The following is a 144179-nucleotide window of genomic DNA, read 5'->3' as shown; positions in this document are numbered from 1 at the left end:
CTCGAGTTGTGACAAGGACCTCAGGGCCCCGCTTGTGTTGCCCCCAAGAAGTCAGGTCTCTTTCCGAGTTGCGACAGGCACATCGGGATTCCATTCCAGTCACTACCGGCAAATAGGGCCTTGTGTAGAGTTCAGTCCTTCAACTCAGTGTTTCTGTCTGGGGACGAAAGCGATGTCAGGCTTCCTCTCAAGGTTCAACTAAGGAGTCAGGCCTCGTATGGAGTCGAGGCATGGAACTTGGCTTTATTCTCGAGATGTCAAAGTGGTGTCAGGCCTCCTGTCAAGTTCAGGGAGGAAACAGGGCTTTTTCAAGAGGATCAGCTGGGAGTCAGGCTTCCCACCATGTTCTGAGGAGTTCCTCGGTGTTGTATTAGAGCCAGTGCTGGGGAATCAGGACTTATCCCGATTTGAGGGGGAACTCAGTGTCTTTTCTCCTTGCAGCAGGAGCCGCAGGGTTCCACTTGAGAATCAATAGGTGAGACAGGCCTCCCCTGGTGGTGCAAGGGGAAGTTGCAATTCCTCTTGAGTTGAAGCCAGGAATGGGCCCTCATCTCCAGATGAGGTGGGAAACACAGCATGCTTCTCGAGTTGTGGCAGGAAACTCAGGTTTCCTCTCGAGGTGTGACAGGGATCTCTGGGCCCCCTTACATTGCATGAAGGGAGTCAGGCTTCCTCTTGAGTTTGGAGAGGGCACTCGGGATTGCTCTCTAGGTCCTGCAGGAACAAAGTGCCTCATGTAGTGAGGATGGGGGAATCTCCTGGTTTTTCTCGAGTTGTGGTGTGAGGCTTGGGATTCCTCTGCAGGTACCCTGGGGAACTCAGGGAGCCTCTCGTGTTGCCTCTGGGAAGTCAAGTCTCCATTCGATTTGTGAGAGGGAGCACGGGATTGCTCTGGAGTCTCAGCAGGGGAATCAGGCCTCAGTTCACATGGAATGGGCGATATCAAGGTGTTTCTCGAGTTGCGGCAAGATGGTTGGTTTCCCTCCATTTGCGATGGGGACGTTAGGGAGCCTCTATTTTGTCTCTGGCAAGTCAGGAATCCTTTCGAGTTGTGAGGGGCCTCTCTGGATTCCTCTTGAGTTGGTGCAGGGGACTAGGGCCTCATCTCAACTTGAGGCGGGAAACTCAGTGTTCTCCAGTTCTGACTTGGATCTTGGGGTTCCAATGGAGATTTCCCTGCAGAGTCAGTCATCGTCTCGTGTTGAGACACAGAACTCCTCTTCCCTCTCGAGGTGTAAAAGGGTTATCAGGCCTCCTGTCGAGTTGAGGTAGGGATCTAGGGCTATTTCTAGGGGTGCTATGGGGCTCTCAGTCCTCCATTCTTGTTGGGAGTTGATACTTGGTGTTCCATTCAAGTCGTGGCCAGAGAATCAGGCCTTATCTCAAGTAGATGGGGAAATCGGGGTCTTTTCAAATTGTGGCACGACCCCTGGAGTTCCTCTCGAGTATCCAGGTGAGAGTGGCCTCCTCTTGAGGTGCGACAGGAACATCAGGATTCCTTTCCCAACGAAACAGGGGAATGGACTCCATCTCAAGATGAGGAGGGAAAATGGGGCTCTTCTTGAGTGGTGGTGGGACACTCTGTGTTCCTCTCCAGTGGAGACAAGTATGTCAGGGACCTTCTAGAGTTGCACCAAGGTTGTCAAGGACCTTTTCGAGGCTCAAGAGAGAAGGTGGGATTTCTCTCGAGAAGCTGCAGTGGAAAAGCGCTTCATCTCACGTTGAGGGGAGAGTCTCCTTGTTTTTCTCAAGTTGCAGCAAGAAACTTGGGGTTCCTCTTGGCTTACGACAGGGACCTCAGGGACCCGCTTGTGTTGCCACAGGAAAGTCAAGTCTACATGTGAGTTGCGAGGGGCCTCTCGGGATTCCTCTCCAGTAGGCGCAGTGGCCTAGGTCCTCATCTCGAGTTGAGGCCGGAACGTCATGTTTCTTCTCCAGTGCTGACATGGATCTTGGGGTTCCTATGGAGTTTCAACAGGGGTGTCAGACCTCATCTCATGTGGAGACATGGATGTCTGCTTTCCTCTCGAGCTGTCAAAGTAGTGTCAGGCTTCCTGTCGAGTTGACATAGGGATCTGTGGCTTTCTCTCGAGGTGCCACAGGGCTGTCACATCTCCCATTGTATGTTGAGTCAATACTTGCGGTGACAGTTGAGTCATTGCAAGGGAATCAGGTTTATCTGGAATGGATTGGGACACCACACCTGCCCCGTTTTTCTGGCCTCATTTCCATGCTTTGTCAGGAAAGGAATCTTGGCGTTCTCATCCCACCTCAATAGGAGGCAGTGTCATCTTGATACTTGAGAGGAACTCCAGGGGTCATGCCACAATTGAAAAAGACCCCAATATCCCCATCTGTCGGGGTCCAGCCCCAGTGGATCCAGGGTAATTTGAAGTGGGGATAGAGTCTACGATTAGGAAATAATTATTTAATTAGAGATATAAAGAGAGATTAAGAAAGAATAGTGTTGTGGAGAAAATAGAGGAGAAAAGAGTCTGTATCCCTTGGTTTACATAGAAAGCCAGTAAAGCCCTGAGACAAGGGACTTGCACCGTCTATGTAGGCCACAGCCACCCACTTGAATAGCAGAGTGTGCCCTACCTTCGGCTCCCTCTTGTGTTTCTTTGAAGCCCAGGCAAATAAGTAGACATGGCGAGCCTGTATGCTCCAGATGGGAATTCAGCCTGAAAAGGGAGAATAAGAAAAGAATGACATGGGGGAGCCAAGCATCAGAGCAAGACTCACAGCTTTATTTTCAAAGGCAGCTTATATACTTCAAGTTGTACCTAAAGAAATAATGGAATATGCAGAGTTATGCAGGGGCAGCTGTCCTGACCCTTATTGAGACCAGGCTTTCTTTTTGCATACCTTTCCGTATACAAAAGTTCTCAGGTGATTTACATTATCTTCTGGCTGAGAGGCCTGGTAACATTTTTATGGCTCTTTTCCTAGGTAAATGTCTATCAACCAGAAAACTCATTTTCCCTTGAAGTGTTTTTTCTTTAATCTCCATCACCCTCAAAGTACTAAATAAAGTTACATTCTTGTAGAACAAAGGTGCAGTGGGTTATAACAAAGAAAGTACTTAACTCAAAGATCTAATGTTGCTAATGCCAGGTCTACTACCTATTTTTTCTACATACCAACTGTATCTTCAAATAAAAGATATGAAAACTTGGCAGCAAGTATTGGCTCAACAATGAAACCCTTAATCAGTCCTATTCTACTGATTTTGACTCCTCGGAAGCCCCTACATTCCTAGGATGTTTTAAGCTTCCTGTGCCTCTCATGGTTGGGAGGCCACAAACAATCACATGCATAGCTGTAAGAGTCTGGATAAACCTGTCAGATAGGCTAGAAAGCCATCAGAGGGGTTTTTGGGTTGAAAAATTCTTATTATGCCCAGGAGACTTATTATCTAAAAGCTCTAAATTAGATTTTTCCAGAAAAAGGTGGTGGGGGGACAGCCCTTATTTATGTCAGAGAAGTTGGTGAAAGGCATAATGCAGTAAGGCAGACAGACTCTATTTTTGGGGTGGATGCTTGAGAAGATCCAGGGGAGTTCCCTCGAGGCCTGATCTCACCTTTGCCTGTCAGGCCTCTTCCTCATGACCTTTGTCACTGGTGGGATTCTGCATGCTGACTCCAGGCACCCATCCACTTATCAGAGATAAGGCGTGATTCCCCTGCAATGATTTGAATGGATCCCCGAGTATCAACTCACAACACGAAGGGAGGACTAAGAGCCCCGCAGCATATCTAGAAATAGCCCCAGGTCCTTACCTCAACTCGACAGGAGGCCTAAACACCCTTTTACACCTCGAGAGGGAAGCGGAGTTCCATGCCTCAACAAGAGATGATGGCTGACTCCCCAGGGGAATCTCCATAGGAACCCCGAGATCCATGTCAGAACTGGAGAGCAACCCTGAGTTTCCCGCCTGAACTCGAGATGAGGCCCTCATCCCCTGCACCACCTCGAGAGAAACCCGAGAGGCCCCTCACAACTCGACAGGATTCCTGACTTCCCAAAGACAAGATGAGAGGGTGCCTCAGGTCCCTGTCACAACTGGAGTGAACCCAAATGCCCTGCTGCAACTCGAGAAATACGTTGAGATTCCCCCTTCCATGCGAATTAAGGCCTGATTCCCCTGCCGTGACTCCAGAGTAATCCCGCGCTCCCCTTTGCAACTCGAATGGAGACTTGACTTCCCTGAGGCAACACGACAGGCTCCCTGAGTTACCTGGGTTAGCTGGAGAGGAATCCCAAGCCTCCCACCACAACTTGAGATAAACCAGGATATTCCCCCTTCCACGTGCCATGAGGACATTTGTTTCTGTGGCACCTAGAGAGCAATCCCGAGTGCCCTCTCCAATCTCGAGATGAGGCTTGACTCCCTTCATCCAAGTAAAGGGGGCCCAGAGGTCCCCGTCACACCTTGAGAGGAACACCGAGTGTCCCGACATAACTCAAGAATAGCCCTGTTTTTCCAAACTCATCTCGAGAGGAGGGTCCATTTCCCTGCTTCGTTGGGAAAGGAATCCCAGCATTCCCGTCGCACCTCAAGAGGAGACGGTCTCAACTTGAAACCCGAGAGGAACTCCAGGGGTCGTGCCACAATTCAAAAGAACCCGATGTCACAATCCACTACAGATAAACTTGATTCCCCTCTACTGACTCGACTGTCACCCCGAGTATCGACTTCAAACACCATGACAGATGTGACAGCCCTGTGGCATCTCGAGAGAAAGCCACAGATCCCTATGTCAATTTGACAGGAAGCCTGACACTACTTTGACAGCTCAAGAGGAAAGCAGACTTGCATGTCTCTGCATGAGATGAGGCCTGACTCCCCTGTTGAAACTTCATAGGAACCCCGAGATCCATGTCAGCACTTGCCGGGAGCCAGCACAGGAGATTCCAACCATGACAAGTATGTATGAGAGGCGTGATGGGCAAGGCGGATCACGACTCAAGGGATACCCTGGACTTGCTCGAGCATCTACCCCAAAACCAGAGTTTGTCCATCTTACTATCTAGCATTTTTCACCAAACTCTTCTGATATTAGTAGCGGCTGTCTCCGACCACCTATCTCTGAAGGAAATCAACTTAGTGCTCTAGTTAATAAGTCTCCTGTGTGTAATTGGAATGTTTCAATTCAAACCCCTCTGATAGCTTTCTAACTTGCCTGGCAGGTTTATCCAGACTCTTTCAACTATGCATGTGATTTTTTATAGCCTCCCAACTGCGAGAGGCACAGGAGGTTTAAAATACTCTAGAAATGTAGAGCCTTTTGAGGAGTTAAAAATCATTAGAATAGAACTGGTTAAGGGTTTCATTGTTGAGCCAATGCTTACTGCCAAGTTTTCATATCTTTCATTGTGTACCTGGGAGTGCATTAATTAATATAGTTGATTATAGAAATATAAGTAGGTAGCCTTGGTATTTACAACATTAAACCTTGAGTTAATAAATTTCTTCCTTGTTATAGCCCATCGCACCTTTGCCCTATAGGAATGCAACTTTATCTAGTGCTTTCAGGGAGTGGCGCTAGACTTTAGAAGAATCACCTTTAGAGAAAATAAGTTTTCTGGTTAACTAACCTTTATCAGAAAGAAGGGTCATAAAATGTTAGCAGGCCTCCTGGCCAGAAGATGATGCAAATCACGTAAAACTTTTGCATATGGAAAGGTATGCAGAAAGAAAGCCTAGTCTCAATAAAGGTCAGGACTGCTGACCCTGCATGACTCTGCATCTTCCATTATTCTTGATGTACAGCTCAATGTATATAAGCTCCCCTGGAAAATAAAGTTTTGGGTCTCGCCTTATCATCGCTTGGCTCCCCCGTGTCTTTCTTTGTTTCTTTCTTTATTTTCTTTTCAAGCTGATTCCCTGGGGTGTAGGGGCCCTCTGAGTTCACTTTCCTGCCGGGGCTTCTAAGACCCATGCAAGAGGGAGCCCAAGGCGGGGCACCTTCTGCTATTCAAGAGGGTGCCTGTGGCCTACATGAACAGAGCAAGCCTCTTGTCTGAGGCTTTGTTGGCTTTCTGTGAAAACCAATGAATATCAGCCTTTCTTCTCTCCTCTATTATCTTGACTGCAAATTCTTTCCTCATCTCTCTCCATATCTATAAATCTCTCTTAACTCGCCATCCATGCTCTGGATACCATGGATCCAATCAGGGCTGGATCCCAGTAAGCACTGGAGAGGAACACTGAGGTTCTGGCCTCAACTAGAGATGAGGACCTAGGCCCCTGGACTCACTGGGGAGGATTCCTGAGAGGCCCCTCACCGCTTGCATGGAGACTTGACTTTCCTGAGGCAACATGGGCAGGTCCCTTAGTTCCCGATTGTAACTCGAGAGGAGCCCCAAGTTTCCTGCTGCAACTCGAGAAAAACCAGGAGATTCTCCCTTCAACGTGAGATGAGGCCCTTTTCTGCTGCAGCATCTCAAGAGAAATTGCACCTACCCTCGTGAGCCTCGAAAGGGTCCTTGACACCCTGGATGCAATTCAAGAAGTTCCCCGACATACCAGTTTCCACTTGAGAGGAACATAGTGTGTCCCACCACAACTCAAGAAGAGCCTCTTTTTTTCCAACTCATCCCGAGATGAGGGTCCATTTCTCTGCTTCGTGGGGAAAGGAATTCTGGTGTTCCAGTCGCAACTCAAGAGGAGGCGGTCTCAACTTGAAATTCGAGAGGAACTCCAGGGGTCGTGCCACAGTTCAAAACGACCCTGATGTCCCAATCCGCTCCAGGTAAAACTGATTCCCCTGCATTGACTCGACTGTCACCCGGAGTATCCACTCCAAACATGATGGAAGTTGTGACAGTGCTGTGGCACCTCTAGGGAAAGCCGCAGATCCCTATGTCAACTCGTGAGGAAGACTGGCACTACTTTGACAGCTCTAAAGGAAAGCAGTCTTCCATGTCTTCACGCGAGACAAGACCTGACTCCCCTGTTGAAACTCCAGAGGAATGCCGAGATCCATGTCAGCACTGGAGAGGAACACTGAGGTTCTGGCCTCAACTCGAGATGAGGACCTTGGCCCCTGCACCAACTGGAGAGGAATCCAGAGAGGCCCCTCGAAACTTGCATGGAGACTTGACTTTCCTGAGGAAACACGAGCGGGTCCCTGAGGTCCCCATTGTAACTCATGAGGAAACATGAGTTTCCTGATGCAACACGGGAAGAACCAGGAGATTCTCCCCTCAACGCGAGATGAGGCCCTTTTCCACTGTAGTGTCTTGAGAGAAATCCCACCTTCCCTCTTGAACCTGGGAAGGTCCTTGACACCCTTGATGCAACTCAAGACGTTCCCTGACATACCTGTCTCCACTCGAGAGGAACACCGAGGGTCCTGCCACAACCCAAGAAGACTGCTGTTTTTCCCTCCTCATCTCGAGATGAGGTTCCATATCCCTGCTTCATCAGGAAAGGAACCCCTGTGTTCCCGTCGCACCTCAAAAGGAGGTGGTCTCAACTTGAAAGTCGAGAGGAACTCCAGGGGTCGTGGCACAATTCAAAAAGTCCCAATCCACTCCTGATATACCTGATTCCCCCGCATTGACTCGACTGTCACCCCGAGTATCGACTCAAAACATGATGGCAGGTGTGACAGCCCTGTGGCATGTCATAAGAAAGCCACAGATCCCTATGGCAACTCGACCGCACTCCCCTTCCTGCCTACAATCCTTTCAATCTGGGGCTGGTATCACATGGGGCTTATGTCCTGGGCCTTCCCAAAGGCAAGATTCAATACATGGCTGACCTAGCACAGAATGCGTCAGAAACAGGCCTGGATGGGCTCTGGGACCTAGGAAAAGGCACTCCTCTTCCTGCCTATTTTTGGACCCAGCCCCCCCCCCCCACCTCCATCCCCCAATGGAGGACTGAAAGGAAGACTGGAAGGTCACCTTCTCTTATTTAAAAGCAGACCCAAATTTCTGGTCCTCTGTTTCCATTGAGATTCTGGTTCAAGTGCCCCATCTCAGCTTCTGAGGGTGTCTGAGCCTATAATGCTCCCTGCATTCTCCTCCTTTACTCTCATAAGCTTGGGTCATTTTCCCACTTCTGCGGTGGATGGGCACTGTCATTGCTTCTAACTTCCAGATAGATTTGTGAAAAGGTCTTTAAAAATCTACTCATTTCCTCTCTTTTGTTCAGTGTCTCTCTCTAGACATGTCTTTCTTTTCCTTTTGAAATTCTGTCTCTGTCTTCCTTTTTCTCTTTCTCTCTGTCTCTGCTGTGGATGGATGGATGCCTTTGAATGCACATGGATATTGTTAGCTTAGGGTTAGGTTTTAGGGATAGGTTAGAGTGAGATACAGTGTTTAGGTTGGAGTTGGTGCTGGGGGATGGGACAAGGGTGGTGTGGTTTTTTTTTTTGGAGACTGCAGTGCTGTTTGTTCTTAGTCTATTTTACATAGGAACCGCTTATCAGATACATCATTGCAAGTCATCTCTTATGTTCAGTTTACTATCTTTCTGATTTGTGAAAGCTTGGTTCCCTGGTGGCTCAGATGGTAAAGTGTCTGCTCGCAATGTGTGACCCTGGTTTGATCTCTGGGGCAGGAAGATGCCCTGGAGAAAGAAATGGCAACCCACTCCAATACTCTTGCTTAGAAAATTCCATGGATGGAGGAGCCTGGTGGGCTATAGTCCATGGAGTCACAAAGAGTCAGCCACTACTGAGCGACTTCACTTTACTTGTGGTTGGCACACAGATTTGTATTTTCAACACCACTAAAGGTTGTGTGCGGGTGTAGGAGGGCCAAGAGGAGCTACTCCACATTCAAGGTCAGGAGGGGCGGCCCTGATGAGATACCCCTCGTCCAAGGTAAGGAGCAGTGGCTGAGCTTTGCTGGAGCAGCCATGAATAGATACCCAATGACCAAGGTAAGAGAAACCCTAATAAAACGGTAGGTGTTGTGAGACAGCATCAGAGGGCAGACACACTGAGACCATAATCACAGGCGACTAGCCAATCTGATCCCATGGACCACAGCCTTGTTTAACTCAATGAAACTAGGCCATGACATGAGGGACCACCCAAGGGGGACAGGTCATGATGGAGAGGGCTGACGGAATGTGGTCCACTGGAGAAGGGAATGGCAAATCACTTCAGTATTCTTGCCTTGAGAACTCCATGAAGAGTATGAAAAGGCAAAATGAGAGAATACTGAAAGAGGAACTCCCAGGTTGGTAAGTGCCCAATATGCTACTGGAGATCAGTGGAGAAATAACTCCAGAAAGACTGAAAGGGTGGAGCCAAAGCAAACACAATACCCAGCTGTGGATGTGACTGGTGAAACAAGCAAGGTCCGATGCAGTAAAGAGCAATATTGCATAGGAACCTGGAATGTTAGCTTCATAAATCAAGGCAAATTGGAAGTGGTCCAACAAGGGATGGCAAGAGTGAACATTGACATTCTAGGAATCAGCAAACTAAAATGGACTGGGATGGGTAAATTTAACTCAGATGACCATTATATCTACTACTATAGGCAGGAATCCTTTAGAAGAAATGGACTAGCCATCATGGTCAACAAAAGAATCTGAAATGCAGTACTTGGATGCCCTCTCCAAAACGACAGAATGATCGCTGTTTCTTTCCAAGGCAAACCACTCAATATCAGGTAATCAAAGCCTATGCCCCAACCAGTAATGCTGGAGAAGTTGACATTGATCAGTTCTATGAAGACTTTCAAGATCTTTGCCAACTAACACCCAATAAGGATGTCCTTCTCATTCTAGGGAACTGGAATGCAAAAGTAGAAAGTCAAGAAACACCTGGCATAATAGGCAAATTAGGCCTTGGAATACGGAATGAAGGAGGGAAAATAATAGAATTTGGCCAAGAGAACGCGCTGGTCATAGCAAACACCGTTTTCCAACAACACAAACGAAGACTCTACACTTGGATATCATCAGATGGTCAACACTGAAATCAGACTGATTATATTCTTTGCAACCAAAGGTGGAGAAGCTCTATACAGTGTGCAAAAACAAGATAAGGAGCTGACTGGCTCAGTTCATGAACTTCTTATTGCTAAACTTAGATTTAAATTGAAGAAACTAGCAAAAAGCCACTAGACAATTCAGTTCAATTCAGTTCAGTTCAGTTCAGTCGCTGAGTCGTGTCCGAATCTTTGCGACCCCATGAATCGCAGCACGCCAGGCCTCCCTGTACATCACCAACTCCCAGTGTTCACTCAGACTCGAGTCCATCGAGTCAGTGATGCCATCCAGATATCTCATCCTCGGTCGTCCCCTTCTTCTGCAACCAATCCCTCCCAGCATCAAAGTCTTTTCCAATGAGTCAACTCTTCGCATGAAGTGGCCAAAGTACTGGAGTTTCAGCTTTAGCATCATTCCTTCCAAAGAAATCCCAGGGTTGATCTCCTTCAGAATGGACTGGTTGGATCTCCTTGCAGTCCAACGGACTCTCAAGAGTCTCCAACACCACAGTTCAAAAGTATCAATTCTTCAACGCTCAGCCTTCTTCACAGTCCAACTCTCACATCCATACATGACACCTGGAAAAACCATAGCCTTGACTAGATGGACCTTAGTTGGCAAAGTAATGTCTCTGCTTTTGAATATGCTATCTAGGTTGGTCATATCTTTCCTTCCAAGGAGTAAGCGTCTTTTAATTTCATGGCTGCAATCACCATCTGCAGTGATTTTGGAGCCCAGAAAAATAATGTCTGACACTGTTTCCACTGTTTCTCCATCTATTTCCCATGAAGTGATGGGACTGGATGCCATGAACTTCGTTTTCTGAATGTTGAGCTTGAAGCCAACTTTTTCACTCTCCTCTTTCACTTTCACCAAGAGGCTTTTTAGTTCCTCTTCACTTTCTGCCATAAGGGTGGTGTCATCTGCATATCTGAGGTTATTGATATTTCTGCCAGCAATCTTGATTCTAGCTTGTGTTTCTTCCAGTCCAGCGTTTCTCATGATGTTCTCTGCATGTAAGTTAAATAAGCAGGGTGAGAATATACAGCCTTGACGTACTCCTTTTCCTATTTGGAACCAGTCTGTTGTTCCATGTCCAGTTCTAACTGTTGCTTCCTGACCTGCATACAGATTTCTCAAGAGGCAGGTCAGGTGGTCTGTATTCCTATCTCTTTCAGAATTTTCCACAGTTTATTGTGATCCACACAGTCAAAGGCTTTGGCATAGTCAATAAAGCAGAAATAGATGTTTTTCTGGAACTCTCTTGCTTTTTCCATGATCCAGCAGATGTTGGCAATTTGATCTCTGGTTCCTCTGCCTTTTCTAAAATGAGCTTGAACATCAGGAAGTTCACTGTTCACTTATTGCTGAAGCCTGGCTTGGAGAATTTTGAGCATTACTTTACTAGTGTGTGAGATGAGTTCAATTGTGTGGTAGTTTGAGCATTCTTTGGCATTGCCTTTCTTTTGGATTGGAATGAAAACTGACCTTTTCCAGTCCTGTGGCCACTGCTGAGTTTTCCAAATTTGCTGGCACATTTTGTGCAGCTCTTTCACAGCATCATCTTTCAGGATTTGAAATAGCTCAACTGGAATTCCATCACCACCACTAGCTTTGCTCGTAGTGATGCTTTCTAAGGCCCATTTGACTTCACGTTCCAGGATGTCTGGCTCTAGATTAGTGATTACACCATCGTGATTACCTGGGTTGTGAAGATCCTTTTTGTACAGTTCTTCTGTGTATGCTTGCCACCTCTTCTTAATATCTTCTGCTTCTGTTAGGTCCATACAATTTCTGTCCTTTATCGACCCCATCTTTGCATGAAATGTTCCCTTGGTATCTCTAATTTTCTTGAAGAGATGTCTAGTCTTTCCCATTCTGTTGTTTTCCTCTATTTCTTTGCATGGGTCACTGAGGAAGGCTTTCTTATCTCTTCTTGCTATTCTTTGAACAATTCAGGTATGAGCTAAGTCAAATCCCTGATGATTGTACAGTGGAAGTGAGAAATAGATTTAACAGATTAGATCTGAGAGAGTGCCTGATGACTGAGGTTCGTGACATTGTACAGGAACAGGGATCAAGACCATCCCCAAGAAAAAGAAATGCAAAAAAGCAAAATGGCTGTCTGAGGAGGCCTTACAAATAGCTGTGAACAGAAGAGAGGAGAAAAGCAAAGGAGAAAAGGAAAGATATAAGCATCTGAACGCATTGTTCCAAAGAATAGCAAGGGGAGATAAGAAAGCTTTCCAGAGCGAACAGTGCAAAGAAATAGAGGAAAACAACAGAGTGGAAAAGACTAGAGATCTCTTCACAAAAATTAGAGATACCAAGGGATTATTTCATGTGAAGATGGGCTCGAGAAAGACAGAAACGGTATGGACCCAACAGAAGCAGAAGATATTAAGAAGAAGTGGCAAGAATCCATAGAAGAACTGTACCAGAAAGATCTTCATGACCCAGATAATCACGATTGTGTGATCACTCACCTAGTATCAGACATCCTGGAATGTGAAGTCAAGTAGGCCTTAGGATCACTATGAAGAAACTAGTGGAGATGATGGATTTCCAGTGGAGCTATTTCAAATCCTGAAAGATGATACTGTGAAAGTGCTGCACTCGATATGCCAGCAAATTTGGAAAACTCAGCAGTGGCCACAGGACTGGAAAAGGTCAGTTTTCATTCCAAGGCCAAAGAAAGACAATGCCAAAGAATCCTCAAACTACCACACAGTTTCAGTCATCTCATTTCAGTCATTACTAGTAAAGTAATGCTCAAAATTCTCCAAGCCAGGCTTCAGCAATACATGAACCATGAACTTCCAGATATTCAAGCTTGTTTTAGAAAAGGCAGAGGAACCAGAGATCCAATTGTCCACATCTGCTGAATCACCAAAAAAGCAGGAGTTCTAGAAAAACATGTATTTTGGCTTTATTGACTATGCCAAAGCCTTTGACTGTGTGGATCACAATAAAGTTGGAAATTTTTCAGGAGATGGGAATACCAGACAACTTGACCTGCCTGTTGAGAAACCTATATATGCCGGTCATGAAGCAAAAGTTAGAACTTGACATGGAACAACAGACTAGTGACCCAGGGATCGAACCCAGGTCTCCTGCATTGCAGGCAGATTCTTTACCGCCTGAGTCACCAGGAAAGCCCCTGCTGTAAATAGTATTCATATCTATTTTTTTTTCATTCCCCTCTGAAAGTCATTGAACTCCAAAGCTTTCCCATCAGTGTCATTCTAGCACAGATCCTCATAATCAACCTCCTCCATCCCCATCACCTATTCCCAAATAAGACATGGGTCATCTTTTGGGTACCATTTAATGGTCTCCCAATCTGCCAGATACTTTAAATATTTGGCAATAAAGGCAAAAATTAAGAAAACATGCAAAATGTCATCACTCCCCAAAAGGAACAAACTTGGAAGCATGAGATGGGAAGCATTCCACAAGTAAGTACTGAATTCTCAGAACAGAAAATTTAAAATTAGCCTTAGAAGAAAGTTACAGTGTATTCTGCAATAGAAATAAGACTTCTAAATATAACAAAAGGCAAGAGGATAGTCTGGTCTAAATTACTGTGGATTTGCTGGTTAATGCCTGCCTTCTGAATCGAAACTGGTGTTATGAAAGCAAAGGTCTTATTAGCTTTCTCATTTTTGATTCCAGCACTTAGAACACGGAAGGGAAAAATAAATATTTGTAAGATTAATGACTGTCCAGAAGGTGCTCACTGGAGGTCAAATTAAACAGGATAAAGTTCAATGCCTGGGGACAATGAGACTTGAGCTGAGGTGAAAGACAAGCAGGATTTGATACATGGAGTGGAAAGACCGGGTCTTGTCAGGAAAAGGATAGTTTCATAAAGAGGCTGAGGGCATGTACAGGAAATACCTGGGAAGTAGGCTGGCTGGGAAGGAGGCTGTGTATGGAGTAACCAGGAAATAAGGCTGCCTGCGAGACAGATTGTTCAAAAGTGAGGAAAGAATGAGGAAGAAAACAAACCAACCTATGGCCCCATCTCAGCCCCTCAACAAAACTGTGCATCTTCCAGAAGTCAGCCACAATAATCCACGACTCAGTTGCCTCACATAGAAAAAAAAAGTACCTACCTCATAGGCCAGCTCTGAGTGCTCAATATTTGAAAAGGATGTATCTGGTTTATATCAAGCACTCAAAACTTTTCCTTGTTCTTTTCATGTTGTGCATTATTTATCCTTAGTTCCTAAAACAGTGCCCAGCACAGTAGATACTCAATAAATACGTGTTGAATTAATAAATAAATAAGATGTAAAAAAGATTATAAGTAGCATTAAAAATAAATAAATTTGGGCCTAATATTCAAGGCCATGATAACCAACAAGGACCTAGTATACTGCACAGGACACTACACTCAATATTTTGTAGTAACCTAAAAGTAAAAAGAACATGAATATATATATATATATAGAGAGAGAGAGAGAGAGAGAGAAAGAACTGAGTCAGAGTGCTATATACTTGAAACTAACTTGAACTTCAACATTGTAAATCAGCTATGCATGCTTGCTAATTCGTTTCAGTTGTATCTGACTCTGTTCGGTCTCTTGGACTGTAGCCCACCAGGCTCCTCTGTCCATGGAATTCTCCAGCAAGAATGCTAGAGTGCGTTGCCATTCCTTTCTCCAGGGAAATAAGCTATACTTCAATTTAAAAACAAAGAAATGCCTAGAGATATCACACTTTTAAAAGGCTATGATATATAATAAACTTCTAAATTATTTTGTAGAAGATAAAAACTTTAACTTGTACCTAAATACTCTTAACATGATGATGAAATATCAACAAATAAAGAAGTAGATACAAAAAAAAAAAAAAACCAAATAGGAAAAGGAGTATGTCAAGGCTGTATATTGTCCCACTCTTTCCATAACTTATATGCAGAGAACATTATGAGAAAGGCTGGGCTGGAAGAAGCGCAAGCTGGAATCAAAATTGCCAGGAGATGTAGCAATAACCTGAGACATGCAGATGACAACACCTTTATGGCAGAAAGTGAAGAGGAACTAAAGAGCCTCTTGATGAAAGTAAAAGAGGGGAGTGAAAACGTTGGCTTAAAGCTCAACAATCAGAAAACTAAGATCATAGCATCTGTACCATCACTTCATGGCAAATAGAAGGGGAATTGTGGAAACAGTGTCAGACATTAATTTGAGGGGGCTCAAAAATCACTGCAGATGGTGATCGCAGCCATGGAATTAAAAGACGCTTACTCCTTGGAAGGAAAGTTATGACCAACTTAGATAGCATATTCAAAAGCAGAGACAATTACTTTGACAACAAATGTCTGTCTAGTAAAGGCTATAGTTTTTCCAGGTGTCATGTATGCATGTGAGAGTTGAACTGTGAAGAAAGCTGAATGCTGAAGAATTGATGCTTTGGAACTGTGATGTTGGAGAAGACTCTTGAGAGTCCCTTGGACTTCAAGGAGATCCAACAAGTCCATTCCGAACGAGGGTAGCCCTGGGATTTCTTTGGAAGAAATGATGCTAATGCTGAAACTCCAGTACTTTGGCTACCTCATGCAAAAAGTTGACTCATTGGAAAAGACTCTGATGCTGGGAGGGATTGGGGGCAGGAGGAGAAGGGGACCACCGAGGATGAGATGCCTGGATGGCATCATTGACTCGATGGACGTGAGTCTGGGTGAACTCCGGGAGTTGGTGATGGACAGGGAGGCCTGGCGTGCTGGGGTCGCAGAGAGTCGGAGATGACTGAGTGACTGAACTGAACTGAACTGAATATGTAAAGGAAGAGAAGAGGCCCACTGGGGCTATTTTGCACCTATTGGGAAAGTAAGTTGGATCCCTGCCTCAGACAACACCACCATAGCAATTAAGACACATACGAAGAACCAACACTTGAAAGGAAAACTTGACAAATTTTATAAAAATTTTTGATCAGTGAATACCTTACTTTATAATCGAGGTATTATGCATTTTCAAAGATTTGCTAGTTCAAGAAGTACAGCAACGTGATTGAGGTATTCAGTGTCTCAGGTTCTTACTTGGACAAAATTCACTCCATTTGAGGGGCCCCTGGAACATGTCCTCTACTCAGAACAAGCAAGAATCCTGAACACATAGAGCAGCATATGTGGTGCTAGTGCGTACTTTTTCACTGGATCAATTATTCTACCATGACACACAGAAGCCTAGATGCTAGGAGGGGGGATCTCTAAACCTATCTTCAAACAGGAGGCCTTGCTCCCTTGAATATTGTTGGGTGAAACTACGCTTGGGAAGGGAAGAGGTGTGTCATGAATATTTTGTCTGCAGAGAACAAAGTGCTGTGTAAAGACCTTGTGCAAGGTCGTCCCAGGACACAGAGCACAAGGACACAGTGACCTGATCTCAGCCCTGCTCTTGGTGCATCGCACTGTCTCCACTCCTGACATATTGTGAGGCCCTCACAGATGTCCTGGAGAGTCTGGTCAGACGACCTGAATCTGTCCAATCTGTATGTTCTGTCCTCCCTGGCTACCGTGATGAGCTCAGGACTTGGGCAGTGACCAATCGGGGCCCAGGGCCGGGACTCACGCTGCAATCAAGGGGAAGAGGAGCTCTGGTTCTGCTGGAAGGGGTGGGGCTGGTGACGTCAGTCTACAGTAATGGGAGGAGCATAAGGTCAGCCTGGGGTGATTGGTGACCTTTCTGATCCCGTCAGGGCAGAGGCACAGGCTTGAGAATGAGGGCACTGCTGAGCCCAGGTTTTGAGAGTGGTGGCTCCTGCTGTGATCCCGAAGCTCCACCTGAGACCAGAGGGAAGCCGTTTGCCTGTGAGTCCTCCTGTTTATCTGTTAGCTTGTGGAACCTTGCTAGCTTTTCTATCCAGGGGGCTAAATGGAGACCCTGCAAATGCAAGTGTGTGGGTTTTGGCTGGCTTCAGGGAAGAAACACCAGATGGCACTGGGAGACTCCAGTCTAATCTGGATTAAGGGGATATCTCTTGAAATAGAAGGGACAAGTCCTTCTGTTGTGTCCGACTCTTTGCCACCCCATAGACTATAGGATCCATGGAATTCTGCAGGCAAGAATACTGGAGTGGGCAGCCTTTCCCTTCTCCAGGGGATCTTCCAAACCCAGGGGTTGAACCCAGGTCTCTGCATGCAGACAGATTCTTTGCCGGCTGAGCCACAAATATGCCCAAGAATATTGGATTGGGTAGACTGACCCTTCTGCAGCAGATCAGGATTTCCTGACCCAGGAATCAAACTGGGCTCTCCTGCAATGCAGGAGGATACTTCAGCAGCTGAGGTATCAGGGAAGCCCAATATCTCTTAAGACCAGCTACTAATTGTAGGATTACCCTAAAGAGTCTTCATAGGTTTAAGGTAGCAACCTGCTAAGGTAGCAATCGATGTCCTTATTCTAGAGGACAAAACTGGGGCTCTAAGAAGGGGGTAACTGAGCTATAGCAAGGAAGTGTGTACCCAGACAAACCCCACAGTTCCTGCTGTTAGAACTCAGGGAGGCCCCATGGTGAAGCTTGTCCATGTGACAGGGGCTAAGGCACCCAGCCCACACTGGGTGCTGTGGGGACCTGACTTGGTAACTGCCGTCTGGCAGCTCGAAGACTCACAAAATCAGTTTGCATTGAGGAAAGGAATGGCACCTCCCTTCGTCCACCCCACCACACCCTCCAGGTCCTCCCACACGCTGCTCCCTTTCTCTTTCTTTCTGAGGAAATTAGAATCATGCTCATGTGACCACACTGGCTGTCCAATGTTCACAGACTACCACTGGAGCTGCTAAAGGAGAGGCCAAGAGCCTTTGCCCATGAGTATGTCTCTTTCCTTTGCACCGTCGAGGGCCTCCTCCACGCTTGCGCACCAGAGGCCTTTTCTGAGATGTGCAGGGACCTTCCTTCAGTTTGCTGTCCTTTCAATGCCTCCCTTGAAACTCAGCTCATATGCTCCTTTGCCTGCATGGCGGCCCACCTGGCTGCCATGGGAGGGACAGAGTTGACTGTGAATCCAAAGCTCAGATCTGACAGCTGGGAATCTGTGTATAAAGGACCTGATTATTCACATTGTAAAGGCTGAAGTAGGCTCCAGGGGTCCAGAGCTAGGGCTTGGGCCAAAGTGACTCCAGAGGTGTTTGGATGCCAGGGGAGGCTTCTGACTCTAGTGGGAATGGGCGAGTTTCTTGAGTTTCTGAAGGCCCACTGTGTGCAGGTTCATGGTGCATAGAGAAGAGAAGGTGTAGTCTACCCTGGAGGTGGTCACAGCTCATGGCTGAGCCAGACAGGCAGGCAAGTCCTGAAAGCATCTGAGCTGACTGCCTGAGGGTGGGATGTGGGGCAGAGGAAGAGACCCAGGTCTCCTCCCTCGTGTGGTACCTGGGGCATGTTGACACCAGACTAAACACTTACACAGTGATGACCATCGCTGCTGTCTGTAAAGGGTTTACACTGGCGTGTGTCTTCATCTGAGAGGTCAGGCCATCTTGAAACTACAGTGGCCATGGGCATGGCCTGTCCACCCTCACATGTTTCTTCTCTTCCTTACTTAACATTCATTTCCAAGAGGGTTTGTGGACCATAGGATGTTGGGTTTTGTCTAGCTTTCTCCAATGAGGAATGCTTTTTGGTCATTGGTGTTGTTCATTTTCCAGCTCTCTCTTTTGGCTTCTTCTGTGAATTTGTTTGTGGAACAGGAAGAGCTCCACATCTCCCTTCTGGCTGAGATGTCACATTTCCAACAGCAATGCCGACCTGGAGGTTCGGACCACATTTGCCGAAAGGGCTTCGTTTTGTAGATGACGTCCTGAAAGTACCTACACTATCCTTTCAGTTACCCAAAGGCTACTTCAAATGAAATAAAGACAAGAATTCTCAAGTTTAGTCTTACAATATGTGGAGAGTCAGAAAAGTCCCCTGGGGAATGGAAGTTACCCATTCCAGTATTCTGGCCTAGATAACTCCATGGACTGTAAAAACCATGGGACTGCAAAGAGTCTAACAATACTAAGCGCCTATAACGTTCCCTTTCTGTCAAAAAAATATCCATTTTTTCTATCGTTTCAGTGATAGGCATTGATTGCAGACACCAAAGAACGGGAAGAAATGGAGAAAGAAGAAGACTAAATGTTGTCAGGTAGGGGAAGGAGGAATGGGGAGTGCTTGACATGAATCCAGGCTTTGCTGGGAAGTAGGGGGATAGAATGAGAAAGTGCGAATGTAGACATTGGTGATGGTTACACAGCATTGTGAAGGCCTTAATATTCCCAAATTGCATCAATTAAAGTAAAATTTATTAACAAAAACAACAGAAAAAAATTCATAAAGGCATAAAAAAATAAAACATCACAAGAAAGCTACACACAAATCAGATGAAAATAAGCTCAGGGGAAGGGCACTCAATCTGCCCTGGGTGGGGAGCGAGTTGATGGCATCCACAGGAAGCAGGCAGGGATGAAGGCTGCAGAGCCAACTGCTCCCCTGGATGAGGTGTTTCCAGAAAGGGCTCTGGGTCTTTATCCAGAGCGGGGTCCCGTTCTCCCTGCAGGGGTGGATTAGTCATCGTGGGCATCTGGGTCTTGGGCAGGAGCCAGGGCAGGCTCTCCCTGCAGAGGCGGTGACTCATCCCCTGACTCGGGTTCTCCTGCCAAAGCCCGAGCAGGTACAGGTGCAGGTGGAGGTGGATGTTCTCACTGAGAGGGTGGGACATCAGTGCCTGTGGCTGGGGGTCCTGCAGGCACAAAGGTCCAATATGCCCAGTGTGCTGGCCAGTACCCAGCTGGCCCAGTGTCTTTGGGAAGGGAAGTCTTAGGTCCCGATTTCCCCTCAGGAGATCCCTGGGTCCTGCACCTGTAGCACCTACTGCTGTAGGGACAGGACTTGGAAGTGGAGTCTGGTTGTAATTAGAGGCCAGTGCTAGAGCTGTGAGAGAAGAGGTTACCCATCGCCAGCATTTTGATGTGTGTATTTGGGGACAGAAAACTTCCCAGAGAATCGCAAAGGGAATGCACTCTGACTGCAGTGTGGCTGATGGGTGGTGTGAGGCCAGCCTTTGTTCAAGGTTCAGACCCAGATCTGGGGGACTCCTCCCTGTGAAGCTCAGCACCCCCTCCCCACACACTCACATACACAGCCCCAGCCTCCTCACCTCTGTGCTCTGCCGTGCTGGGCTCCAGGTCCTCTTGCTGCCTCAGAGGCAGGGGTTCTTGGGGCTCAGGGTCAAAGCTGGGTGTGCTGAGCTCCATGGCAGCCTGAAACTTGGCCCTGGGGTGTGTCCTGGGTGGTGTGTGAGGAGCAGGCCTTCCCCACTTCTTCTTCATTCTCAGTTGGGCTGATCCCTCCATGGGCACCCTCACCTGGAGCCTGCACTGGGCCTCATGGGCAGGGGGGTGGTGATCTAACGCCACCCTCAGGGAGGTGAACGGGGTGACTCCTCATTGGCCACATCAACAGGGAAGCTCTGAAATGACACTGACCATCAGCCAGCCCTGCCTGGAGTTTACTGAGCTGGGCCTGACCAGACTGCTTCTGCCTGCTTGAAATTCTGCTGCCAGCAGAAACATGTGTCTGCTCAGGTACCCACCCTGAATGAAGGAGACACCCCCTTCCTGGCCAGCCGGTGCTGCCTGGACTCCCCATCCTGCCCAGCCTGCTCTCCCCTGGGGTGTGGACACACCCAGCCCACAGACTTCTGAGCCACATCGCAGGGGCTTGCTTGAGGCAGACATACCCTAGGACACCCCCATCGATACACACAGGGAAAGAACTCAGGGTTCCCCAGGTGGGATGGGAGAGGGGACCTGGGCCGGGCTGCAGCTCCCATGTTACCTTTCTGTTCCTTCAGGAAGAGGGCCAGAGGCCTCTCGGGGGTTCCTGAGGCAGCATCGACTTCCTTCCCACACACTCTGCCAGTGAGATCTCCCGAGGCCCCAGCCTCTGGGAAGGGGCAAACAGCAAAACATCTTGGCTGCCCACGAACTGGCTGGGGGCTCCTCTCCGCTGTGAGGCCTGGAGATCAGGTTTCCATGTTCTGTTGGGTTCTGTTGCCAGGAAGTGACATCATTTCCTGGTTTCATTGCCGAGGTCCCTTACACAAAGCTCCCCAAGTGAATCTCTGGGTTTCTGTCTGTTCAGTCACCCCCTTAGGCCATGTGCAGGCACAGTGACATCCACACCGCTCACCGCACAGCTTTGGCAGGCCTGGGTGCAGCCAGGGCCTGAGCACTGAAGACACAGCTCTTTCAGACAGGCTCCTTCTTCTCATCTGTGATGTGGCCCTTGACAAGCCATATGCCCCTCAGAGTTTCCCTAGTCTCTCCATCTTCAGAGTGGGGTCAATCTCTCATCTACTGCCTTGGTCTGTCAGCCTACAACACCTACATGCCTTTCAACCTGGGGCTGGATCACATGGAGCTTTTACCCTGGGACTTCCCAAAGGTAAGATTTAATAAATGGCTGACCTAGCACAGAATGGGGCAGAAACAAGCCTGGATGGGCTTTGGGACCTAGAAAAAGGTCAGGAAAAGTGTCAGGAAGCCTCACACTACTTTTACAGCTTGAGAGGAAAGCAGAATTCCATGTCTTCACAAGAGACGAGTCCTGACTCCCCTGTTGAAACTCTGTAGGAACGCCAAGATCCATGTTAGCACTGGAGAAGAACACTGAGGTTCTGGCCTCAACTTGAGATGAAGAACTAGGCCCCTGCACTGACTGTAGAGGTATCCCGAGTGGCCCCTCACAACTCACATGGAGACTTGAATTTACTGAGGCAACACAAGCTGATCCATGAGGTCCCCATTGTAACTCGAGAGGAACCCCACTTTTCCTGCTGCAGTTTGGCAAATATCGGGAGATTCTCCTCTTAATGTGAGAGAGGCCCTATTCCACTGGAGCATCTCGAGAGAAATCCCACATTCACTCTTGAGCCTCGAAAGAGTCCTTGACACCCTTGATGCAACTCAAGAAGTTCCTCGACATAACCGTCTCCACTCAAGAGGAAGACCGTGTGTCCCGCTACAACTCAAGAAGAGCCCTGTTTTTCCCTCCTCATGTCGAGATGAAGGTCCATTTCCCTGCTTCGTTGGGAAAGGAATCCCGGTGTTCCCGTCGCACCTCAGGAGGAGGCGGTCTCAACTTCAAACTTGAGAGGAACTCCCGGGATCTTGCCACTATTCAAAAAGACCCCAATGTCCCCATCCATTCCAGGTATACCTGATTCCCCTGCACTGACTTGACTGTCACTCTGAGTATCGACTCAAAACATGATGGCAGGTATAACAGCTCTGTGGCACCTCGAGAGAAAGCCACAGAACCCTATGTCAACTCGACAGGAAGCCTGACCCTACTTTTAGGGCTCAAGAGGAAAGCGGATTTCCATGTCTCCACACGAGATGAGGCCTACTCCCCTGTTGAAACTCCATAGGAACACCGAGATCCATGTCAGCACTGGAGAGGAATCCTGAGGTTCCAGCCTCAAATCAAGATGAGGACCTAGGACCCTGCACCCACTGGAGAGGTATCCTGAGAGGACCCTTGCAACTCGCATGAAACCTTGACTTTCCTGAGGCAACACGAGCAGGTCCCTGAGGTCCCCGTCATAACTCGAAGGAACCCCATGATTCCTGCCTCAACTCGAGAAAAACCAGGTGATTCTCCCCTGAACGCAAGATGAGGCCCTTTTCCACTGTGGCGTCTCGAGAGAAATCCCACCTTCCCTCTTGAGCCTCGAAAGGGACCTTGACACACTTGACGCAACTCAAAAAGTTCCCTAACATACCTGTCTCTACTCGAGAAGAACCCTGAGTGTCCCGCCACAACTCAAGAAGAGCCCCGTTTTTCCCTCCTCATCTCGAGATGAGGGTCCATTTCCCTGCTTCGTCGGGAAAGGAATCCCGGCATTCCTGTCCCACCTCAAGAGGAGGCAGTCTCAACTTGAAACTTGAGAGGAGCTCCAGGGGTCGTACCACAATTCAAAATGACCCCGATGTCCCAATCCACTCCTGATATACCTGATTCCCCTGCACTGACTCGACTGTCACCCCGAGTATCGACTCAAAACACGATGGGAGGTATGACAGCCCTTTGGCACCTCCAGAGAAAGCCACAGATCCCTGTTTCAACTCGACAAGAACTCTGACACTACTTTTACAGCACAGGAGGAAAACGGACTTCCAAGTCTCCACACGCGACAAGGCCTGATTCCCCTGTTGAAACTGCATAGGTACCCCGAGCCAGGACGGGAGATCTCACCCATGAAAAGGTCATGTAGAAAAGACCTGGTGAGCAAGCTGGATCAGGACTCGAGGGACCCCCTAGACCTGCTCGAGCATCTACAACCAAACCAATCTGTCTTCCTATTTTGTGCCTTTCACCAACTCTTCTGACATTAACAGGGGGCTATCCCTGACAAAATTTCTCTGGAAAAAATCAACTTCGGGCTCTAGCTAATAAGTCTCCTGGACATGAGAGGAATATTTCAATTCAAACCCCCCTCTGTTGGCATTCTAGCTTGCCTGACAGGTTTATCCAGACTCTTTCAGCTATGCATGTGATTATTCACAGCCTCCCAAGTGTGAGAGGCACAAGAAGCCTAAAACATTCTAAAAATATAGAGCCTTTCAAAGAGTTAAAAGCTATTAGAATAGTGCTGGTGTGGGATTTCATTGTTGAGCCAATGCTTGCTGCTAAGTTTCCATATCTCTTATCCACTGTGCATCTGGAAGTGCAATAGTTAATGTAGTTGAAATTTAAGAAAAACAAGCAATAGCCTTGGAATTAACCATATCAGATCTTTGAGCTAATTGGCTCTTTGTTGTAACTCACTGCACCTTTGCTCCATGGGAAATGTAACTCTGTTTAATACTTTCTGAGGCTGACATAGATTAAAAATATAAAGAAAAAACATTTCAAGGGAAAATAAGTTTTCTGGTTGAGCAGCCTTTATCAAAAGAGGGTCATAAAATGTTCACAGGCCTCCAAGGCCAGAAGATAATGTACAAAACATTGTTCATGGGAAAGGTATGCAGAAAAACTCCTGGTTTCAATAAAGCCAAAACAGATGTAATGTTTGGTCTGACTCTATGACTTTGCAGCTTTCATTTCCCTCTATGAACAAGACAAGGTATAAAAGTTCCTTTTGAAAATAAAGTTACGGGCCTCACTCACCGAAGCTTGTCACCCCATGTCTTTCTTTCTTTCTTTGTTTCTTTCTCTCTCTTACTCTCTTTTTCAGGCTGATCCCTTGGAGCACAGAGGCTCTCTGCGTTCACTTTCCTGCCTGGGCTTCTAAGACCTGAATGGGAAGGCGCTCTGTGTCTTCTCTCCCTCTGGAGACCAGGAGGGCATCTGTGGCTTATGTGCACAGAGCAAGTCCCTTGTATTGGGGCTTTATTGGCTTTCTGTGTAAACAAAGGCCTCTTTCTCTCCTAATTTTCTTATCTGCAACATTCTTTCTTTATCTCTCTCTAAATCTCTTCACCGACGCTGTATCTCCTGAGGGTACCCCTGGATCCTGTGGGGGCTGGACCCTGGCAAGTGGCGCCCAAACTGGGACCCAAAAGGATTCGTCTTCTCCTGTTTGGATCGCAGACAGACTGAGTCGCCATGTCACAGTCTCCCAGACATCCAGTTCCCCCATTGCTTCGACCACAAAAAAAAAGAAAGATGTTCCTCAGCCCCCGCCTCCACCACCCACCTGAAAAGTCCAGTGGACTCTAAGATGACCGACAGCAGAGATCTTGGAAAAAAACTTAAGTTCAGTTCCGTTCAGTCGCTCAGTCATGTCCGACTCTTGGCAACCCCATGAATTGCAGCATGCCAGGCCTCCCTGTCCATCACCATCTCCCAGAGTTCACTCAGACTTACATACATCGAGTCCGTGATGCCATCTAGACATCTCATCCTTGGTCATCCCCTTCTCCTCCTGTCCCCAATCCCTCCCAGCATCTGAGTCTTTTCCAATGAGTCAACTCTTCGCATGAGGTGGCCAAAGTACTGGAGTTTCAGCTTTAGCATCATTCCTTCCAAAGAAATCCCAAGGTTGATCTTCAGAATGGAGTGGTTGGATCTCCTTGCAGTCCAAGGGACTCTCAAGAGTCTTCTCCAACACCACAATTCAAAAGCATCAATTCTTCAACACTCAGCCTTCTTCATAGTCCAACTCTCACATCCATACATGACCACAGGAAAAACCATAGCCTTGACTAGACGGACCTTAGTCGGCAAAGTAATGTCTCTACTTTTGAATATACTATCTAGATTGGTCATAACTTTCCTTCCCAGGAGAGAGCGTCTTTTAATTTCATGGCTGCAATCACCATCTGCAGTGATTTTGGAGCCCAAAAAATAAAGTCTGACTCTGTTTCTACTGTTTCCCCATCTGTTTCCCATGGAGTGATGGGACTGGATGCCATGATCTTCATTTTCTGAATGTTGAGCTTTAAGCCAACTTTTTTTGCTCTCTTCTTTCACTTTCATCATGAGGCTTTTTAACTCCTCTTCACTTTCTGCCATAAGGGTGGTGTCATCTGTATATCAGACGTTATTGATATTTCTCCCGGAAATCTTGATTCCTGCTTGTGTTTCTTCCAGTCCAGCGTGTCTCATGATGTACCCTTCATATAAGTTAAATAAGCAGGATGACAGTATACAGCCTTGACGTACTCCTTTTCCTATTTGGAACCAGTCTGTTGTTCCATGTCCAGTTCTAACTGTTGCTTCCTGACCTGCATACAGATTTCTCAAGAGGCAGATTAGGTGGTCTGGTACACCCATCTCTTTCAGAATTTTCCACAGTTTATTGTGACCCACACAGTCAAAGGCTTTTTGACTATTGGCATAGTCAATAAAGCAGAAATAGATGTTTTTCTGGAACTCTCTTGCTTTTTCCATGATCCAGCAGATGTTGGCAATTTGATCTCTGGTTCCTCTGCCATTTCTAAAACCAGCTTGAACATCAGGGAGTTCACGGTTCACATATTGCTGAAGCCTGTCTTGGAGAATTTTGAGCATTACTTTTCTAGCATGTGAAATGAGTGCAATTGTGCGGTTGTAAAGTTAAGTGGGCCCTAGAAAGCATCACTATGAACAAAGCTAGTGGAGGTGATGGAATTCCAATTGAGCTGTTTCAAATCCTGAAAGATGATGCTGTGAAAGTGCTGCACTCAGTATGCCAGCAAATTTGGAAAACTCAGCAGTGGCCACAAGACTGAAAAAGGTCAGTTTTCATCCCAATTCCAAAGAAAGGAAAAAACTTAATGTACAAATAAAGCATTCAGGTGGACCTAATGTGATATCTTGTAAACAATGTATGCTCTCATCTTGTTTTACCCCTCAATATAATGTTTGCTCCTGTGTGGTGTTACAACGTCCACCCTATCTTATGGTACCTGTAACTGTAACCTCTTATTGGTATGATAACTAAATTCTTGCTATGCTACAACAACTACACGGTTTAATGTGATCATGACAGTTTGTGGGCTTACCTATCTTAATAATATCAGCTTTAATAACAGCAATTCTGTTACTTCAATTACTACTTTTACTGTTACTGTTGCTTTGGCAGCGATGTTGTTGGCTCAACAACTACATACTGCCCAGTATGTTAATCCTATGTCCGGAAATGTTTCCTTGGAGTTGGCAACACAGGAGGTTGTAGACGGGAAGCGAGAGGTGGGGGGTGGGTGCCCTGGAGGAGATGGTGATGCATCTTGGGACTGAATTGTAGGCTTTGAAAGTGGATTTGGCGTTGTCCTGTCGTGCTGAATGTGGTGGATTTGTGTGGCACACCTTAGGGGAAACGAGACAGACTGTGGTTAGGAGGGAATTGGGAGTCATGTTTGGGGATATGGAATGGCTCCAGCATTGGTTTGGATTTGGAAAAACTTCACTGTCAGGTAGAGATCATGGAACAATCCTGATTAGATTTTACTGCCACAGGAGTAACAAGTGACATTTTCCAAACATTTTCTAACTTTATTTCAAGAAAACACATTCTGTCTAATCTTTTTAGCTATGGTGCTGTGGCCTCTTTAATTCTACTTCCATAATTATTCTTCCTTGTATTGCTAAACTCTTCGACAGAGCACTTAGAAGCTCATGACTGAATTACACCTGGCTGTCTTAAAAAATAAACCAGGGGGAGATGCCAGGAGCCAGCACAGGAGATCCCACCCATGACAAGATCATGTGGAAGAGACCTGGTGAGCAAGCTGGATCAGGACTTGAGGGACCCACTGGACCTGCTCGAGTATCTACACCCAAACCAGAATCTGTCTGTCTTCCTATTTTGTGCCTTTCACCAACTCTTCTGACATTAACAGGGGGCTATCCTTGACAAAATTTCTCTGGAAAAAATCAACTTCGGGCTCTAGCTAATAAGTCTCCTGGACATGAGAGGAATATTTCAATTCAAACCCCCTCTGTTGGCATTCTAGCTTGCCTGACAGGTTTATCCAGACTCTTTCAGCTATGCATGTGATTATTCACAGCCTCCCAAGTGTGAGAGGCACAAGAAGCCTAAAACATTCTAAAAATATAGAGCCTTTCAAAGAGTTAAAAGCTATTAGAATAGTGCTGGTGTGGGATTTCATTGTTGAGCCAATGCTTGCTACTAAGTTTCCATATCTCTTATCCACTGTGCATCTGGAAGTGCAATAGTTAATGTAGTTGAAATTTAAGAAAAACAAGCAATAGCCTTGGAATTAACCATATCAGATCTTTGAGCTAATTGGCTCTTTGTTGTAACTCACTGCACCTTTGCTCCATGGGAAATGTAACTCTGTTTAATACTTTCTGAGGCTGACATAGATTAAAAATATAAAGAAAAAACATTTCAAGGGAAAATAAGTTTTCTGGTTGAGCAGCCTTTATCAAAAGAGGGTCATAAAATGTTCACAGGCCTCCAAGGCCAGAAGATCATGTACACAACATGGTTTATAGGAAAGGTATTAAGAAAAACTCCTGGTTTCAATAAAGCCAAAACAGATGTAATGTTTGGGCTGACTCTGTATGACTTCGCATCTTTCATTTCCCCCTATGTAGAAGACAAGGTATAAAGGTTCCTTTTGAAAATAAAGTTATAGGCCTTGCTCACTGAAGCTTGGTCACCCCATGTCCTTTGTTTCTTTCTCTCTCTTCCTATCTTTTTCAGGCTTATCCCTTGGAGCACAGAGGCTCTCTGTGTTCACTTTCCTGCCTGGGCTTCTAAGACTTGAATGGCAAGGCGCTCTGTGTCTTCTCTCCCTCGGGAGACTGGGAGGTTGCCTGCGGCTTACGTGAACAGAGCACGTCCCTTGCATTGGGGCTTTATTGGCTTTCTGTGTAACAAAGGAATATCAGCCTCTTTCTCTCCTCTATTTTCTTATCTACAACATTCTTTCTTTATCTCTCTCTAAATTTCTTTGCCGATGCCTTCTCTCCTGAGGGTACCCCAGGATACTGTGGGGGCTGGAACCCAGCACAGAGGAACCCCGAGATCCATATCAGCACTGGAGAGGAACCCTGAGGTTCCGGCCTCAACTCGAGATGAGGACCTAGACCCCGGAACTGACTGGAGAGGAATCCCAAGAGGCTCCTCAAAACTTGCATGGAGACTTGACTTTCCTGAGGCAACTCAAGCGGGTCCCTGAGGTCCCCATCGTAACTCGCAAGGAACACCAAGTTTCCCGCCGCAACTCAAGAAAAGCCAGGAGATTCTCCCCTCAATGCGAGATGAGGCCCTTTTCCACTGTGGAATCTCAAGAAAAATCCCATCTTCCTTCTTGAACCTTGAAAGGGTCCTTGACACCCTTGATGCAACTGAAGAAGTGCCGGGAGCCAACGTGAGGTATCCCGCCCAGGGCAAAGGTCATAATGAAGGAGGCCTGACATATGCAAAGGCGGGATCAGGCCTCAGGGGTCCCCCTGTAGTTTCTCAAGCATCTACCCCCAAAACCGGAGTCTGCCTCCCTTACTGCATTATGCTTTCACCTATTCTTCCGACATTACGGGGGATATACCCCACCACCTCTCTCTGCAAAGGAACTAACTCAGAGCTCCAGTTAATAAATCTCCTGGGTGTAACAAGAGTGTTTCAGTCCAAAAACTACTCTGATGGCTCTCTAGCCTGCCTGACAGGTTTGTCCTGACACATGTGATTGTTCACAGCCTCCCAACCGTGAGAGGCACAAGATGCGATAAACTTTCTAAATACAGATTCTTTTGAGAAGTTAGACAATTATTAGTATAGTATTAGCGAGTTATTTAGTAATTATACCAGTGGAGGGTTTCTTATTGAGCCAATATTTGCTGCTAAGCCTCCATATCCCTTGCCCCCTATACACACTAATGGGTATAACTAGCATATAGGAGAAATAAGCATTAACCTTGATATTAATCACGTTAGACCTTAGGCTAAGCAAATTCTTTTCTTGATTATAGCCCACTGCACCTTTTCCCTATAGGAGTGCAACTTCATCTGGTGCCTTAGGAGGATGGTGCCTGACTTAAGAAAAATCACCTTTGGAGAAAATAAGTTTTCTGGTTGACTAATCATAATCAGAAAGGGTCATAAAATGTTAGCAGACCTCTTGGCCAGAGATGATGTAAATCACCTGAGAACTTTGTATATCGGAAGGAATGCAGAAAGAAAGTGTGGTTTCAATAAGAGTCAGGACTGCTGACCCTGCGTGACTTTGTATTGTCCATTTATCTCTGTGTATGACTTAAAGTATAAAAGCGGCCCTGGAAAATAAAGAAACGGATCAGTTACTGGAAAGACTCGTTTCCGTGTGTCATTCTTTCTCCACTAATTTCACTACTACACTATTCTTTTCTAATCTCTCTCTATATCTTTAATTAAAGTATTTTTCTCTAGAGGGCGACTCTGGATCCTCCAGGGCTGGACCCCGGCAAGTGGCACCCAGAACAGGCTATTCTAAGGTAGGTCTCAGAAATGCTCAGAAATACGGGACGGATAGAACCCCACTCAGGGTGTCGCGGACCCCCCCTACATAAGATAGCTATGGTGAGAAGGAATGGGAAGTGTTTTAAGGATTGAAAGAAACAGATCGTTTGAAAAGAAAACCCCCTTGGCAAAGGTAGAAACCTTGACAAGGCAGTCACAGAATCTTCTTTACAAGACTTTATTTTTCTGACATGAGTAATAGTGAATCAAACGAAAGACAGTTTTTTATAGGAGTAATCTTTCAGCTGCTAAGTGAAAGAGGAATTAAAGTTAAGAAATCCAATATTCATTCATTCTTTTCATTTGTTCAAGAATAGTGTCCTTGGTTTCCAGAAGAGGGCACTGTTAACTTAGATACCTGGGAGAGAGTAGGAAAACAGCTAAAAATTTACCTTGCTGAATATGGCTCAGAAAAGTTGCCTACTGTTGCCTTTTCCTTATGGAATATAATTAGGGAAGCTTCAGACCCTGCCCCCGCATCTGAAAAAGTACATCTTAAGGAGGAAAGTGAAGAAAAAAGAGTATATGTAAAAGAGGAAAAGGAGGAAAAAGAGTCTATGCTTAGCTATCAGCAGTTAAATGAAATGCTAGCTACAATGACTGCCCAAGAACAAGTGAGGGATAAGAATGAGAGGAAAAAACAGTTCTCAGATGAGGATTTAGAATAAAAGATACCTCAACACCATTCTGATGAAGATTGGCTTCTTTTAAATAAAGAGCCCCCCAGGAGTCCAAGAGAAACTTTCCCAATCAGACCTTCTGCTCCCAGGAGTTTAGGACAAACGTCCTCTATTAGGCCACCCACTCCCAGGAATTTAAAAGACACGTCCCCAATCAGACCAGCCGTGTGATTTAAACATCAAAAGTTTAAAAGGTCTTCAGAGTACAAAAGAAGAGACATGGGACACCCCGGTCCTCCCTTGCCCCCTTCTCCTTATAGGGGCAAGGGAGTTCCACTCATACTCCCCAGAGAAGGGTATTTTTAGTCCCAAAGATGAATTTGATCCCCACCTTGAAGCTTGTTTTCCTGTAATATTTGACGACTACAGTAGTGGAAGGGCTATCTAATGGGAACCCACTCCAATGAAAATGGTAAAAGAACTAAAACATGCATGTTATTCGTATGGGCCTAGAGCACCATATACTAGGCAGTTGGTAGAAGCCTTAGCAGGCAGATGGATGTCACCCTATGATTGGATGACAGTCACTAAAGCTTGTCTATCTGGAGGCAATATGTACTTTGGAAAGCTGAATATGATGATCTTGCCCCCAAACAAGCCGATAATAACCAAAGATATGGCCCCACATACATTGTAAAAAGTATGCTGACAGGGACTGGTGCTTACACAATACTTAGAGGCCAGATGAAGTTAGACAAGTTTACTCTACAACAAATAACTGCCTGCACCATTGCGGCTTGGTGATCATTGCCTGAAAGGAAAGAATCAACCTCTTCTTTCTCAAATATCAAACAAAAACCTGAAGAGCCATAAGAGGACTTTGTCTTATGGCTTACAGAGGCTGTCCGCAGAGTTATTTCTAATTCTAAGGCAGCTGGAATATTGACAAAACAACTGGCATTTGAAAACGCTAACTCTACCTGCCAGGCTATTTTACGTCCTATTAAAAAATCTGGCCAATTAATAGATTACATCAGGCAGTGTGCAGACGTAGGACCGTCAGTGATGCAGGGTGTTGCCATAGCTGCAGCCATAAAGGGGAATTCTTATCAGCAGGCAGTCAAATCCTTTTTTACAAACAAGAACAACCCAGCGTAAAGTAACCCCAATAACCAAGGCAGAAATGGTTTGTCTAGAACTTGTTTTTCCTATGGCCCAGAGGGACACATTTTCCATACCTGCCCTCAAAGAACATCCAGTTCTTACCCACCAAATGCTGCCCCTGCCCCTGGCTGTGTCTGCTCATCAGAATTCTCCCACCCCGCCCTTGCCTGCTAATCTCCCTAGGTCTCTTTGCCCTAGTTGTCAGAAAGGATATCATTCGGTAAGAGATTGCAGGTCAAGATTCCATAGAAATGCAGCCTTTTTGGGCCCTGACCAGCAGTCTGGAAACGGATTGAGGGGCCAGCCCCAGGCCCTGACAATGATTGGGGCAGCCTCACTGAATCCATTCATTACCTTTGTCGCATCGCAGAACTCATCAGAGCAACCCCAGGCAGCACAGGACTGGACCTCAGTTCCACCACCTCAACAATATTAACACCCGATAGCCCCACTATTAAAATCCCTAGGGGGTTAAAGGTCCATTACCAACAGGTTTGGTGGGAATTATATTAGGCAGAAGTTCCTTGGTTATGCAAGGTCTTACAATTATCCCTGGAGTAATTGACTCAGATTATACAGGAGAAATTCAGATAATGGCTTCACCCCCAACTAAAACTTTACAAATTCATCAGGGACCAAGAATAGCTCAGCTTTTACTTTTGCCTTACCACACTGCAATTGGGCATACAGCTACTCAGAATGAAATGCAAGACAAAGGTTTTGGGTCTAGTGGCATAGTTTTTTGGGTAACAGAAATTACTCAGAAACACCATATGGAAACTATTCTCGTTAGGGGCAAGTCTATTGTAGGGTTATCAGACACAGAAGCAGATGTTTCTTGTATTTCAGGAAAAGACTGGTCCAGCTCCTGGCCCACTCATAGTACTGAAAATGAATTGGTGGGACTAGGGAGAGCCCCCGCAGTAGCTAAGACTGCAAAAATATTAGATTGGCAATTTGGGGATACCCGTGGAACTTTCCAACCCTATGTAGTTCCTTCACTCCCCTTTACCCTGTGGGGGAGGGACGTACTGTCTCAAATGGGAGTGTTACTTTCTATCCCTGATGATAAAGTGTCCTCTCAAATGCTGCAAATGGGCTATGATCCATCAAAAGGATTAGGTAAACAACAAACAGGGATAATTGAGCCAATTTGTCTAACTCTTCGACAGCTACATACTGGATTGGATATCCAAATTTATAGTGGAGGCCTTTGTTTTTGCTGCCGACCCCATTACATGGAAATCTCAAGGCCCACTGTGGGTGGAACAATGGCCTCTGCCTAAAGAAAAATTACTGGCAGCTAAAACGTTAATTTCTGAACAACTGGAATTGGGACATATTGGGCCCTTCAATAGCCCCTGGAATACTCTTATTTTTGTTATTAAGGAAAAATCTGGTAAATGGCGTCTTTTACAGGATCTGAGAGCAATTAATGCCACCATGGAAGACATGGGGGCTCTACAACCTGGGCTTCCTTCCCCAGTGGCCATTTCAGAGGGATATAATGTAATTGATTTACAAGATTGCTTTTTCACCATTCCTTTAAATGCTGAGGATAAAAAGCGATTTGCCTTTAGTCTGCCATCAGAAAATCTTAAACAGCCTTACTTAAGGTTTCAATGGAAAGTGTTACCTCAGGGAATGAAATATAGCCCTATCTTATGTCAAAAATTTGTCAGTGCCGCTTTGGAGGATATCAGGGCTAAATATGAACAAGTACATATGATCCATTACTTGGATTATATTTTAATAGCTCATGAAGATAGAGCTCATTTACAAACCATCCTCCAAGATTTAATTCAGGCATTGATAGCTAGAGGTTTAAAAATTGCCCCAGAGAAAATTCAAATCAATCCGCCCATAACCTACCTAGGAAGGGTTATAAATTCAGAAACTGTGACTCATGCCCTGCTTCAATTAAGAAAAGATCACCTAGTCACTTTAAATGATTACCAAAAACTTTTAGGTGATATTAATTGGATTAGACCTTATTTGAAATTAATCACTGCCGAATTAAAGCCTCTTTTTAACATTTTGCGCAGGGATCCCGATCCACCTTCTAAAAGAATTAACTGCTGAGGCTCGGGATTTCAGTTCAGTCGCTCAGTCATGTCCGACTATTTGGGACCCCATGAATCTCAGCACTCCAGGCCTCCCTGTCAATCACCATCTCCCTGAGTTCACTCAGAATCACGTTCATCGAGTCCGTGATGCCATCCAGCCATCTCATCCTCGGTCATCCCCTTCTCCTCCTGCCCACAATCCCTCCCAGCATCAGAGTCTTTTCCAATGAGTCAACTCTTCACGTGAGGTGGCCAAAGTACTGGAGTTTCAGCTTTAGCATCATTCCTTCCAAAGAAATCCCAGGGTTGATCTCCTTCAGAATGGACAGGTTGGATCTCCTTGCAGTCCAAGGGACTCTCAGGAGTCTTCTCCAACACCGCAGTTCAAAAGCATCAATTCTTTGGCGCTCAGCCTTCTTCACAGTCCAACTCTCACATCCATTCATGACCACAGGAAAAACCATAGCCTGGACTAGACGGACCTTAGTTGGCAAAGTAATGTCTCTGCTTTTGAATATGCTATCTAGGTTGGTCATAACTTTTCTTCCAAGGAGTAAGCGTCTTTTAATTTCATGGCTGCAATCACCATCTGCAGTGATTTTGGAGCCCAAACAAATAAAGTGTGACACTGTTTCCACTGTTCCCCCATCTATTTCCCATGAAGTGATGGGACCAGATGCCATGATCTTCGTTTTCTGAATGTTGAGCTTTTAGTCAACCTTTTCACTTTCCTCTTTCACTTTCATCAAGAGGCTTTTAGTTCCTCTTCACTTTCTGCCATAAAATTGGTGATATTTGCATATCTGAGGCTATTGATATTTTTCCCGGCAATCTTGATTGCAGCTTGTGTTTCTTCCAGTCCAGCATTTCTCATGATGTACTCTGCATATAAGTTAAATAAGCAGGGTGAGAATATACAGCCTTGACGTACTCCTTTTCCTATTTGGAACCAGTCTGTTGTTCCATGTCCAGTTCTAACTGTTGCTTCCTGACCTGCATACAGATTTCTCAAGAGGCAGGTCAGGTGATCTGGTATTCCCCTCTCTCTCAGAATTTTCCACAATTTATTGTGATCCACACAGTCAAGGGCTTTGGCATAGTCAATAAAGAAGAAATAGATGTTTTTCTGGAACTCTCTTGCTTTTCCTATGATCCAGCAGATGTTGGCAACTTGATCTCTGGTTCCTCTGCCTTTTCTAAAACCAGCTTGAACACCAGGGAGTTCGCGGTTCATGTATTGCTGAAGCCTGTCTTGGAGAATTTTGAGCATTACTTTACTAGCATGTGAGATGAATACAATTGTTCAGTAGTTTGAGCATTCTTTGGCATTGCCTTTCTTTGGGGTTGGAATGAAAACTGACCTTTTTCAGTCCTGTGGCCACTGCTGAGTTTTCCAAATTTGCTGGCATATTGAGAGAAGCACTTCCACAGCATCATCTTTCAGGATTTGAAACAGCTCTACTGGAATTCCATCACCTCCACTAGCTTTGTTCGTAGTGATGCTTTCTGAGGCCCACTTGACTTCGCATTCCAAGTTGTTTGGCTCTAGATTGGTGATCACATCATCATGATTATCTGGGTCATGAAGATCTTTTTTGTACAGTTCTGTGTATTCTTGCCACCTCTTCTTAATATCTTCTGCCTTTGTTAGGAGCAAAGTAGAAACAGCTTTATCTGATAGCTATGTAAAAAGAATTGATTTAGCAACAAACTGGCAATTCCTTTGCCTAGCTATTCCAACTGCACCTTGGGAGTTTTATGGCAAAATGGCCCCCTAGAGTGTGTTCATCTTCCCGCCCAAGCTAAAAAAGTAGTGGCTTCTTATCCAGGCTTAATAGCAATGTTAATATTAAAAGGGAGGAAACGGAGCATTGAATTGTTTGGGAAAGAGCCAGCAGAGATTATAATTCCATATAACAAGGAACAGCTTGACACACTTCTAATGTTTGATGATGATTGGCAGATTGCTATAGGGAACTATTATGCTCAAATTTTGCATCATTTACCCTCACATGTTTTATTAAATTTCATATCTAGACACCCAGTAATTTTTCCTCTTAGATGTAAACAGTTCTCTATTCCAGATGCTCAGACAGCTTTTACTGATGGGTCAGCAACCAGTAAAGCCTCCATAGTTACAAGAAATCATCAGACAGTTTTGGAAACACAAGAAACTTCCGCTCAAAGAGCTGAAATCACAGCTGTCATAGAGGCTTTTGTTATGTTCGCAGATGAGGAATTTAATCTCTACTCAATCTCTCAGTATGTGGTCAGACTGTTTCCACACATTGAGATGACGGTTCTGCCAGAGAACAAAACTACTGTATTTCACTTGTTAACAAATTTACAGCAACAAAATTGGAAGAGAAATAAAGTATTTTTTATCGGACACATTCGGGCTCATTCCGGACTGCCCAGCCCTTTAAATGCTCTAAATAATTTAGCAGATTCACTAACTAGGACTACAGTGGCTACTGTGATTGAAGAGGCACAAGCCTCTCACTCACTTCATCATCAAAATGCCACTGCTTTAAGATATCAATTTCAAATTCCTCAAGAGTCTACTCGAGAGATTGTTCTTGCTTACACTTCCCCACTACTCTTAACAGCCTGCCTATGGGAGTTAACCCTTGCAGTCTCAAAGCTAATGCACTCTGGTAGATGGATGTGACTCACATCTCCTCGTTCAGAAAATTAGCTTTTGTTCATGTGACTGTAGATACCTTTTCTCATGTTATTATTGCCACTGCTCATACAGGGAAGGCAGTTAAAGATGTAATACAACATCTCTTTACTTGTTTTTCATATTTGGGTTTGTCAAAGGCTTTAAAAACTGACAATGCCCCTGCTTACACTTTTAAGTCTTTTCAAAAATTTTGTACAAAGCTTCAAATTAAACACAATACTGGCGTCCCTTACAATTTGAAGGGACAAGCCATTGTGGATAGAGCTCACCAAACATTAAAAACACAAATTCAAAAATTAACGAAGGGGAATTTATGTATACTTCCCTCCATCAGATCTTACAGCATGCCCTTTTCATAATAAATAATTTAAATACTGATTCATTCGGAACCACTGCAATGCTTCATCATTGGTGCCCAGAGAAATTAAATGAAAAGCCATTAGTAAAATGGAGAGACCTCCTCTCTAGGCAATGGAAAGGTCCTGACCAGCAGCCGAGGATATGCTTGTATTTTTCCACAGGATGCAGATTTTCCGATTTGGGTTCCAGACAGATTGATTTGCCATGTCTCAGCTCCCCAGATACCGGATTTCCCCGCTGCCTCAACCCCTAAAAATGAAGAGGGCTCCTCTACCTCTGCTCCCTCCACCAGCATGGGAAACGTCACCGACCTCGGGATGACTGACATCGGAGATCCCAGATGAGCAAGGGACGGATGCACCCACAAGACAGATGTCTCAATTTCACATATGGGATATTGCTCCCCTTGATCCATCACCCTGCAAAAAGATGCCAGGTCGCCCTACTTAGGTGATTCAGCAAGCCCCCATACCCACTTGGGGTTAAATTAAAATGCTCTGTCACCAGGCACGGGGAGTATCTTCTTTACAGGGATCTTCAGCCTCTCCTGAGAAAATGTTTATTGCCACACTTGCTTTGCTTTCCTGCCAGGTAAGCACCTCTCCTATTCCAACAAAATATTGGGCATATCTCCCAGATCCTCCAACTTTTCAGGTTGTTACTTGGAATAATGAACCTATACAGGTTAAGACAGACCAGCCTTGACTTTTGGGAGGACTTTGTACTTATACTAGAGATAAATATCCCCTTAATTTTAATTATACCTTTAGGGGATTAACTGATGAACTCCCTGTTTGCTTTAATTTCCCTACCAGTAAAACAGGAAATTTTGTCACCCCCACCAAGGAAGGCTGTGTTGGAGCTTCTAAAAAAGTAATTCTGATAGAATCTCTATCCCAAAAACCTGATTATAAAGGGCCTCGGTCAGTATGGACATTACAGGCTCATATGCCCGGGACCTGGGACACCTTTAAATCCTTGTTCCTTGAGGCACCTTCAGAATACCCAAATTGTAGAAAAGTTACTCCTTCAAATGCCGTCTGGAGTGATATAGACGATCATTCAGGGTTTCTGATTTGGAAATCTTGTACTTATAATTCAAGAATTGATTATAGAATACCAAGAGGAGGGAATTATTCAATTCAGGACTGGAGCAACCCAAATCCATCTCATAGGCATAGTTCCAAGGATAAACATGTCTCTGGAATTGAAAACTGGCATGCCACTATAATTCCTTGGCAACTAGACGCCACTAGGTGGCATCGTAATCAATTTGTTTCTCCTATGTTGTCCTATACAGCTAAAAACAGAACCTTTTGGCATCCAGAAATATGGAGAGCCCTTGCTGCTACTGCCCCTATCACTTTGACACGCCCAAGTAATGACAGTACTTATTCTGCTATAGCTTGTTTACCCTCTCCTTAGGTTTTTCTCTTTGTTAACAATTCCAGAAAACTTAATGTACAAATAAATTTCACAGGTGGACTCAATGCAGTGACTTGTGAACAATGTATGCTTTCATCTTTTTAACCCCTCAGTACAATGTTTGTTCTTTTGTAGTGTTGAAACGTCCACCCTACTTATGATACTTGTAACTGTAACTACACCTTGGTATGATAATTATGGTCTTGCTGTGTTATAACAACTGCAGGATTTGATGCGACAACAGTGATTTGTAGGCTTGCTTATTTTAGGGATATAAACTTTAATAGCCGTAATCACTTCTGTTACTGTGGCAGCAATATCATTGACTCAACAAGTGCATACTGCTCAATATGTTGATACTATGTCAAAAAATGTTTCTTTAACCCTGGCAACACAAGAAGCTATAGATAAGAAGTTAGAAATGAGGTTAGAAGCCTTAGAAGAGGCAATAATGCATATTGGGACTGAACTGCAAGCCCTAAAATGAAAAATGGCTCTGTCTTGTCACACCAACTACTGGTGGATATGCATTACATCCTTGAAAGTAAATGAGACAGATTATGAATGGGAAAAATTAAAAATCATATTTCAGTTGTGTGGAATAGCTCTGAAATTGATCTGGACTTAGGGAAATTTCACAATCAAATAGCCACCATGGAACACTCCCGATTAGATGTTACTGCCACAGGAGCAGCAAATGACTTCTTTTTTTTTTTTTTTTTGGTCTTATTTTTATTTATTTATTTATTTATTTTTTTTTTTAGTTTTTATTTTTTAAATTTTAAAATCTTTAATTCTTACATGCATTCCCAAACATGAACCCCCCTCCCACCTCCCTCCCCATAACAACTTTCTGGGTCATCCCCATGCACCAGCCCCAAGCATGCTGCATCCTGCGTCAGACACAGACTGGCGATTCAATTCACATGATAGTATACATGTTAGAATGTCGTTCTCCCAAATCATCTCACCCTCTCCCTCTCCCTCTGAGTCCAAAAGTCCGCAAATGACTTCTTTCACACCTTCTCTAACTTCATTTCTGGAAAAAACATTCTATCTACTATTTTTAGCTATGCTGCTGTGGGTGCTCTGATATAGCTTCTAATAAAATTCTTCCTTGTATTGTCAGGATCCTTTGGCAGAGCATTCAGAAGCTCACGACTGAACTGCATCTGGCTGTTTTAAGAAATAAAAAAAGGGGGAGATGCAGGGAGCCAGCATGAGGAATTCCCTCCCCCCCAACCCCCCCACCCCGTGGCAAAGGTCATGAGGAAGGAGGCCTGACATAAGCAAAGGCAGGATCAGGCCTCAGGGCTCCCCCTGGACTTTCTTGAGCATCTATCCCCATAACCAAAGTCTGGCTACCTGACTGCATTATGCTTTCACCTACATTTCTGACATTACGGGGAGCTATCCCCCACCACCTCTCTCTGAAAAGGAGCTACCTTAGAGCTCCAGTTAATAAATCTCCTGGGTGTAACAAGAGTGTTTCAGTCCAAAAACTCCTCCGATGGCACTCTAGCCTTCCTGACAGGTTTGTCTGGCCACATGTGATTGTTCATAGCCTCCCAACCGTGAGAGGCACAAGATGTGATAAACTTTCTAAATACAGATTCTTTTGAGAAGTTAGAAAATTATTAGTATAGTATTAGTGAGTTAGTTAAAAATTATATCGGTGGAGGGTTTCATTGTTGAGCCAATATTTGCTGCTAAGCTTTCATATCCCTTGCCCCTTATACACACTAATGGATATAACTAGCATATAGGAGAAATAAATATTAACCTTGATATTAATCACGTTAGACCTTAGGCTAAGTAAATTCTTTTCTTGATTATAGCCCACTGCACCTTTGCCCAATAGGAATGCAACTTCATCTGGTGCCTTCGGAGGGTGGTGCCTGACTTAAGAAAAATCACCTCTAGAGAAAATAAGTTTTCGGGTTGACTAATCGTAGAAAGGATCATAAAATGTTAGCAGGCCTCTTGGCCATAAAATGATGTAAATCACATGAGAACTTTGTATATTGGAAGGAATGCAGAAAGAAAACATGGTTTCAATTAGGGTCAGGACTGCTGACCCCGTGTGACTTTCTATTGTCCATTTATCCCTATGTATGACTTAAAGTATAAGAGCGGCCCTGGAAAATAAAGAAACGGACTAGGTACTGGAAAGACTGGTTTGCCCATGTCGTTGTTTCATGCTCTCCTTTTCTGGATGAATTCCCATCTGGAGCATGGAGGCTTGCCGGGCTTACTAATTTTGCCTGGGTTTCTAAGACATAAACGGGGAGGCGCTTTGTGTCTCCTCTCCTCTGGGAGACCGGGAAGACACCCAGTGGCCTACGTAGGTGGTGCAAACTCCTTGCCTCGGGGTTTGATTGGATTTCCGCAGAAACCAAGTTATTCAGCCTCCTTTTCCCACTAATTTTCCTGCTAAATTATTCTTTTCTAATCTATCTCCATATCTTTAATTAAACAATTTTCCTCTAAACGCCAAGTCCATCCCCATATCAAATTACCCAGGATCCAATGGGGCTGGACTCCGGCAAAGATGTTCCCTGACATAACAGTCTCCAACAAGAGGAACAGCGACTGTCCCGCCACAATTTAGAAAGAGCCTGATTTTCCCTCCTCCTTTTGAGATGAGGGTCCATTTCCTTGGATCGTCAGGAATGGAATCCCAGCATTCCTGTAGCACCTCAAGAAGAGGCGGTCTCCAATTGAACTCGAAAAGAACTCCAGCAGTCGTGCCACAATTCTCAATGTCAACTCAACTGGAACCCTGACACTACTTTTACAGCTCAAGACGAAAGCGGATTTGCATGTCTCCACACGAGATGAGGCCTGACTCCCCTGTTGAAACTCCATAGGAACCCCGAGATTCATGTCAGCACTGGAGAGGAACACTGAGATTTTGGCCTCAAATCTAATTGAGGACCTAGGCCCCTGCACCCACTGGAATGGAATCCCGAGAGTACCCTCGCAACTCGCATGGTGATTAACTTTCCTGAGGCAACACAAGCGGGTCTCTGAAGTCCCCATCGTAATTCGAGATGAACCCCACGTTTCCTGCCACAACTCGAGAAAAACCAGGAGAATCTCCCCTCAAAGAGAGATGAGGCTGGTTTCCACTGCAGCTACTTGAGGGAAATTCCACCTTCCCTCTTGTGCCTCACAATGGTTCTTGACGACCTTGATGAAACTTAAGAAGTTCCCAGACATGCCCGTCTCGACTCGAGAGGAGCACCTAGTGTTCTGCTACAACTCAGGAAAAGCCCTGTTTTTCCCTCCTCATCTCAAGATGAGCGTCCATTGCCCTTCTTCATTGGGGGAATCCCAGTGTTCCCGTCGCACCTCAAGAGGAGGTGGTCTCAACTTGAAACTCGAGAGTAACTCCAGGGGTCATGCCAAAATTCCAAAAGACCTCGATATTCCAATCCACTCCAGATACACCTGATTCCCATGCACTGTCTGGACTGTCACCCCAAGTATCGACTCAAAACGTGCTGACAGATGTGACAGCCCTCTGCCACCTTGAGAGAATGCCAAGATCCCTATGGAAACTCGAAAGGAAGCCTGACAGTACTTTTACAGCTCGAGAGGAAAGTGGACTTGAATGTCTCCACACGAGATGAGGCCTGAGTCTCCTGTTGAAACCCCATGGGAACCCCTAGATCCATGTCAGCACTGGAGAGGAACCCTGAGGTTCTGGCCTCAAGTCCAGATGAGGACCTCTGCCCCAGCACCGTCTGGAGAGGCATCCCGAGAGGCCCCTCACAACTCGCATGGAGACTTGACTTTTCTGAGGCAACACGAGCAGGTCCCTGAGGTCCCAGTCGTAACTCGAGAGGAACCCCAAGTTTCCTGCTGCCAATCAGAAAAACCATGAGATTCTCCCATCAATGCAAGGCGAGGCCCTTTTCCCGTGCAGAGACGCGAGAGAAATCCCACCTTCCTTCTTGAGCCTCGAAAGGGTCCTTGACACCCTTGATGCAACTCAAGAAGTTCCCCGACATATCCGTCTTCACTCGAGGAACCCTGAGGGTCCCATCACAACTCAAGAAGAGCCCTTTTATTCCCTCCTCATGTTGAGATGAGGGTCCATTTCCCTGCTTCATCGGGAAAGGAATCCTGGTGTTCCCGTCACACCTCAAGAGGACACAGTCTCTTCCGGGAGCCAGCATTGGGAATGCTGCCCGTGGCAAAGGTCATTAGGAAGAGACCTGATAGGCAAAGGTGAGATCAGGCCTCTAGAATACCCCCCTGGGCCTTCTCGAGCATCTACCCCAAAACCAGAATCTGTCTGTCTTATTATTTTATGATTTTACCAATGTTTCTGACATTAACAGATGCTATCCCTGACCACCTTTCTCTGGAAAAAGTTAACTTAGAGTTCCAGTTAACAGTCTCTTGCATATATAAGGAGTGTTTCAGCTCAAACCCCTCTGATGGCTCTCTAATTTGTGTTACCCGGATTTTTACAACTACTCATGTGATTGTTTATAACCCCTCACCTGTGAGAGGCATGAAGCTAAAACATCTTAAAGATACACAGCCTTTTTTAAAGAGCTAAGAATTATGTTGGTGGAGGGTTTTCATTGTTGAGTCAATGACTGCCGCCAGGCCTCCATATCCTTTTTTTTTTTTTAATGTACCTGCAGGATATTAATCAATGTAATTGGGATGTAGAAAAAAGAATATAGTAGTTTTGATGTTAGCAATACTAGACTTTTGAGTTAATGAATTTTCTCTTTGTTATAAATCACTGTACTCCTCTTTCCTTTTTATAAATTGTTGTGTCTTTGCTATGTAAGAATCTAACCTTAATTAGTGCTTTCTGAGAGTGGCACCAGACTTTATAAGAACAACACTTTTAGGGCAAATAAGTTTTCTGGTTGATGGACCCTTATCAGAAAAGGGCCATAAATGCTAATAGGCCTCCGGGCCAGAAAATGATGTAAATCACCTAAGACCTGTGTATACAGATGGGTATGCAAAAAGAAAGCCTGAGTCAGAGCTACTGACCCTGCATGACTTTGCTTTTTACATTTATCTCTATGTACACCTAAAAGTATAAAAGTTTTTTCCAGACAACAAAGGATGGACCAGTTCCTGGAAAGACTGGCTTCCCCCGTGTCTTCTATTCTTTCTTACTCTATTTTCTGGCTGATTCCCCATCTGGGGCATAGAGGCTAGCCGTGTCTACTTATTTGCCCGGGCTTCTAAGACCCATGCGAGAGGGAGCCTAAGGCGGGGAACCCTCCACTATTCAAGCAGGCGCCTGTGGCCCTATGTAGATGGTTCAAGTCCCTTGTCTTGGGGCTTTACTGGCTTTCTATGTAAACCAAGGTATACAGCCTCTTTCCTCCTCTAAATTTCCCACTGCACTATTCTCTCCTCTATTCTCTTAACTGCAAACCCTTTCATTATCTCTCTCTAAATCTATATATTTCTCTCGCCACACTGTCTCCGCTTCGAATTACCCTGGATCCACCAGAGCTGGACCCGGGAGGTCTCCACTTGAAACTCGAGAGTAACTCCAGGGGTCATGCCACAATTCCAAAGACCCTGATGTCCCAATCCACTCCAGATGAACATGATTCCCATGCACTCACTCGACTGTCACCCCGAGCATCAACTCCAAACACGATGGCAAGTGTGACAGCCCTGTGGCACCCCAAGAGAAAGCCACAGATCCCTATGTAAACTAGACAGGAAGCCTGACACTACTTTTACAGCTTGAGAGGAAAGGGACTTGCATGTCTCCGCACGAAACGAGGCCTGACAGCCCTGTTGAAACTCCATAGGAACCCTGAGATTCATGTCAGCACTGGAGAAGAAACCTGAGGTTCCTGCCTCAACTCCAAATGAAGACCTCAGCTTGGCACTGACTGGAGAGGAATCCCAAGATGCCCCTCACAACTCGCATGGAGACTTTACTTTCCTGAGGCAACACGGGTGGGTCTCTGAGGTCCCTGTTGTAAGTCAAGAGGAACCCCAAGTTTCCTGCCTCAACTCGAGAAAAACCAGGAGATTCTCCCTTCAATGCGAGATGAGGCCCTTTTCCACTGCAGTGTCTCGAGAGAAATTCCACCTTCCCTCTTGAGCCTCAAAAGGGTCCTTGACACCCTTGATGCAACTCAAGAACTTCTCCGACATACCAGTCTCCACTAGAGAGGAACATGGAGTGTCCCGCCACAACGCAGGAAGAGCCCGATTTTCCCTCCTCATCTCGAGATGAGGGTCCATTTCCCTGCTTCGTCAGGAAAGGAATCCCAGCATTCCCATCGCACCCCAAGAGGAGGTGGTCTCCTCTTGAAACTCAAGAGGATATCCAGTGGTCATGCCACAATTCAAAATGACCCTGATGTCCCTATCCACTCCAGATAAAGCTGGTTCCTCTACACTGACTCGACTGTCACCCTGAGTATTGACTCAAAACAATGGCAGGTGTGACAGCCCTGTGTCACCTCGAGAGAAAGCCACATATCCCTATGTCAACTCAACAAGAAGCCTGACACGACTTTTAAAGCTTGAGAGGAAAGTGGACTTTCATGTCCCCAAACGAGATGAGGCCTGACTCTCCTGTTGAAACTCCATAGGAACCCCGAGATTCATGTCAGCACTGGAGAGGAACCCTGAGAATCTGACCACAACACGAAATGAGGACCTAGGCCCCTGCACCCACTGGAATGGAACCCTGAGAGTTCCCTCGCAACTCACATGGTGACTTAACTTTCCTGAGGCAACACGAGCAAGTCCCTGAGGTCCCCATCCTAACTTGATAGGAACCCCAAGGTTCCTGCCGCAACTTGAGAGAAACCAGGAAAATCTCCCCTCCAAGCGAGATGAGGCCTGTTTCGACTTCAGCAGCTCGAGAGAAATTCCACCTTCCCTCTTGCACCTCAGAAGGTTCCTTGACCACCTTGATGCCAACTTAAGAAGCTCTCCGACATACCCATCTCCACTAGAGAGGAACATCTAGTGTTCTGCTACAACTCACGAAGAGCCCCGTTTTTACCTCCTTTTCTCGAGATGAGGGTCCATTGCCCTGCTTTGTCGGGAAAGGAATCCCAGCGTTCCTGTCGCACCTCACGAGGTGGCGGTCTCAACTGGTAACTTGAAAGGAACTCCAGGGGTCCTGCCACAATTCAAAAATATCCCGATGTCACAATCAACTCCAGATAAAATTGATTCCCCTGCACTGACTTAACTGTCACCCTGAGTATTGACTCAAAACACGATGGCAGGTGTGACAGCCCTGAGACACCTTGAGAGAAAGCCACAGATCCCTATGTCAACTCGAGAGGAAGCGTCACATTACTTTTACAGCTTGAGTGGAAAGTGGAATTCCATATCTCCACATGAGACGAGGCCTAACTCCCCTGTTGAAACTCCATAGGTGCCGGGAAACAGCAAGGGAGATCCCACCCATGATAAGGCCGTGTGGAAGAGACCTGACGTGCAAGGCACATCAGGACTCGAGGGACCCGCTGGACCTGCTCTTGCATCTACCCCAAACCAGAATCTGTCTGTCTTACTATTTTGTGCCTTTCACCAACTCTTCTGACATTAACAGGGAGCTATCCCCGAACAACTTTCTCTGGAGAAAATCTACTTAGGGCTCGAGCTAATAAGTCTCCTGGACATGAAAGGAATATTTCGATTCAAACCCCCTCTGTTGGCAATCTAGCTTGCCTGACAGGTTTATCCAGACTCTTGCAGCTACGCATGTGAGTATTCACAGCCTCCCAACTGTGAGAGGCATGATAAGCCTAAAACATTATAAAAATATAGAGCCTTTCAAAGAGTTAAAGGCTATTAGAGTAGTGCTTGTGTAGGATTTCATTGTTGGGCCACTGCTTGCTGCTAAGTTCCCATATCTCTTATCCACTGTGCACCTGGGAGTGCAATAGTTAATGTAGTTGGAATTTAAGAAAAACAAGCAATCGCCTTGGAATTAACAATATCAGACCTTTGATCTAACTGGTTCTTTCTTTGTTGTAACTAACTGTACCTTTGCTCTGTGAGAAATGTAACTCTGTTTAATACTTTCTGAGGCTGACATAGATTAAAAATATAAAGAAAAAACATTTCAAGGGAAAATAAGTTTTCTGGTTGAGCAGCCTTTATCAAAAGAGGGTCATAAAATGTTCACAGGCCTCCAAGGCAGAAGATAATGTACACAACATTGTTTATGGGAAAGGTAAGCAGAAAAAATCCTGATATCAATAAAGACAAAACAGATGTAATGTTTGGGCTAGCTCTTTATGACTTTGCATCTTTCATTTGCCTCTATGTACAAGTCAAGGTATAAAAGTTCCTTTTGATTATAAAAGTAAGGGCCTCGCACACTGAAGCTTGGTCACCATGGGTCTTTCTTTCTTTCTTTCTCTTATTCTCTTTTCCAGGCTGAACCCTTGGAGCACAGTGGCTCTCTGTGTTCAGTTTCCTGCCTGGGCTTCTAAGACCTGAATGGGAAGGTGCTCTGCATCTTCACTCTCTTCGGAGACTTGGAGAGTACTTGCAGCTTACGTGAACAGAGCAAGTCCCTTGTCTTGGGGCTTTATTTGCTTTCTGTGTAAGCCCCAAAATATCAGCCTCTTTCTCTCCTCTATTTTATTTTCTGAAACATTTTTGTTTATCTCTCTCTAAATCTCTTCACAAACACTGTCTCTCCTGAGGGTGCCCCTGGATAATGCAGGGGCTAGACTCCAGCACATAGGAACCCCCAGATCCATATCAGCACTGGAGAGGATCCTGAGGTTCAGGCCTCAAATCCAGGTGAGGACCTAGGCCCCTGCAACGACTGGAGAGGAATCCCAAGAGGCCCCTCATAACTCTCATGGAGACTTTACTTTCCTGAGGCAATACAAGCAGATCACTGAGATCCCCATCGAAACTCAAGAGGAACCCTAGGTTTCCTGCTGCCACTCGAGAAAAACCAGGACATTCTCCACTCCACGTGAGATAAGGCCCTTTTCCGCTGCACAGTCTCAAGTGAAATCCCACCTTCCTTCTTGACCCTTGAAAGGGCCCTTGACACCCTTGATGCAACAGAAGATGTTCCCTGACATGCCCATCTCCACTTGCGAGGAACACCGAATGTCCCGCCAGAACTCAAGAAGAACCCCGTTTTTCCCTCCTTATTTCGAGATGAGGGTCCATTTCCCTGCTTCGTCGAGAAAGAAAATCTGGCATTCCCATCGCACTTCAAGAGGAGGCGGTCTCAACTTGAAACTCGAGAGGAATACCAGGGGTGGTGCCACAATTCAAAAAGACCGCAATGTCCCAATCTACTCCAGATACACCTGATTCCACTGCACTGATTTGACTGTAACTCCGAGAATCGACTCAAAACACAATGGCAGGTGTGACAGCCCTGTGGCACCTCGATAGTAAGCCACAGATCCCTATGTCAACTCGACATGAAGCCTGACACTACTGTTACCACTCAAGAAGAAAGCAGAATTGCATGTCTCCACAAGAGATGAGGACTGACTCCCGTGTTGAAACTCCATAGGAACACCGTGTTCCATGTCAACACTGGAGAGGAACCCTGAGGTTCTGGCCTCAAATTCAGATGAAGACCTAGGCATCAGCACAGACTGGAGGGGAATCCCGAGATGCTCTTCACAACTCGCATGGAGACTTGACTTTCTTGAAGCAACACGAGCGGTTCCTTGAGGTCCCGTAGTAACTCAAGAAGAACCCCCAATTCCCTCCGCAACTCGAGAAAAACTAGAAGATTCTCCCGTCAATGTGAGATGAGGCCTTTTTCCACTGCTGCATCTCGAGAGAAATCCCACCTTCTCTCTTGAACCTCAAAAGGGTCCTTGACACCCTTCATGCAACTCAAGAAGATCCCCGATGTACCTGTCTCCACTCGAGAGGAACACTGAAGGTCTGGCCACAACTCAAGCAGAGCCCCGTTTTCCACTCCTCATCTCGAGATGAGGGTCCATTTCACTGCTTCGTCGGGAAAGGAATCCTGGCATTCCCGTTGCACCTCAAGAGGAGCTGGTCACTACTTGAGACTCGAGATGAAATCCAGGGGTCGTATGACAATTCAAAAAGACCCTGATGTCCAAATCCACTCCAGATAAAACTGATTCCCCTGCACTGACTCGACTGTCACCCCGAGTATCGACTCAAAACACTATGGCAGGTGTGACAGCCCTGTGGCACCTCGAGAGAAAGCCAAAGATCCCTATGTCAACTCGACAGGAAGCAAGACACTGCAGCTCGAGAGGAAAGTAGACTTGCATATCTCCACAGGAGACGAGGCCTGACTCCCCTGTTGAAATTCCATAGGAACCCTGAGATTCATGTTAGCACTGGAGAGGAACCCTCAGGTTCCCACCGCAACTCTAAATGAGGACCTCGGCCCTGGCACTGACTGGAGAGGAATCCCGAGAGGCCCGTCGCAACTCGCATCGAGACTTGACTTTCCTCAAGCAACAACAGCAGGTCTGTGATGTCCCTGTCGTAACTTGAGAGGAACCCCAATTTTCCTGCTGCTTTTCCTGAAAGACCAGGAGATTCTCCCCTAAACGCGAGATGAGGCCCTTTTCCACTGTGGCATCTTGAGAGAAATCCAAGCTACCTCTTGAGCCTCGAAAGGGTCCTTGACACTCTTCATGCAGCTCAAGAAGTTCCACGACATACCCGTCTCCACTCAAGAGGAACACCGAGTGTCCCACCACAACGCAAGAAGAGCCCCTTTTTTCCCTCCTTATCTCGACATTAGGGTCTGCTGGGAGCAAGCATGGGAGATCCCACCCATGACAACGTTCATGAGGAAAAGGCCTACAGGCAATGGCGAGTCAGGCCTTGAGGGACCCTCTGGACCTGCTTGAGCATCTAGCCCAAACCAGAATCTGCCTGTGCTGGCATTTTTCACCAACTCCTCTGTTACCAACTGGTGGCTGTCTGTGACCACTTTTCTCTGAAAAAAAAAAAAAAACAACAACAACAAACTTATAACTCTAGTTTATAAGGCTCCTGGGCATGTAATTGGACGGTTTCAATTCAAACCCCTCTGATAGTTTTCTAACTTGCCTGACAGGTTTGTCTGGACTTTTTCTACTACACTTGTTTGTTTACAACCAGTTTGTTTACAACCTCCCACGCGAGAGGCACAGGAAGCTTAAAACATTCTAGGAATGTACAGCCTTTCGAGGAGTTAAAAATCATTAGAATAGAACTGGTTAAGGGTTTCATTGTTGAGCCAATACTTGCTGCCAAGTTTTCATATCTTTTATTTGTTGATTTAGTTGGTATGTCGAAAAAATAGGTAGCAGCCCTAGCCTCAGTAACATTAGATTCTTGAGTTAAGTACTTTGTTGTAACCCACTGCACCTTTGTTCTCTAGGAATGTAACTTTATTTAGTACTTTGAAGGTGATACAGATTAAAGAAAAAACACTTTAAGGGAAAATGAGTTTTCTGATTAACATTCATCAAGGAAAAGAGCCATAAAATGTTAACAGGACTCTTGGCCAGAAGATAATGTAAATCACCTGTGACCTTTTGAATACGGAAAAGTATACAAAAAGAAAGCCTGGTATCGATAAGAGTCAGGACTGCTGCCCCAGCATGACTCTGCATCTTCCATTATGTAAAACTTAGGGTGTATAAGGTCCTTTTGAAGATAAAGTTACGGGTCTTGCACAAGCTTGGCCTCCCCATGTCATATTTTCTTTCTTTCTTTACTTCTTTTTCAGGCTGATCCCATGGGGTGCAAAGGTCCTTCATGTTCAATCCTCTGCCCGGGCTTCTAAGACCCACGCCAGAGGGAGCCCAAGGTGGGGCACCCTTCACTATTCAAGCAGATGACTGTGGCCACGTGAACGGTGTAAGTCCCTTGTCTTGAGACTTTATTGGCTTTCTGTGTAAACCAAGAAATATCAGTCTCTTCTATCCTCTATTCTCTTAACTGAAAATTCTTTCCCGATATTTCGCTATATCTATCTATCTCTCTCGCCTCACTGTTCACACTTCGGAAACCATGGATCCAACTTGAGCTCAGCCGGGTAAGGGTCAATTTACTTGCTTCGTCGGGAAAGGAATCCCAGCATTCCCATCACACCTCAAGAGGAGGCAGTCTCAACTTGAAACTCAAGAGGAACTCCAGGGGTCGTGCTAAAATTCCCAAAGACCCCGATGTCCAAAATCCATTCCAGATAAACCTGATTCCCAGGGGGCGGTCCTAAGATGGTGGAGGAATAGGACGGGAAGACCACTTTCTCCCTCACAAATTCCTCAAAAGAACATTTCAACACTGAGCAAACTCCACAAAACAACTTCTGAATGCTGGCAGAGGACATCAGGCAACCAGAAAAGCAGACCATTGTTTTCGAAAACAGGTAGGAAAAAATATAAAAGATGAAAAGAGAGACAAAGGAGGTGGGGAGGGAGCTCCGTCCCGGGAAGGGAAGCCTGTCCCGGGAAGGGAATTTTAAGAAGAGAGGTTTCCAAACACCAGGAAACACTCTCCCTGCCGAGTCTGTGGTGAGCCTTGGAAACACAGAGGCAACATAACAGGAAGGAAAAACAAATAAATAATTAAAACCAACAGATTGCAAGCCTAACAGTAACTCCCCCAGCAGAAAAGCAGCACAGACGCCTGCATCTGCCACTAGCAAGTGGGGGCAGGGCAGGGAAGCGCTGGAGGCGCGGGCTGCAGAGATTTGTAAGAATCGGGCAGGAACGCCCCGCGAGTAAGCAGAACGAGCTAACTTGGGCTAGCAAACCAGACTGTGGGATAGCTACCATGCGAAAAGCTAGCACATAAGACACCGCCAGGACTGCACACAGAAAAAAGGATGGAACGGAAATAGCTGGCTGCAGACCATCCCCCACCAGGGACAGGCAGCCAGAGCCGTAAGGGCTGGAAAGGGGCAATTGCAGCCCCGGAGAGACTCTACCTACCAAACTGCAAGCAGGCTTCTTTGCTAAGACTTCTGGGGGTGCTGGACAGTCACCATCTGCTTCACAAGGGGCACCAGTGGTACACCCAGAAAACTGAGCAGCAGAGACAGAAAAGGTGACAAGTCGCAGTGACCGCGCTCGCCAAACTCCTGAGCTACTTGGACCTGGGAAGGGCACAAAATGCAGTCCCAACTGAATCTGAGCCTCTGAGGGCTACCTGAGCACCAAACCTGAGCGGCTTAGACCGGGGAGGTGCACGCAGCCTAGGGCCGGCCTCAAATGGTTCCCGGCTGAGCATCGTAGAACTGGCGGTTTGTGCGCCATGAGAAGGGACAGGTCCAGCGGGGCTGAGACACTGTGTGCACACGACAGTGCTATTTGTTTGCAGCATCCCCCCCCTCCCCACAGCGCGACTGAACTAGTGAGCCTAAAAAACCAGCAAACAGAAGAAGTTAAACAGAGGGAACCGCCTTGGAAGTGACCCCACACTGCCCACAACATCAGAGAAGGGCCAGATATATCTTTCCTATTTTTATAATCATTCCCTTTTTCCCCCTCTTTTTTTTTCTTGCTTTTATCCTAAAATTGTTGTCTTTTATTTCTCCTCTAATTTTTATTTCTATAACCTACTCTTACTTTAAAAAAAAAGACTATTTTTTTTTTAAGGCAAATACCATATATAGTCTTTATGTCGTTGTTGTTGGAGTTTTTTTAATAATTCGTGTGGCTTTTTTTTTCTTTTTTCCTTCTGCTTCTTTTCTTTAATATTGTATTTTTGAAAATCCAACCTCTACTCTAGATTTTTAATCTTTGCTTTTTGGTTTTTGTTGTCAATTTTGTACATTTAAAAACCCAAACTTCACTACCCAATTTTACCTGAGAGTGAGATTACTGGCTTGATCACTCTCTCCTCCTCTGGACTCTCCTTTTTCTCCGCCAGGTGGCCTCTGTCTCTTTCCTCCCCCATCTCTTCTCTATCCAACTCTGTGAATCTCTGTGTGTTCCAGACGGTGGAGAACACCTAAGGAACTGGTTACTGGCAGGATTTGTCTCTCTCCTTTTCGTTCCACTCTCTTATCCTCCTGGGCACCTCTGTCTACTTCCTCCCTCTCCTCTTCCCTGTATAACTCCGTAAATACCTCTGAGCGGTCCAGACTATGGAGCATAATAAGGAAGTGACTACTGGCTAGCTTGCTCTCTCCTCTTTTGATCTCACTGCATCTCATTCCAATCACCTCTAACTACCCCCTCCCTCTTCTCTTCTCCTTGAAACTCAGTGAACCTCTCTGGGTGTCCCTCAATGTGGAGAAACTTTTCATCTTTAACCTAGATGTTTTATCATCAGTGCTGTATAGATGGATAAATCTAGAGGCTACTGTAAAAATAAAACTGAAAACCAGAAGCAGGAGGCTGAAGTCCAAAGCCTGAGAACATCAGAGAACTCCTGAATTCAGGAAACATTAAGTAATAGGAACTCATCAAATGCCTCCATACCTACACTGAAACCAAGCTCCACCCAAGGGCCAACAAGTTCCAGAGCAAGACATACCACACAAATTCTCCAGCAAAACAGGAACACACCCCTGAGCTTCAATATACAGGCAGCTCAAAGCTACTCCAAAACCTTTGAGGTCTCATAATCCATTACTGGTCACTTCACTGTACTCCAGAGAGAAGAAACCCAGCTCCACCCACCAGAACTCCAACACAAGCCTCCCTAACCAAGAAACCTTGACAAGCCACTGATACAACCTCACCCACAGTGAGGAAGCTCCATAATAAAGAGAACTACACAAATTACCAGAATATTAAAAGGCCACCCCAAACGCAGCAATATAACCAAGATGAAGAGACAGAGGAATACTCAGCAGGTAAAGGAATAGGATAAATGCCCACCAAACCAAACAAAAGAGGAAGAGATAGGGAATCTACCTGAGAAAGAATTCCGAACATTGATAGTGAAAATGATCCAAAATCTTGAAATCAAAATGGAATCACAGATAAATAGCCTGGAGACAAGGATTGAGAAGATGCAAGAAAGGTTTAACAAGGACCTAGAAGAAATAAAAAAGAGTCAATAAATAATGAATAATGCGATAAATGAGATCAGAAACACTCTAGAGGCAACAAATAGTAGAATAACGGAGGCAGAAGATAGGATTAGTGAAATAGAAGATAGAATGGTAGAAATAAATGAATCAGAGAGGAAAAAAGAAAAATGAATTAAAAGAAATGAGGACAATCTCAGAGACCTCCAGGACAACATGAAATGCTCCAACATTCGAATTATAGGAGTCCCAGAAGAAGAAGACAAAAAGAAAGACCATGAGAAAATCCTTGAGGAGATAATAGTTGAAAACTTCCCTAAAATGGGAAGGAAATAATCACCCAAGTCCAAGAAACACAGAGAGTTCCAAATAGGATAAACCCAAGGCGAAACACCCCAAGACACATATTAATCAAATTAACAAAGATCAAACACAAAGAACAAATATTAAAAGCAGCAAGGGAAAAACAACAAATAACACACGAGGGGATTCCCATAAGGATAACAGCTGATCTTTCAATAGAAACTCTTCAGGCCAGGAGGGAATGGCAAGACATACTTAAAGTGATGAAAGAAAATAACCTATAGCCCAGATTACTGTACCCAGCAAGGATCTCATTCAAATACGGATGAGAAATCAAAAGCTTTACAGACAAGCAAAAGCTGAGAGAATTCAGCACCACCAAACCAGCTCTCCAACAAATTCTAAAAGATATTCTCTAGACAGGAAACACAACAATGGTGTATAAACCCGAACCCAAAACAATAAAGTAAATGGTAATGGGATCATACTTATCAATAATTTCCTTAAACGTAAATGGGTTGAATGCCCCAACCAAAAGACAAAGATTGGCCGAATGGATACAAAAACAAGACCCCTCTATATGCTGCTTACAAGAGACCCACCTCAAAACAAGGGACACATACAGACTGAAAGTGAAGGGCTGGAAAAAGTTATTCCACGCAAATAGAGACCAAAAGAAAGCAGGAGTGGCAATACTCATATCCGATAAAATAGACTTTAAAACAAAGACTGTGAAAAGAGATAAAGAAGGCCACTACATAATGATGAAAGGATCAATTCAAGAAGAAGATATAACAATTATAAATATATATGCACCCAATATAGGAGCACCACAATATGTAAGACAAATGCTAACACGTATGAAAGGGGAAATTAACAATAACACAATAATAGCAGGAGACTTTAATACCCCACTCATACCTATGGACAGATCAACTAAACAGAAAATTAACAAAGAAATGAAAACTTTAAATGATACATTAGACCAGTTAGACCTAATTGATATCTATAGGACATTTCACCCCAAAACAATGAATTTCACCTTTTTCTCAAGTGCTCATGGAACCTTCTCCAGGACAGATCACATCCTGGGCCATAAATCTAGCCTTGATAAATTTTATTTACTTATTTATTATTATTTTTTTAATTTTACAATCTTTAATTCTTACATGCGTTCCCCAAAAAAATCGAAATCATTCCAACCATCTTTCTTGACCATAATGCATTAACATTAGATCTCAATCACAGGAGAAAAACTACTAAAAATTCCAACATATGGAGGTTGAACAACACACTTCTGAATAACAAATAAATCACAGGAAAAATCAAGAAAGAAGTCAAAATATGCATAGAAACTAATGAAAATTAAAACACAACAACCCAAAACCTGTGGGACACTATAAAAGCAGTGCTAAGAGGAAAGTCCATAGCAATACAGGCATACCTCAAGAAACAAGAAAAAAGTCAAATAAATAACCTAACTCTACACCTAAAGCAATAGAAAAGGAAGAATTGGAGAACCCCAGAGTTAGTAGGAAAGAAATCTTAAAAATTAGGGTAGAAATAAATGCAAAAGAAACAAAAGAGACCATAGCAAAAATCAACAAAGCCAAAAGCTGGTTCTTGGAGAGGATAAATAAAATTTACAAACCATTAGCCAGACTCATCAAGAAGCAAAGAGAGAAAAATCAAATCAATAAAATTAGAAATGAAAATAGTGATCACAACAGACAACACAGAAATACAAAGGATCATAAGAGACTACTATCAGCAATTATATGCCAATAAAATGGACGTGGAAGAAATGGACAAATTCTTAGAAACGTACAACATTCCAAAACTGAACCAGGAAGAAATAGAAAATCTTAACAGACCCATCACAAGCACAGAAATTGAAACTATAATCAGAAATCTTCCAGCAAACAAAAGCCCAAGTCCAGACGGCTTCACAACTGAATTCTACCAAATATTTCGAGAAGAGCTAACACCTATCCTCCTCAAACTCTTCCAGAAAATTGCAGAGGAAGGTAAACTTCCAAACTCATTCTATGAGGCCACCATCACCCTACTACCAAAACCTGACAAAGATACTACAATAAAAGAAAACTACAGGCCAATATCACTGATGAATCATAGATGCAAAAATCCTCAATAAAATTCTAGCAATCAGAATCCAACAACACATTAAAAAGATCATACACCATGACCAAGTGGGCTTTATCCCAGGGATGCAAGGATTCTTCAATATCCGCAAATCAATCAATGTAATTCACCACATTAACAATTGAAAAATAAAAGCCATATGATTATCTCAATAGATGCAGAGAAGGCCTTTGACAAAATTCAACATCCATTTATGATAAAAACTGCCCAGAAAGCAGGAATAGAAGGAACATACCTCAACATAATAAAAGCTATATATGACAAACCCACAGCAATGATTATCCTCAATGGTGAAAAATTGAAAGCATTTCCCTTAAAGTCAGGAACAAGACAAGGGTGCCCACTTTCACTGATACTATTCAACATAGTTCTGGAAGTTTTGACCACAGCAATCAGAGCAGAAAAAGAAATAAAAGGAATCCAAATTGGAAAAGAAGAAGTAAAACTCTCACTGTTTGCAGATGACATGATCCTCTACATAGAAAACCCTAAAGACTCCACCAGAAAATTACTAGAGCTAATCAATGAATATAGTAAAGTTTCAGGATATAAAATCAAAACACAGAAATCCCTTGCATTCCTATACACTAATAATGGGAAAGTAGAAAAGAAATTAAGGAAACAATTCTATTCACCATTGCAACGAAAAGAATAAAATAGTTAGGAATATATCTACCTAAAGAAACTAAAGACCTATATATAGAAAGCTATAAAACACTGATGAAATAAATCAAAGAGGACACTAATAGATGGAGAAATATACCATGTTCATGGATCGGAAAAATCAATATAGTGAAAATGAGTATACTACCCAAAGCAATTTACAAATTCAATGCAATCCCTATCAAGCTACAAGAGATATTTTTCACAGAACTAGAACAAATAATTTCAAGATTTGTATGGAAATACAAAAAACCTCGAATAGCCAAAGCAATCTTGAGAAAGAAGAATGGAACTGGAGGAATCAACTTGCTTGACTTCAGGCTCTACTACAAAGCCACAGTCATCAAGACAGTATGGTACTGGCACAAAGACAGACATATAGATCAATGGAACAAAATAGAAAGCCCAGAGATAAATCCACACACATATGGACACCTTATCTTTGACAAAGGAGGCAAGAATATACAATGGAGTAAAGACAATCTCTTTAACAAGTGGTGCTGGGAAAACTGGTCAACCACTTGTAAAAGAATGAAACTAGATCACTTTCTAACACCACACACGAAAATAAACTCAAAATGGATTAAAGATCTAAATGTAAGACCAGAAACTATAAAACTCCTGGAGGAGAACATAGGCAAAACACTCTCAGACATAAATCACAGCAGGATCCTCTATGATCCACCTCCCAGAATTCTGGAAATAGAAGCAAAAATAAACAAATGGGATCTAATTAAAATTAAAAGCTTCTGCACAACAAAGGAAAATATAAGCAAGGTGAAAAGACAGCCTTCTGAATGGGAGAAAATAATAGCAAATGAAGCAACTAACAGACAACTAATCTCAAAAATATACAAGCAACTTATGCAACTCAATTCCAGAAAAATAAATGACCCAATCAAAAAATGGGCCAAAGAGCTAAATAGACATTTCTCCAAAGAAGACATATGGATGGCTAACAAACACAGGAAAAGATGCTCAACATCACTCATTATTAGAGAAATGCAAATCAAAACCATAATGAGGTACCACTTAACACCAGTCAGAATGTCTGCAATCCAAAAATCTGCAAGCAATAAATGCTGGAGAGGGTGTGGAGAAAAGGGAGCCCTCCTACACTGTTGGTGGGAATGCAAACTCGTACAACCACTATGGAAAACAGTGTGGAGATTCCTTAAAAAATTGCAAATAGAACTGACATATGACCCAGCAATCCAACTGCTGGGCATACACACCGAGGAAACCAGAATTGAAAGAGACATAGGTACCCCAATGTTCATCGCAGCACTGTTTATAATAGCCAGGATATGGAAACAACCTAGATGTCCATCAGCAGATGAATGGATAAGAAAGTGTGGTACATATACACAATGGAGTATTACTCAACCATTAAAAAGAATACATTTGAATCAGTTCTGATGAGATGGATGAAACTGGAGCCGACTATACAGAGTGAAGTAAGCCAGAAAGAAAAACACCAACACAGTATACTAACACATATATATGGGATTTAGAAAGATGGCAATAATGACCCTGTATGCAAGACAGCAAAAAAGACACAGATGTGTAGAGTGGACTTTTGGACTCAGAGGGAGAGGGAGAGGGTGGGATGATTTGGGAGAATGGCATTGAAACATGTATACTATCATGTAAGAATCGATTCACCAGTCTATGTCCAATGCAGGATACAGCATGCTTGGGGCTGGTGCACAGGGATGACCCAGAGGGATGTTTTGGGGAGGGAGGTGGGAGGGGGGGTTCATGTTTGGGATCGCATGTACACCCGTGGTGGATTCATGTCAATGTATGGCAAAACCAATACAGTATTGTAAAGTAAAATAAAGTAAAAATTAAAATAAAATAAAAAAAACAACCTGATTCTTCTGCACTGACTCGACTGTCGCCACAAATATTGACTCAAAACACGATGTGAGGTGTGACATCCCTGTGTCCCCTCGAGAGAAAGCGACAGATCCTGATGTCAACTCGACAGCAAGCCTGACACTACTGTTACAGTTCAAGAGGAAAGAGGACTTGCATGTCTCCACATGAAACGAAGCCTGACTTCCCTATTGAAACTCCTTAGGAACCCCGAGATCCATGTCAGCACTGGAGAGGAACACTGAGGTTCTGGCCTCAGATCCAGATGAGGACCTAGGACCCGGCACAGACTGGAGAGGAATCCCAGTAGACCCCTGACAACTAACATGGACACTGGACTTTCTTGAGGCAACCCGAGCGGGTGCCTGAGGTCCCTTTCATAACTGGAGAGGAACCTCATATTTCCTGCCACAACTAGAGAAAAACCAGGAGATTCTCCCCTGAACGTGAGATGAGGCCCTTTACTGCTACAGCGTCTCGAGAGAAATCTCACCTTCCGTCTTGAGCCTCGAAAGGGTTCTGGACCCCCCTGATGCAACTCAAGAAGCTCCCCGACATAAACGTCTCCACTCGAGTGGAACACGGAGGGTCCCATCAGAAATTAAGAAGAGCCCCGTTTTCCCCTCTTCATCTCGAGAGGAGGATCCATGTCCCTGCTTCATCGGGAAAAGTATCCCAGTTTCCCATCACACCTCAAGAGGAGGCAGTCTCCACTTGAAAGCCAAGAGGAACTCCAGGGATCGTGCCACCATTCCAAAAGACCCAATGTCCCAAATCACTCCAGATACACCTGCTTCCCCTGCACTGACTCGACTATCACCCCGAGTATTGACTCACAACATGAAAGTACATGTGACAGCCCTGTGGCACCTCAAGAGAAAGCCACAGATCCATATGTCAACTCGACAGGAAGCCTGACAGTACTGTTACAGCTTGAGAGGAAAGCGGACTTGCATGTCTCCACATGAGATGAAGCCTGACTCCCCTGTGGAAACTCCATAGGAACACCGAGATCCATGTTAGCACTGGAGAGGGACCCTGAGGTTCCGGCCTCAGCTCAAGATGAGGACCTAGGACCCGGCACCAACTTGAGAGGAATCCTGAGAGGCCCTTCGCAACTCGCATGGAGACTGGACTTTCCTGAGGCCACACGAGCGGGTCCCTGAGGTCCTCTTCGTAAGTCAAGATGAACCCTAAGTTTCCTGCCGCAACTCGAGAAAAACCATGAGATTCTCCCCTCCAAGCAAGATGAGGCACTTTTCCAATGTGGCGTCTCGAGAGAAATACCACCTTTCCTCTTGAGCCTCGAAGGGGTCCTTAACACCTTCGATGCAACTCAAGAAGTTTGCCGACATACCCGTCTCCACTCGAGAGGAACACCAATGTTCCCACCACAACTCAAGAAGAGCCCCGTTTTTCCCTCCTCATCTTGAGATGAGGGTCCATTTCCCTGCTTCGTCGGGAAAGGAATCCCGGTGTTCCTGTCGCACCTCAAGAGGAGGCAGTCTCCTATTGAAAGTCGAGAGAAGCTCAAGTGGTCGTGTCACCATTTCAAAAGACCCTGATGTCCAAATCCACTGCAGATACACCTGCTTCCCCTGTACTGACTCAACTGTCACCCCAAGTATCAACTCACAGCACGATGGCACGTGGGACAGCCCTGTGGCACCTCGAAAGAAAGCCACAGATCCCTAGGTCAAATTGACAAGAAGAATGACACTACTGTTACAGCTTGAGAGGAAAGCGGACTTGTATGTCTCCACATGAGATGAGGCCTGACTCCCCTGTTTAAACTCCATAGGAACCCCGAGATCCATGTCAGCAGTTTAGAGGAAACCTGAGGTTCCGGCCTCATCTCCAGATGAGGACATAGGACCTGGCACCAACTGGAGAGGAATCCCAAGAGGCCCCTCACAACTCGCACAGAGACTGGACTTTCCTGAAGCCACATGAGCGGGTCCCTGAGGTCCCCTTCGTAAGTCGAGAGGAACACCAAGTTTCATGCTGCAACTCGAGAAAAACCAGGAGATTCTACCCTCAACGTGAGATGAGGTCCTTTTCCACTGCGGCGTCGCCAGAGAAATCCTACTTCCCTCTTGAGCATCAAAAGGGTCCTTGACACCCTTTAGGCAACTCAAATAGTACACCAACATACCCGTCTCCACTCGAGAGGAAAACCGAGGGTCCTGCCACAACTCAAGAAGAGCCCCATTTTTCCCTCTGCATCTCGAGATGACAGTCCCTTTCCCTGCATCATCAGGAAAGGAATCCCAGGGTTCCCATCGCACCTCAAGAGGAGGTAGTCTCAACTTGAACGTCGAGAGGAACTCCAGGGGCCGTGCCATCGTTCCAAAAGAACCCTATGTCCCAGTCTACCCCAGATACACCTGATTCCCCTGCACTGACTCGACTGTCATCCCGAGTATCGACTCACAACACGATGGCAAGTGTGACAGCCCTGTGGCACCTCGAGAGAAGCCACAGATCCCAGTGTCAACTAGACAGGAATTCTGGCACTACTGTTACAGCTCAGAGGAAAGTGGACTTGCATGTCACCACACGAGACAAGGCCTGACTCCCTTGTGGAAACACCGTAGGAACTCTAAGATTCTTGTCAGCACTGGAGAGGAAGCCTGAGTTTGTGGCCTCAGCACCAGATGAGGACCTAGGACCCAGCACCGACTGGAGAGGAATCCCGTAAGGCCCCTCACAACTTGCATGGAGACTGGACTTTCCTGATGCCACACGAGCGGGTCCCTGAGTCTCTGAGGAACTCAAGTTTTTGCCGCAACTTGAGAAAAACCAGGAGAATCTCCCCTCAACGCAAGATGAGGCCCTATTCTGCTGCGGCGTCATGAGAGAACTCCCACCTTCCCCCTTGAGCCTCATATGGCTCCTTGACACCCTTGAATCAACTCAAGATATTCCCCGATATACCTGTCTCCACTCGAGAGGAACACCGTGAGTCACTCCACAGCTCAAGAAGAGCCCCGTTTTGCCAGGGGTCAGTGTGAGGAATCCCGCCCATGGCAAAGGTCATGAGGAAGGATGTCCAACAAAACGCAAAGACGTGATCTGGCTTCAGGGGTTCCCCCTGGGTTTTCCTGAACATGTACCCCCAGAACCAGAGTCTACCTGCTTTATTGTACTCTGCTTTCCACTCTTCTGACATTCTCTGGAAAAAGTTAACTCAGGGCTTCAGTTAACAGTCTCCTGCATTATGATCAACCTAGATAGTATATTCAAAAGCAGAGGTGTTACTTTGCTGACTAAGGTCCGTCTAATCAAGGCTATGGTTTTTCCTGTGGTCATGTATGGATGTGAGAGTTGGACTGTGAAGAAGGCTGAGCACCGAAGAATTGATGGTTTTGAACTGTGGTGTTGGAGAAGACTCTTGAGTGTCCCTTGGACAGCAAGGAGATCCAACCTGTCCATTCTGAAGGAGATCAACCCTGGGATTTCTTTGGAAGGAATGATGCTAAAGCTGAAACTCCAGTACTTTGGCCCCCTCTTGCGAAAAGTTGACTCATTGGAAAAGACTCTGATGCTGGGAAGGGTTGTGGGCAGGAGGAGAAGGGGACGACAGAGGATGAGATGGCTGGATGGCATCATGGACTCGATGAATGTGAGTCTGAGTGAACTCTGGGAGATGGTGATGGACAGGGAAGCCTGGCGTGCTGAGATTCATGGGGTCACAAAGAGTCGGACACGACTGAGCGACTGAACTAAACCAACTGAACTGCACATAAAAAGAATGTCTCGGTCCCCTTTGATGATTTTCTAACTTACCTAACTGGGTGCCTGGACTTTACAACTACTTGTGAATTGTTTTCGCCCCCAACAGCAAATGGCACAAAGCTTAAAGCATCTTAAAGATACAGAGCCTTTTCTAAAAATCTAAAAATTATACTGGTGATGGGTTTCACTGTTGTGTGAATGACTTGCTGCCAGGCCTCCATATTTTTTATCTTTTCGGCACCTGGAGGATATTAATCATTGTAACCGGAATATAGAAAAAGGAATATAGTAGTTTTGATGTTAGCTACACTAGACTTGAGTTAATTACTTTTCTTTGTTATATATTACTGCACTCCTCTTTCTTGTTGTGTCTTTGCTATGTAAGAATGTAACTTTATTTAGTGCTTTCTGAAAGTGGCATCAGACTTTGCGAAGAACAACACTATCAGGGCACATAAGTCTTCTGGTTGACAAACCCTTATCAGAAAAGGGACATAAATGTTAATTGGCCTTCTGGCCAGAAGATGATGTAAATCACCTAAGACTTGTGTATACAACTAGGTATGCAGAGAGAAAGCCTGGTCTCGATGAGTCAGGGCTGCTGACAAGGCATAATTTTATATTATCCATTGATCTCTATGTACAAAAAAGGTACAAAAGGCCTTTCCGGACAACAGAGGATGGGCCAGTCACTGGACTGGTTTCCCCCATGACTTTTCTTACTCTGTTTTCAGGCTGAATTCCCATCTGGGGCATTGAGGCTCGCCATGCCAAATTACTGGCCCTGGCTTTTAAGACCCATGCAAGAGGGAGACCAAGGTGGGGCACCCCTGCTATATAAGAGGATGCTGGTCGTCTAACAGATGGTGCAAGTTCCTTTTCTTGGAACTTTATTAGTTTTCCACGTAAACCAACATAGTCACCTTCTTTTCTCCAATAATTTTCCTACTATATTATTTCTTCTTAATCTCTCATTACATTTCTAAATATATAAAAGTTTTTCCTTGCCACACCATCCCTGCTTCAAAATACCCTGGATCCACAGGGGATGGACACTGGCACCGTTTTTCCCATCTCATCACGAGATGAGGGTCCCTTTCCCTGCTTCTTCGGGAAAGGAATCCCAGCGTTCCTGTCACACCTCAAGAGGTGGCACTCTCAACTTGAAAGTCGAGAGGAACTCCAGGGGTCGTGCCACCATTCCAAAAGACCTCGATGTCCCAAATCACTCCAGATACCCCTGATTCCCCTGCAGTGACTTGACTGTCACGCCGAGTATCAACTCAAAACACAATGGCATGTGTGACAGCTCTGGGGCACATTGAGAGAAAGCCACAGATCCCTAAGTCAACTTGACAGTAAGCCAGACTCTACTGTTACAGCTGGGGAGGAAAGCGGACTTGCATGTCTCCAAAAAAGACGAGGCCTTACTCCCCTGTGGAAACTCCATAGGAATCTGAGATCCATGTCAACACTCGAGAGGAAACCTGAGGTTGCAGCCTCAGCTCCATATGAGGACCTAGGACCTGGCACCAAGTGGAGAGGAATACCGAGAGGCCCTTCACAACTCACATGGAAACTGGGCTTTCCTGAGGCCGCATGAGCAGGTTCCTGAGGTTCTCGTCAGAATTCTAGAGGAACCCCAAGTTTCCTGCTACAACTCGAGAGAAACCAGGAGATTCTCCCCTCCATGTGAGATGAGGCCCTTTTCCATGGTGGCGTCTTGAGAGAAATCCCACTCCTGGGAGCCAGCACAGGTGATCCCACCCATGACAAAGTAATGCGGAGAGACCTGACCATCAAGGCGAGTGGTCTCAAGGGGTCCTCTGCCTGATCATCTACCCCGAAACCAAAATCTATGTGTTTTCTGTCTGCTATACTATTCTCTTCTGACATTACACGGGGCTATCCCCGACCACCTTTCTCAGGAAAAATTTAACTTAGAGCTCCAGTTAACATAATGTCTGGGCTTAAGCCCCTCTGATAGCTTGCTAACTTACCTGACTGGTGTCTGGATTTTTACAAATACACTTGTGAATTGTTTACAGGCCCCAACCACGAGAGGCAGGAAGCTTAAAACATCTTCAAGATATAGAGCCTTTTAGAGCTAAGAATTAGTTTGATTGATGAGTTAATGTTTACCACCAGGCCTCCATATCCTTTATGTTTTAGGCACCTTGGAGGATATTAACCAATGTAAACGGGATGCAGAAATAGGAATATAGTAGTTTTGATGTTACCAACATTAGACTTTTGAGTTAGTGAGTTTTCTCTTTGTTATATCACTGTACTCCTCTTTCCTTGTTATAAATTGTTGTGTATTTACTATGTAAGAATGTAACCTTATTTATAGCTTTCTGAGTGTGGCACCAGACTTTGGGAAGAACAACACTATTAAGGCAAATAAGTTTTCTGGTTGACAGACCCTTATCAGAAAAGGGCTGTAAAATGTTAATTGGCGTCCTGGCCAGAAGATGAAGTAAGTCACCTACCACTTGTGTATACAAGTAGGTATGCAGAGAGAAAGCCTTGTCTCGATAAGAGACAGGGCTGCTGAAGCTGCATAATTTTGTATTATCCATTGATCTCTATGTACAACCAAAAGTATAAAAGGACTTTACGGACAATGGGGGGGGGGGTTGTTAACTGGAAAGACTTGTTTCCCCCGTGTCAAATCACTCTCTCTCACTCTCTCTCCTTCCTTCTCCTTTTCAGGCTGAATTCCCATCTGGGGTGTGGAGGCTCGCCATGCCTACTTACTTGCCCTGGCTTCTAAGCCGTATGCAATAGGGAGCCCAAGGCGGGGCAACTTTCACTAATCAAATGGGCGCCAGTGGCCTAACGTAGATGGTGCAAACCTCTTGTCTTGAGGTTTTATTAGTTCTCCACGTAAAACAAGTTTTTCAGCCTCTTTTCTCCACTAAATTTTCCTACTACAATCTTCTTTCCTAATCTCTCTTTTTATTTCTAAATAAATAAGTATTTCTTCGCCTACTCTGTCTCCCCTTCAAATTACCATAGATCCACTGGGGCTGGAACCCGGCATCTTACCTTCCTTCTTGAGCCTTGAAAGGGTACTTGACACTGTTGAGGCAACTCAAGAAGTTCCCCACGATACCCATCTCCACTCGAGAGGAACACCGAGGGTCCCATCAAAACTCAAGAAGAGCTCCATTTTTTGATCCTCATCTCGAGATGAGGGTCCATTTCCCTGCTTCGTCAGGAAAGGAATCCTGGCATTCCTGTCACACCTCAAGAGGAGGTAGTCTCAACTTGAAAAGCCAAAGTTCTATATGTCAACTCGACAGGAATCCTGACGTTACTGTTACAACTCGAGAGGAAAGCGGATTTGTATGTCTCCACACTAGACGAGGGCTGACTCCCTTGTTGAAACTCCATGGGAACCCCGAGATCCATATCAGCACTTTAGAGAAACCCTGAAGTGCCTGGGTACAGCCCCGGTTGATCCAGGGTAATTCAAATGGGAGACAGAGTCGGTGTCCTAGGAAAAACCTATTTAATTCAAAATATAGAAAGATATTAGAAAAGAATATTGTAGTAGGAAAATTAGTAGAAAAAAGAGGCTGAATAACTTGGTTTACATGGAAAACCAATACAACTCCAAGACAAGAAATTTGCACCATCTATGTAGGCCACCGGCGCCCACTTGTGTAGCGGAGGGTGCCACACCTTGGGCTCCCTCTTACATAGGTCTTAGAAGCTAGGTCAGGTAAGTAGACATGTCAAGCCTCCACGCTCCAGATGGAAATTCAGCCAGAAAAGAAGAGAACGAGAAAAGACCACACGGGGGAAACCCGTCTTTCCAGGAACTGGTCCATTTTCTTTATTTTTCAGGTTTGCTTATATACTTTTTGTTATACACAGAGATAGAATACTAAAGTCACATGGGGTCAGCAGACCTGACCTTTATCAAAATCAAGTGCTTCATATAAATGTATACAAAAGGTCTTAGGTGGCTTTACATTATCTTCTGGCCATGAGGCCTGCTGACATTTTATGACCCTTTCTTTCTGATAACGGTCAGTCAACCAGAAAACTTAATTTCCAGGGGTGAATTTTCTTAAACCAGGTGCCACCCTCCGAAGGTACCAGATAGAGTTGCATTCCTATAGGGTGAAGGTGCAGTGAGTTACAATCGAGAAAGGAATTTACTTAGCCTAAGTTTAGCATGATTAATACCAAAGGTTAATACTTATTTCTCTTATATGTTAGTTATATTCATTAATGTAAATAAGGGCAAGGAATATGGAGACTTAGCAGCAAATATTGGCCCAACAAATGAAAACCCTTCACCAGTATAATATCTAACCAAACCACTATATTAATAATATATAGCTTCTCAAAAGAATCTGTATTTAGAACGTTTAAAGCATCTCATGCCTGTCATGGTTGGGAGGCCGTAAACAATCACATGTGGACGGACGAACCTTCTCAGGCAGGTTAGAGAACCTTCAGAGGAGTATGTAAGTTGAAACACTCTTGTCACACCCAGGAATTTTTATTGACTGGAGCTGCAAGTTAATTCCTTCTCTGAGAGAGGTGGTGGGGGACAGTCCCCTATAAAGTCAGAGGTGAAGGTGAGAGCATAAAGCAGTAAAGTAGGCAGCCTTTGGATTTGGGGGTATATGCTCTGGAACAGGGGTTCTCCTGAGACTCCACCCCGCCATAGCATATGCTGAAGCCTCCTTCCTCATGACATTTGCCATGGGCAGAGTTCCTCATGCAGGCTCCCTGCACTGAGGTATTGGCTTCAGATCCAAATGAGGACCTAGGACATGGTACCGACTGGAGAAGAATCCTGAGAGGCCCCTCACAAGTCACATGGAGACTGGACATTCCTCAGGAAAGGTGAGCGGGTCCCTGAAGTCCCGTCATAACCTGAGAGGAACCCCAAGTTTCCCGCTGCAACCCGAGAAAAACCAGTAGATTTTCCCCTTAACGCGAGATGAGGCCCTTTTCCACTGTGGTGTCTCAAGAGAAATCCCACCTTCACTCTTGAGCCTCGAACGGGTCCTTGACACCCTGGATGTGACTCAAGAAGTTTCCCGACATAACCGTTTTGACTCGAGAGTAAAAACGAGGGTCCCGCCACAACTCAAGAAGAGCCCCGTTTTTCCATCCTCATCTCCAGATGAGGGTTCATTTCCCTGGTTCGTCAGGAAAGGAATCCCGGCATTCACATCGCACCTAAAGAGGAGGCACTCAAAACTTGAAAGTCTAGAGGAAATCTAGGGATCATGCCACAATTCCAAAAGACCACGATGTCCCAATCCAGTCCAGAGGAACCTGATTCTCCTGCACTGACTTGACTGTCACCCCAAGTACTGACACCAAACACGATGGCAGGTTTGACAGCCATGTGGCATGTCGAGAGAAAGCCACCGATCCCTATGTCAACCCAACAGGAAGCCTGACACTACTTTGACAGCTCGAGAGGAAAGAGGACTTGCATGTCTCCACCGAAGATGAGGCCTGACTGCCCTATCGAAACTCCAAGGGAACCCTGAAATCCATGTCAGCACTGGAGAGGAACATTGAGGTTGTGGCCTCAGCTCCAGATGAGGACCTAGGACCCGGCAATGACTGGAGAGGAATCCTGAGAGGGCCCTCGGAACTCTCATGGAGACTGGATGTTAATGAGACAACACGAACGGGTCCCTGAGGTCCCTGTCATAAGTCGAGAGGAACCCCGATTTTCCAGCCACATCTCGAGAAAAACCAGGAAATTCTCCCCTCTACGTGAGATGAGCCCTTATTCCACGGCGGCATCTCGAGAGAAATCCCACCTTCACTCTTGAGCCTCGAAAGGGTCCTTGACACCCTTGACACAACTCAAAAAGTTCCCCAACATACCCATCTCCACTCGATAGGAACACCGATGGTCAGGCACAACTCAAGAAGAGCCCCCTTTTTCCATTCTCATCTCGAGATGAGGGTTCATTTTAGCACTTCGTTGGGAAAGGAATCGCAGCCTTCCCATCACACCTAAGAGGAAGCGGTCTTTACTTGAAAGTTGAGAGGCACTCCAGGGGTCACACCACCATTCCAAAAGACCCCAATGTCCCAATCCACTACACATACATCTGATTCCCCTGCACTGACTTGACTGTCACCCGAGTATCGACTCACAACATGATGGAAAGTGTGACAGCCCTTTGGCACCACGAGAGAAAGCCAAAGACCCCTCGCAGCTCACATGGAGCCTGGTCTTTCCTGAGTCAACACGACCTGGTTCCTGAGGCCCCCGTAGTAATTTTGAGGAACCCCAAGTTTCTTGAAGCAACTCGAGAAAAACCAGGAGATTATCCCTTCAACGAGAGATGAGGTCCTTTTCTGTGGTGGCGTCTTGAGAGAAATTCGACCTTTCCTCTTGAGCCTCAAAATGGTCCTTGACACCCTAGATACAACTCAAGAAATTCCCCATCATATCTGTCTCCACTTGACAGGAACACCGAGTATCCCACCACAATCCAAGAAGAGTCCCGTTTTTCCCTCCTCATTTCGAGATGAGGGTCCCTTTCCCTGCTTCGTCGGGAATGGAATCCCAGCTTTCCTGTCCTACCTCAAGAGGAGGCGGTCTCAACGTGAAAGTCGAGAGAAACACTAGGGGTCTTGCCACCATTTCAAAAGACCCCGATGTCCCAATCCACTCCAGATACACCTGATTCCCCTGCACTGACTCGACTGTCCCCCCAAGTATTGACTCACAACAGGATGGCACGTGTGACAGCCCTGTGGCACCTCGAGAGAAAGCCACAGAACCGTATGTCAACTAGACAGGAGCCTGACATTACCGTTACAGCTCGACAGGAAAGCAGATGCGTGTCTCCACTTGAGAAGAGGCCTGACTCCCCTGTGGAGACTTAATAGGAATCCCAAGATCCATGTCAACACTGGAGAGGAAAACTGAGGTTCTGGCCTCAGTTTCAGATGAGGATCTAGGACCCAGCACTGACTGGAGAGGAGTCCCGAGAGGCCCTTCGCAACTCACATGGAGACTGGCCTTTCCTTAGGCAACACTAGTGGGTCCCTGAGGTCCCCGTCTTAATTCGAGAGGAACCCGGAAGTTCCCGCCAAAGCTCAAAAAGAGCCCCGTTTTTCCCTCATCATGTCGAGATTAGGGTCCATTTCCCTACTTCATTGGGAAAGGAATCCCAGCTTTCCTGTCACCCCTTATGAGGAGGCAATCTCAACTTGAAAGTTGAGAATAACTCCAGGGGTCGTGCCACCATTCCAAAAGACCCTAATGTCCCAATCCACTCCAATACACAGGATTCCCCTGCACTGTCTCGACTGTCACCCAGAATATCGACTCAAAATATGATGGCACGTGTGACTGCCCTGTCGAATCTTGAGAGAAAGCCATAGATCCCTATGTCCACTCGACAGGAAGCCTGACACTACTGTTACATCTCTTTAGGAAAGTGGACTTGCACGTCTCCGCACGAGAGGCCTGACTCCCCTGTGGAGACTCCAGAGGAACCCCAAGATCCATGTCAGCACTGGAGAGGAAACCTCAGGTTCCTGCTTCGGCTCCAGACGAGGACTTAGGACCCAGCACCGACTGGAGAGGAATCCTGAGAGGCCCCTCACAACTCACATGGAAACTGGCCTTTCCTGAGGCTACACGAGCGGGTCCCTGAGGTCCCCATTGTAACTCGAGAGCAACCTCAAGTTCCCTGCCGCAACTCAAGAAAAACCAGGAGATTCTCCCCTCAATACGAGATCAGGCCCTTTTCCGCTGCAGTGTCTAAAGAGAAATATCACCTTCCCTCTTGATCCTCGAAGGGTCCTTGACACCCTGGCTGCAACTCAGGAATTTCCCTGAAATACCCGTCTCCACTCGAAAGGAACATCGAGGTTCCCAAAACAACTCAAGAAGAGCCCCATTTTTCCTTCCTTATCTCGAGATATGGGTCCATTTCCCTGCTTCGTCGGGCAAGGAATCCTGGCCTTTCCGTCACACTGCACGAGGAGGCGGCCTTAACTTGAAAGTTGAGACGAACGTCAGGGGTCTTTCCACCATTCCAAAAGACTCCAATTGCCGGGAACCAGCATGGGAGATCCCACCCATGACAAGGTCATGTGGAGAGACCTGACGGGAAAGACGATTCAGGTCTCAAAGTGTCTTCTGCCTGAGCATCTGCCATGAAACCAAAATCTGTCTGTTTACTGTCTGCTATACTATACTCTTCTGACATTTCAGGGGACTATCCCCAACCACCTTTCTCTGAAAAAAAGTTAACTTAGAGCTCCAACTGATCTCCTGCATATGAAAGGAGTGTCTCAGCTCAAATCCCTCTAATGGCTCTCTAACTTGACATGTTCCCCCAGACTTTTACAACTTGTGAATTGTTTACTTCCCCCAAAACGTGAGAGGCATGCAGCTTAAAGCATCTTAAAGATATAGAGCCTTTTCTAAAAAGCTAGAAATTATATTGGTGATGGATTTCACTTTTGAGTCAATGACTGCTGCCAGGCCTCCATATTCTTTTATCTTTTAGGCACCTGAAAGATATTAATCAATGTAATTGGGATATAGAAAAAGGAATACAGTAGTTTTAATGTTAGCAACACTAGACTTTTGAGTTAATGAATTTTCTCTTTGTTTTAAATCACTGTACTCCTCTTTCCTTGTGATAAATTGTTGTGTCCTTGCTATGTAAGAATTTAACTTTATTTAGTGCTTTCTGAGAGTGGAACTGGACTTTGGGAAGAACAACACTATTAAGGCAAATAAGTTTTCTGGTTGACAGACCCTTATCAGAAAAGGGCCATAAAATGTTAATTGGCCTTCTGGCCAGAAGATGATGCAAATCACCTAAGACTTGTGTATACAGCTGGGTATGCAGAGAGAAAGTCTGGTCTCGATAAGTGCCAGGGCTGCTGATGCTGCATAATTTTGTATTATCCATTGATCTCTATGTACAACCAAAAGTATAAAGAGCCTTTCCAGACAATAATGATGGGCCAGTCACTGGAAGACTGTATTCCCCTGTGTCGACTCTTTCTCTCTTTCTCCCTCTCCCTCCCTCTCCTTTTCAGGTTGAATTCCCATCTGGGGCATGGAGGCTCACCATATATACTTACTTACCTTGGCATCTAAGACTCACGTGAGAGGTAGCCCAAGGCGTGGCACCCTCCGCTATTTAAGCGGGCACCATTGGCCTGTGTAGATGGTGCAAACCTCTTTTCTCGGGGTTTTATTAGCTCTCCACATAACCCAAGTTATTCAGCCTCTTTTCTCCACTAATTTTCCTACTATACCATTCTATCCTAATCTTTATATTTCTAATTAAATAATTTTTTCTAAGACGCCAACTCCATCTCCCCTTCGAATTCCCTGGATCCACTGGGGCCGGACCCTGGCAAATGGTGCCCAGAACAGGCTATTCGAAGGTAGGTCTCAGAAGTGCTCAGTAATTCAGGACGCATAGGATGCCATTCGGGTTCCTAGGACCCCCCCTGCATAAGACAGGTACAGTTAGAAGGAGTGGGAAGTGTTTAGGTGTTGAAAGAAACTGACGGGTTGAAAGAAACCCCCCTTGGCAAGGGTAGAAACCTTGACAAGGCAGACTTTCTATGGGTTGAAGGCAACCCCCTTTGGCAAGCATAGAAACCTTGACAAGGCAGACTTTTACGAGTTGAAAAGAAAATTCCCCTTGGCTAAGGTAAAACCCATGACAAGGCAGACTTTTCTATAAATCTTACTTTTCTAACACGGGTTACAATGAGTTAAAAGACCGACAACTCTTCATAGAACTAATTTTGCAACTGTTAAGATTAAAGTTAAAAAGACTAGTGTTCAATTCTTTTTAAAATTTGTATAAGAGCAATGCCCTTGGTTTCCAGAAAATGGCACTGTTAATTTAGATACTTGGGTTAAGCTAGCAAAACAGCTAAAAACTTATACTTTGCATGGGCTTGTAAATGCTTTTGCTCTGTGGAATATGATTAGAAATGTTCTGGACCCCTGTCATGAGGCTGTTAGATAGCCTATGGGAGAGGCTAGAGTGGTGGATGGTAGTGGGTCTCCACTTTCTACTCAGATCATATTTTCTGCAATTGATGAAGAACAGGAGGGATACTGTGCTCTACCTACCGAGGAAGGAGAGGGTTTAGAGGATGCTGCGGCCAGGCACCCTGGTGAGCACCCTCCCCTTCTACACAAACCTTTAAAAATTTATCCAAAACTTTCTGATTTAAGGCGAATATCCCACCTCTGCTTGCGCCTTCCCAGGGCTTAAGAACTCCCCACTTTGCATCCAAAGCCTCCCAGAACATTGCTTAAGGTTGAAAAAGATAGGGAAATATTTTTAAACAAAGGAGCTTTTAAAACAGAGCCTGCTGCTTGCATAAAACCCCCTCGGCGGGGGGGGGGGTGGTGGTGGGAGGGCCTCAGCAGAGCAAAAAAAAAAAAAAAAGAAAGAGAGAGAGAGAGAGAGAGAGAAAAAGAAAGAAAAATAATCGTAATAAAAAGGATTCTACAAATAAAAAATGTCTCTCTTATGGCCAAATAGAACCTTTTTGCCTGCAATGTCCTGCTAAACGGAGACAACAAGCCATGCCAATCAACCCAAGGTAGCTTAGGACTGGACCTCAGCTCCACCACCCCAACAATATTAACCCCTGCCGTGCCTGTTACTCCGATTCCAATGGGAGTGGCTGACCCCCTTCCTGAGGGTATTGTAGGACTTGTGCTAGGGCATAGCTTGCTTTCTTTTCAAGGAATTTCAGTGGTGTCTGGTGTAGTAGATTATGATTATACTGAAAAAATTAAAGTCTTGGTCTCACCACTGTGCAAATTAATAAAGATTAAAGAATAACACAGCTTTTGCTTTTACTTTATTAGACAAGAAAAACCTTGACTTCTGAAGCTAGAGGCCCCAGAAGATTTGGATATACTGATCTAGCTTTTTGGGTGCAGGGAATTACAACTTCTAGGCCTTTAAAAGATCTTTTAATTCAATGATATAAAATGTCAGGGCTGTTAGACACTAGAACACACGTTTCTGGCATTGCTGGGAAGGACTGGCCCAGCTCCTGGCCAACACACACTACTGAAAATGACTTGGTGGGATTAGAGAAATGATATGTGGGTTGGGAATGCTGCAGAGGAAAAGGTGAGGGAGAGTTTAAAACCTTGGCGAGTAGTGAGTTCCCCGTTGCTGGAGGTATTCAAGCAAAGATTAGATGGTTGCTTGTCATATAAAAAGCTATAGACCAGATTTGGATTATGGAAGGATAACTGGAGAAGCGTATAAAGATATTGTGCAACATCTCTTTATTTGCCTCTCATATTTAGGTCTGCCAAAATTTTGAAAACCGATAATGTCCCTTTGAAGCTGCAGATAGATTGTTTACTAACTTTAAATGATTTCCAAAAATTACTAGGGGATATTAATTGGATACACCCACATTTAAAACTGACTACTGCAGATTTAAAGCCTTTTGTTTGATTCCTTAAAAACACAATCTTAATCCCAGTTCTAAGAGAAAGTTGACTAATGAGACAGAGGCGACTCTTGTTAAAATGGATGAGGCTTTAAATAATCAGTTAATTAGGATTAATATTACCAAAAGATGAGATTAAATTATTCTTGCCACAAAACATACATCTACAGGATGCTTGTGACAAGAAGGCCCATTGGTTCCATCTACCAGTGACCCCAATAAAAATAGTTTCATCTAATCCCAGCTTGGTGGCACAATTAATTTTAAAAGGAAGGAAAAGAAGTGTGGAACTTTTTAGAAAAGAAGTAGCAAATATGTTAAATCCGTTCAGTGAGGATCAACTGCAAGTCTTTTACAAAATAGTGATGATTGGCAAGTTTCCCTGGTAGACTTCAGGGCTCAAATTTTGTTTCATTTGCCCTCAATCCCCCACAGTAGTTGAAAACGCAAAAATACTAAACTGGCAGTTTGAGAATACCTGTGAAACTTTCCAAATTCTATGTAGTTCCTTCACTCCCCTTTACCCTATGGGGCAGGGACGTGCTGTCTCAAATAGGAGTTGCTTGGAAAAGGGATTTCTCAATTTCTTAGTGATCAATAGGCGGTACAGTTAACAATACTTTATATATTGTTATAAATACATAATATAAATATATTTGCCTAATTACAGTTTGCCTAAATAAGTATGGGTATAAATGAAATATAATAAATATATACCTAATTCTATTTATAAATCTATGCTTAATTAGTTTATAAATTAATATGTATATTAAATACATACTGTAAAATTATATTATATATATAATATATATTGTGGTAATATAATATGTATGTGGCTGATATTGATTGGTATAGATTGGTGGACTGTGATAACATATATTATATATACTGTGCAATTATATTGTGTGTGTGTGACATATATTATTACAGTGCATTGGTTTATGTTGATTGGTATTAGTTATGTGCATGTTGTATTGCTGCAATATATATTAATTAATATGCTAATTATACATATTAATTCAAGTATATTGATTTATATGTGTTATTTGTCAATAAATTTATACTGACAATACAGAGAAAGCAATGGCACCCCACTCCAGTACTCTTGCCTGGAAAATCCCATGGATGGAGGACCCTGGTAGGCTGCAGTCCATGGGGTCGCTAACAGTTGGACATGACTGAGCTACTTCAATTTCACTTTTTACTTTCATGCATTGGAGAAGGAAATGGCAACCCACTCGAGTGTTCTTGCCTGGAGAATCCCAGGGACGGGGGAGCCTGGTGGGCTGCCGTCTATGGGGTCGCACAGAGTCGGACACGACTGAAGCGACTTAGTAGTAGTAGTATATATAAATACATAAAGTCCCCCCCCCCATCAGATTTTACAGTATGCTGTCTTTGTAATAGATAATTTAAATGCTGATTCTTCTGGAACAACAAAATGCAAAGCCATTGGTAAAGTGGAAGGACCTCCTCTCTGGACAATGGAAAGGTCCCAACCCATTATTAACTGGTGGTCAAGGATGTGCTTGTAATTTTTCCACAGGACACAGATTCGCCAATTTGGATCCCAGACAGGCTGATTCGTCATGTAGCAGTCCCCCAGGCACCTGGTTCCTCCACTGCTGCCACCACAAGAAACAAAAAGGGAACTCCTCTGCCGCCGCCCCCGCAGAAAACAGCCATGCGCCGGGAGCCTCGGGTGGGGCCAGCCTCAATGAAGGGACCCAGTGCACCGCGCCTAGCGGCAGGAGAGGCAAGATAAACATCAAGATCCTGGCGGGACTGACAAAGCTGCTGCAGCACAAACTCCAACCAGAAAATAATTCTCCTTATTCTGTTTTGGCTTGTCTACCCTCTCCTTATGTTTTTCTTTTCACCAATGATTCCAGAGAACTTAATGTACAAATGGACTTAATGTAGTGTCTTGTGAACAATGTATGCTTTCAGTTTGCTTAACTCCTCAATATAATGGTTGTTCTTTTGTGGTGTTAAAATGTCCACCCTATATTATGGTGCCTGTAACTGTAACTACTTATTGGTATGATAATTATGGTCTTGCTGTGTTAAAACAACTACAAGATTTAATGCCATCAGGATGATTTGCGGGCTTACTAATCTTAGGGAATTCAGCTTTAGCAATAATTACTACTGTTACTGTTACTATTACTATTATTGTTCCTGTTACTGTGGCAGCAATATCGTTGACTCAACAAGTGCATACTGCCCAATATGTTGAAAAATCATATTTTAGGTGTTTGGAACAGCTCAGATATTGGTTTAGATTTAGGGAAACTTCATAATCAGATACAGACCATGGAACACTCCCGATTGGATTTTGCTGTTGTGGGATCAGCTAATGACTTTTTCCACACCTTCTCTAACTTTATTTCAGGGAAGAACATTCTGTCTACGATTTTCAGCTATGCCGCTGTGAGTGCTCTCCTTTTGCTTTTCATAATCATTTTTCCTTGTATAGTCACGATTATTTGACAGAACATTCAGAAGCTCACAACTGAAATACATCTGGCTGTCTTAAGAAATAAAAAAAAAAAAAAAACCAGGAGATGCCGGGAGCCAGCACCGGAGATCCCACCCATGACAAGGTTATGCATAGAGACCTGATGGGGCAAGGCGAGTCAGGTCTCAGGGGGTCCTCTGCCTGAGCATCTACCCTGAAACCAAAATCTGTCTGTTTACTGTGTGCTATACTATACTCTTCTGACATTACACAGGGCTATTCCCAACCACCTTTCTCTGGAAAAAGTTAACTTAGAGCTGCAACTGATCTCATGCATATGAAAGGAATGTCTCTGCTCAAATCCCTCTGATGGCTCTCTAACTTTCCTGACAGATTCCCCCGGAGTTTTAACAACTTGTGAATTGTTTAGAGTCCCACAAACGCAAGAGGCATGCAGCTTAAAGCATCTTAACAATATAGAGCCTTTTCTAAAAAGCTAGAAATTATATTGGTGATGGGTTCCACTGTTGAGTCAATGACTGCTGCCAGGCCTCCATATTCTTTATCTTTTAGGCACCTGAAGGACATTAATCAATGTAATTGGGATATAGAAAAAGGAATACAGTAGTTTTAATGTGAGCAACACTAGACTTTTGAGTTAATGAATTTTCTTAGTTATAAATCACTGTACTCCTCTTTCTTTGTTATAAATTGTTGTGTCCTTGCTATGTGAAAACGTAACTTTATTTAGTGCTTTCTGAGAATGGCAGTGGGCTTTGGGAAGAACAACACTATTAAGGCAAATAAGTTTTCTGGTTGACAGATCCTTAACAGAAAAGGGCCATAAAATGTCAATTGGCCTGCTTGCCAGAAGATGATGTAAATCACCTAAGAATTGTGTATACAGCTGGGTATGCAGAGAGAAAGCCTGGTCTCAATATGAGTCAGGGCTGCTGATGCTGCATAATTTTGTATTATCCATTGATCTCTATGTACAACCAAAAGTATAAATACGCTTTCTGGATAATAAAAGATGGGCTAGTCACTGAAAAGAATGGTTTCCCCCATGTCGACTCTCTCTCTCATTCTCCCTCTCCCTGCCTCTCCTTTTCAGGCTAAATTCGCATCTGGGACGTGGAGGCTCACCATGTATACTTACTTGCCCTGGCTTCTAAGACTCACGTGACAGGGAGCCCAAGGTGAGGCAGCATCCGCAATTCAAGCGGGCACTGGTGGCCTATGTAGATGGTGTAAACCTCTTGTCTCGGGGTTTTATTAACTTTCCACATAATCCAAGTTATTCAGCCACTTTTCTCCACTAATATTCCTACTATACTATTCTCTTAATCTTTATATTTCTAATTAAATAAATTTTTCTATGATGCCAACTCTGTCTCCCCTTCGAATTCCCTGGGTCCACCGGGGCTGGACCCCAGCACCCGATGTCCCAATCCACTCCAGATACTCCTGATTCCCCTGCACTGACTCAACCGTCACCCTGAGAATTGACTCACAACACAATGGCATGTGTGACAGCCCTGTGGCACCTCAAGAGAAAGCCACAGATCCCTATGTCAACTCGACAGGAAGTCTGACACTACTGTTACATCTCGAAAGGAAAGCAGACTTGCATGTCTCCACACGAGACGAGGCCTGACTCTGCTGTGGAAACTCCATAGGAACACCGAGATCCGTGTCAGCACTGGAGAGAAAACCTGAGGTTCCGACCTCAGCTCCAGATTAGGACCTAGGATCCGGCACTGAATGGAGAGGAATCCCGAGAGGCCCCTCGCACTTGCATGGAGACTGGACATTCCTGAGGCAACACGAGCAGGTCCCTGAGATTCCCTTTGTAAGTTGAGAGGTAGTCCAAGTTTCCTGCTGCAACTCAAGAAAAGCCAGCAGATGCTCCCTTCCACGCAAAATGAGGCCTTTTCTGCTGCAGCATCTAGAGAGGAATCCCACCTTTATTCTCGAGTGTGGTAAGGGTCTTTGACACCCTGGATGCAACTCAAGAATTTTCCCGAAATATCCGTCTCCACTCGAGAGGAACACCGAGGGTCCTGCCACAACTCAAGAAGAACCCTGGTTTTCCCTCTTCATCTCCAGATGAGGATCCATTTCCCTGCTTCGCTGAGAAAGCTATCCTGGCCTTCTCGTCGCACCTCAAGAGGAGGCCGTCTCAACTTGACACTCGAGAGGAATGCAAGGGGTCGTTCCACCATTCCAAAAGACCCCTATTGCTGGGAGCCAGCACGGGATATCCCACCCATGACAAGGTCATGCGGAGAGACATGACGTGGCAAGGCGAGTCAGGTCTCAAGGGTCCTCTGCCTGAGCATCTACCCTGAAACCAAAATCTGTCTGTTTACTGTCTGCTATACTATACTCTTCTGACATTACAGGGGGCTATACCCAACCACCTTTCTCTGGAAAAAGTTAACTTAGAGCTCCAACTGGTCTCCTGCATATGAAAGGAGTGTCTCAGCCCAAATCCCTCTGATGGCTCTCTAACTTACCTGACAGGATCCTCTGGACTTTTACAATTTGTGATACAGCCCCCAACCATGAGAGGCATGCAGCTTAAAGCATCTTAAAGATATAGAGCCTTTTCTAAAAAGCTAGAAATTATATTGGTGATGGGTTCCACTGTTGAGTCAATGACTGCTGCCAGGCCTCCATATTCTTTATCTTTTAGGCACCTGAAGGACATTAATCAATGTAATTGGGATATAGAAAAAGGAATACAGTAGTTTTACTGTGAGCAACACTAGACTTTTGAGTTAATGAATTTTCTCTTTGTTATAAATCACTGTACTCATCTTTGCTTGTTGTAAATTGTTGTGTCCTTGCTATGTAAGAATGTAACTTTATTTAGTGCTTTCTGAGAATGGCAGTGGACTTTGGGAAGAACAACATTATTAAGGCAAATAAGTTTTCTGGTTGACAGACCCTTATCAGAAAAGGGCCGTAAAATGTTAATTGGCCTTCTGGCTAGAAGATGATGTAAATCACCTAAGACTTGTGTATACAGGTTGGTATGCAGAGAGAAAGCCTGGTCTTGATAAGAGTCAGGGCTGCTGATGCTGCATAATTTTGTATTATCCATTGATCTCTATGTACAACCAAAAGTATAAAAAGCCTTTTGGGACAATAAAAGATAGACCAGTCACTGGAAAGACTAGTTTCTCCCGTGTCAACTCTTTCTATCTCTTTCTACCTCTCCCTCCGTCTTCTTTTCAGGCTGAATTCGACCTGTGGCGTGGAGGCTCACCATGTATACTTACTTGCCTTGGCTTCTAAGGCCCATGTGAGAGGGAGCCCAAGGCAGGGCATCCTCTGCTATTCAAGCGGGCACAGATGGCCTACGTAGATGGTGCAAACCTCTTGTCTTGGGGTTTATTAGCACACCGCATAACCCAAGTTATTCAGCCCCTTTTCTCCCCTGATTTTCTACTATACTATTCTATCCTAATCTCTGTATTTCTAATTAAATAATTTTTTCTAAGATGCCAACTCCATCTCCCCTTCGAATTCCCTGAATCCAATGGGGATGGACCCCAGCACCTGATGTCTCAATCCACTGCAGATACACCTGATTCCCCTGTGTTGACTAGACTGTCACAACGAGTATGGACTCATAACACGATGGCACGTGTGACAGCCCTGTGGCACCTTGACAGAAAGCCACAGATCCCTATTTTACTTCACAGGAAGACTTTCACTACTGTTACAGCTCGAGAGGAAAGCGGTATTGCAAGTGTCCACACGATACGAGGCCTGACTTCCCTGTGGAAACCCCAGAGAAAACCCGAGATCCATGTCAGCACTGGAGAGGAAGCCTGAGGTTCCAGCCCACTCCAGAGGAGGACCTCGGCCCTGGAAGTGACTGGAGAGAAATTTCGAGAGGCCCCTCACAACTCGCATGGAAACTGGACTTTCCTGAGGCAACACGAGAGGGTCCCTGAGTTCCCCGTCGTAACTCGAGAGAAACACCGTTTCCTGTCGCAATTCAAGAAAAACCAGGAGAGTCTCCCATCAAAGTGAGATAAGGCCCTTTTCCGCTGCGACATCTCAAGAGAAATCCCACCTTCCCTCATGAGGCTCGAAAGGGTCCTTGACATCCTTAAGGCAACTTAACAAGTTCCCTGATATGCCCGTATCCACTCGAGAGCAAAACGGGGGGTCCCGCCGCAACTCAAGAAGAGCCCCGGTTTTCCCTCCTCATCTTGAGATGAGGGTCCATTGCCCTGCTTCGCTAGGAAAGGAATACCGGCATTCCTGTCACACCTCAAGAGGAGGCGGTCTGAACTTGGACCTCGAGAGGAACTCCAGGGGTCGTGCCACCATTCAAAAAGATACTGATGTCCCAATCCACTCCCAATACACCTGACTCCCCTGCACTGACTTGACGGTCACCCTGAGTATCAACTCAAAACAAGATGGCATGTGTGACAGCCCTGTGGCACCATGAGAGAAAGCCACAGATCCCTATGTCAAAACGACCGGAAGCCTGACACTGCTTTTCCAGCTCAAGAGGAAAGCAGACTTGCATGTCTGCACACGAGACGAGGCCTTACTCCCCTGAGGAAACTCCAGAGGAACCCCGAGATCCATGTCAGCACTGGAGAGGAACTCTGAGGTTCAGGCCTCAACTCCAGATAGGGATCTTGCCCCAGGAGCAATTGGAGAGGAATCCCAAGAGGCACCTCGCAACTCACATGGAGACTGGACCTTCCTGAGGCAACACGAGTAGGTCACTGAACTCCCCATTGTAACTCGAGAGGAACCCCAAGTTTCCTGCCGCAACTGGAGAAAAACCAGGAGATTCTTCTCTCAACGCGAGATGAGGCCCTTTTCCACTGCGACTTCTCGAGACAAATCCCACCCTCCCTCTTGAGCCTTGAAAGGGTCCTTGACACCCTTGAGACAACTCAAGAAGTTCCCCGACATACCAGTCTCCACTCGATAGGAACACCAAGGGTCCAGCCACAACTCAAGAAGAGGCCCGGTTTTCCCTCCTCATCTCGAGATGAGGGTCCATTTCCACCCTCCTTCGGGAAAGGAATCCTGGTGTTCCTATCTCACCTCAAGAGGAGGTGGTCTCAAGTTGAACCTCGAGAGGAACTCCAGGGTCGTGCCACAATTCAAAAAAAAAACCTTGATGTTGCAATTTACTTCAGATACACCTGACTCCCCTGCACTGACTGGACAGTTACCCCGAGGATCGACTCAAAACACGATGGCAGTTGTGACAGCCCTGTGGCACCTCAAGAGACAACCACCTATCCCTATGTCAACTCGACAGGAAGCGTGACACTGATTTTCCAGCTCGAGAGGAAAGCGGACTTGCATGTCTGCACACGAGACAAGGCCTTACTCTGCTGTGGAAACTCCAGAGGTACCCCGAGATCCATGTCAGCACTGGAGAAGAACCCTAAGGTTCCAGCCTCAGCTCCAAATGAGGCCCTCAGCACCGGCATCGACTGAAGTGGAATCCTGCGATGCCCCTCGCAACTTGCATGGAGACTGACCTTTCCTGAGGCAACACGAGTGGGTCCCTGAGGTCCCCATCGTAACTCGAGTGCAACCCCAAGTTTTCTACCACAACTCAAGAAAACCCAGGAAATTCTCCCCTCATTGTGAGATGAGGCCCTTTTCCACTGTGGAATCTCGAGAGAAATCTCACCTTCCATCTTGAGCCTCGAAAGGGTCCTTTACCCCCTGGATATAACTCAAGAATTTCCACAAATACTCGTCTCCACAGGAGAGTAACACCGAGGGTCCCGACACAGGTCAAGAAGACTCCCGTTTTCCTTGCTCATATCGAGATGAGGGTCCATTTCCCTCTTCATTAGGAAAGGAATCCTGGCCTTCCCTTTGCACCACAAGAGGAGGCGGTCTCAACTTGAAAGTTGAGAAGAATGCCAAGGGTCATGCCACCATTCCAAAAGACCACGATTGGCGGGAACCAGCACGGGATATCCCACCCATGACAAGGTCATGCGGAGAGACATGACGTGGCAAGGCGAGTCAGGTCTCAAGGGGTCCTGGCCTGAGCATCTACCCTGAAACCAAAATCTGTCTGTTTACTGTCTGCTATACTATACTCTTCTGATATTACACGGGGCTATTCCCAACCACCTTTCTCTGGAAAAAGTTAACTTAGAGCTCCAACTGGTCTCCTGCATATGAAAGGAGTGTCTCAGCTCAAATCCCCTTGATGGCTCTCTAACTTGCCTGAAAGGTTCCTTCAGACTTTTACAACTTGTGATACAGCCCCCCTCTGTGAGAGGCATGCAGCTTAAAGCATCTTAAAGATATAGAGCCTTTTCTAAAAAGCTAGAAATTATATTGGTGATGGGTTCCACTGTTGAGTCAATGACTGCTGCCAGGCCTCCATATTCTTTATCTTTTAGGCACTTGAAGGATATTAATCAATGTAATTGGGATATAGAAAAAGGAATACAGTAGTTTTAATGTGAGCAACACTAGACTTTTGAGTTAATGAATTTTCTTTTTCTTATAAGTCACTGTACTCCTCTTTCTTTGTTATAAATTGTTGTGTTCTTACTATGTAAAAATGTAAATTTATTTAGCACTTTCTGTTACAGCTCGAGAGGAAAGTGGACTTGCATGTCTCCACAAGAGGTGAGGCCTGACTCCCCGGCTGAAACTCCATAGGAACGCTGAGATTCATGTCAGAACCAGAGAGGAAACCTGAGGTTCCAGTCTCAGCTCCAGATGAGGACCTAGGACCTGGCACTGACTGAAGAGGAATCCCAAGAGACCCCTCGCAACTCACATGGAGACTGGACTTTCCTGAGGAAACAAGAGCGGGTCCCTGAAGTCCCCGTCATAACTGGAGAAGAACCCCAAGTTTCAGGCGCAACTCAAGAAAAACCAGGAGATTCTCCCCTCAACGCAAAATAAGGCCCTTTTCCGTGGCGGCATCTCGAGAGAAATTCCACCTTCCCACTTGAGCCTTGAAAGGGTCCTTAGCACCCTTGATGTAACTCAATAATTTCCCCAACATACGCGTCTTCACTCGATAGGAAATCCGAGGGTCCCGCCACAACTCAAGAAAAGCCCCATTTTCCCCTCCTCATCTAGAGATGAGGGTCCATTTCCTTGCATCGTGAGGAAAGGAACACCGGCGTTCCTGTTGTACCTCAAGTGGAGGCGGTCTAAACTTGAAAGTCGAGAGGATTTCCGGGGGTCGTACCACCATTCCAAAAGACCCCAATGTCCCAGTGCACTCCAGATACACCTGATTCCCCTGCACTACCTCGACAGCCACCCTGAGTATCAAGTCATAACACGATGGCACGTGTGATAGCCCTGTGGCACCTGGAGAGAAAGCCACTCATCCCTATGTCAACTCAACAGGTAGCCTAATAATATTGTTACAGCTCCAGAGGAAAGTGGAATTTCATGTCTCCACATGAGATAAAGCCTGACTCCCCTGTGGAAAAGCAAGAGGAACCCCGAGATCCATGTCAGCACTGGAGAGGAAGCCTGAGGTTAAGGCCTCAACTCAGGATGAGGACCTTGGCCTCAGAAGTGACTGGAGAGGAATCCCGAGAGGCCCCTCACAACTCCCATGGAGACTAGACTTTCCTGAGGCAACACAAGCAACTCCCTGAGGTCCCCGTTGTAACTCAAGAGGAACCCCAAGTTTCCTGCTGCAACTCGAGAAAAACCAGGAGATTCTCCTATCTCGCTAGATGAGGCCCTTTTCTGCTGTGGTGTCTCAAGAGAAAAACAACCTTCTCTTTTGAGCCCCGGAGGGTCCTTGAAACCCTGGATTCAACTCAAGAATATCCCCAAAATACACTTCTCCACTCGAGAGGAACACCGAGGGTCCCTACACAACTCAAGAACACCCCCTGTTTTCCTTCCTCATCTTGAGATGAGGGTCCATTTCCCTGCTTTGTCGGAAAAGGAATCCTGGCGTTTCTGTCGCACCTCAAGAGGAGGCCGTCTCAAATTCACACTTGAGAGGAACTCCAGGGGTCGTGACACCATTCCAAAACCCCCGAGGAACCAATCCACGCCAGATACACCTCACTCCCCTGCACTGAGTCGACGGTCACTTCAAAGATTGGCTCAAACCACGATATCAGGTGTGACGGCCCTGTGGCACCTTGAGAGACAGGCACCAATCCCAACTTCAACTTGACAGGAAGCCTGACACTGGTTTAACAGCTCAAGAGGAAAGCAGAATTGCATGTCTGCACATGAGACGAGGTCTGACTCCCCTGTGGAAACTTCAGAGGAACCCTGAGATATATTTCAGCACTGGAGAGGCCCCTGAGGTACTGGCCTCAAATCCAGATGAGGACATAGGCCCCGGCAGTGATTGGAGAGGAATCCCGAGATGTCCTTCGCAACTCGCATGGAGACTAGACTTTCCTTTAGCAACACAAGCAGGCCCCTGAGATCCCCATCATAACGTGAGAGGAATCCCAAGTTTCCTGATGCACCTCAAGAAAAACCAGGAGATTCTCCTCTCCACGCGAGAGGAGGCCCTATTCTGCTGCGGCTTTTAGAGAGAAATTCCACCTTTCATCTTGAGCCTCGAATGAGTCCTTGACACTCTTGAGGCAACTCAAGACGTTCCCCGACATACCCGTCTTCACTCGAGAGGAATCCCGAGGGTCCCCCCACAACTCAAGAAGTGCCCTGGTTTTCCCTCCTCATTTCGAGATGAGGGTCCATTTCCCTGCTTCATCAGGAAAGGAATCCTGGCGTTCCCGTCACACCTTACGAGGAGGAGGTCTCAACTTCACACTCGAGAGAAACTCCAGGGGTTGTGCCACCATTCCAAAAGAACCCAATGTCCCAATCCACGCCAGATACACCTGACTCCCCTACACTAACTCGACGGTCACCCCGAGGATTAACTCAAAATATGATGGCAGGTGTGACAGCCCTGTGACACCTTGAGAGAAAGCCACTGATCCCTTTGTCAACTTGACAGAAAGCCTGACTCTGCTCTGACAACTCGAGAGGAAAACGGACTTTCATGCCTGCACAAAAAACGAGGCCTGACTCCCCAGTGCAAACTCCAGAGGAACCCCGAGGTCCACGTAGCACTGGAGGGGAACCCTGAGGTTCCAGACTCAAACCCAGCTGAGGACCTCGGGCCTGCCAGCGACTGGAGTCGAATCCTGAGAAGCCCCTCACAACTCACATGGAGACTGGACTTTCCTGAGGCAACATGAGCGGATCCCTGAGGTCCCTGTTGTAACTCCAGAGGAACACCAAGTTTCCTGCCACAGTTTGAGAAAAACAAGAAAATTCTCCCCTCAATGCGAGATGAAGCTGTTTTCCACTGCGGTGTCTTGAGAGAAATCCCACGTTCCCTCTTGAGCCTCGAAAGGGTCTTTGAAACCCTTGAGGCAACTCAAGAAATTTGCCAGCATACCCATCTCCACTCAAGACGAACACTGAGGGTCCCGCCACAACTCAAGAAGAGCCCTGGTTTTCCCTCCTCATCTCGAGATGAGGGTCCACTTCGCTTCTTCGTTGGAAAGGAATCCTGGCGATCCTGTAGCACCGCAACAGGAGTCGATCTCAACTTGAACCTCGAGAGAAACTCCAGGGTCGTGCCACCATTCCAAAAGACCCTGGTTTCTGAACCCACTCAAGATACACCTGACTCCCCTGCACTGACTCGACGGCCACCCCGAGTTTCAACTCAAAACAGGATGGCAGGTGTGACAGCCCTGTGGCACCTCGAGATAAAGAAACCGATCCCTATGTCAACTTGACCGGAAAACTGACACCGCTTTTCCAGCTCGAGAGGAAAGGGGTCTTACATGTCTTAACACGAGACGTGGCCTGACTCCCCTGTGGAAACACCAGAGGAAATCCGAGGTCCATGTCAGGACTGGAGAGGAAACCTGAGGTTCTGGCCTCAACTCCAGATGAGGACCTAGGGCCCAGCAGCGACTGGAGAGGAATCCCTAGTGGCCCCATGCAACTCGCATGAAGGCTGGACATTCCTGAGGCCACATGAGTGGATCCCTGACTGCCTCATCGTAACTCGAGAGGAACCTCATTTTCGTGCTGCAACTGGAGAAAAACGAGGAGATTCTCCCCTCCAAGTGAGATGAGGCCCTTTTCCTCTTCGGAGTCTCGAGAGAAATCCCACCTTCCTTCTTGAGCCTTGAACGGGTCCTTGACACCCTTGAGGCAACTCAAGAAGTTTCTCGGCATACCCGTCTCCACTCGAGAGGAACACCGAGGGTCCTGCCACAACACAAGAGCCCCGGTTTTCCCTCCTCATCTCGAGATGAGGGTCCATTTCCCTTATTCATAGGAAAGGAATCCTGGCATTCCCGCCACACCTCAAGAGGAGGCGGTCTCAACTTGAACCTCGAGAGGAACTCCAGTGGTTGTGCCACCATTCAAAAACCCCAATGTCCCAATCCACTCCAGATACACCTGTCTGCCCTGCACTGACTCAACGGTCACCCCGAGGATCGACTCAAAACACGAAGGCAGATGTGACAGCCTTGTAGCATCTCGAGAGAAAGCCACCTATCCCTATGTCAACTAGACTGGAAACCTGACACCGCTTTTCCAGCTCGAGAGGAAAGCGGACTTGCATGTCTCCACAAGAGACGAGGCCTGACTCACCTGATAAAACTTCAGAGGAACCCTGAGATTCATATCAGCACTGAAGAGGAACCATGAGGTTCTGGACTCAACTCCAGATGAGGAACGCGGTCCCGGCAGGAACTGGAGAAGAATCCCGAGAGGCCCCTCGCATGGAGATTGGATTTTCCTGAGGCCACACGACCGGTTCCCTGAGGTCCACATCTTAACTCGAGAGGAACCCCATGTTTCCTGCCGCAACTCGAGAAAAAACAGGAGATTCGCCCCTCCATGCGAGATGAGTCCTTTTTCCACTGTGGCGTCTCGAGAAAAATTCCACCTTCCCTCTTGAGCCTGGAAAGGTCCTTGACACACTTGAGGCAATTTAATGAGTCCCCCGGCAAACCTGACTCCACTCGAGAGAAACACCGAGGGTCCCACCACAACTCAAGAAGAGCCTCGGTTTTCCCTCCTCATCTCGAGATGAGGGTCCATTTCCCTGCTTTGTCAGGAAAGGAATCCCGGCTTTCCTGTCCACCTCAAGGGGAGGAGATCTCTGCTTGAATGTCGGAGAAACTTCAATGGTCTTACCACCATTCCAAAAGACCCCGATGTCCCAATCCACTCCACACCTGATTCCCCTGCACTGATTCGACGTTCACCCAGAGGATCGACTCAAAACACGATGGTAGGTGTCACAGCCTTGTGGCTCCTTGAGAGAAAGCCACCGATCCCTATGTCAATTCGACTGAAATCCTGACTGCTTTTCCAGCTCGAGAGGAGAGTGGACTTGCATGTCTCCACATGAGATGAGGCCTGACTCCCCTGTGGAAACTCCAGAGAAAGCTCGAGTTCCATGTTAGCAATTGAGAGGAAACCTGAGGTCCCTGTCTCAACTCCAGATGAGGACCGTAGCCCCGGCAGGACTGGAGAGGAATCCTGAGAGGCCCCTGGCAACTCTCACGGAGACTGGACTTTCCTGAGCCCACATGAGTGGATCCCCGAGGTCCCCGTCATAACGCAAGAGGAATCCAAAGTTTCCTGACTCAACTAGAGAAAAACCAGGAAATTCTCCCCTCCACGCGAGATGAGGCTCTACTCCACTGCGGTGTCTCGAAGGAAATCCCACCTTCCCTCTTGAGCCTCGAAAGGGTCCTTGATACACTGAGGAAATTCAAGAAGTACCCCGGCAAACCCGTCTCATTCAAGTGGAACACCGAGGGTCCTGCCAAAACTCAAGAAGAGTGCCGGTTTCCCTGCTTCATCAGTAAAGGAATCCCGGCGTTCCCGTCACACCTCAAGAGGAGGTGGTCTAAACTTGAAACTCGATGGAATTCCAGCGGCTGGACCAACGTTCCAAAAGACCTCGATGTCCCAATCCACTCCAAATACACCTGACCCCCCTGCACTGACTCGATGGTCACACCAACGATCGATTAAAAACATGATGGAATGAGTGACAGCCCTGAGGCACCTCCAGAGAAAGCCACCAATATCTATGTCAAGTCGACAGGAAGCCTGACACTGCTTTTCTAGCTCAAGAGAAAAGCAGACTTGCATGTCTCCACATGAGACGAGGCCTGACTCCCCTGCGGAAACTCCAGAGGACCCCAAGATCCACGTTGGCACTGGAGAGGAACCCTGTAGTTCCGGCCTCAACTCCAGATGAGGACCGTGGCCCTGGCAGCGACTGGAGAGGAATCCTGAGAGGTCCCTCTCAACTCGCAGGGAGACTGGACTTTCCTGAGGCCACAAAAGTGGATACCTGACGTTTCCCTTGTAACTCAAGAGGAACTCCAAGTTTCCTGCAGCAACTCGAGAAAAACCAGGAGATTCTCCCCTCCATGCAAGATGAGTCCTTTTTCCACTGCAGCATCACGACAGAAATCCCACCTTCCCTCTTGAGCCTTGAAAGGGTCAGTGACACGCTTGAGGCAATTTAACAAGTTCCATGGCAAACCTGTCTCCACTCGAGAGGAACACCGAGGGTCCCGCCACAACTCAAGAAGAGCCTCGGTTTTCCCTCCTCATCTCGAGATGAGGGTCCATTTCCCTGCTTTGTCAGGAAAGGAATACCGGCTTTCCTGTCCACCTCAAGGGGAGGAGATCGCCACTTGAAGGTCGAGAGCAACTCCAATGGTCGTTGCACCATTCTGAAAGACCCCGATGTTCCAATCAACTTCAGATACACCTGACTCCCCAGCACTGATTCGACTTTCAGCCCGAGGATTGACTCAAAACACGATGGTAGGTGTCACAGCTCTGTGGCTTCTTGAGAGAAAGCCACCGATCCCTATGTCAACTTGACCGGAATCCTGACACTGCTTTTCCAGCTTGAGAGGAAAGAGGAATTGCATGTCTCCACACGAGACGAGGCCTGACTCCCTTTTGGAAACTCCAGAGGAACCCCGATCTCCATGTCAGCACTCGAGAGGAACCCTGATGTTCCTGTCTCAACTCCAGATGAGGACCGCTGCCCTGGCCGAGACTGGAGAGGAATCCTGAGAGGCCCCTCAAAACTTGCATGGAGACTGAACTTTCCTGAGCCCACACGAACGGGTCCCTGAGGTCCCATTGTAATGCGAGAGGAATCCCAAGTTTCCTGATGCACCTCAAGAAAAACCAGGAGATTCTCCTCTCCACGCGAGGGGAGGCCCTATTCCGCTGTGACCTCTCGAGAGAAATCCCAACTTCCCTCTTGAGCCTCGAAAGGGTCCTAGACACCATTGAGGCAACACAAGAAGTTCCTTTGCATACCCGCTTTCATTCAAGAGGAACACCGAGGGTCCCGCCGCAACTCAAGATGAGCCCCTGCTTTCCCTCCTCATCTCAAGATGAGGGTTCATTTCCCAGCTTCTTTGTGAAGGAATCCTGGCGTTCCCATCGCACCTCAAGAGGAGGAGGTCTCAACTTGAACCTCGAGAGGAGTGCTAGGGTTCATGCCACCAATCCAAAAGACCCTGATGACCCAATCCACACCAGATACACATGACTCCCCTGTACTGAATCGACGGGCATCCCGAGGATTGACTCAAAACACGATGGCAGGTGTGACAGCCCTGTGGCACCTTGAGTTAAAGCCACCGATCCCTATGTCAACTTGACTGGAAGCCTGACACTGCTTTTCCAGCTCAAGAGGAAAGTGGACTTGCCTGTCTCCACACGAGATGAAGCTTGACTCCCCTGTAAAAACCTCACAGGAATCCCGAGATCTATGTCAGCGCTGGAGATTAATTCTGAGGCTCCGGCCTGAACTCCAGATGAGCACCATGGCCCCGCAGCTCCAGGGGAGGAATCCCGAGAGGCCCCTCGCAATTCGCATGGAGACTGGACTTTCGTGAGACCACACAAGCGGGTCCCTGAGGTCCCCATTGTAACTCGAGAGGAACCCCAAGTTTCCTGCCGCACCTTGAGAAAAACCAGGAGATTCTCCCCTTCCCGTGAGATGAGGCCCTTTTCCGCTGTGGTGTCTCGAGAGAAATCCCACCTTCCCTCTTGAGCCTTGAAAAGTTCCTTGACATCCTTGAGGCAAGTCAAGAAGTTCCCCAGCATATCCATCTCCACTTGAGAGGAACACTGAGGGTCCCAACACAACTCAAGAAGAGCCCAGGTTTTCCCTCCTCATCTTTAGATGAGGGTTCATTTCCCTTCTGTGTCGGGAAAGCAATCCCGACATTCCTGATGCAACTCAAGAGGAGGCGGTCTCAACTTGAGACTCGAGAGGAACTCCAGGGGTCGTGTCACCATTCCAAAAGACCCCAATGTCCCAATACACTCCAGATAACCCTGACTCCCCTGCGTTGACTCGACGTTCATCCCTAGGATCGACTCGAAACATGAAGGCAGGTGTGAGAGCCTGTGGCACCTAGACAGAGAGCCACGGATCCTAATGTCAACTCGGCCGGAAGACTGACACTGCTTTTCTAGCTCAAGAGGAAAGCGGACTTGCATGTCTGCACAGGAGACAAGGCCTGACTCCCCTGAGGAAACTCCAGAGGAACTCCGAGATCCATGTCAGCACTGGAGAAGAAACCTGAGGTTTTGGCAACAGCTCCAGTTGAGGACAGTGGCCCCGGCAGTGATGGGAGGGAGACTGGACTTTCCTGAGGCCTCACGAGCATGTCCCTGAGGTCCCCATCGTAACTCGAGATGAACCCCATGTTTCCTGCCACAACTTGAGGAAAAAAAAGAGATTCTCCCCTCCACGCAAGATGAGGCCCTATTCCACTGCGATGTCTTGAGAGAAATCCCACCTTCCCTCTTGAGCCTAGAAAGGGTCCTTGACACCCTTGAGGCAACTCAAGAAATTCCCCGGCATACCTGTCTACACTCGAGAGGAACACCAAGGGTCCTGACACAACTCAAGGAGAGCCCTGGTTTTCCCACCTCATCTCAAAATGAGGGTCCCTTTCCCTGCTTCGTCAGGAAAGTAATCCGGCAGTTCCCTTCGCTCCTCAAGAGAAGGCGGTCTAAACTTGAATCTCGAGAGGAACTCTACAGGTCGTGCCACCATTCCAAAAGACCCCAATGTCCCATTCCACTCCAGATAAACGTGACTCCAGTGCACTGACTCGACTGTCACCCTGAGGATCAATTCAAACAAGATGGCACGAGTGACAGCCTGTGGCATCTCGAGAGAAAGCCACCGATCCCTATGTCAACTCGACTGAGAGCCTGACACTGCTTTTCCAGCTCGAGAGGAAAGCGGACTTCCATGTCTTCACTTGAGATGAGGCCTGACTCCCCTGTGGAAACTCCAGAGGAACCCCAACGTCCATGTCAGCAATGGAGATTAACCCTGAAGTTCCTGTCTGAACTCTAGATGAGGTCCCTGACCCCTGCAGAGACTGGAGAGGAATCCTGAGAGGCCCCTCAGCACTAACATAGAGACTGGACTTTGTCAAGGCCACACGAGCGAGTCCCTGAGTTCCCTGTCGTTACTCGAGAGGAACCCCAAGGTTCTTGCTGCAACTCGAGAAAAATCACTAGATTCTCCCCTCCACGTGAGATGATGACTTTTTGGCTGCAGAGTCTCGAGGGAAATCCCACCATCCCCGTTCAGCCTCGAAAGGGTCCTTTACACCTTGAGGCAACTCACGAAGTTCCCCCCATTCCCGTCTCCACTCGAGAGGAACACCGCGGGTCCTGCCACAACTCAAAGAGAGCCCTGGTTTTCCCTCCTCATCTCGAGATTAGTGTCTATTTCCCTGCTTCGTCAGGAAATGAATACCTGCGTTCCCTTCGCACCTCAAGAGGAGGCGGTCTCAACTTGAACCTCGAGAGGAACTCCAGGGGTCGTGCTACCATTCCAAAAGATCCTGATGTCCCAATCCACTCCAAATACACCTGACTACCCTGCACTGACTCTACCGTCAACCCGAGGGTCAACTCAAAACAAGATGGCAGCTCTGTGGCACCTCGAGAGAAAGCCATCGATCCCTATGTCAACTCGACTGAGAGCCTGACACTGCTTTTCCAGCCCGAGAGGAAAGCAGACTTGCATGTCTCCACACGAGATGAGGCCTGACTCCCCTGTGGAAACTCCAGAGAAGCCCTGTGATTCATGTCAGCACTGGAGCAAAACCTGAGGTTCCTGCCTGAAATCCAGATGAGGACTGCCACCCCGGCAGAAACTGGAGAGAAATCCTGAGAGGGCCCTCGCAACTCACAAAGAGACTGGACTTTCCTGAAGCCACACGAGCGGGTCCCTGAAGTCCCCATCCTAACTTGAGAGGAACCCCATGTTTCTTGCCGCAACTCGAGAAAAACCAGTAGATTCACACCTCAGTGTGAGATGAAGCCCTATTCTGCTGTGGTGTCTCGAGATAAATCACACCTTCTCTCTTTAGCCTCGAAAGGGTCCTTGACACCCTTGAGGCAACTCAAGAAGTTCCCCAGCATACCCGTGTCCATTCGAGGGGAACACCGAGGGTTCCACAACTGAAGAAGAGCTCCGGTTTTCCGTGCTCATCTCGAGATGAGGGTTCAATTCCCTGCTTCATCGGGAAAGCAATCCTGGCATTCCCATCGCACCTCAAGAGGAGGTGATCTCTACTTGAAATTCAAGAAAACTCTAGGGGTTGTACCACCATTCCGGATCCTGATGTGCCAATCCACTCCAGATACACCTGACTCTCCCCTGCACTGACTTGATGGTCACCACGAGGTTCAACTCAAAACATGGCACGAGTGACAGCCCTGAGGCACCTCGAGAGAAAGCCACCAATCCCTAGGTCAACTCGACAGGAAGCCTGACACTGCTTTTCTAGTTCGAGAGGAAAGCGGACTTGCATGTCTCCAGGCGAGACGAGGCCTAACTCCCCTGTGGAAACTCCAGAGGAACCCTGAGTTAAATGTCAGCACTGGAGAGGAAACCTGAGGATCCGACTTCCACTCCATATGAGGACCGTGGCCCAAACAGCGACTGGAGAGGAATCATGAGAGGTCCCTTGCAACTCGCATGGAGACTGGACTTTCCTGAGGCCTCACGAGCAGGTACCTGAGGTCCCCATCATAACTCCAGAAGAACACCAAGTTTCCTGCCACAACTCGAGAAAAATCAGGAGATATTCCCCTCCACGGGAGTTGAGGCACTTTTTTCATGTGGTATCTTGTGAGAAACCTCACATTCCCTCTTGGGCCTCGAAAGTGTGCTTGACACCCTTGAGGCAACTCAAGAAGTTCCCCAGGATACCAGTCTCCACTCGAGAGGAACACCGAGGGTCCTGACACAACTCAAGAAGAGCCTTGGTTTTCCCTCCTCATCTTGAGATGAGGGTCCATTTCCCTGCTTCGTTGGGAAAGGAATTACGGCATTCCCGTCGCACCTCAAGAGGAGGTGGTCTCAGACTGAACTTCAAGAGGAACTCCAGGGATCGTGCCACCATTCCAAAAGACCCCGATGTCCCAATCATCTCCAGATATGCCTGACTCCCTTGCAATACTTGATGGTCACCCTGAGGATAGAATCAAAACATGATGGCAGGTGTGACAACTCTGTGGCACTTGAGAGAAAGCCACCGATCGCTATGTCAACTCGACCGGAAGCCTGACACTGCTTTTAAATCTCGAGAGGAAAGCAGATTTGCATTTCCACACCAGCCGAGGCCTGACTCACCTGTGGAAACTCCAAAAGAACCCTGAGATCCATATCAGCACTGAAGAGGAACCCTGAGGTTCCAGCCTCAACTCCAGATGAGGACCACGGCCCCTGCACAACTGGAGAGGAATCCCAAGAGGCCTCTCACCATTCGCATGGAAACTGGACCTTCCTGAGCCCACACAAGTGGGTCCCTGAGGTCCCCGTCCTAACTCTAGAGGAACCCCAACTTTCCTGCCACAACTAGAGAAAAACCAGGAGATTCTACCCTCCACACGAGATTAGGCGCTTTTCTGCTGCAATGTTTCAAGAGAAAACCCACCTTCCCTGTTGAGCCTCGAAAGGGTCCTTGACGGCCTTATAGTAACTCAAGAAGTTCCCAGACATACCAGTCTCCACTCGAGAGGAACACCGAGGGTCATGCCATAACTCAAGAAGAGCCCCAGTTTTCCCTCTTCATCTCGAGATGAGGGTCCATTTCCCTGCTTGTCGGGAAAGGAATCTCGGCATTCCTGTCGCACCTGAAGAGGAGGCAGTCTCATCTTGAACCTCGGTAGGAACTCCAGGGGTCGTGCCATCATTCTAAAAGACCCCGATGTCCCAATCCACTCCAGATACACCAGACTCCCATGCACTGACTCGATGGTCAACCGGAGGATCGACACAAGACTCGATGGTAGTTGTCAAAGCAATGTGGCACCTCGAGAGAAAGCCACCAATCCATATGTCAACTCAACAGGAAGCCTTGCCACTGCTTCTCCGCTAGAGAGGAAGGCAGACTTGCATGTCTCCACACGAGACGAGGCCTGACTCCCCTGTGAAAACTCCAGAGGAACCCCGAGATCCATGTCAGCACAGGAGAGGAATCCTGAGGTTCCAGCCTCAACTCCAGATGAGGACGGCAGCCCGGGCAGTGACTGGAGAGAAATCCCAAGAGGCCCCTAGCAACTCGCATGGAGACTGGACTTTCCTGAGCCCATACGAGGGTGGCCCTGAAGTTCTTGCCATAACTCGAGAGGAAACTCAAGTTTCCTGCACAACTCAGGAAAAACCAGGAGATTCTGCCCTGCACACGAGATGAGGCCCTTTTCCACTGAGGTGTCTCGAGAGAAATCCCACCTTCCCTTTTGGGGCTCGAAAGGGTCCTTGACATCCTTGAGGCAACTCAAGAGGTTCCCTGGCATACCCGTCTCCACTCGAGAGGAACACCGAGGGTCCCACCACAACTCAAAGAGAGCCTTGGTTTTCCCTCATGTCGAGATGAGGGTCCATTTCCCTGCTTCATCTGGAATGTAATCCCGCAGTTCCCTTCGCACCTCAACAGAAGGCAGTCTCATCTTGAAACTTGAGAGAATCTCCAGGGGTCGTGCCACCATTCCAAACGACCCCGATGTCCCAATCCACTCCAGATACACATGACAACCCTGCTCTGACTCGACCGTCATCCCAAGGATTGATTTAAAACAAGATGGCACGAGTGACAGCAGTATGGCACCTCGAGAGAAAGCCACCGATCCCTTTGTCAACTCGACCGGAAGCCAGACAGCATCTCCAGATCGAGAGGAAAGCCAAATTGCATGTCTTCACTTGAGACGAGGCATGACTCCCCTGTGGAAACTCCAGAGGAACCCTGAGGTCCATGTAAGCACTGGAGAGTAAACCTGAGATTCCGGCCTCAACTCCAGATGAGGACCCAGACCCCAGCAGCGTTGGAGAGGAATCCCGAGAGGCCCCTCACAACTAGCATGGAGAATGGATTTTCCGGAGGCCACATGAACGAGTCCCTGAGTTCCCCGTCGTAACTCAAGAGGAACCCCAAGGTTCCTGCCACAAATCGAGAAAAATCAAGAGATTCTCCCCTACACGCGAGATGAGAGCCTTTTTACCTGCAGAGTCTTGAGAGAAATCCCACTTCCCTCTTCATCCTCGAAAGGGTCCTTTACACCCTTGAGGCAACTCAAGAAGTTCCCCCCATACCCGTCTCCACTCGAGAGGAACACCACGGGTCCCGCCAGAACTCAAGGAGAGCCCTGGTTTTCCCTCCTCATCTCGAGATGAGGGTCCATTTCCCTGCTTCATCGGGAAAACAATCCCTGCATTCCCTTCACACCTCAAGTGGAGGCGGTCTCAACTTGAACCTCAAGATGGACTCCAGTGGTCGTGCCACCATTCCAAAGGACGCTGATGTCCCAATCCACTGCAGATACACCAGACTCCCCTGCACTGACTCGATGATCACCACGAGGATCGACTCAAAACACGATGGCAATGGTGACAGCCCTGTGGCTCCTTGAGAGAAAGCCACTGATTCCTATATCAACTTGACCAGAAGCCTGACACAGCTTTTAAAGCTTGAGAGGAAAGCGGACTTTCATCTCCACACGAGACGAGGTAAGAATCACCTCTGGAAACTTCAGAAGATACCCGAGATCCATGTCAGCACTGGAGAGGAAACTTCAGGTTCTGGCCTCCACTCCAGATGAGGATCACGGCCCCAGCAGCGACTGGAGAGGAATCCCGAGAAGCCTCTCGCAATTTACATGGAGACTGGACTTTCCTGAGGCCACACGAGTGGGTCCCTGAGGTCCCTGTCGTAACTCGAGAGGAACCCCAAGTTTCCTCCCACAACTCGAGAAAAACCAGAAAAATTTCCCCTCCACTCGAGATGAAGCCCTTTTCCGCTGTGGCAACTCAAGAGAAATCCCACCTTTCCTCTTGAGCCTCGAAAGGGTCCTTGACACCCTTATGGCAAGTCAATAAGTTTCCTGGCATACCAGTCTCCACTCGAGAGGAACACCAAACATCCCGCCACAACTCAAGAAGATCCCCAGTTTTCCCTCCTCATCTCGAGATTACGGTCCATTTCCCTGCTTTGTCGGGAAAGGAATTCTGTCATTCCCATTGCACTTGAAGAGGAGGCAGTCTCAAGTTGAACCTCGATAGGAACTCCAGGGGTTGTAGCACCATTCCAAAAGACACCGATGTCCCAATCCACTCCAGATACACCTGACACCCAGGCACTGACTTGAGGGTCAACCCGAGGATTGATGCAAGACTCGATGGTAGTTGTCAAAGCAATGTGGCACCTCGAGAGAAAGCCATCGATCCCTATGTCAACTCAACAGGAAACCTGACACGGCTTTTCCATTTGAGAGGAAAGCGGACTTTATGTCTCCAGAGGAGGCGAGACCTGACTCCCCTGTGGAAACTCCAGAGGAACCCCGATATCCATGTCAGCACTGGAGAGGAACACTGAGGTTCCGGCCTCCAATTGAGATGAGAACAGCGACCCCGGCAGTGACTGAAGAGGAATCCCGAGAGGCCCCTCGCAACTCGTGTGGAGAATCGACTTTCCTGAGGCCGCAGGAGGGGGTCCCTGTGATCCCCATCATAACTCGAGAGGAACCCCAAGTTTCCTGCCGAAACTCAGGAAAAACCAGGAGATTTTGCCCTTGAAACGAGATGAGGCCCTTTACCGCTGTGGCGTCCAGAGAGAAATCCCAACTTGCCTTTGAGGCTCAAAAGGGTCCTAGACACCCTTGAAGAAAAACAAGAAGTTTCCCGACATACCCATCTCCTATCGAGAGGAACACAGAGGCCCCAGCCACAACTCAAGATGTGTCCCTGTTTTCCCTCCTCATCTTGAGATGAGGGTCCATTTCCCTGCTTTGTCACGAAGGAATGCCTGCATTCCAGTGAAAACTCAAGAGGAGTCCATCTCAACTTGAACCTTCAGAGGAACTCCAGGGTTCAGGCCACCATTGCAAAAGACCCAGATGACCCAATCCACACCAGATACACCTGACTCCCCTGTACTGAATCGACGGGCATCCCGAGGATTGACTCAAAACATGATGGCAGGTGTGACAGCCCTGTGGCACCTCGAGTTAAAGCCACCAATCCCTATGTCAACTTGACCGGAAGCCTGACACTGCTTTTCCAGCTCGAGAGGAAAGCGGACTTGCCTGTCTCCACATGAGATGAAGCTTGACTCCCCTGTAAAAACCTCACAGGTTTCCCGAGATCTATGTCAGCGCTGGAGAGGAACTCTGAGTTTCTGGCCTGAACTCCAGATGAGGACTGAGGCCCCGCAGCTCCAGGAGAGGAATCCCAAGAGGCCCCTTGAAACTCGCATGGAGACTGGACTTTCGTGAGACCACACAAGCGGGTCCCTGAGGTCCCCATCGTAACTCAAGAGGAACCCCAAATTTCCTGCCCCAACTTGAGAAAAACCAGGAGATTCTTGACTTCCTGTGAGATGAGGCCCTTTTCCGCTGAGGCATCTCGAGAGAAATCCCACCTTCACTCTTGAGCCTCGAAAAATTCCTTGACACCCTTGAGGCAACTCAAGAAGTTCCCCGGCATACCCATCTCCACTCGAGAGGAAGACCAAGGGACCTGACACACCTCAGGAAGAGCCCCGGTTTTCTCTCCTCATCTTGAGATGAGGATCCATTTCCCTTCTGCGTCGGGAAAGCAATCTCGGCATTCTCCTTGCAACTCAAGAGGAGGCTTTCTAAACTTGAAACTCGAGGAACTCCAGGGGTCGTGCCACCATTCCAAAAGACCCCAATGTCCCAATCCACTCCAGATACACCTGACTCCCCTACACTGATTCGATGGTCACCCATAGGATCGACTCAAAACACGATGGCAGGTGTGAGAGCCTTGTGGCACCTTGATAGAGAGCCACAGATCCCAATGTCAACTCGACCGGAAGCCTGACACTACTTTTCTAGCTCGAGAGGAAAGCGGACTTGCATGTCTTCACACGAGACCAGGCCTGACTCCACTGAGGAAACTCCAGAGGAACCCCGAGATCCATGTCAGATCTGGAGAGGAAACCTGAGGTTTTGGTCACAGCTCCAGTTAAGGACGGCGGCCCCAGCAGCGACTGGAGAGGAATCCTGAGAGAACCCTTGCAACTCACATGGAGACTGGACTTTTGAGGCCACACGAGCGGGTCCCTGAGATCTATGTCGTAACTCGATAGGAACCCCAAATTTCCTGCCGAAACTCGAGAAAAACCAGGAGATTCTCCCTTCAATGCGAGATTAGGCCCTTTTCGCTGAGGCGTCTGGAGAGAAATCCCACCTTCTCTCTTGAGCCTCGAAAGGGTCCTTGACACCCTTGAGGCAACACAAGAAGTTCCCCAGCATACCCGTCTCCCCTCGAGAGGAACACTGAGGGCCCTGCCACAACTCAAGAAGAGCCCCTGTTTTCCCTCCTCATCTCGAGATGAGGGTCCATTTCCCTGCTTCATCGCGAAGGAATCCTGGCATTCCCATCCCACCTCAAGAGGAGGCGGTCTCAACTTGAACCTTCAGAGGAACGCCAGGGTTCGGGCCACCATTCCAAAAAACCCCAATGACCCAATCCACACCAGATACACCTGACTCCCCTGTACTGAATCGACGGGCAACCCGAGGATTGACTCAAAACACGATGGCAGGTGTGACAGCCCTGTAGCACCTCGAGTTAAAGCCACCGATCCCTATGTCAACTTGACCGGAAGCCTGACACTGCTTTTCCAGCTCAAGAGGAAAGCGGACTTGCCTGTCTCCACATGAGATGAAGCTTGACTCCCCTGTAAAAACCCCACAGGAAACCCTAGATTTATGTCAGCACTGGAGAGGAACTCTGAGTTTTAGGCCTGAACTCCAGATGAGGACTGCAGCCTTGCAGTTCCAGGAGAGGAATCCTGAGAGTCCCCTCGCAACTCGCATGGAGACTGGCCTTTCCCGAATCCACACGAGCGGGTCCCTGAGGTCCCCGTTGTAACTCGAGAGGAACCTGCTGCAACTCAACATAAACCAGGAGGTTCTCCCCTCCAAGTGAGATGAGGCCCTTTTCCGCTGAGGCATCTCGAGGGAAATCACACCTTCTCTCTTGAGCCTTGAAAGGGTCCTTGACACCCTTAAGGCAACTCAAGAAGTTCCCCAGTATACCTGTCTCCACTCGAGAGGAACACTGAGGGTCCCACCACAACTCAAGAAGAGCAGCGGTTTTCTTTCCTCACCTTGAGATGAGGGTCCATTTCCCTCTTCGTCGCGAAGGAATCTGGGCATTCCCGTCACACCTGAAGAGGAAGCAGGCTCAACTTGAAACTTGGTAGGAACTCCAGGGGCTGTGCCACCATTCCAAAAGACCCCGATGTCTCAATCCACTCCAGATACACCTGACTCCCATGCATTGACTCTACGGTAACCCTGAGGATTGACACAAGACTCGATCGTAGTTGTCACAGACCTGTGGCAACTCCAGAAAAAGCTACTGATCCCTATGTCAATTCAACCAGAAGCCTGACACTGCTTTTCCACTTGAGAGGAAAACGGACTTGCATGTGTCCACAGGACACGAGGACTGACTCCGCTGTGGAAACTCCAGAGGAAACCCGAGATCCATGTCAGCCCTTGAGAGGAACCCTGAGGTCTGACCTCAACTCCAGATGAGGACGGTGACCCCAGCAGTGACTGGAGAGAAATCCCAAGAGGCCCCTAGCAACTCACATGGAGACTGGACTTTTCTGAGGCCACACGAGGGGGCCCCCGACTTCCCCATTGTAACTCGAGAGGAACCCCAAGTTTCCTGCCACAACTCAGGAAAAACCAGGAGATTCCACGTTCCACGTGAGATGAGGCCCTTTTCCACTGCGGCATCTTGAGAGAAATCCCACCTTCCCCTTTGAGGCTCGAAAGGGTCCTTGACACCCTTGAGGCCACTCAAGAAATTCCCCATAATACCGGTCTCCACTCGAGAGGAACACCGAGGGTCCTGACACAACTCAAGGAGAGCCCTGGTTTTCCCTCCTCATCTCGAGATGAGGGTCCATTTCCCTGCTTCGTCAGGAAAATAATCCAGCAGTTCCCTTCGCTCCTCAAGAGGAGGCGGTCTAAACTTGAATCTCGAGAGGAACTCTATGGGTCATGCCACCATTCCAAAAGATCCCAATGTCCAATTCCACTCCAGATATACGTGACTCCAGTGCACTGACTCGACCGTCACCACGAGGAGTGATTCAAAACAAGATCCACGAGTGACAGCCTGTGGCACCTCGAGAGAAAGCCACCGATCCGTATGTCAAATCGACTGGAAGCCAGACACTGCTTTTCCAGCTCGATAGGAAAATGGACTTACATGTCTTCACTTGAGACAAGGCCTGTCTCCCCTGTGGAAACTCCAGAGGAGCCCCGAGGTCAATGTCAGCACTGGAGAGTAACCCTGAGATTCTGGCCTCAACTCCAGATGAGGACCCTGACCCCAGCAGCGGCTGGAGAGGAATCCCGAGAGTCCCCTCGCAACTCGCATGGAGACTGGAATTTCCTGAGGCCACACAAGTGGGTCCCTGAGATCCCCGTTGTAATTTGAGAGGAACACCAAATTTCCTGCTGAAACTCTAGAAAAATTAGAAGACTGTCCCCTCAAAGCGAGATGAAGCCATTTTCCACTGCAGCGTCACGAGAAAAATCCCACCTTCCCTCTTGAGCCTTGAAAGGGTCCTTGACACCCTTGAGGCAACTCAAGAAGTTCCCCAGCATTCCCGTCTCCACTAGAGAGGAACACTGAGGGTCCCGCCACAACACAAGATGAGCCCCAATTTTCCCTCCTCATCTCGAGATGAGGGTCCATTTCCATGCTTTGTCGCGAAGGAATCCCAGCTTTCGCATTGCACCTCAAGAAGAGGAAGTCTCAACTTCAAACTCGAGAAGAACTCCAGGGGTCGTACCACCATTCCAAAAGACCCCGATATCCCAATCCACTCCAGATACACCTGACTCCCCTGCAGTACTCGACGGTTACCCCGAGGATGGACTCAAAACACGATGGCATGTGTGACAGCTCTGTGGACTCGAGAGAAAGCCATTGATCCCTATTTAACTCGATAGGAAGCCTGACACTGCTTTTAAGGCTCGAGAGGTAAGTGGACTTGCATCTCCACACGAGACGAAGTTGACTCAACTGTGGAAACTCCAGAGGAACCCTGAGATCCATGTCAGCACCGGAGAGGAAGCCTGAGGTTCCTGCCTCAACTGCAGATGAGGACTGGGGCCCTGGGAGTGACAGGAGACGAATCCCGACAGGCCTCTCGCAAGTTACATGGAGACTGGATTTTCCTGAGGAAACACGAGTGGGTCTCAGGTCTCCATCATAACTCAAGAGGAACCCCGAATTTCCTGCCACAACTTAGGAAAAAACCAAGAGATTCTCCCTTCCACGAGAGATGAGGCCCTTTCCCACTATGGCATCTCGAGAGAAAACCCACCTTCCGTCTTGTGCCTTCAAAGGGTCATTGACACCCTTGAGGCAACTCAAGAAGTTCCCCGGCATACCCGTCTCCACTCCAGGGGTACACCGAGCGTCCCACCACAACTCAAGAAGAAACCCGGTTTTCCCTCCTCATTTCGATATGTGAGTCCATTTCCCTGTTTGGTCAAGAAGGAATCCCGGCATTCCCGTCACAACTCAAGAGGAGGCTGTCTCAACTTGAAACTCGAGAGAATTCCAGGGGTCGTGCCACCATTGCAAAGGACCGTGATGTCCCAATTCACTACAAATATACCTGACTCCCCTGCACTGACTCTACGGTCACACCGAGGATTGACTCAAAACACGATGGCAGGTGTGACAGCCCTGTGGCACCTCGAGAGAAAGACACCGATCCCTATATCAACTCGACTGGAAGCCTGACACTGCTTTTCCAGCTTGAGAGGAAAGCGGACTTGCATGTCTCCACAGACGAGACCTGACTCCCCTGTGGAAACTCCAGAGGAACCCTGAGTTAAATGTCAGCACTGGAGAGGAACCCTGAGTATAATTCCTCAATTCCAGATGAGGAACGCAGCCCCAGCAGCGACTGAAGAGGAATCCCGAGAGGCCCCTCTCAACTCGCATGGAGACTGGCCTTTCCTGAGGCCACAAGAGCATGTCCCTGAGGTCCCCATCATAACTTAAGAGGAGCCCCATGTTTCCTGCCACAACTCGAGAAAAACCGGGAGATGTTCCCCTTGACAGGAGTTAAGGCCCTTTTCTCATGTGGCGTCTCGTGAGAAACCCTACCTTCCCTCTTGAGCCTTTAAAGGGTCCTTGACACCCTTGAAGCAACTCAAGAAGTTCCCCGGCATACCCGTCTCCACTCGAGAGGAACACCGAGGGTCCCGACACAACTCAAGTAGAGTCCCGGTTTTCCCTCCTCATCTCAAGATGAGAGTCCAATTCCCTGCTTCGTCGGGAAAGGAATCCCGGCATTCCCGTCGCACCTCAAGAGTAGGCGATATCAAGTTGAAACTCAAGAGGAATTCCAGGAGTCGTGCCACCATTCCAAAAGAACCGGATGTCCCAGTCCACTCCAGATACATCTGGTTCCGCTGCACTGACTAGACGGTCACCCCAAGGATAGACTCAAAACACGATGGCACGAGTACAGCCCTGAGGCACCTCGAGAGAAAGCCTCCGATCCCTATGTCAACTCAACCAGAATCCTGACGTTGCTTTTCCAGCTTGACAGGAAAGCAGACTTGCATGTCTCTACACGAGACAAGGCCTGACTCCCCTGTAGAAACTCCAGAGGAACACCGAGAACTTTGTTGGCACTGAAGAGGAAGCCTGAGGTACCAGCCAAAACTCCACAAGGGGACGGCGTCCCCAGCAATTGGAGAGAAATCCCGAGAGGCCCCTCGCAACTCACATGGAGACTGGACTTTCCTGAGGCCACACGAGGGGGCCCCTGAGGTCCCCGTCGTAACTCAACAGGAACACCAATTTCCCTTCCGAAACTCGAGAAAAGCAAGTTATTGTCACCTCCACGGGAGATGAGGCCCTTTTCCATTGTGGCGTTTCGAGAGAAATCACACCTTCTTCTTGAACCTTGAAAGGGTCCTTGACATCCTTAAGGCAACTCAAGAAGATCCCCGGAATACCCGTCTCCACTCGAGAGGAACACCAACAGTCCCCCCACAACTCAAGAAGAGCCCCTGTTTTCCTTTCTCATCTCGAGATGAGGGGCCGTTACCCTGCTTCGTCAGGGAAGGAATCCCGGTGTTCCCTTCGGACCTCAAGAGAAGATGGTCTCAAGTTGAACTTCGAGAGGATCTTCAGAGGTAGTACCACCATTCTAAAAGACCCTGATGTTCCAATCCAATCTCGATCCAAAAGACTCTCCTGCACTGACTGGACAGTCACCCCCAGGATCGACTCAAAACACGATGGCATGTGTGACAGCCCTGTGGCACCTCGAGAGAAAGCCACAGATTCCTGTGTCAACTCGAGGGGAAGCCTGACACTGCTTTTCCAGGCTGAAAGGAAAGCGGACTTGCATGTCTCCACATGAGATGAAGCCTGACTCCCCTGTGGAAACTCCAGAGGAACCCCGAGATCCATGTCAGCACTGAAGAGGAAGCCTGAGGTTTCGGCCAAAACTTCAGAAGAGGACCGCAGCCCCGGCAGCGACTGGAGAGGAATCCCGAGGCCCCTCGCAACTCGCATGGAGACTGGACTTTCCTGAGGCCACACGAGCGGGTCCCTGAGGTCCCTGTCGTAACTCGAGAGGAACCCCAAGTTTCCTGCCGCAGCTCGAGAAAAACCAGGAGATGTTCCCCTTGACGGGAGTTGAGGCCCTTTTCTCAATCAGAGTCTCGTGAGAAACCCCACCTTCCCTCTTGAGCCTTTAAAGGGTCCTTGAAACCCTTGAGGCAACTCAAGAAGGTCCCTGGCACACCAGTATCCACTCTAGAGGAACACCGAGGGTCCCGCCACAACTCAAGAAGAGCCCCGGGTTTCCCTCCTCATCTCGAGTTGAGGGTCCATTTCCCTGATTCATCAGGAAAGGAATCCCAGCCTTCCCGTTACACCTCAAGAGGTGGCGGTCTCAAGATGAAACTCGAAAGGAATTCCAGGTGTTGTGCCACCATTCTAAAAGACCCCGATGTCCCAATCCACTTCAGATATACCTGACTCCCCTGCACTGACTCGACGGTCACCCCAAGGATAGACTCAAAACACGATGACACGAGCCCAGTCCTGTGGCACCTCGAGAGAAAGCCACCGATCCCTATGTCAACTCAACCAGAATCCTGACATTGCTTTCCCAGCTCAAGAGGAAAGCGGACTTGCATCTCCACACGAAAAGAGGCCAGACTCACCTGTGGAAACTCCAGAGGAACCCCGAGATCCATGTCAGCACTGGAAAGGAAGCCTGCGGTTCTGGCCTCAACTCCAGGTGAGGACTGGAAACCCAAGAGCGACTGGAGAGGAATCCCGAGAGGCCTTTCACAATTTACATGGAGACTGGACTTTTATGAGGCCACACAAGCCGGTCCCTGAGGTCCCCGTTGTAACTCGAGAGGAACCCCGAATTTCCTGCCTCAACTCAGGAAAATCCAGGAGATTCTCCCCTCCACGTGAGATGAATCCCTTTCCCACTGCGGCTTCTCAAGAGAAAACTCACCTTCCATCTTGAGCCTCGAAAGGGTCCTTGACACCCTTGAGGCAATCAAGAAGTTCCCTGGCCTACCCGTCTCCACTCGAAAGGAACACCGAGGGTCCTGCCAAAACTCAAGAAGAGCCCCGGTTTTCCCTCCTCATCTCGATGTGAGGGTCCATATCCCTGCTTCGTCAAGAAGAAATCACGACGTTCCTGTCGCACTTAAAGAGTAGGCGGTCTCAACTTGAGCCTCGGTAGGAAGTCCAGGGGTCGTGCACACATTCAAAAAGACCATGATATCCCAATGCACTTCAGATACACCTGACTCCCAAGCACTGACTCAATGATCACCCCGAGGATCAACACAAGACTTGATGGTAGTTGTCACAGACCTGTGGCACCTCGAGAGTAAGCCACCGATCCTTAAGTCCACTCGACAGGAAGCTTGACACAGCTTTTCCGCTAGGAGGAAAGCGTACTTGCATGTCTCCACGAGACGAGGACTGACTCCTCTGTGGAAACTCCAGAGAAACCCCAAGCTCCATGTCAGCACTGGAGAGGAAACCTCAGGTTCCAGCCTCAGCTCGAGACTGGGACTTAGGACCCAGCACCAACTGGAGAGGAATCCCGAGAGACCCATCGCAACTCGCATGGAGACTGGACTTTCCTTAGGCCACAAGAGGGGACCCCTGCGGTCCCCGTCGTAACTCAAGAGGAACCCCAAGTTTCCTATCACAACTCGAGAAAAACCAGGAGATTCTCCTCTCCACGCGAGATGAGGCCCTTTTCTGCTGTGGCGTCTCGAGAGAAATCCCCAGCCTTGAAAGGGTCCTTGACACTCTTGAGGCAACTCAAGAAGATTTCCGGCACACCCGTCTCCACTCGAGAGGAACACCGAGGGTCCCGCAACAACTCAAGAAGAGCCCCTGCTTTTCGTTCTCATCTTGATATGAGGGGCTGGTACCCTGCTTCATTGGGGAAGGAATCCCAGTTTTCCAGTCACACCTCAAGAGAAGATGGTCTCAACTTGAACTCGAGAGGAAGTCCAGGGGTACTGCCACCATTCTAAAAGACCCTGATGTTCCAATCCAATCCTGATCCAGCAGACTTCCCTGAACTGACTGGACTGTCACCCCAGGATCGACTCAAAATATTATGGCAGGTGTGACTACCCTGTGGCACCTCGAGAGAAAGCCACCGATCCCTATGTTAGCTCGACAGGAAGCCTCACACTGCTTTTCCAGGTTGAGAGGAAAGCGGACTTGCATGTCTCCACATGCGACTAGGCCAGACTCCCCTGTGGAAACTCCAGAGGAACCCCAAGAAACATGTCAGCACTGGAGAGGAAACCTGAGGTTCCCGCCTCAACTCCAGATGAGGACTGCTGCCATGGCAGCGACTGGAAAGGAAACCCGAGAGACCCCTCACAACTCCCGTGGAGACTACTTTCTGGAGGCCACAAGAGCAGGTCCCTGAGGTCCCCATTGTAACTCGAGGGGAACCCCAGGTTTCTTGCTGTAACTCGATAAAAAACAGGAGATTCTCCCCTCCACGCGAGATGAGGCCCTTTTCTGCTGTGGCGTCTCGAGAGAAATCCCACCTTCCCTCTTGAGCCTCAAAAGGGTCCTTGACACCCTTGAGGCAACTCCAGAAGTTCCCCGGAATACCCGTCTCCACTCAAGAGGAACACCGAGGGTTCTGCCACAACTCAAGAAGAGCCTCGGTTTTCCCTCCTCATCTCAAGATGAGGGTCTATTTCCCTACTTCGTTGGGAAAGGATTCTTGGCGTTCCCGTCACACCTCAAGAGAAGGCGGTCTCAACTTGAACCTCGAGAGGAACTGCAGGGGTCATGCCACGATTACAAAATACCCCTATGTTCCAATCCACTCCAGATAGACCTGACTCCCCTGCACTGACTCAACGGTCACCCTGAGGATCGACTCAAAACACGATGGCAGGTGTGACAGCCCCATGGGACCTCGAGAGAAAGCTACCAACTCTATGTCAACTCGATAGAAAACCTATCATGGCTTGTCTAGCACTAAAGGTAAGCTGGATTGCATTTCTCCGCATGAGAGGAAGATTAACTCCCCTGTGGAAACTCCAGAGTAACCCCGAGTTGCATGTCAGCACTGGAGAGGAAGCCTGAGGTTCCGGCCTCAAATCCAGATGAGGACCATGGCCCCGAGAATGAGTGAAAAGGAATCCCGAGAGGCCCTTCGCAATTCGCATGGAGACTGCACTTTCCTGAGGCCACACGAGCGGGTCCCTGGCGTACCCATCGTAAGTCGAGAGGAATCCTAAGTTTCCTGCCGCATATTGAAAAAACTGGGAGATTCTCCCCTCCACGTGAGATGCAGCACTTTTACACTGCGGCATCTCTAGAAAAATCCCATCTTCACTCTTGAGCCTCGAAAAGGTCCTTAACATCCTTGAGGCAACTGAAGAAGCTCCACAGCATACCCATCTCCCCTCAAGAGGAACACCAAGGGTCTCCCCAGATCTCAAGAAGAGCCCCGGTTTTCCCTCGTCATCTCGATATGAGGGTCCATTTCGTGCTTCGTCAGGAAATGAATCCCGGCGTTTTCCTCGCACCTCAAGAGGAGGTGGTCTCAACTTGAACCTCGAGAGGAACTTCAGGGTTCGTGCCACCATTCCAAAAGACCCCGATGTCCCAATCCACTCCAGATACACTTGATTCCCTGCACTGACTCGATGGTCTGCCGGAGGATCGACTCTAAACATGATGGCAGGTGTGATTGCCCTGCGTCACCTCGAGAGAAAGCCACTGATTCCTATTTCAACTTGACCGGAAGCCTGAGACTGATTTTCCAGGCTGAGAGGAAAGTGGACTTGCATGTCTCCACACGAGACGAGGCCTGACTCCCCTGTGGAAACCCCAGAGGTACCCCGAGGTCCATGTCAGCACTGGAGAGGAATCCTGAAGTTCCAGCCTTAACTCCAGATGAGGACTGCTGCCCCGGCAGAGACTGGAGAGGAATCCTGAGAGGCCCCTCTCAACTCTCATGGAGACTGGACTTTCCAGAGGCCACACAGGCGGGTCCCTGAGGTCCCCTTGTAACTTGAGAGGAACCCCAAATTTCCTGCCGAAACTCAAGAAAAACCAGGATATCCTCCCCTCCACAGAAGATGAGGCCCTTTTCTGCTGCAGGGTCTCGAGAGGAATCCCACCTTCCCTCTTGAGCCTCGAAAGGGTCCTTAACCTTGAGGCAATTCATGAATATCCCCGGCACACCCGTCTCCACTCCAGAGGAACACCGAGGGTCCCAACACAACTCATGAAGAGCCCCTGTTTTCCCTCCTCATCTCGAGATGAGGGGCCGTGTCCCTGCTTCATCAGGAAAGGAATCCCGGCATTGCTGTCGCACCTCAGGTGGAAGTGGTCTCCACTTGAACGTCGATAGGAACTCCAGTGTTCGTGCCACCATTCCAAAACACCAAGATGTCCCAATCCACGCCAGATACACCTGACTCCCCTGCAAAGACTCGTCGGTAACCCCGAGGATCAACACAAGGCATGTGTCACAGCCATGTGGCACCTCGAGAGAAAGCCACCGATCCCTATGTCAACTCGGCCTGAAGCCTGACACTGATTTTTCACTCGAGAGGAATGCAGACTTGTATGTCTCCACACGAAACGGGGCCTGACTCCCCTGTGGCAACTCCAGAGAAGTCCGAGATCCATGCCAGCACTGGAGAGGAACCCTGAGGTTCTGGCCTCAACTCCAGATGAGGACCGCGACCACGGCAGTGAGTGGAGAGGTATCCCGAGAGGCCCCTGGCAACTCGCATGGAGACTGGACTTTCCTGAGGCCACACGAGCGGGTTCCCAAGGTCTGCATCCTAACTCGAGAGGAATTCCAAGTTTCCTGCCCAAATTCGAGAAAAACCAGAAGATTATCTCCTCCACGCGAGATGAGGCCCTTGTCCACTGCAGCGTCTTGAGAGAAATCTCACCTTCATTCTTGAGCCTCGAAAGGGTCCTTGACACCCTTGAGGCAATTCAAGAAGTTTCCTGGCATACCCATCTCCACTCAAGAAGTACACCAAGGGTTCCACCATAACTCAAGAAGAGCCCTGGTTTTCCGTCCTCATCTCGAGATGAGGGTCCATTTCCTTGCTTCACTGGGAAAGGATTCCCAGCGTTGAGTTGCACCTCAAGGGGAGGCGGTCTCAACTTAAACCTTGAGATGAACTCCAGGGATCTTGCCACCATTTCAAAAGACCCCGATGTCCCGATCCACTCCAGATAGACCTGCCTCCCATGCATTGACTCGACGGTCACCCAGAGGATAGACTCTAAACACGATGGCAGGTGTGACTGCCCTGTGGCACCTCGAGAGAAAGCTACCAACCCTATGGCAACTCGACAGGAAGCCTGTCACAGCTTGTCTAGAATGAAAGGTGAGCTGGTTTGCATTTCTCCACAAGAGAGGAGGATTGACTCCCCTGTGGAAACTCCAGAGGAACCCCGAGATCTATGTCAGCAGTGGAAAGGAAACTTGAGGTTCCGGCCTCAAGTCCAGATGAGGACCGCAGCCCTGGCAGTGAGTGAAGAGCAATCCTGAGAGGCCCCTCGCAACTCGCATGGAGACTGGACTTTCGTGAAGCCACATGAGTGGGTCCCTGAGGTCCCTGTCGTAACTCGAGAGGAACCCCACGTTTCCTGCCACAACTCAAAAAAACCCAGGAGATTCTCTCCTCCAAGCGAGATGCAACACTTTTACACTGCGGCATCTTGAGAGAAATCCCACCTTCACTCTTGAGCCTCGAAAGGGACCTTGACACCCTTGAGGCAACTTAAGAAGTTCCCTGGTATTCCCGTCTCCACTCGAAAGGAAAACAAAGGGTCTCACCACAACTCATGAAGAGCCCCAGTTTTCCCTCCTCATCTCGAGATGACGGTCCATTTCCCGGCTCGTTGTGACAGGAATCCCAGCATTGCCGTCACACCTCAAGGGGAGGCGGTCTCCACTTGTAAGTCGAGAGGAATTCCAGTGGTTGTGCTACCATACTAAAAGCCCCCGATGTCCCAATGCACTCCAGATACACCTGACTCCCCTGCATTGACTCGACGGTCACCCTGAGGATCAACACAAAACACGATGGTAGGTGTGACAGCGCCGTCGCACCTCAAGAGAAAGCTACCGATCCCTATGTCAACTCGACAGGAAGCTTGACACTGCACTTCCAGCTGGAGAGGAAAGCAGACTTGGATGTCTCCACATGAGATGAGGCCTGATGCCCCTGTGGAAACTCCTGAGGAACCCCGAGACCCATGTCCGCACTGGAGAGGAACCCTGAGGTTCTGGCCTCAAGTCCAGATGAGGACCGAGGCCGTGGCAGCGACTGGAGAGGATCCTGAGAGGCCCCTCGCAACTCGCATGGAGACTGGACTATCCTGAGGCCACATGAGCGGTTCCTTGTGCTCCCTGACGTAACTCGAGAGGAACCTCAAGTTTCCTGCAGCAACTTGAGAAAAACTACGAGATTCTCCCCTCCACGTGAGATGAGGCCCTTTTCCTCTGCAGCGTCTAGAGAGTAATCCAACCTTCCCTCTTGATTCTCGAATGGGTCCTTGACACCCTTGAGGCAACTCAAGAAGTTCCCCAGCATACACGTCTCCACTGGAGAGGAACACCGAGGGTCACGCCACAACACAAGAAGAGCCCTGGTTTTCCCTCCTCATATCGAGATGAGGGTCCATTTCCCTGCTTCTTTGGGAAAGGAATCCCGGCCTTCCCGTCGCACCTCAAGAGGAGGTGGTCTCAACTTGAACCTCGAGAGGAAATTCAGGGGTAGTGCTACCATTCCTAAGGCCCCCAATTTCCCAATCCACTCCAGATAGACCTTACTCCCCTGCACTGACTCGACTGTCACCCCGAGGATCGACTGAAAAAACGACAGCATATGTGAAAGCCCTGTGGCCCCTTTAGGGAAAGCCACCGATCCCTTTGTCAACTTGAACGGAATCCTGACAGTGTTTTTCAGTTCGAGAAGAAAGCGGACCTGCATGTCTCCACATGAGACGAGGCCAGACTCCCCTGTGGAAACTCCAGAGGAATGCCGATATTCATGTCGTCACTGGAGAGGAACACTGAGGTTCTGGCCTCAAGTCCAGATGAGGACCGAGGCTTCGGCAGTGACTAGAGACGAATCCCAAAAGGCCCCTCGCAACTCGCATGGAGACTGGAATTTCCTGAGGCCACATGAGCGGTTCCCAGAGGTCCCCTTCATAACCCGAGAGGAACACCAAGTTTGCTGCCGCAACTCGAGAAAAACCAGGAGGTTCTCCCCTCAAGGCGAGATGAGGCCCTTTTCCCCTATGGCGCCATGAGAGTAATCCCACCTTCCCTCTTAACCCTCGAATGGGTCCTTGACACCCTTGAGGCCACTGAAGAAGTTCCCTGGCATACACGTCTCCACTCGAGAGGAACACTGAGGGTCCCACCACAACTCAAGAAGAGCCCCGGTTTTCCCTCCTCATATCGAGATGAGGGTCCATTTCCCTGCTTCTTTGGGAAAGGAATCCCGGCCTTCCCGTCGCACCTCAAGAGGAGGTGGTCTCAACTTGAACCTCGTGAGGAAATTCAGGGGTCGTACCACCATTCCAGCAGATCCCGATGTCCCAATCCACTCCAGATACACCTGACTCCCCTGCACTGACTCGACTGTCACCCCTAGGATCGACTGAAAACACAATGGCATGTGTGACAGCCCTATAGCACCTTTAAAGAAAGCCACCGATCCCTATGTCAACTCGACCGGAAGCCTGACAGTGTTTTTCAGTTCGAGAAGAAAGCGGACTTGCATGTCTCCACATAAGACGAGGCCAGACTCCCCTGTGGAAACTCCAGAGGAACCTCGAGATCCATGTCAGCACTGCAGAGGAAACTTGAGGTTACAGCCTCAACTCCAGATGATGACCGTGGCTGCGGCAGCGACTGGAGAGGGATCCCAAGAGGCCCCTCGCAACTCGCATGGAGACTGGACTTTCCTGAGGCCCCACGAGTGGGTCCCAGAGGTCCCCATCATAACTAGAAAGGAACCCCAAGTTTGCTGCCGCAACTCGAGAAAACCCAGGAGGTTCTCCCCTCAACGCGAGATGAGGCCCTTTTCCACTGCGACATCACAAGAGGGATCCCACCTTCCCTCTTGAGCCTCGAATGGGTCCTTGACACCCTTGAGGCAACTCAAGAAGTTTCCCAACATACCCATCTCCACTCGAGAGGAACACTGAGTGCTGGGAGCCAGCGTGAGGAATCCTACCCATGACAAGGTCATGTGGCAGAAATCTGATGGGCAAGGTGAGTCATATCTCAGGGTGTCCCCCTCGTATTTCCTGAGCATGTACCTCAAAAACAACAACAAAAAAATCTGCCACCCTTTGTACTCTGCTTTTCCATTCTTCTGACACACTCTGGAAAAAGTCAACTCAGGGCTTTAGTCTTTTTGCATTTGAAAGCAATGTTTCAGTTAAACCTCCTCTGATAACTCTCTAGCTTGCCTAACAGGTTCCCCCAGACCTTTTACAGCTTGTGAATTGCTTACAGCCCCCCAACCGTGAGAGGCACAAAGCTTACAAACATCTTAAAGATACAGAGTCTTTTCTAATGAGCTAAAAATCACATTGGGGACAGATTTCACTGTTGACTCAATGACTGCTGCCAGGCCTCCATATTCTTTATCTTTTAGGCACCTGGGAGGATGTTAATCAATGTAAATGGGATATGGAAAAAGATATATAGTAGTTTTGATGTTAGCAACACTAGACTTTTGAGTTAATTACATTTTCTTTGTTATATATCACTGCACTCCTCTTGTGTCCTTGCTATGTAAGAATGTAACTTTATTTAGTGTTTTCTGAGAGTGGCACAAGACTTTAGGAAGAACAACACAAATAAGTCTTCTGGTTGAGAAACCCTTATCAGAAAAAAGGCTTTAAAATGTTAATTGGCCCTTTTGGCAGGAAGATAATGTAAATCACCTAAGGCTTGTGTATACAACTAGGTACGCAGAGAGAAAAACCTGTTTTTTTTTTTTTGAGTCTGGGCGGCTAACACCGCATAACTTGGTGTTGCCCATTGATATCTATGTACAATTCAAAGTATAAAAGGCCTTCTGAACAATAGAGTTCAGGCCAGTCGTTGGACTGGTTTCCCCCGTGTCTCCTCTTTAATTTCTGGCTGAATTCCCATCTGTGGTGTGGAGGCTCGCCATGTATACTTACTTGCCCCAGCTGATAAAATCCACGCGAGAGGGAGCCCAAGGTCGGGCACCCCCCCAGTATTCAAGAGGACACCGGTGGCCTAATGTAGATGGTGCAAGCTCCTTGCCTGCAACTTTATTGGCTTTCCAAGTAAACCAAATTATTCAGCCTCTTCTCCACTAAATTTTCCTACTACACTATTTTCCCCTAATCTAATCTTATATTAATAAATAAATAAGATTTTCCTCGCCAATGGCATCCCTGCTTCGAATTCCCTGGATCCACCGGGGTTGGACCCTGACAACCGAGGGTCCTACCACAACTCAAGAAGAGCCCCGGTTTTCCCTCCTGATATCGAGATGAGGGTCCATTTCCCTGCTTCATTGGGAAAGGAATCCCGGCTTTCCCATCACACCTCAAGAGGAGGCGGTCTCAACTTGACACTCGAGAGGAACTCCAGGATTCGTGCCCCACTTAAAAAGACCCCAATGTCCCAATGAACTCCAGATACACCTGACTCCCCTGCACTGACTTGACAGTCACCCCGAGGATCTACTCAAAACACGATGACAGTTGTGACAGCCCCGTGGCACCTCGAGAGAAAGCCACCGATTCCTATGTCAACACGACAGAAAGCCTGACACTGCTTTTTAAACTAGAGAGGAGAGCGTACTTGCATGACTCCACATGAGACTAAGCCTGACTCCCCTGTGGAAACTCCAGCGGAATCCCGGAATCCATGTTGGCACTGGAGAGGAACCCTGAGGTTCCAGCCTCAACTCCAGATGAGGACCTCGGCCTTGGCAGTGACTGCAGAGGAATCTCAAGAGACCCCCGTAACTCACATGAAGAATGGACTTTCCTGAAGTCACAAGAGTGGATCCCGGATGACCCCATCGTAACTCAAGAGGAACCCCAACTTAGCTGCCACAACTCGAGACAAACCAGGAGATTCTCCCCTCAATGCAAGATGAGGCCATTTTCTGCTGTGGCATCTCGAGAGAAATCCCACATTCCCTCTCGTGTCTCTACAGGGTCCTTGACACCCTTGAGGCAATTCAAGAAGTTCCCTGACATACCCGTCTCCATTCGAGAGGAACACCTAGGGTCCCACCACAACTCAAGAAGAGTCCCGGTTTTTCCTCCTCATCTCGAGAGGAGGGTCCATTTCCCTGCTTCATTGGGAAAGGAATCCTGGCGTTCCCATCGCACCTCAAGAGGAGGCAGTCTCAACTTGAAACTCGAGAGGAACTACAGGAGTCGTGTCACCATTTCAAAAGACCCTGATGTCCCAATGCACTCCAGATACTCCTTACTTCCTTGCACTGACTCGACGGTCACCCCAAGGATCAGCTCCAAACACGATGGCAGGTTTTACAGCCCTGTGGCACCTGGAGATAAAGCAACTGATCCCTATGTCATCACGACAGGAATCCTGACAACTGTTTTTCCAGCTGGAGAGAAGAGAGGACTTCCATGTTTCCACACAAGATGAGGCCTGGCTTCCCTGTGGAAACTCCAGAGGAACGCCGAGATCCATGTCGGAACTGGAGAGGAAACCTGAGGATCCGACCTCCACTCCAGATGAGGACCTCGACCCGGCAGCGACTGCAGAGGAATCCCGAGAGGCCCCCTGCAACTCGCATGGAGACTGGACTTTCCTGAGGACACACAAGCGGGCCCCTGAGATCCCGGCCATCACTTGACAGGAACCCCACGTTTGCTACCACAACAGGAGACAAACCAGGAGATTCTCCCCTCCAGGCAAGATGAGGCTCTTTTCCAATGCGGCCACTCAAGAGAAATCCCACATTGCTTCTTGAGTATCGAAAGGCTCCTTGACACCCTTCAAGCAACTCAAGAAGTTTACCTACATAACCATATCCACTCGAGGGAAACATCGAGGGTCCCACCACACTCTAGAAGAGCCCCCGTTTCCCCTCCTCATCTTGAGAGGAGGGTCCATTTCTCTGCTTCGACGGGAAAGGAATCCCGGCCTTCCCATCGCACCACAGAGGAGGCGGTCTCAACTTGACTTTCGCGAGGAACTCCAGGGGTTGTGCCACCATTTAAAAGAACCCCGTGTCTCTATGCACTCCAGATACACCTGACGCGCCTGCACTGACTCAAAGGTCACCTCGAGGATCGACTCAAAACACAATGGTAGGTGTGACAGCCCTGTGGCACCTAGAGAGAAAGCCAACGATCACTATGTCAACCTGACAGAAAGCCTGACACTGCTTTTCCAGCTTGAGAGGAGAGCAGACTTGCATGTCTCCGCACGAGACGAGGCCTGACTCCCCTGTGGAAACTCTAGAGGGACCACCAGATCCATGTCGGCACTGGATAGGAATGCTGAGGTTCCGGCCTCAACTACAGGTGAGGACTCTGGCCTCGGCAGCGAATGCAGAGGAATCCTGAGAGGCCCCTCGCAACTCGCACGGAGGCTGGAATTTCGAGGCCCCTCGAGCGGGTCCATGAAGTCCCCATCGTAACTCGAGTGGAACCCCAAGTTTGCTGCTGCAACTAGAGAAAAACCAGGAGATTCTCTGCTCAACGCGAGATGAGGCCGTTTTCTGCTTCAGCTTCTCGAGAGAAATCCCACGTTTCCTCTTGAGCATTGACAGTGTCCTTGACACCCTTGTGGCAACTCAAGAAGTTCCCCGCCATGCACGTCTCCACTCGAGAGGAACAGCGAGGGCCCCGCCTCAACTAAAGAAGAGCCCCAGTTTTCCCTCCTCATCTCAAGAGGAGGGTCCATTTCCCTGCTCCGTCGGGAAAGGTATTCTGGAGTTCTCTTCGCAACTCAAGAGGAGGCGGTCTCACATTGACATGCGAGAGGAACTGCAGGGGTCATGCCACCATTTCAAAAGACATCTATGTTCCAATGCACTCCAGATACACCTGACTCCCCTGCACTGCTGCGACAGTCACCCTGAGAATCAACTGAAAACAAGATGGCAGGTGTGATAGCCCTGTAGCAGCTCTAGAGAAAGTCACCAATCCCTATGTCAACTCGACAGGAAGCCTGACACTGCTTTTCGAGCTTGAGAGGAGAGCAGACTTGCGTGACTCCACACGAGACGAGGCCTGTCTCCTCTGTGGAAACTCCAGAGGAATGCTGAGATCCATGTCGGGAATTGAGGGGAAACCTGAGTTTCCATCCTGAACTCCAGATGAGGACCTCGGCCCCGGCAGCAACTGCAGAGGAATCACAAGAGGTCCCCGCAACTCGCATGGACATTGGATTTTCCTTAGGGCCCACGAGCGGGTTCCTGAGGTCCCCGTCGTAACTCGAGAGGAACCCCAAGTTTCCTACCACAACTCGAGACAAACCAGGAGATTCTCCCCTCAACGCGAGATGAGGGCCTTTTCGAGAGAAATCCCAACTTCCCTCTTGAGCCTCGAAAGGGTCCTTGACAGCCTTGAGGCAACTCAAGAAGTTCCCCAATATACCAGTCTCCTCTCGAGAGGAACACCGAGGGTCTCACCACAACTCAAGAATAGCCCCGGTTTTCCTTCCTCATCCTGAGAGGAGGATCCATTTCCCTGCTTCGTCGGGAAAAGAATCCCGGGGTTCCTGTCGCACCTCAAGAGGAGGTGGTCTCAACTTGACACTCGAGAGGAACTCCAGGGGTCACGCCACCATTTCAAAAGATTCCGATATCACATTGCACTCCAGATACACCTGACTCCCCTGCACTGACTCAACGGTCACCCTGAGGATCGACTCAAAACACGATGGCAGGTGTGACAGCCCTTTGACACCTTCAGTGAAAGCCACCAATCCCTATGTCAGCCCGACAGGAAGCCTGACACTGCTTTTTCAGCTCCAGAGGGAAGCGGACTTGCATGTCTCCACACTAGATGATGCCTGACTCCCCTGTGGAATCTCCAGAAGAACCCTGAGATCCATGTCGGCATTGGAGAGGAACCCTGAGGTTCTGGCCTCAACTCCAGATGAAGACCTCGGTCCCAGAAATGACTGCAGAGGAATCCCGAGAGGCCCCTCGCAACTCGCATGGAGACTGGACTTACCTGAGGCCACATGAGAAGGTCCCTGAGGTACCCATCGTAACTCGAGAGGAACCCCAAGTTTGCTGTTGCAACTCGAGAAAAACCAGGAGATTCTCCCCTCAATGCGAGATGAGGCCCTTTTCCGCTGCGGCATCTTGAGAGAATTCCCACCTTTCTTCTTGAGCCTCGAAAGGGTCCTTGACACCCTTGAGGTAACTCAAGAAGTTCCCCAATATACCAGTCTCCTCTGGAGAGGAACACCGAGGGTCCCGCCACAGCTCAAGAAGAGCCCCGGTTTTTCCTCCTCATCCAGAGAGGAGGGTCCATTTCCCGGCTTTGTCTGGAAAGGAATCCCGGCGTTTCCGTCTCACACCAAGAGGAGGCAGTCACAACTTAACACTCGAGAGGAACTCCAGGGGTCGTGCCAACATTTCAAAACTGCCCGATATCCCAATGCACTCCAGATACATCTGACTCCTTGCACTGACTAGACAGTCACACCGAGGATCGACTCAAAACACGATGGCAGGTGTGACAGCCCTGTGGCACCTCGAGAGAAAGCCACTGATCCCTATTTCAACCCGACAGGAAGTCTGACACTGCTTTTCAAGCTTGAGAGGAGAGTGGACTTGCATGTCTCCACACGAGACAAGGCCTGACTCCCCTGTGGAATCTCCAGAGGAATGCTGAGATTCATGTCAGCACTGGAGAGGAACACTGAGGTTCCGGCTGGGACTCCAGATGAGAATCTCGGCCATGGCAGCGACTGCAGAGGAATCCCGAGAGGCCCCCCGCAAATCGCATGAACACTGGACTTAACGGAGGCCCCCGAGCGAGTCCCTGAAGTCCCCTTCATAACTCGAGAGAAACCCCAAGTTTGAGAAACTCGAGAAAAACCAGGAGATTCTCCCCTCAAAGCGAGATGAGGCCCTTTTCCGCTGAGGCGTCGAGAGAAAATCCACCTTCCGTCTTGAGCCTAGAAAGGGTCCTTGCCGCCCCTGAGGCAACTCAAGAAGTTCCCCCAGATACCCATCTCAACTCGACAGGAACACCGAGGGTCCCGCCACAACTAAAAAGAGCCCTGGTTTTCTCTCCTCATCCCCAGTGGAGGATCCATTTCCCTGCTTCTTCAGGAAAGTAATCCCGATGTTGTCGTCACACCTCAAGAGGAGGTGGTCACAACTGGACACTTGGGAGAAAGTCCAGGGCTCGTGCCACCATTTGAAAAGACTCAAATGTCCCAATGTACTCCAGATACACCTGACTCCCCTGCACTGACTCAACGGCCACCCCGAGTTTCAACTCAAAACAGGATGGCAGGTGTGACAGCCCTGTGGCACCTCGACAGAAAGCCACCAATCCCAATGTCAACCGGACAGGAAGCCTGACCCTGGTTTTCCAGCTCGAGCGAAGAGCAGACTTGCATGTCTCCACACGAGACAAGGCCTGATTCCACTGTGGAAACTCCAGAGAATCCCTGAGATCCATGTCAGCACTGGAGAGGAAACCTGAGGTTCCAGCCTCAACCGAACATGAGGACGGCCGGAAGGGACTGCAGAGGAATCCTGAGAGGCCCCATGCATTTTGCATGGAGACAGACCTTTCCTGAGGCAACATGAGTGGGTCCCTGAAGTCCCCATTGTAACTCAAGAGGAAACCAAAATTTCCTGCCGCAACTCGAGAAAAACCAGGAGATTCTCCCCGCCAGGAGAGAGGAGGCCCTTTTCCGCTGCAGTGTCTCGAGGGAATCACACCTTCCCACTGAACCTAGAAAGGTAATTCACACTCTTGCTGCAACTCAAGAAGTTGCCCGGCATACCCGTCTCCACTTGATACAAACACCGAGGGTCCCACCACAACTCAAGAGGAGCCCGGTTTCTCCCTCCTGATCTCAAGAGGAGGGTTCCTTTAAATACTTTGTCGCGAAAGGGTTCCCGGCATTCCCGTAGCATCTCAACAGGAAAGTCGAGAGGATCTCCAGGGCTGGTGCCAATATTCTAAAAGACCCCGATGTCTCAGTCCACGGCAGACGAACGTGATTTCCTTCACTGCCTCAACGGTCAACCCGAGTAACGACTCACACCACGGAGGCACGTGTGACAGCGCTGTGGCACCTCGAGGGAAAGCCACAGATCCCTGAATCAACTCGACGGGAAGCCTGACACTACTGTTACAGCTCAGGATGAAAGCAGACATGCATGTCTCCACTCAGGACGAGGCCTGACACCCCTGTGGAGACTCCAGAGGAAACCTAAGATCCATGTCAACACTGGAGAGGAAACCTCAGGTTCCGGCCTCTACTCCAGATGAGGACTTAGGACACAACACTGACTGGAGAGGAATCCCGAGAGGCCACCTCAACTCGCATGGAGACGGGCCTTTCCTGAAGCCACAAGAACGGGTCACTGAGGTCCCTGTCATAAGTCGAGAGGAACCTGCCACAACTCGAGAAAAACCAAGATGTTCTACCCTCCAGGCGAGATGAGGCCTTTTTCCGCTCCAGTGTCTCAAGGGAAATCATTCTTTCTCTCTTGAACCTCGAAAGGGTCATTCACACCCTTGCTGTAACTCAAGAAGTTCCCTGACATATCCGTCTCCACTCGAGAGGAACACCGAGGGCCCCCCCCCCAAAATCAAAAGGAGCCCCGTTTCTGCCTCCTAGCTTGAGATGAGGGTTCCTATCCATGCTTCTTTGGGAAAGGATTCCTGGCTGTCCCGTCGCATCTCAAGAGGAGACGCTCTAAACAGAAAGTCGAGAGGAACAGCAGGGGTTGTGCTATGGTTACAAAAGCCCGCCCCCCCCAGATGTCTCAGTCCACTCCAGAGGAAACTGATTTCCCTTCACTGCTTTGACTGTCAAGCTGAGTATGGACTCACACCATGGTGGCACGTGTGACAGCCCTGTGGGACAGCCTCGAGGGAAAGCCAGGGATCCCAGTGTCAACGTGACTGGAAGCCTGACACTGTGCTACAGCTCGGGAGGAAAGCGGACGTGCATGTCCCCACTTGGGACGAGGCCTAACTCACCTGTGGAGACTCCAGAAGCACCTCAAGATGCATGTCAGCACTGGAGAGGAATCCTTAGGTTCCGGCCTCGACTCCAGACGATGTCATAGGAGCCGACATTGACTGGAGAGGAATCCCGAGGGGACTCTCGAAACTCAAATGCAGACTGTCTTTTCCTGAGGCCACACGAACTGGTCCCTGAGTTGCTCGTTGTAACTCGAGAGGAGCTTGCCGCAACTCGAGAAAATCCAGGAGGTCCTCCCCTCCAGGGGAGATGAGGCCCATTTCCGCTGAGGCGTCTCGAGGCTAATCACATCTAACGTCTGGAACTTCCAAAGGGTCTTTCACACCCTTGCTGCAACTCAAGAAGTTCCCCGATATACCTGTGTCCACTCGACAGGAACACCAAGAGTCCCACCAACATCAAGAGGAGCCCATTTCGGCCTCCTAGCTCAAGGTGAGCGTTCATTTCCCTACTTCGACGGGAAAAGATTCCCGGCCTTCCCGTAGCCTCTCAAGAGGAGGCACTCTCAACAGGAAAGATGCGAGGAACTGCAGGAGTCGTGGCACCATTATAAAAGGCCCCCAAAAGTCTCAGTCCACTCCAGAGGAACCTGATATCCCTGCTCTGCCTCGACTGTCACGCTAAGTATCGACTTACACCATCGTGGCACGTGTGACAGCCCTGTGGGAAAACCTGGAGGGAAAGCCACAGATCCCTGTGTCAACGCTATGGGAAGACTCAAACTGCTGTTACAGCTCCGGAGGTAAGTGGACGTGCATGTCTCCAGTCGAGACGAGGCCTGACTCCCCTGTGGAGATTCCAGAGGAACCCCAAGATTCATGTCAGCACTGGAGAGGAAACCTTTTGATCCGGCCTTGACTCCACACGAGGCCTTAGGACCCAGCACCGACTGGAGAGGAATCCCAAGAGGCCCCTCACAACTCGCCTGGAGACTGGCATTATCAGAGGCCACACTAGTGGGTTCCTGAAGTCCCTGTCATATCTCGAGAGGATTGCCTCAACTCAAGATAACCCAGGAGGTTCTCCCCTCCAGGCTAGTTGAGAACATTTTCCGCTGCAGCATCTCGAGGGAAATCACTCCTCTCTTGAACTTCGAAAGGGTCTTTCACACCCTTGCTGTACCTCAAGAAGTTCCCAGACATACCCGTCTCCACTCGAGAGGAATTTCGACGGTCCCACCAAAATCAAGAGGAGCCCAGTTTCTGCCTCCTAGCTCTAGATGAGGGTTGCTTTCCCTGCTTCTTCGTGAAAGGATTCCTGGGGTTCCCGTCGCATCTCAAGAGGCGGTGCTCTCGACAGGAACGTCCTGAGGAATTCCACGGGTCGTCCCACCTTTCCAGAAGTCTTCCAAATGTCTCAGTCCATTCCAGAGGAACCTGACTTCCCTGCACTGCCTCGACTGTCATGCCGAGTATCGACTCACACCATGGTGGCACGTGTGAGAGCCATTCAGGAAAGCCTCGAGGGAAAGCCACAGATCCCTGTGTCAATGCTACAGGAAGACTCAAACTGCTGTTACAGATCTGGAGGTAAGCGGACGTGCATGTCTCCACTCGAGACGAGGCCTGACTCCCCTGTGGAGACCCCAGAGGAATCCCAAGACCATGTCAGCACTGGAGAGGAATCCTCAGGTTCCGGCCTCTACTCCAGATGAAGTTGTAGTACCTGGCACCGACTGGAGAGGAATCCTGAGAGGCCCCTTGCAATTCGCATGGAGACTGGCCTTTCTTGAGGCCACACGAGCGGGTCCCTGAGGTCCCCATCGTAACTCGAGAGGAACCTGCCGCAACTCGAGATTGTCCAGGAAGTTCTCCCCTCCAAGCGAGATGAGGCCCTTTTCCGCCCACGTGCCTTGAGGGAAATCAAACCTTCCCTGTTGAATTTCGAAAGGGTTCTTCACACCCTGACTGCAACTCAAGAAGTTCTACGACATACCCGTCTTCACTCGAGAGGAACACCGAGGGTCCCGCCAAAATCAAGAGGAGACCAGTTTTTGCCTCCTAGCTCGAAATGAGGCCTCCTTTCCCTGCTTTATCGGGAAGGGCATTCTGTCGCATCTCAAAAGGAGTTGCTCTCAACATGAAAGCCGAGAGGAACTCCAGGGTCATGCCACCACTGCAAAAGTCCCCCAAATGTCTCAGTCCACTCCAGAGGAACCTGATTTCCCTGCACTGCCTCGGCTTTCGCACCGAGTATCGACTCACACCACGGTGGTACGTGTGACAGCCCTGTGGGCAATCCTCGAGGGAAAGCCAGAGATCCCTGTGTCAACTCGATGGGATACCTGACCCTCCTGCTGCAGCTCGAGAGGAAATCGGACGTGCCTTCCTCTACTTGAGACAAGGACTGACTCCCTTGTTGAGACTCCAGAGGAACCCCAGAATCCATGTCAGCCCTGGAGAGGAATCCTCATGTTCCGGCCTCGACTGCAGACGAAGTCTTAGGACCCGGCACTGACTGGAAAGGAATCCTGAGAGGCCCCCTAGCAACTCGCATGGGGACTGGCCTTTCCTGAGGCCACACGAGAGGGTCCCTGATGCCCCTGTCGTAACTCCAGGGGAACCTCCAGCAATACGAGAAAATCCAGGAGATTCTCCCCTCCAGGCTAAATGAGACCCTTTTCTGCTGAGGCCTCTTGGGGGAAATCACACCTTCCTGCTTGAATTTCGAAAGGGTCACTCACACCGTTGCTGTAACTCAAGACGTTCCCCAACACACCCGTCTCCACTAGAGGAACACCGAGGGACCCACCCAATCAAGAGGAGCCTCGTTTCCACCTCTTGCTCTAGATGAGGGTTCCTTTCCCTGCTTCGATGGGAAAGGATTCCTGGCGTTCCCATCACATCTCAAGAGGAGGCGCTCTCAACAGGAAAGTCGAGAGGAACACCATGGGTCATGCCACCATTCCAAAAGTCCCCAGATGTCTCAGTCCACTCCAGAGGAACCTGATTTCCGTCACTGCCTCGACTTTCATGCCGAGTATCGACTCACACCAGGGTGGACGTGTGACAGCTCTGTGGGAAAGCCTCGAGGGAAAACTACAGATCCCTGTGTCAACGCGATGGGAAACGTGACACTGCTGCTACAGCTCGGGAGGAAAGCGGACATGCATGTCTCCACATGAGATGAGGCATGACTCCCCTGTGGAGACTCCAGAGGAACCCCAAGATCCATGTCAGCACTGTAGAGGAAACCTCAGGTACCAGCCTCGACTCCAGACGAGGTCTTAGGACCTGGCACGGACAGGAGAGAAACCCCAGGAGGCCCCTCGCAACTGGCATGGAGAATGGCCTTTCTTGATGCCACAAGATCAGGTCCCTGATGTCCCCATCGTAAGTCAAGAGGAACCGGTTGCAATTCAAGAAAATCCAGGAGGTTCTTGAAGGGTTAATAGGGTAGCAGAGATGTGCCTGCAAACGGGTCTCTCTGGTCAGGCTGAGCGTCCTTGCATATGGGACGTTCTGCAAAAGTGTCTGGACACAGCCTTGAGTTTAATGGTCCCTTGCAGACAAGCGAGCATTGCCTTCTTGAGATAAGAAGGAGATGAGGGCTTTGGGCAGACTCTGCAGTAGACAGGGATTTCACTCCCCTTTGCTATACGATAACATGTATGCACCTACACTGTGCTGAAAAGGCTTATTCATGCAGTCTGAAATTCTGCCTAGGGGGCTTATATAATAAACGGCAATTAGTTTTTTGCCCAGTTTTGTTCCTCTGGCCAGAGTAGTGTCCTGTCTGTTTCTTGTGTGTCTCGTGTGTTTTGTGTCATTTCACTCGTAATCACCAGTAATCTACATCTGTCACCCAAAGTGGGGCTCGAGTGAAACTGAAAAGGTGAGTAACACCAGGGAGATTTTAAATCCTAGCAGGGGAACTTTTGGGAAAATCATGGGGAATTCCTCACCCTAGCAGAGGGGAGCTTTTAAAAAATCATGGGGAATTTTTCATCATCATTACGGGCACAATTCATGGAGTTAGTCCAAGGACTTCTCCACTCCATAGGTGTTAAAGCCTCGACTCATCTATTGAGTGAGCTCTTTCGCTTGGTGGAACAATATTGTCATTGTTTTCAATATCAAAGTAAGTTATAGTTAAACTTGAAGGAATGGAAAATAATTCAAAAGGAATTGAGAAAGCAACATCAGAAGGGTAATATGATCCCTTTGAATTTGTGGACTTTGTGTAGTGCTATAACACAGGCTTTGACCTTGCTCTCTACTGATAATGAAACTAAATCTAATGCTTCAAGGAGGGGAGAAATAATTTATGAGGATGTGTCAGACATTAATGGGGCTTCTGGATTGCCTGAAGGCAAGGATACAAATGAGCCTCTTCCTGTAAATGGTGAAACATCAGATATTTCAGAATCAGATTCAGAGGCTTCTTCGGTTTTGTCAGAGGATGGCAAAGAGATTAAAGAAATGATCCATCTATTCCAGGAATGGTGGAAATCCCATAAGGAGGAGAAAAAATCTACACCCTCTGCTCCCCCTTGTGCTTCTCTTTTCCCCACTGCAGTTAATCAGCCCGATGTGGGCAGGGAACATTGTCGGTTCTCCTTTCCTTTGTCTATGCTTCATGATGATGACTTGCCTGCTCCCCCTGGTGGGTTTATCAATCCTCCACAATTGTTTCCCATCCAGAGACAGCAGGATGGCAATGTGATAAATGTTCAATATGCTCCTTTGGAATATAATTTTTTTAAAAATCTTAAAGCTGCAGAAGCACAGTAAGGTCCTCAATCTCCCTTTGTTTTGGCTATGCTGGAATCATTGGGAAAAGGCAAATTAGTCATTCCGTTAGATTGGGAATCTATTGCCCAAGCTGTCTTGGAGGGTTTTCAATGGTTGCAACTTCATAGCTGGTGGGAAGAAGAAGCTAGAAAGCAGGCTCGGATTAATGAGGGAGAAAATCCCCCTGGTCCTCTCGAGGACAAACTAATGGGAGAGGGCCAATATTGGGGTTTAAGAGAACAGGCTCAATACTCTGATCAGGACTTACAACAAGTCCACCAGGTCTTTTTACGATCATGGTGCCATGTGGTGCCTACTGGCCAAGCCCAGCCCTCCTCTGTTAAAACAATGCAAGGCCCTAATGAGCCATATACTGATTTTCTAGCAAGATTGAGGGTAGCTGTGGAACGGTCTCTAGGGAGGGATAATATTTCAGAGATACTATTACAAACTTTATCATTTGAAAATGCAAATCCTGAATGCAAGCATATACTGGGACCTTTAAAGGGACAGGGTGCATCTATAGCTGAATATATCAGAGCCTGCTCAGGAGTAGGAGGAACTGAGCATCCAGCTAATGTCTTTGCTACAGCCTTGGACAAAGTTATGAGACCTCCAAAGGGAGGTAACTGCTTTCATTGTGGAAAACCTGGTCATATGAAAAAAGAGTGTAGGAAATTAAAAGCTGATCAAGGTGCAATTCCTAAAGACAGATCTCTTGCTGGGAAGAATAAGGCTCCTCCTGGACTTTGCCATCAGTGCAGGAAGGGATTTCATTGGACTAATGAATGCAGATCTAAAACAGACAAAATGGGCAACCCGATAGTGGGAAACTATCCTGCGGGTCTAAGTCCTTGGGGCCTAGGAAAAATACCGGGGACTTCTCCTCCCTGCCCTCCTCCCATCCCATCTGCCCCAACCTTATTCCCTCCCAGCAACCGTTACAAATTGATGCCCTGTTAAAAGGACCTCAGATAAAGATTTTGGACTTAAGGTCTGCTACTTCAGGGAATACTGCTGCTGATTTGCCACTAGCTGATAATGTTCTTTTGTCACCAGGGGGAGGCATTTATAAATTAAAAACAAATGTATTTGGACCACTGCCTAAAGGAACTTTTGGATTGATATTAGGCCGTAGCAGTGCGGCTTTGAGAGGTTTAACCATAATTCCTGGGGTAATAGTCTCTGACTATGTTGGGGAAATTTTAATTATGGTCTCTACTTCTACCACACTTTCATTTTAGCTGGGGGCCATGTTGCTCAAATACTTCTCCGGCATTATCACCCCATTTTGGCTCTTCCTAATGAACGAACAGGAGGATTTGGAAGTACTGGGCGACATATATTTTGGGAAATGCTTATCAAGGATTCTCACCCTGGTCTCTCCTTGATTATACAAGGAAACAACTTTGAGGGACTAGTAGATACAGGGGCGGATGTTTCAGTCATTTCTTCTCAACAATGGCCCCAAGATTGGGGAAAAAAAAAGCCCTTTAATGCTAATGGGATTGGGCTCCATTGCAGATGTCTGGAAGAGTACTTATCCCTTGCAATGTCAATTCCATAATGGAAGATCAATGTTTGTTACCTTTTATATTGTAAATATACCTATTAATATATGGGGAAGAGATCTTCTCTCTCCTTTGGGGGCTTCTGTAACCATTCCGTCGGAAAACTAGTAGCCACTGCTCAAATTCCTCGAGCACTCTCATTAAAATGGTTCTAATACTCCAAAATCGGTTGAGCAATGGCCATTACCACAAATGAAGCTCAAGACGTTAGAACAATTAGTACAAGAACAATTCCAACTTGGTTATATAGAGCCCTCTACCTCACCCTGGAATTCTCCTGTTTTTGCTATAAAAAAAGAAATCTGGAAAATGAAGAATGTTAACTGATTTACGAGAAGTTAATAAATGTATTGAACCTATGGGAGCCTTGCAATTGGGACTCCCATCTCCAGCTCTTATTCCTCAGAACTGGTCCTTACACTCTGGAGGCAACAAATAGTAGAATAACGGAGGCAGAGGATAGGATTAGTGAAATAGAAGATAGAATGGTAGAAATAAATGAATCAGAGAGGAAACAAGAAAAACGAATTAAAAGAAACGAGGACAATCTCAGAGACCTCCAGGACAATATGAAACGCTCCAGCATTCGAATTATAGGAGTCCCAGAAAAAGAAGACAGAAAGAAAGATCATGAGAAAATCCTTGAGGAGATAATAGTTGAAAACTTCCCTAAAATGGGGAAGGAAATAATCACCCAAGTCCAAGAAACACAGAGAGTTCCAAATAGGATAAACCCAAGGCGAAACACCCCAAGACACATATTAATCAAATTAACAAAGATCAAACACAAAGAACAAATATTAAAAGCAGCAAGGGAAAAACAACAAATAACACACGAGGGGATTCCCATAAGGATAACAGCTGATCTGTCAATAGAAACTCTTCAGGCCAGGAGGGAATGGCAAGACATACTTAAAGTGATGAAAGACAATAACCTACAGCCCAGATTACTGTACCCAGCAAGGATCTCATTCAAATACGAAGGAGAAATCAAAAGCTTTACAGACAAGCAAAAGCTGAGAGAATTCAGCACCACCAAACCAGCTCTCCAACAAATTCTAAAGGATATCCTCTAGACAGGAAACACGAAAAGGGTGTATAAACCCAAACCCAAAACAATAAAATAAATGGTAACGGGATCATACTTATCAATAATTACCTTAAACGTAAATGGGTTGAACGCCCCAACCAAAAGGCAAAGACTGGCCGAATGGATACAAAAACAAGACCCCTCTATATGCTGCTTACAAGAGACCCACCTCAAAACAAGGGACACATACAGACTGAAAGTGAAGGGCTGGAAAAGATATACCACGCAAATAGAGACCAAAAGAAAGCAGGAGTGGCAATACTCATTTCCGATAAAATAGACTTTAAAACAAAGGCTGTGAAAAGAGACAAAGAAGGCCACTACATAATGATCAAAGGAACAATCCAAGAAGAAGATATAACAATTATAAATATATATGCACCCAATATAGGAGCACCACAATATGTAAGACAAATGCTAACAAGTATGAAAGGGGAAATCAACAATAACACAATAATAGTGGGAGACTTTAATACCCCACTCACACCTATGGACAGATCAACTAAACAGAAAATTAACAAAGAAACGCAAACTTTAAATGATACATTAGATCAGTTAGACCTAATTGATATCTATAGGACATTTCACCCCAAAACAATGAATTTCACTTTTTTTTCAAGTGCTCATGGAACCTTCTCCAGGATAGATCACATCCTGGGCCATAAATCTAAACTTGATAAATTCAAAAAAATCGAAATCATTCCAAGCATCTTTTCTGACCATAATGCATTAAGATCAGATCTCAATTACAGGAGAAAAACTGTTAAAAATTCCAACATATGGAGGATGAACAACACACTTCTGAATAACCAACAAATCACAGAAGAAATCAAAGAAGAAATCAAAATATGCATAGAAACTAATGAAAATGAAAACACAACAACCCAAAACCTGTGGGACACTATAAAAGCAGTGCTAAGAGGAAAGTTCATAGCAATACAGGCATACCTCAAGAAACAAGAAAAAAGCCAAATAAATAACCTAACTCTACAACTAAAGCAACTAGAAAAGGAAGAGTTGGAGAACCCCAGGGTTAGTAGAAGGAAAGAAATCTTAAAAATTAGGGCAGAAATAAATGCAAAAGAAACAAAAGAGACCATAGCAAAAATCAACAAAGCCAAAAGCTGGTTCTTTGAAAGGATAAATAAAATTGACAAACCATTAGCCATACTCATCAAGAAGCAAAGAGAGAAAAATCAAATCAATAAAATTAGAAATGAAAATGGAGAGATCACAACAGACAACACAGAAATACAAAGGATCATAAGAGACTACTATCAGCAGTTGTATGCCAATAAAATGGACAACGTGGAAGAAATGGACCAATTCTTAGAAAAGTACAATTTTCCAAAACTGAACCAGGAAGAAATAGAAAATCTTAACAGACCCATCACAAGCACGGAAATTGAAACTGTAACCAGAAATCTTCCAGCAAACAAAAGCCCAGGTCCAGACGGCTTCACAGCTGAATTCTACCAAAAATTTCAAGAAGAGCTAACACCTATCCTCCTCAAACTCTTCCAGAAAATTGCAGAGGAAGGTAAACTTCCAAACTCATTCTATGAGGCCACCATCACCCTAATACCAAAACCTGACAAAGATGTCACAAAAAAGAAAACTACAGGCCAATATCACTGATGAACATAGATGCAAAAATCCTCAACAAAATTCTAGCAATCAGAATCCAACAACACATTAAAAAGATCATACACCATGACCAAGTGGGCTTTATCCCAGGGATGCAAGGATTCTTCAATATCCACAAATCAATCAATGTAATTCACCACATTAACAAATTGAAAAATAAAAACCATATGATTATCTCAATAGATGCAGAGAAGGCCTTTGACAAAATTCAACATCCATTTATGATAAAAACTGCCCAGAAAGCAGGAATAGAAGGAACATACCTCAACATAATAAAAGCTATCTATGACAAACCCACAGCAAACATTATCCTCAATGGTGAAAAATTGAAAGCATTTCCCCTAAAGTCAGGAACAAGACAAGGGTGTCCACTTTCACCACTACTATTCAACATAGTTCTGGATTTTTTTTTTTACCATTCCCCTACCATTGCAAGATAGACATAAATTTGCTTTTACAGTTCCCGTTCTTAATCATGCTCAGCCTGTTAATCGTTATCAATAGACAGTCCTACCACAAGGAATGATAAATTGTCCTACCTTATGCCAAGAATTCGTAGCTCGCTCTTTACAATCCCTCCATCGAGAATACCCCAATTATATTCTATATCATTATATAGATGATCTCCTATTGGCAGCTCCTAGTATTGCTGAACGTGATGAATTCTTTTTAAAAGTACAGGAGGCTTTAAGACTATACAATTTGCAAATAGCCCCAGAAAAAAATCAAAAGGACTTTCCTATTTCATATTTAGGGACAATATTGGAACAACATAGACTTAGGCCCCAAAAGTTGCAAATTAGAAGAGACCATCTCAAAACCTTAAATGATTTTTAAAAATTATTGGAAGATATTAAATGGCTATGCCCAGTACTTGGGATTCCTACTTATCAATTACGACATTTGTTCTCTACTTTAGAAGGAGATACAGCTCTGGATAGCCCCCGGACCTTAACTCCATTGGCTTTACAGGAACTTCAATTTGTTGAGCAACGACTAAATGACGGCTTTTTGGCTTGCTTACATGCATCTCAACCTATTTCTTTTACCATATTTCATACCCCTTATTCCCCATCTGGTGTAATTGCTCAAGAAAAAGGATTAATAGAATGGGTTTTCTTACCTAACAGTTTTTCCAAAAAATTGACTATGTATATGGATAAATTAGCCTTCCTTATACACAAAGGTCGCCATCGTATTTTACAATTATCAGGATGTGAACCACACCAGATTGTTACTCAGTTAACAACTGCTCAAATATCTTGATGTTTACAATCTAATGAAAACTGGCAAATTTCTCTTGCCTCATCCTGGTTCGTTTTCTAATCATTATTCATCATCTAAATTGATTTATTTTCTCCGGACTAACACTATGATATCTCATTCCCCAGTTTCAGATGTTCCAGTTAAGGGACCCACTATTTTTACAGATGCAAATGAAAATACTGCTGGATGTTGAACCCGGAAAATTCCAAGGTTCTCCCCCACTCATTTTCTTCTGTACAGCCTGCTGAATTGTGGGCTATCTACTTAGTTTTGCAAGATTTTCCCCAACTTCCTATTAACATTGTTTCAGATTCTCAATATGCTGTTCTCTCTTGCCTACAGCTTCCCCATGTCTCCCTTCCACTGACCCTTAAAACAGCTATTGATAAATTGGTCTACCAAGTACAACAATTGCTCTTGCAACGTTCAGAGTTAATTTTATTTACTCACGTCCGTGCACATTCTGCCCTTCCTGGACCCTCATCATTCGGAAATGTTACAATTGATGCCTTACTTTATCCTATAGAAGCAGCAAAGCAAGAACATCTCCTACAACATACCAACTCCAAAGGGTTACAAAAATCTCATGCTATTACTCAAAAACAAGCTCAAAATATTGTTCGTTCTTGTTCCATATGTGCACCCTTTGCTTTGCCATTTACCCCACCAGGTGTCAACGTAAGAGGACTACAAGCAAATCAGATATGACAAATGGATGTAATTTTCATTTCTTCCTTTGGACAACAAAAATGTTTGCATCATACTATAGATACTTGCACATATTTTCAATGGGTTACTGCATTATATTCTGAAAAGGCTGACGCTGTTATTACTCCTTTGTTATCTTGTTTTGCAGTTATGGGATTACCAATTGAATTGAAAACTGATAATGCACCTGCTTACCAATCCTCAAAATTAGCTCACTTTTTATCTCAATATCATTTAACTCATACTTTTGGTATTCCTTATAATAATCAAGGGCAAGCTATCATTGAAAGAGCTAATTGTACCTTGCGTGATTATTTTGAAAAAAAAAAATAGAAAAGGGGAAACAAGAGAGATTTATGAAACCTAAAGACATTCTGAATAAAACCTTATCTACCCTAAATTTTTTGAATGTTTGGAGCAAGGGAAATCTATCAGCAGCAGAGTTGCATTTTCAAGGGAAAGAAGAGGATAAGAAGATCTTGAATACGCCTATTTGGTATAAAGATAAAGAGAAAGGTTGGATCCCAGCATCATTAATATATTTGGGAGGAGGGTATGCTTTCATTTCTGTTGATAATTACAGGTTTTGGACACCAGAAAGATTGATCAAAATCAACAATGGCTGATCCCCTTGTTCAAAAATTTGAAGAGATTACTATGCAGAGAAGTCTTACCTCCCATACAAGGAAAGCAACACCTCCTACATGGGGTCAAATGAAGAGTTTGACCCAGGAAGCAGAGAAGACGTTAGTGAAGGCTGGGCAAGCTCTGAATCCTACCAATTTTTGCTTGCCATGATGGCGGTGGTGACATGTCAGGTAATCGGTGTATCGGCAAGTAATCATACATATTGGGCATATATACCTAATCCCCCATTAGTAAGAGCAGTTTCCTGGGGGGACCAGAAGTGCAGGTATGTACTAATGAGACTGCCTTCTTTTCCCCGACAGCTTGCGGGGGAATAGAACAACTATCTCATCATAAACAACAATATAATATTAGTGATTTGACCATTGCAATGGAAGGTATTCCTTTATGTATAGGGGGACACCCCTTTTGTCTGTTCACTAAGGAACATTCTCATCATTCTTATAATACATGGGGGGTAAAGTATAATAATTACCATTTTGCTACTTTTACTGTGCTTGTTTCCACTAGAGGATTTAGCACCTCAACAGAACTGATAGATATTCATAATGGAAAACACATGTTGCTACGTCCTGTTAACTTTTTTGTTCCTTCTCTAGAATCTTTGGAGTGGGAACGTTGTCAAGGTCATCGACCCTTTAAGGTCATGAATTATTCTGGGGCCATGATTGTAGATTGGAGTCCAGATCATGGGCAATTCTTAGAAAAATGGTCAAATAAATCTTTTAGGTGGCATCGTGCAAATAGCACTTTAATGGGCAATGGTAATGAAACAGTTAAATGGCAGCAAATTGCACTTGTCCTTCCTCAATTACAATCTCAAGGATATCCGCACATTCAAGGAGATATTTGGAAACTATGGGTGGTTTCTGGTAATCTCACTATCTTGTCAGGAAACTACACTTTGGACCGTGGTGACTCTTTGGGTCCATTCCATGTTAATTTACATGTTAATAAATCTTATTCCGCAATGGCATGTGTAAAATATACTTTTGCATTGTTATATGGGAATTGGACCAGGAGTGATACTATGGGGTCTGTGTCATGTGACTATTGTAATTTAACTCAATGTGTAAATCAGTCTTGGTGGGAAGAATTTGAAAGATGAGCCTTTAATTCCAATTTCTTGCTAGTAATTGTTAAGGCTCGGACAGAAGTATGGTTACCTATAAATCTGACTCGGCCGTGGTCAGATTCTTTTGCTGTTTCTCATCTAGTAACCGCTGTACAGACTTTGCTACACCGATCTCGACGTATGCTTGGTGTGGTCATTGCTTCAATTCTAGCAGTCACGTCAGTAACTGCAACAGCAGTGGTGGCAGGTCTTGCGTTACACCAAGGAATTCAAACAGCTGATTTTATTTGGGACTGGCATAAAGACTCTCATTTGTTATGGCAACAACAGCAAGATTTGGAGGCCCAACTTGCTACCGACTTGCTCAATCTTCAACACGCCGTTTCCTGGCTTGGAGATCAATTGGCTGTTTTATCTACACGAAGTGTGTTAAAATGTGATTGGAATTCTTCTCAGTTTTGTATAACACCTGTACCATTTAACATGAGTGAAGGATGGGATAAAGTAAAACGATCCTTGACTGGGCATCAAAATCTCACTACGGAGATTATGGAGCTGGAACGACAAATTTTGTCCACTTTGCAGGACTTTACCTGACCTTACAGGGTCTGATTTGTTGAAAAGTCTTCAAGAGGGAATGAATAACTTAAATCCATTAGGACATGTATCCTCACTAATTGGGACTAGTTTTGGGAACACTGTGTTTATATTACTTTTAAGTTGTATTGCTTTTCTAGTCTTCTGGCAATGGCGGAAATGGAAAGAACTAAAGCACGAAGCAGAGAAGATCCAGACCATGCTACAATTTATAAAAGCAAATAAAAAGGGGGAGATGAAGGGTTAATAGGGTAGCAGAGATGTGCCTGCAGACGGGTCTCTCTGGTCGGGCTGAGCATCCTTGCATATGAGGCGTTCTGCCAAAGAGTCTGGACAAAGCCTTGAGTTTAATGGTCCCTTGCAAAGGAGCTAGCATTGCCTTATTGAGATAAGAAGGAGATGAAGGCTTTGGGCAGACTCTGCAGTAGACAGGGATTTCACTCCCCTTTGCTATACGATAACATGTATGCACCTGTGCTGTGCTGAAAAGGCTTATTCATGCAGTGTGGAATTCTGCCTAGGGGGCTTATGTAATAAACGGCAATTAGATTTTTGCCCAGTTCTGTTCCTCTGGACAGAGTGGTGTCCTGTCTGTCTCTTGTGTGTCTCATGTGTTTTGTGTCATTTCACTAGTAATCACCAGTAATCTACAGTTCTCCCCTCCAGGCAAGATGAGGCCCTTTTCCACTGAGGCATCTCCAGGCAAATCACACCTTCCCTCTTTAAATTTGAAAGGGTCCTTCACATCCTTATTGCAACTCAAGAAGTTCCCCGACAAACCAGTCTCCACTTGAGAGGAACACCGAGGGTCCCGCCAACATCAAGAGGAGCCCTGTTTCCGCCTCCTAGCTCGAGATGAGGGTTCCTTTCCCTGTTTCCTCCGGAAACGATTCCCGGCATTCCGTCGAATCTCAAGAGGAGGCGCTCTCAACAGGAAAGTCGAGAGGAACTCCAGGGGTCATGCCACCATTCCAAAAGTCCCCAAATGTCTCAGTCCACTCCAGAGGAACCTGATTTCCCTGCGCTGCCTCGAATTTCACACCTAGGGTCGACTCACACCACGGTGGCACGTGTGACAGCCCTGTGTGAAAGCCTCGAGGAAAGCCACAGATTCCCATATCAACGCAATGGGAAGACGGACACTGCTGCTACAGCTCGGGAGGAAAGCGGACGTGCATGTCTCCACTCGAGACGAGGAATGACTCCCCTGTGGAGACTCCAGAAGTACCCCAGGATCCATGTCAGCACTGGAGAGGAATCCTCAGGTTCTGGCCCCAACTCCACACAAGGTCTTAGGCCCCGGCACCGACTGGAGGGGAAGCCCGAGAGACCCCTCGCAACTCGCAAGGAGTCTGGCCTTTCCTGAGGCCACAAGAGCGGGTCCCTGAGTTCCCTGTCATAACTCGAGAGGAATCTACCACAACTCGAGAAAATCAAGGAGGTTCTTCCCTCAAGGCGAGATGAGGCTCTTTTACGCTGAGGCATCTTGAGGAACATCACACCTTCCCTCTTGAACTTCGAAAGGGTCCTTCACACCCTTGCTGCAACTCAAGAAGTTTCCCGACATTCCCGTCTCCACTCGAGAGGAACACCGTGGGTCCCACCAAAATCAAGAGGATCCCCGTTTCCGCCTCCTAGGTCGAGATGAGAGTTCCTTTCCCTGCTTCATCGGGAAAGGATTCCCAGCATTGCCGTCGCATCTCAAGAGGAGGGGCTCTCAACTGGAATGTCGAAAGGAACTCCAGGGGTCGTGCCACCATTCCAAAAGTCTCCAAATGTCTCAGTCCACTTCAGAGTGCTGGGAGCCAGCGTGAGGAATTACACCCATGACAAGGTCATGCGGCAAGAGCTCTGATGGCAAGGCTAATCAGACCTCAGGTTTCCCCCTGGAATTTCCTGACATCCACCCCCAAAAAAACAAAAATCTGCTGGCTTTTGAACTCTGCTTTTCCGCTTTTCTGATATTCTCTGGAAAATAGTCAACTCAGGGCTTTATTCTTCTGCATTTGAGAGGGATGTTTCAGTTAAACCCCTCTGATAGCTCTCTAGCTTGCCTAACAGGTTCCCCTGGACCTCTTACAGCTTGTGAATTGCTTACAGCCCCCAACCGCGAGAGGCACAAAGCATAAGCATCTTAAAGATACAGAGTCTTTTCTAAAGAGTTAAAAATTATATTGGTAGAGGGTTTTCACTGTTGACTCAATGACTACTGCCAGGCCTCCATATTCTTTATCTTTTAGGCACCTGGGAGGATGTTAATCAATGTAAATGTGATATGGAAAGAGACATATAGTAGTTTTGATGTTAGCAACACTAGACTTTTGAGTTAATTACTTTTCTCTGTTATACATCACTGCACTCCTCTTGTGTCCTTGCTATGTAAGAATGTAACTTTATTTAGTGCTTTCTGAGAATGGCACCCGACTTTGGGAAGATCAACAAAAATAAGTCTTCTAGTTAACAAACCCTTATCAGAAAAAAGGCTGTAAAATATTAATTGGCCCTTCTTGGCCAGAAGATGATGTAAATCACTTAAGACTTGTGTATACAATTAGGTATGCAGAGAGAAAAGCCTGGTTTTGATAAGAGTCTGGACTGCTAACACTGCACAATTTTGTATTACCCTTTGATCTCTATGTACAATCAAAAAAGGTATAAAAGGCCTTATGAACAATAGAGGATGGAGCCTGTCGCTGGACTGGTTTCCCCGTGTCTCTTTCTTTTCTCCCTCCTTTTCCTCTTTACTTTAATTTCAGGCTGAATTCCCATCTGGGGCACGGAGGCTGGCCAAGTCTAATTGCTTGCCTAGGATGTTAAGACCCGCGCGAAATGGAGCCTAAGTTGAGGCACCCTTAGATATTCAAGCGAGTGCCGGTGGCCCAACGTAGATGGTGCAAATTCCTTTTGGGGTAATTTATTGGTCTTCCACGTAAACCAAGTTATTCAGCCCTCTTCCTCCACTTAATTTTCCTACTACACTATTGTTTCTTAATCTAATCTTATATCAATCAATAAATAAGTCGTTCCTCGAAAACGCCGTCCATGCTTTGAATTCCGTGGATCCACCGGGGTGGGACCCCGGCATGAGAGGAACCTCAATTCTCTGCATTGACTCGACTGTCACGCAGAGTATCAATGCACACCACTGTGGCACGTGTGACAGCCCTGTGGGAAAGACTCGTGGGGAAGCCTTGAGGGAAAGCCACAGATCCCTGTATCAAGGCCGCATCTTAAGAGGATGAGCTCTAAACAGGAAAGTTGAGAGGAACTCAAGGGGTCGTGTCACCATTCCAAGAGTCCCCCAATGTCTCAGTCCACTGCAGAGGAAACTGATTTCCTGCACTGCCTAGACTCTCAAGCCAAGAACCGACTCACACCATGGTGGCACGTGTGACAGCCCTGTGGGAAAGCCTGGAGGGAAAGTCACAGATCCCTGTATCAACGGGATGGGAAGCTTGAGACTTCTGCTACAGCTCGGGAGGAAAGCCAATGAGCATGTGCCCACTCGAGACGAGGACTGACTCGCCAGAGGAGACTCCAGAAATACCCCAAGATCCATGTCAGCACTGAAAAGGTATCCTCAGTTTCCGGCCTCTACTCCACATAAGATGTTAGGGCACAGCACCGACTGGAGAGGAATCGTAAGAGGCCCCTGGCAACTCGCATGGAGACTGGCCTTTCCTGAGGCCACAAGAGCAGGTCCCTGAGGTCCCTGTCGTAACTCAAAAGGGACCTGCTGTAACTCGAGAAAATCCACGAGGTTGCCCCTGCAGAAGAGATGAGGCCCTTTTCTGCTGAGGCGTCTTGAGGCAAATCACACCTTCCCTCTTGAACTTCGAAAGGGTCCTTCACACCCTTGTTGCAACTCAAGAAGTTCTCCGACATACCCCTTTCCACTTGAGAGGAACACTGAGATTCCAGCGAACATAAAGAGGAGCCCCACTTCTGCATAGTAGCTCAAGATGTGGGTTCCTTTCCCTGCCTACTCGGAAAATGATTCCCAGTTTTCCGTCGCATCTCAAGAGGATGCGCTCTAAACAGGAAAGTCGAGAGGAACTCATGGGGTTGTGTCACCATTCCAAAAGTCCCCAAATGTCTCAGTCCACTCCAGAGGAACCTGATTTCACTGCACTGCCTCGACTTTCACGCCGAGGATCGACTCACACCACGGTGGCACGAGTGACAGCCCTGTGGGAAAGCCTCATGGGAACGTCTCAAGGGAAAGACACAGATCCCTGTATCAATGCTACGGGAAGTCAGACACTGCTGCAAAATCTCGGGAGGAATGAGGCCGTGCATGTCCCCACTCGAGACTAGGACTGACTCCCCTGTGGAGACTCCAGAAGTACCCCAAGAACCATGTCAGCACTGGAGAGGAATCCTAAGGTTCCGGCCTCGACTCCACATGAGGTCTTAGGCCCCGGCATTGGCTGGAGAGAAATCCTGAGAGGCCCCATGCAACTCGCATGGAGACTGGCCACAAGAGCGGATCCCTGTGGTCCCCATCGTGGTTGAGAGGGCCCTGCCACAACTCGAGATAATCCAGGAGATTCTCCCATCCAGGCGAGATGAGGCCCTGTTCCTCTGAGGTGTCTCGAGGTAAATCACACCTTCCATCTTGAACTTTGAAATGGTCCTTCAAACACTTGCTGCAAATCTAGAAGTTCCCCGACATACCCGTCTCTACTCAAGAGGAACACAGAGGGTCCCGCCAACATCAAGTGAAGCCCCATTTCCGCCTCGTAGCTTGAGATGACGGTCTTTTCCCTGCTTTGTTGGAAAAGGATTCCTGGCATTCCCATCACATCTCAAGAGGAGACGCTCTCAACAGGAAAGTCGAGCGGAACTCCAGGCGTCTTGCCACCATTTTAAAAGTCCCAGAATGTCTCAGTCCACTCCAAAGAAACTTGATTTCCCTGCACTGCCTCGACATTCACGCCAAGGATTGACTCACACCACGGTGGCACGTGTGACAGCCCTGTGGGAAAACCTGGTGGGAAAGCCTGGAGGGAAAGCCACAGAACCCTGTACCAACAAGACGGGAAGCCTGACACTGCTGCTACAGCTCGCCAGGAAAGTGGACGTGCATGTCCCCACTCGAGACAAGGACTGTCTCCCCAGTGGCGAATCCAGAAGTACCCCAAGATCCATGTTAGCACTGGAGAGGAATACTCAGGTTCTGACCTCCACTCCACACGAGGTCTTAGGCCCTGGCACCGACTGGAGAGGAATCCCGAGAGGCCCCTAGCAACTCGCATGGAGACTGACCTTTCCTGAGCGGGTCCCTGAGGTCCCCATCGTAACTCGAGAGGCACCTGCCGCAACTCGAGATAATCCAGGAGGTTCTCCCTTCCTGGCGAGATGAGGCCCATTTCCGCTGAGGCTTCTCGAGCCTAATCACCCCTTCCCTCTTGAACTTCCAAAGGGTCCTTCACACCCTTGCTGCAACTCAAGAAGTTCCCCGACATTCCCATCTCCATTGAGAGGAAGAACAAGGGTCCCGCCAACATTAAGAGGAGCCCCGTTTCCACCTCGTAGCTGGACATGAGGGATCCTTTCCCTGCTTCGTAGGGAAAGAATTCCCGGCGTTCCCGTCGCATCTCAAGAGGAGGCGCTCTCAACAGGAAAGACGAGAGGACTCCAGGGTCGTGCCACCATTTCAATAGTCCCCCGATGTCTCTGTCCATTCCAGAGGAACTGTTTTCCCTGCACTGCCTCGACTTTCATGCCAAGGATTGACTCACACCCCGGTGGCACGTGCTACATCCCTGTGGGAAAGCCTCGTGGGAAAGACTCTAGGGAAAGCCACCAATCCCTATATCTGTTAGGGACCAAAAGCCAGGCTCTAGGACCTGAGTCATGTTTACCAGAAAGTGACAGGATATGCGCTCATCCTGCCTGGCCAATCATGTAATGCCAGCTACTCCTGTAACTGAGACAAAAAACTGCCTCTATATAAGCCGCTATACTCCTTTTTTCGGGGCTCTTGTTGGATTCCTGTGTGAGGGAGGAGACTTGGGCCCTAGCATGCTAGAAATAAACAAACTCCCTTCTTGCCTTTTGCATTACTGTGGTGGACTTGCTCTCTCGGTCGGTTCGGAGATATGGGCTCGGTGCATAACATTTGGGGCTCGTCCAGGATTTTTGTCCCGCTGGGTAGGACAACTCTCCTGGTAGAAGGGAGTAACCTCGTTACGAGAAAATAGCTCTGAGCACCGGTGCTAACGTTGCAGAAGCCCGGAGTAAGTCTGGGGCCCAGTATCATACTGGGGAGGCATCTGGGTGTAAAGTGCAGAGGCAAGTCCAGCATAAGGCCGGGGCCTGGTATCAGGCTGGGGCCCAGTATCATGCCGGGGAGGCAGCTGGCTCTGTGAACATCCTGCAGGTAAGATTGAGTGCATTGTCATTGGCCACCTTGCGTTTGCTATCTGTTTGTCTATTTGTGGTGTCTGCTTTGCTCTTTGTGTGCTCTGTTGGCTCCCAGTGTACTTTTCTGTGATCATGGAACAAACAGCTTCTACTCCTTTATATCTTATGATTAACCACTTCTCTGATTTTAAGTCTAGATCTCAAAATCTTGCCTTACTGGTGAAGAAGAGCCAACTGGTGACTTTCTGTTCCGCCGAGTGGCCCACCTTTAACGTCAGATGGCCACAAGAGGGAACCTTCAATCCCCAAATTATCCAGGCAGTTAAAGAGAGGGTGCTTTCTCCTAGTCCTGCCGGGCACCCAGATCAGACTCCCTACATTCTGGTCTGGCAGGATCTAGTGAGAAACCCACCAGAATGGCTTAAACCCTTTGTTCTCACTCCTTCTAAACCTCCTAAACCTCCCCGTCCCTGTTCCCCAACTCCAACCTCGCCAACCCCGCCGGTGCTGGTCATGATGGCTTCTGAAGACAAAGAAGGAAAAAAGGACGAGAATTGACCAAAGCCGGTCTTCCAGGATTCTTCTCTGTATCCCAATCTGATAGATTTAGAGACCGAGTTGTCCCCACCCCCATATGCGGATCCGCATCTGCCTCTACTTCCACAGGTTCCACAGGTTTCATCAGGAGAAGCTTGGAGGAGAGCCGAGCCCTCAGCTTCTCCCAGAGGAAGGGGCCCCACCCAGGGAACTCGGGGAAAGGTGAAAAAATGGCCGGTGTAGTGGAAGAAGACCCGGAGGTTCCCTCCTCTACCATTCATGCGTTTCCGGCCGGGCGGGGCCAGCCAGAGAGGGTGGAGAATGGACATATCAGTATTGGCCCTTCTCCACTAGTGATTTGTACAATTGGAAAATCCAGACTCCCTCCTTCTCTGAAAAACCACAGGGTCTTATTGAGTCTATCCTGTTTACTCACAATCCCACTTGGGATGATTGTCAGCAAGTGTTACAGGTAATTTTTACTACAGGGGAGCTCGAACGGATCCTGTCAGAATCCCGGAAAAATGTGCCAGGGGTAGATGGGAGGCCCACAATACAGCCTAACCTCATTGAGGAGGGATTCCCGTTGGTGCGACCCAACTGGGACTTCGAATGCGCTGAAGGTAGGGAGCATCTCCGAGTGTACCGTCAGACTCTCATGGCTGGCCTTAGAGTGGCAGCCAGAAAGCCAACTAATTTGGCCAAAATAAATTCAGTGAGACAAGAGCCAAATGAGAGCCCAGCAGCCTTCCTGGAAAGGATAATGGAAGATTTTAGACAGTATACTCCTATGGACCCACAGGCAGATGAGTCATGAGCGGCAGTTATGCTACCATTTGTAAATCAAGCAGCCTCTGATATTAAAAAAAAGTTACAAAAGATAGAGAGGTTAAGTGAACAATCCTTGCAAGATCTAGTGAGGGCAGCCGAGAGAGTTTTTAATCATAGAGAGACCCCAGAAGAGAGAGAGGGCCGCATTAAAAGAAAAGAAAAAAAAAATTAGAGCTGAAAAAACCCGTAAAAATCAAAAAGAGCTGGCCCAGATATTTTTTGCCGGGGTTGAAAACGAAAACAGGTTCCAAAAAGGGAAACAATTTGACTCAAAAACTGAAGAAAAAATGACAAGGCGTAAGCTTGAGGAAAACCAATGTGCATTTTGTAAAGAGTTTGGACATTGGAAAGACAAATGCCCCAAGAAAAATCTAAAAGAGGGGCCCAAGAACCCCAAGAATGAGACTCCCTCCCCGGACAGTCATATCCTCTACGTGGGTGAGGATAGCGACTAGGGGGTCAGGGCTCGAAGCCCTCCCTGAGTCCTGGGTAACTATAAATGTGGAGGGGAAACCGTTTGGCTTCATGGTGGACACGGGAGCCCAATACTCAGTCTTAAACCAAAAAGATGGACCCATGTCTAAGAAAAGTAGCTGGTGCAAGGAGCAACCGGGACTAAATGATATGGATGGACTACAAAATGGCAAGTAAACTTGGGGGCCCACCAGGTGACCCATTCTTTTCTGGTGATACCTGAGTGTCCAGTGCCCTTGTTGGGAATGGATTTACTGTCTAAAGTGAATGCCCAAATTCATTTCGACCACAGACAAGTGTCGGTTCTAGATGGGACCGGGCATCCTCTTCAGGTCCTGTCTCTGGCATTAAAAGTTGAAAACAGACTCTACTTGCCAGAGGCCCCAGCGACAATAAGCCCCAAAGTACAGCCACGGGTTTAAAGATACCCTCAGGCCTGGGCTGAAACAGCAGGAATGGGACTGGCCAAACAGAGGCCCTCTATCATTGTGCAGCTGAAAGCCAGTGCTTCCCCGGTGAGTGTACGGCAGTATCCCATGAGTCAAGAGGCTCGACAAGAAATTACTCCTCATATACAATGCCTCATAGACGCTGGGGTCCTGAAAAGGTGCCGGACCTCATGGAACACTCCCCTGTTGCCTGTAAAAAAGCCTGGGGAACTGATTTTAGAACGGTTCAAGATCTACGAGAAGTCAACAAACGGGTGAGTGATATTCATCCTATGGTTCCTAACCCTTATACATTACTAAGCAACTTGCCTCCAAACTACATTTGGTACACTGTTTTAGACTTAAAAGATGCCTTTTTTAGTTTGCCTCTTGCCCCCGCAAGCCAAGAGATCTTTGCCTTCGAATGGCAGGAAGACAGTGGTCAGACCCCTGTGCAGCTGACAGGGACTCGCTTACCACAGGGTTTCAAAAACTCGCCCACATTATTTAATGAGGCCCTGGACGAAGATCTCCATGAGTATCGGGTTGAACACCCTACCATTGTTTTATTACAATATGTTGATGACCTCGTGCTGGCAGTGGCTACAGAGAAAGAGTGCCAAGAGGCAACAGGTGACCTTCTCCTAACCTTGGGGACTTTAGGTTACAGGGCCAGTGCCAAAAAGGCCCAGATTGCCAAGCAAGAGGTTACATACCTCGGTTATAAGATAAAGCAGGGCCAGAGGTGGCTAACACAGGCTATGAAAGAAGCCATCCTCCAGATCCCTGAGCTGGCTAACCCTAGACAAGTGAGAGAATTTCTGGGAACAGAGGGATATTGCTGGTTATGGATCTTGGGGTTTTCAGAAAAGGCCAGGCCCCTATATGAAGGGACCAAAGAAAACAAGTACTGGAAATGGACTGAGCCAATGAAAGAGGCCTTCCAAGAGCTCAGGCGAGCCTTGCTAGAAGCTCCTGCCCTTGCCCTCCCTGATCCATCTAAGCCTTTCCAATTATTTGTAGATGAAAAGCGGGGGATAGGAAAAGGGGTACTAACACAGAGATGGGGACCATGGAAGCGACCTGTAGCTTACCTTTCCAAGAGACTGGACCCAGTGGCAGCTGGATGGCCACCTTGCCTCCGTATCATCACGGCCACCATGCTCTTAGTCCACGATGCTGACAAACTGACTTATGGACAGAGACTCTTGGTCTACACTCCTCATGCCATAGAGAGAGTTTTAAAGCAACCCCCAGGTAAATGGATTTCTAATGCCCACTTGACGCACTACCAGGCCTTGCTACTTGACACCCCACAGATTCATTTCCAAACGCCCTGCACTCTAAATCCGGCCACTCTTTTGCCCAATCCAGAGGAAAATAGTCCCTTCCATGATTGTGATGAGATACTGGCCGGGGTAACAGCAATACGAAAGGACTTAACTGATACTCCACTGGATAACAGTGAGCTAAAATGGTTCACAGATGGCAGCAGTTATGTGAAAGATAGACAGAGACGTGTGGGAGCCGCAGTAGTAGATGACTCTGGACAGACGATATGGGCAGAGGCCCTTCCCCCGGATACCTCAGCACAAAAGGCAGAGTTAATTGCCCTGATTCAAGCATTAGAGAGAGCCAAAGGAAAAAAAATAATTATTTTTCACTGACAGTCGCTATGCTTTTGGCACGGTATACATCCAGGGCCTGATATATCGGGAACGGGGGTTTTTGACAGCTGAAGGAAAAAAAAAATTAAAAATTTGCCTGAAATCCGTAGACTTTTAGAGGTTGTACACATGCCTTGGGCTGTGTCAATAGTACATGTACCTGGACATCAGAAGGGTGACAGCCCCATGGCACGAGGGAATTGTGCCGCAGACCTGGCAGCTCGAAAAATAGCTGATGAAGATT

This window comes from Ovis aries, chromosome 3 (genome assembly GCF_016772045.2).
Source record: "Ovis aries strain OAR_USU_Benz2616 breed Rambouillet chromosome 3, ARS-UI_Ramb_v3.0, whole genome shotgun sequence".
Taxonomy (NCBI): Eukaryota; Metazoa; Chordata; class Mammalia; order Artiodactyla; family Bovidae; genus Ovis; species Ovis aries.
The sequence above is the reverse complement of the archived record's forward strand: the minus strand, read 5'-3'. Positions refer to the sequence as shown.